Raw genomic sequence first — 144,179 nt, 5'->3', positions numbered from 1 at the left:
CTTTAAGAATGTTGAATATCGGCCCCCACTCTCTTCTGGCTTGTAGAGTTTCTGCCGAGAGATCTGCTGTTAGTCTGATGGGCTTCCCTTTGTGGGTAACCCGACCTTTCTCTCTGGCTGCCCTTAAGATTTTTTCCTTCATTTCAACTTTGGTGAATCTGGCAATTATGTGTCTTGGAGTTGCTCTTCTCGAGGAGTATCTTTGTGGTGTTCTCTGTATTTCCTGGATTTGAATGTTGGCCTGCCCTACTAGGTTGGGGAAGTTCTCCTGGATGATATCCTGCAGAGTGTTTTCCAACTTGGTTCCATTTTCCCCCTCACTTTCAGGCACCTCAATCAGACGTAGATTTGGTCTTTTTACATAATCCCATACTTCTTGCAGGCTTTGTTCATTTCTTTTTCTTCTTTTTTCTTTTGGTTTCTCTTCTTGCTTCATTTCATTCATTTGATCCTCAATCGCTGATATTCTTTCTTCCAGTTGATCGAGTCGGTTACTGAAGCTTGTGCATTTGTCACGTATTTCTCATGTCATGGTTTTTGTCTCTTTCATTTCGTTTATGACCTTCTCTGCAGTAATTACTCTAGCCATCAATTCTTCCACTTTTTTTTTCAAGATTTTTAGTTTCTTTGCACTGGTACGTAATTCCTCCTTTAGCTCTGAGACGTTTGATGGACTGAAGCCTTCTTCTCTCATCTCATCAAAATCATTCTCTGTCAAGCTTTGATCCATTCCTGGCGATGAGCTGCGCTCCTTTGCCGGGGGAGATGCGCTCTTATTTTTTGAATTTCCAGCTTTTCTGCCCTGCTTTTCCCCCATCTTTGTGGTTTTATCAGCCTCTGGTCTTTGATGATGATGGTGATGTACTGATGGGGTTTTAGTGTAGGTGTCCTTCCTGTTTGATAGTTTTCCTTCTAACAGTCAGGGCCCTCAGTTGTAGGTCTGTTGGAGATTGCTTGAGGTCCACTCCAGACCTTGTTTGCCTGGGTGTCAGCAGCAGAGGCTACAGAAGATAGAATATTGCTGAACAGCGAGTGTACCTGTCTGATTCTTGCTCTGGAGGCTTCCTCTCAGGGGTGTACTCCACCCTATGAGGTGTGGGGTGTCGGACTGCCCCTAGTAGGTGATGTCTCCCAGTTAGGCTACTCAGGGGTCAGGGACCCACTTGAGCAGGCAGTCTATCTGTTCTCAGATCTCAACCTCCGTGTTGGGAGATCCACTGTACTCTTCAAAGCTGTCAGACAGAGTCTTTTGCCTGCAGAGGTTTCTGCTGCTTTCGTTGTTGTTTACTGTGCCCTGTCCCAAGAGGTGGAGTCTACAGAGACAGGCAGGTTTCCTTGAGCTGCTGTGAGCTCCACCCAGTTCGAGCTTCCCAGTGGCTTTGTTTATCTACTTAAGCCTCGGCAATGGCGGGCGCCCCTCCCCCAGCCTCACTGCTGCCTTGCCGCGAGATCGCAGACTGCTGTGCTAGCAATGATGGAGGCTCCTTGGGCATGGGGCCCTCCCGGCCAGGTGTGGGATATAGTCTCCTGGTGTGCCTGTTTTTTTAAAGCGCAGTATTGGGGTGGGAGTTACCTGATTTTCCAGGTGTTGTGTGTCTCAGTTCCCCTGGCTAGGAAAAGGGATTCCCTTTCCCCTTGCGCTTCCCAAGTGAGGTGATGCCTCGCCCTGCTTCAGCTCTCACTGGTCGGGTTGCAGCAGCTGACCAGCACTGATTGTCCGGCACTCCCTAGTGAGATGACCCCAGTACCTCAGTTGAAAATGTAGAAATCACCGGTCTTCTGTGTCGCTCGCGCTGGGAGTTGGAGACTGGAGCTGTTCCTATTCAGCCATCTTGCTCTGCCCCTGTTGTATGTATTACTTACAGTGTGGATTGAAAAGTTCTGTCATTTAACATTCATTTTGGAAAATCTTAGAACTGGTGAAGGGTAATTTTTAAAATATTTATACTAGATTCAGAAGACCTAAGTTCGGGTCCCAGTTTTTCCACTTTCTAGACCTATAGCCATAGGAAAATTTCTTAAACTTTTTGACTCCCCATTTTCTTATCCTTAAAATGAGGACAATGAATTTTAAGTTCTCCAAGTCTTTTCCAGCTCTAATATTCTGGGAATCTACTGCAGTAAATTACCTGTCCACACTCAGTGTTATAAACATACTGTTTTGCAGCTAGACAAGATCAGTACCATGATACAAATGTCCATAATAATGACCTGAAGGCATTCTGAGATCTCAGATTGCCTCCTGGCTCATCCTAAATGTTCTAAGGTTAGTTTCCAATCTGTCCTAACCAATATATTGAAAACAAATTTTCAAAGCCCACGCATGAGTTGTAAGAAAGAAACAGGAGATACCTTTTTTTTCTCTTCGTTCCAGAACTATGCACTTGGTGATTATTGGCCCATGTTGGCCTTTTGAAGAACAAATCTCTACTCAGGCTTTGTTTACAACTACTTAGTAATTACTATGTTACCAATAGTATTTCTATAACTCTAATTATTCCATGAGTCTTGTAATTACTGCTTAAACCTAAAATTCGGGCTTTGTTTGCAACTACTTAGTAATTACTGTGTTAAAAATAGTATTTATATAACTCTAGTTATCCATAGGTCTTGTAATTACTGCTTACATCTAAAAACTATAACACTGGGAGATTTTCTTGTCATTTGAAATACTTACTGCACATCACATCAGAAATGCCATTGCTGGAGTCTACTGTGCCATTACCTCCAAAATGTTTGCTATTTGTTGTAGGTCCGGTGTAGACTACACAGAGGTTTGATAGGAAAAAATAATTATCTTTGTAAGTACAGAGAAAAGCATACCTCACATCCTTCAGAACCCACAACAAGCTTCCAAGTTTATACACACATACACTGACACACACAAACACACACACACAGACTTAGGGGTGGAAACTTTTTATTTTGCCATGCACAACTTTTTCAAAGCAACTACCTTTTGTAGCCATCATTTCATAAAATAAAATATATAGTAACAGCAAAATTTAGGAAACATATAATATCAGAATAAAAGGCAATCCTTTACATTTAATAAATATAAACAGTTCAGTATATTGGCTTTTTTTTTTTTTTTTAAGGAGTCTGTGCTCTATAACACTCCCTGGGTCTCCCACATAATGCAGGGATGTGTGAATCCTTTCATGATCATGATGTGTTGGTGACACTTGAATTTTCCACAAGTTGAGGGGGAAAAATCATCAAATTGACAGAAATTCAAAGTGGTCATCTAAGAACTTGGGACACCTGAGAAGAGAATGTCTATAGAAGAAAACAAATGCACCTTTCTGTCATTCTGTAGACTTATTCTTTAGAGCTATGATTTGGTTGACTGCAACAACGCCAACTCCATACATATAGCCTATGTGAACAGTGACTAGGTATCTTTGTTTGAGCTGCTATAACAAAATATCTGAGAAGAGGAAACTTACAAAAAATAGAAATTTGTTTCTCACAGTTCTGGATACTGGGAAGTCCAAGATCAAGGCACTGGCAGGATTGGGCCTGGTAAGAGCTGCTCTCTGCTTCCAAGATGGCACCTTGTTGCTGCATCCTCTGGAAGTGACAAATGTGTCCTCACTGGGGGTAAGGGACAAAGAGTGCAGCCTAATTTTTTTAAGTTCTTTTATAGGTACTTTAATCCCATCCTGGAGTGCTGCACACTACGACCTAATCACCTCCTAAACGTTTCATATCGTAATACAATCACATTTGCAATTAAGATTCATCACATGACTTCTGGAGGTCATTCTAACCACAGGACTATATTTTCTCTGTCTTCTTTTCTCCTTTCCTCCATGGACTCTTCATTGTCTCCCTTTTCTTCATCTTCCTCAGACAGGAATTATGAAAGATGAGAGACAGAGGAAAGGAAAGAGAATGGTGATATAAGAATGTATTCATCAATGCAATGTGAGGGGGACACAGGGCTGCTATGGACATTCTCAACCACTATTATCAAGCTATACTCTATATTTTGCTTCTTCATCAATTCCAAAGAGACTGAGGGAAAAGTAAAAATAAATAAGTAAATAAATAAATAAATAAATAAATAAATAGAGGGAGTGCCCAAGATGGCCAAATAGGAACAGCTCCAGCCTCCAGCTGTAAGAGCAACACAGAAGACGGGTGATTTCTGCATTTTCAACTGAGGTACCAGGTTCATCTCTCTGGGGTGTGTCAGACAGGGGTGCTGGTCAGTGGGTGCAGCCCAACCAGTGAGAGCTGAAGCAGGGCGAGATATCGTCTCCCCTGGGAAGTGCAAGGGGGAAGAGAATTCCTTTTCCTAGCCAAGGGAAACTGAGACATACAACACCTGGAAAATCGGTTAACTCTCACCCTAATACTCTGCTTTACCAAGGGTCTTAGCAAATGACACACCAGGACACTATATCCCACGCCTGGCCTGGAGGGTCCCATGCCCACAAAGCCTGCCTCATTGCTAGCACAGCAGTCAGATCTAGCTGCAAGGTGGCAGCAGGGTCGGGGAGGGGTGCCCACTATTACTGAGGTTAAGTAGGTAAACAAAGCCACCAGGAAGCTTGAACAGGGTGGAGCCCACTGCAGGTCAAGGGGGCCTGCCTGCCTCTGTAGACTCCACCTCTGGGGACAGGACATAGCTAAATAAAAAGCAGCGGAAACTTCTGCGTATGTAAATGTCCCTGTCTGACAGTTTTGAAGGGAGCAGTGGTTCTCTCAGCATGGAGGTTGAGATCTGAGAACGGACAGACTGCCTGCTCAAGTGGATCCCTGACCCCTGAGTAGCCTACAGGGAAACATCCCCCATTAGGTGCAGACTGACACCTCACACCTCACACGGCCGGGTACACCTCTGAGATGAAGCTTCCAGAGCAAGAATCAGGCAACAACACTTGCTGTTCAGCAATATTCTATCTTCTGCAGCCTCCGCTGCAGATACCCAGGCAAACAGGGTCTGGAAAGGACCTCAAGCAAACGCCAACAGACCTGCAGCTGAGGGTCCTGACTGTTGGAAGGAAAACTAACAAACAGAAAGGACACCCACACCAAAACCCCATCAGTACATCACCATCATCAAAGACCAAAAGCAGGTAAAACTACAAAAATGGGGAAAAAGCAGTGCAGAAAAGCTGTAAATTCAAAAAATCAAAGTGCATCACCCCTTCCAAAGGAATGCAGCTCATCACCAGCAACGGAACAAAGCTGGACAGAGAATGACTTTGATGATTTGAGAGAAGAAGGCTTCAATCAAACTTCTCAGAGCTAAAGGAGGAACTACATATCCAGCACAAAGAAACTAAAAACGTTGAAAAAAGAATGGAAGAATGGATAACTAGAATCACCAATGCAGAGAAGTCCACAAATGAACTGATAGAGATGAAAACCATGAAATGAGAAATACCTGACAAAGGCACAAGCTTCAGTAACTGACTCAATCAACTGGAAGAAAGAGTATCAGTGATTGAAGATCAAATGAATGAAATGAAGTGAGAAGAGAAGTTTAGAGAAAAAAGAGTAAAAAGAAATGAACAAGCCTCCAAGAAATATGGGATTATGTGAAAAGACCAAATCTATGTCTGATTGGTGTGCCGGAAAGTGACGGGGAGAATGGAACCAAGCTGGAAAACACTCTGCAGGATATCATCCAGGAAAACTTCCCCAACCTAGCAAGGCAGGTCAACATTCAAATTGAGGAAATACAAAGAATGCCACAAAGATACTCCTCGAGAAGAGCAATCCAAGACGCATAATTGTCAGATTCACCAAAGCTGAAACGAAGGAAACAATGTTAAGGGCAGCCAGAGAGAAAGGTCGGGTTACACACAAAGGGAAGCCCATTAGAATAACAGCAGATCTCTCGGAAGAAACTCTCCAAGCCAGAAGAGAGTGAGGGCCAATATTCAGCATTCTTAAAGAAAAGAATTTTCAACCCAGAATTTCATATTCAACCAAACTAAGTTTCATAAGTGAAGGAGAAATAAAATCCTTTACAGAGAAGTAAATGCTGAGAGATGTTTTCACCATCAGGCCTGCCCTACAAGAAATCCTGAAGGAAGCACCAAATATTGAAAGGAACAACCAGTACTAGGCATTGCAAAAACATGCCAAAATATAAAGACCATCGATGCTAGGAAGAAACTTCATGAACTAACGAGCAAAACAACAATCTAATATCATAATGACAGGATCAAGTTCACACATAACAGTATTAACCTTAAATGAAAATGGACTAAATGGTCCAATTAAAAGACACAGACTGGCAAATTGGATAAAGAGTAAAGACCCATCAGTTTGCTGTATTCAGGAGACCCATCTCATATGCAGAGACATACATAGGCTCAAAATATAAGGATGGAGGAAGATCTTCCAAGCACATAGAAAACAAAAAATGCAAGGGGTTTCTATCCTAGTCTCTGATAAAACAGATTTTAACCCAACAAAGATCAAAAGAGACAAAGAAGGCCATTACATAATGGTAAAGGGATCAATTCAACAAGAAGAGCTAACTATCCTAAATATATATGCATCCAATACAGGAGCACGCAGATTCATAAAACAAGTCCTTAGAGACTTACAAAGAGACTTAGACTCCCATACAATAATGGGAGATTTTAACAGTCCACTGTCAACATTAGACAGATCAACGAGACAGAACATTAACAAGGATACCCAGGAATTGAACTCAGCTCTGCACCAAGCAGACCTAATAAACATCAACAGAAATATTCACCAAAAGTCAACCGAATATACATTATTCTCAGCACAATATTGTACTTATTCCAAAATCGACCACATAGTTGGAAGTAAAGCACTCCTCAGCAAATGTAAAGGAACAGAAATTGTAACAAACTGTCTCTCAGACCACAGTGCAAACAAACTAGAACTCAGGGCTAAGAAAATCAAAACCGCTCAACTACATGGAAACTGAACAACCTGCTCCTGAATGATTGCTGGGTACATAACGAAATGAAGGCAGAAATAAAGATGTTCTTCGAAACCAATGAGAACAAAGATACAACATACCAAAGTCTCTGGGAAACATTTAAAGCAGTGTGTAGAGGGAAATTTATAGCACTAAATGCCCATGAGAGAAAGTAGGAAAGATCTAAAATTGACACTCTAACATCACAATTAAAAGAACTAGAGAAGCAAGAGCAAACACATTCGAAAGCTAGCAGAAGGCAAGAAATAACTAAGATCAGAGCAGAACTGAAGGAGATAGAGACACAAAAAACACTTCAAACAATCAATGAATCCAGGAACTGGTTTTTTGAATGGATCAACAAAATTGACAGACCACTAGCAAGACTAATAAAGAAGAAAAGAGAGAAGAATCAAATAGACGCAATTAAAAATGATAAAGGGAATATCACCACCGCCCCCACAGAAATAGAAACCACCATCAGAGAATACTATAAACACCTCTATGCAAATAAACTAGAAAACCTAGAAGAAATGGATAATTTCCTGGACACATGCACTATCCCAAGATTAAACCAGGAAGAAGTTGAATCCCTGAATAGACCGATAGCAGGCTCTGAAATGGAGCCAATAATTAATAGTCTACCAACCAAAAAAGTCCAGGACCAGATTGATTCACAGCCGAATTCCACCAGAGGTACAAGGAGGAGCTGGTACCATTCCTTCTGAAACTATTCCAATCAATAGAAAAAGAGGGAATCCTCCCTAACTCATTTTATGAGGCCAATATCATCCCGATACCAAAGCCTGGCAGAGACATAACAAAAAAAAAGAGAATTTTAGACCAATATCCCTGATGATCATGGATGCAAAAATCCTCAATAAAATACTGGCAAACCAAATCCAGCAGCACATCCAAAAGCTTATCCACCATGATCAAATGGGCTTCATCCCTGGGATGCAAGACTGGTTCAACATATGCAAATCAATCAACGTAAACCAGCATATAAACAGAACCAAAACAAAAAACACATCATTATCTCAATAGATGCAGAAAGGTCCTTTGACAAAATTCAACAGCCCTTCATGCTAAAAACTCAATAAATTCGGTATTGATGGAAAGTATCTCAAAATAATAAGAGCTATTTATGACAAACCCACAGCCAATATCATACTGAATGGGTAAAAACTGGAAGCATTCCCTTTGAAAACTGGCACAAGACAGGGATGTCCTCTCTCACCACTCCTATTCTACACAGTGCTGGAAGTTCTGGCTAGGGCAATCAGGCAAGAGAAAGAAATCAAGGGTATTCAATTAGGAAAAGAAGAAGTCAAATTGTCCCTGTTTGCAGATGACATGATTGTATATTTAGAAAACCCCATTGTCTCAGCCCAAAATCTCCTGAAGCTGATAAGCAACTTCGCCAAAATCTCAGGATACAAAATCAATTTTCAAAAATCACAGGCATTCTTATACACCAATAACAAACAGTGAGCCAAATCAGGAATGAACTTCCATTCACAATTGCTTCAAAGAGAATAAAATACCTAGGAATCCAACTTACAAGGGATGTAAAGGACCTCTTCAAGGAGAACTACAAACCACTGCTCAGTGAAATAAAAGAGGACACAAACAAATGGAAGAACATACCATGCTCATGGATAGGAAGAATCAATATCATGAAAATGGCCATACTGCCCAAGGTAATTTATAGATTCAATGCCATCCCCATCAAGCTACCAATGAGTTTCTTCACAGAATTGGAAAAAACTGCTTTAAAGTTCATATGGAACCAAAAAAGAGCCCACATCTCCAAGACAATCCTAAGTCAAAAGAACAAAGCTGGAGGCATCACGCTACCTGACTTCAAACTATACTACAAGGCTACAGTAACCAAAACAGCGTGGCACTGGTACCAAAACAGAGATATAGACCAATGGAACAGAACAGAGACCTCAGAAATAATACCACATTTCTACAGACATCTGATGTCTGACCAACCTGACAAAAGCAAGAAATGGGGAAAGGATTCCCTATTTAATAAATGATGTTGGGAAAATTGACTAGCCATAAATAGAAAGCTGAAACTGGATCCTTTTCTTACTCCTTATATGAAAATTAATTCAAGATGGATTAGAGACTTAAATGTTAGACCTAAAACCATAAAAACCGTAGAAGAAAACCTAGGTAACACCAGTCAGGACATAGGCATGTGCAAGAGCTTCATGTGTAAAACACCAAAAGCAATGGCAACAAAAGCCAACATTGAAAATTGGGATCTCATTAAACTAAAGAGCTTCTGCACAGCAAAAGAAACTACCATCAGAGTGAACAGGTAACCTACAGAATGGGAGAAAATTGTTGCAATCTACTCATCTGGCAAAGGGTTAATATCCAGAACCTACAAAGAACTCAAACAAATTTACAAGAAAAAAACAAACAACCCCATCAAAATGTGGGCAAAGGATATGAACAGACACTTCTCAAAAGAATATATTTATACAGCCAACAGACACATGAAAAAATGCTCATCATCACTGGCCATCAGAGAAATGCAAATCAAAACCACAATGAGATACCATCTCACATCAGTTAGGATGGTGATCATTCAAAAGTCAGGAAACAACAGGTGCTGGAGAGGATGTGGAGAAATAGGAACACTTTTACACTGTAGGACTGTAAATTAGTTCAACCATTGCAGAAGACAGTGTGGCAATTCCTCAAGGATCTAGAACTAGAAACACCATTTGACCCAGCCATCCCATTACTGGGTATATACCCAAAGGATTCTAAATCATGCTGCTATAAAGACACATGCACATGTATGTTTACTGTGGCACTCTTCACAATAGCAAAGACTTGGAAACAACCCAAATGTCCACCAGTGACAGACTGGATTAAGAAAATGTTGCACATATATGTCATGGAATACTATGCAGCCATAAAAAAGGATGAGTTCACGTCCTTTGAAGGGACATGGATGCAGCTGGAAACCATCATTCTCAGCAAACTATCTCAAGAACAGATAACCAAACACCGCATGTTCTCACTCATAGGTGGAAATTGAACAATGATATAACTTGGACATAGGAAGCGGAACGTCACACATCGGGGCTTATTGTGGGGTGTGGGGAGAGGGGAGGAATAGCATTAGGAGATATACCTAATGTTAATGACGAGTTAATGGGTGCAGCACACCAACATGGCACATGTATACATATGTAACAAACTTGCACGTTGTGTACATGTACCCTTGAACTTGAAATTTAATAAAAACAAACAAACAAACAAATAAATAAAACTTACCATTTGATATAACTGCAACATAGTATATAGGAATGAGTGATTGATCTGGAGGAAAGAGTGTGGCTTTTATTTTGGATTAAGTGGCAGAGCAAACTGCCACTTAATCCAAAATAAACAAACCAATGGATCAATGAAGAAATCAAAAGGAAACTTTTTTTAAAAAAGCTTGATGTAAACAAAAATGGAAATACAACATACCAAAACTTATGGGGTACTGCAAAAGTAGGTCTAATGAGGAAGTTTATATCAATAAATGTCTACATTAAGAAAAAAATCTCAAATAGATAACCTAAATTTACTCCTCAAGGAAATATACAAAAACACACTAAGACCAAAGTTCGTAGAAGAAATGAAATAATAAAGATCAAAGCAGAAACAAATGAAGTAGAGAAGAGAAAAATAATAGAAAAAAATCAATAAAACCAAGTATTTATTTTTAAGAGGCAAACAAAATTGATAAACCTTTAGCTGGACTAACTAAAGAGAAAAGACAGAACAGTAAAATAATTAAAATTATCAATGAAAGAAGAGACATTACGAATAATACTAAAGAAATAGAAAGGATCATAAAAGACTACCATGAACAATTATTTGCCAAAAGTTGGATAACCTATAAGAAGCAATAAACTCCTAGACACATACAACCTATTGAGAATGAATCATGAAGAAATAGAAAATCTGAACAGAACAATAACAATGGTTATGAAAACCCTAAGAACTCTGCCAAAAATCTGTTAGATAATCAGTGAAAAAAATTAAAAAGGAATAAATTCAACAATGGTGATGAAAGATTTATACACTGAAAATGATATTAAAATATAAATTTAAGAAATTGAAGGAGACCCAAATAAATCCCAAGATATCCTGTATTCATGGATTAGAGTAATTAATATTAAAATGTCTACACTACCCAACTGTCCTATAGATTCAGTATAGTCTCTATTAAAATTCCAGTGACATTTTTCACAGATAGAGAAAAAATAACCCTAAAATTCATATGAATCCACAAAGACCCTTAGTCAAATCAATCTTAAACAAGAAAAAGAAAGCTAGAGACATTGCATCACCTGATATCAAAATATACTGCAAACTTGCAGGAATCAAAACAGCATGGGACTGGATAAAATCAGACATACAGACCAATGGAAAAGAATAGAGAGCCCAGAAATAAATCCACTTATTTATTGTCAATTGATCTTCCACGAATCTGTCAAGAGCACACAATGGGGGAAAAACAGTCTCTTCAATAAATGGTGTTGGGAAAACTGGTATCTACAGGCAAAATAATAAAATTGGACCATTACCTCATACCATATAGAAAACTACCTCAAAATAAAAACTTAAATAACTGTAAAACTACCAGAGGAAAACATAAGGAAAAAGCTTTTTGACATTGGTTTGGGAAATTATTTTTAAAATGTAACCCCACAAGCACAGGCGATAAAAGCAAAAATAGACAAATGAAATTGCATCAATCTAAATAGTTTCTGCACAGTAAAGGAAATGATTGAGTGAAAAGAAAACCTACAAAACAGGAGAAAATATTTACAAATGATACATTTGATAAGGGGTTAATATTCAAAGTATATAATGAATTCAAACAACTCTACAGCAAGAATACAAATAACCCAATTTAAAAATGGATAAAGGATGTAAATAGACGTTCACTAAATAAGAAAAAAAAAATGACCAAGAGGTATATTAAAAAGTACTCAACATCACTAATAATCAAAGAAGTGTAAATTAAAATCACAATGAAATATCACTTCACACCTGTTGGAATGGCTATTATCAAAAAGATAAAAGAGAGCAGGTGCTGGGGAAGGTGTGGGAAAAAGGAAACCTTGTACACTGTTGGTGGGAATGTAAATTGCTACGGTAATTATGGAAAACTGTATGAAGGTTCCTCAAAGAATTAAAAATAGAACTACCATGTAATCCAGCAATCTAACTTCTGGGTATATATCCAAATGAAAGGAAATCAGTATGTTGAAGAGATATCTGCACTCCTGTCTTCATTGCAGCATTGTTCACAATAAACACACACATTTACGAATATTACTCAGCCTTATTAAAAGAGAAAGGAAATCCTGTCATCTGTCATTTGGGGTAACATAGATGAACCTGGATAATGTTATACTAAGTGAAATAAGTCAGACATGGAAAGAAAAATACTGATGATCTCACATATGTGGAATCTTAAAAAGTCAAACTCATAGAAAGAGAGAGTAGAATGGTAGTTTCCAGAGGCTGGGGGATGGCGATGGGGAAAGAGGAGATGGTGGGCACAGAGTACAGTTTCAGTTATGCAGGATAAACAAATTCTTGGGATCTAATATACAGCAGAAGGATTATAGTTCATACTACTGTATTATATACTTGAAATTTGCTAAGATAGTAGATGTTAAATCTTCTCACCAGAAAAAAAAGGTAGCCATAAGGTGATGGATATGTTATTTAGCTTAATTGTGGTAACCATTTCACAATGTATATTTATATCAAAATATCATGGCGTATGCCTTAAATATATACAATTTTTATTTGCCAATTGTAACTTTAATAAATAGGAAGAAATACAAATGCTAGAGGTAGTCCCGCTTCTCAAAATGGGAGACTTAATGCAGAAAGGTGGCTAATTCAGGAAGAAGGGGAAAGAGACCATTGTGGAAACAATCATATAGTAAAGGATAATTGGGATGATACTATCACACTTTGATGTAGGGATAATAAATAACAAACTTAGGCTCCAGCTTCATTCATCTGGGTGACTCATTAAGAAGCAAACTCTAAATTAGTAAGTCGAGCATAGGAACCAAAGTTCTGCATGTCTGTAATGCCTGTGCTCATCCACAATCCACAGTGTGCAGAACAAGGTCTCAGAAGACAATGGACACCGGGATCAATGGCCAGAGGACTTGTCTCATCTGACTGGGATAACAGATCTCAAATCTATAGGCTCCAGGAGCTTCTTTTCCTGACTGGTGAAAAGCTCAAAAACTGAAGACTTGGCATTGACACCCAACCGTTCTAGAGATTTTTGTCCCCTCTTTACTTTTATTATATGAAATATTTTTTTTATATCTCCCTAACTCCTGTAATGGCTCTTCTTATATACCTCCTGCCACCTGGGAATAGACATTAAACAAAGTTGTATTGTGGAATCCTGCAGAAACAGATCCAGTTTATGACTTCAGTTAAGCTTGCCACAGGTTTAACTTCAGGTTTCTACTTCCAGCTTGAATCTTTCTCTTAGTGTTTACATTAGGACTTGATATGGTTTGGCTGTGTCTCCACCCAAATCTCACCTTGACTGGGGCTTCCATAATTCCCACATGTTGTGGGAAGGACCTGGTGGGAGATAATTGAAGCATGGGAGCAGTTTCCCCCATACTATTCTTGTGGTAGTGAATAAGTCTTATGAGATCTGATGGTTTCATAAAGGGAAATCCTTTTGCTTGGTTTGTTCTCTCTTGTCTGCTGTCAGGTAAGATGTGCCTTTCACCTTCTGCCATGATTGTGAGGCCTCCCTAGCCATGTGGAACTGTGAGTCCATTAAACCTCTTTTTCTTTTTAAGTTACCCAGGCTCAGGTATGTTTTTATCAGCACCGTGAACACAGACTAGTACAGCAAATTGGTACCAGTAGAATGGGGTGCTGCTGTAAAGATACCTATTATACAGCAAATTATATATATAAGATTATACACAATATGTAATTCAAAGTGATTTAAACAAAAAGTGAGATCCATTGTTTTGTGTAAAAGGAACAAGGATATCTTCAGACAAGTCTTGATCTAGATAAAACTGTAATAAACAATAACAAGCTTCTTCCTTTCTCTTTCTCCTGCCTTTTGAGATCCTATCTTGATCCTCAGACTCTACCTAGTTGCCTCTGGAATGTCTGAGCTCTACCCTTATTATAGGAATGGGTATCCAAGTTGTAAACCTTACTTCCTGTAAAAGAAAGATATATTTTCAGGCTGGGCGCGGTGGCTCATGCCTGTAATCCCAGCACTTTGGGAGGCCGAGGCGGGCGGATCACAAGGTCAGGAGATCAAGACCACGGTGAAACCCCGTCTCTACTAAAAATACAAAAAATTAGCTGGGCACGGTGGCGGGCGCCTGTAGTGCCAGCTACTCAGGAGGCTGAGGCAGGAGAATGGCGTGAACCCGGGAGGTGGAGCTTGCAGTGAGCCCAGATCGCGCCACTGCACTCCAGCCTGGGCAACAGAGTGAGACTCCGTCTCAAAAAAAAAAAAAAAAAAAAAAAAAAAATATATATATATATATATACATACATATATATATATATATTTTTTTTTTCAATTCCCTATAATTCCTACAAATATATCTTAACATCTTACTGGCTCTTGGTTTATTTGCCCAACATTGCACAAATAATTGAGGACAGAAGATGGTATAAACTTATTAGCTCAATAAATCTGGGTAAAGTTAATCCCACTCAGATTTCATAGCTGAGAATCAGAAAGAGTACTTTGTGTAACAGAAAGAAAGAGTAAATATTAGGGAGTAAATGAATAAATGTCCTTTGCATTCAGTTCTAGCTCTCTAACAGACATTTACCTTGTTTCCTAACATTGCCGACAGCCCCAGGTAAGACATTTTTCAAAAACAACTCTCGTCTTCAGTACTTTGTTCTTGATTTGGCTGAAAAAATACATATATACTCTGTCTATCTTTGGGGTCTTAACTCACAGTTGACTTTTGATCTTTCTGAATCATATTTGTCTTCCCTCTCTCAATATTCCTTTAGTTCACCTTATTCCCTAATTATCTCATATATGTACATGAGAAGCTCAGGATACATCTTACATCTTTTATATCCTCCTTCAGTGCAAAGTATATTTTTAAGCACATCATATACACTCAATTAACGATTACAGAATAAAGCCTATTACAAGTCACTAGCAACAAACTGAGGCAAAAGAGCACTAGAAGAAGTGGAGACCTATACTTTAGCTCCAGCTCATCTCTTGCCAGTTGGCCAATTTTTCACAAATTATTTGGCTAGAAGCCTCATAATTTCGTCTATAAAATAAGTAAATGTCTATATGTTGTGCCTATCTCATATTCATTTTTGGAATCAAATTAAATAAAGTGTTTTTCAAAGTAAATAACAGAAATTCAGAGGAGAATCTGACAATAAATTCTGAAGTATTAGTAGTAAGATGTAGCTGGGCTTTTAAGTATGAATACCCCTAGAATAAGGAGCAGGAGAAAAGATAGTATTCCAACTAGGGGAAGGGTAGGAGGACCAGAGAAAAGTCAGGAATAAGCACAGCATTGGAGGAGAACAAGTCCCTGAATGATCTTGGCAAATCCAGCTCTTCCCCCTCTTGCTTGCAATTTTCAAACAGAATATACTAAGAATGTAATCTTCTCAGATAAATAGAAACTGTTCAGAACAGCTTAAGCTTTGTCCTTGTCCCTTTTAGAATAGCATATCTTGTGACACAGACCAGTTCTCCTGGAATACAAAACACATAGCAGAATGCTTTGAGGTTCTCATAGATGTTATGTGAAGTGGGGCATGTGCGGATGAGACTCCTTCAACCCTGGGCACCTTTCCTGAGCCTTAGGTGAACAGCTTGTCTATGGATCCAAGGCTTCTGTTAATTCTTGCTACTTACCTGTGAGTAATAAAATTGTTTTGCCAGACTTGTGCAAGTCTTTTGTCTCACATAACTCATGCTCTGGCAGCTGGCTTAGTACAAAACTTCCTGCCAGATCTAAGGACCCTGGCAAAAATTAATGAGGTATTTAGAGCCTTCCCTTGGAATTGGTAACTGGTGCATGGTATTTCCCTTCCAAGGATTGCTATTGATGCATATTATTCTAATTAATAAGCATTTTCCCTCAACCACAAATATAAAAAAACAGCCTAACCAACACATCCTTTTCAAATGAGATTGACAAAAAGAAGCCTTTTGCTTTATCCTTTTTAACAGTTGGAAATATAAAATTTACCATCTGTTTCCAGTCAATTATTGACTCTGTGTCTCTGAAATATCAGAAGGAATTAGGTTAGGCAAAGAGAAGTAGCTATTGCCAATAAAACCAATTGTAATCACAAAATCACAGAATCATAGAAGGGAAGGAAGAATAAGAATATAACCGGTTCTTACCACCTTTAATTAAGAGAATCCCTCAACTTTCCAAATAGACAAGAAACCAACTTTTTAATGGTGATAACAACATTTTACAATCTTTTTAAGATGTCAATTTTCATTGTGTTATTACATTCAGTATTCACATATAAATGCATTTTGTTGTCTCAAAACCACAACCATAATTTTGAAAGAGAATAATTGAAACTGAAACCTAAAACTTGAAATCTACCAGACAGAGATTCTCTGTGAAAATAACTGTACTCCTAACACCTAACTCTTTCCACTGCTTTACCTCTCATTGTTAGCCTGTGGTTAATGTAAACTTGATATTCCTGAGAGAAATCTAAAATACCCAACAGGATTATTATCTAACAATAGGGACAAACAGGAAAACACATGGAGTTCATTTAGGTAAGTTTGAAATCCCTGGCCATTTGATGCTCACAAACAAATATACGCAATTATAAAAATAAGACCAGCCTGGGCAACATAGGGATACCTCATCTCTACAAATAATAATAACAATATTAGCTGGGCTTAGTGGCACACATATGTGGTCCCAGCTACTAGGGAGGCTGAAGTGGGAGGGTTGCTTGAGCCCAAGTGGTCGAGGCTGCAATGAGTCATAATTAGGCTAATGTACTCCAGCCTGGGTGACAGAATGAGACCCCTGTCTCAAAATAAATACATAAATAAATCACAACATCTGCAGGACACCAATATACTTTCTCTCATACTTGAGCCATTTAATTTTAGAAAGGGAATTATAAGAGTTATTGTTGATGAGTTTAATAATCACATAACTGTCACTTTGCTCAATAATCAGCTGTAATATTTCCTTCCTTGATGTTGCTTACTGTATATAATAGTGAACTCAAAATTTTTATAAGTTTTGACTTTATAAGTATATAAAGAAGCATTATTTATGTGCTTATTTCTGAGGAGTGCAATACCAATGATAAAAGGAAGAGCAATTATATGGGAGGACTGTATTTTCTCTATATTTACCTTTAAATATGTGACATTTAAGAGATTTCCCTAATAAAATGACTTTTATTGTTTGTAGCAATGTGGAGAAAAAACACCCTACTCATTGTTGTGCACATAGTGCAACTTTTATAGAAAATGATTTAAATATATGTTTAAAATTTATCTATAAATCCCACTATCAGAATTTTACTTTACTGATAGACTTAATTGTATGAAAATATGAGCAGAAGGATTTCATTTCAGCATTTTTGTAGTTGCAAAAATAAACAAATAGCAACAACAAAACAGCAAATACAAAAGCAACTGTTCCATCTACAGGGGACTGGCTGAATAAGTTTGAGGATACTACCAAAAAAAAAATTTAGCCACCTTGGAAAATAAAAGTAAACATAGTATTTTAAAAGCTCTCCAGGGCGGAGCAAGATGGCCGAATAGGAACAGCTCCAGTCTCCAACTCCCAGCGCGAGCGACACAGAAGACCGGTGATTTCTGCATTTTCAACTGAGGTACTGGGGTCATCTCACTGGGGAGTGCCGGAGGTTCGGTGCTGGTCAGCTGCTGCAGCCCGACCAGCGAGAGCTGAAGCAGGGCGAGACATTGCCTCACCTGGGAAGCGCAAGGGGGAAGGGTATCCCTTTTCCTAGCCAGGGGAACTGAGACACACAACACCTGGAAAATTGGGTAACTCCCACCCCAATACTGCACTTTAAGCAAACAGGCACACCAGGACATCATATCCCACACCTGGCCGGGAGGGTCCCACACCCACGGAGCCTCCCTCATTGCTAGCACAGCAGTCTGTGATATACCGGCAAGGCAGCAGTGAGGCTGGGGGAGGGGCGCCCGCCATTGCTGAGGCTTAAATAGGTAAACAAAGCTGCTGGGAAGCTGGAACTGGGTGGAGTTCACAGCAGCTCAAGGAAACCTGCCTGTCTCTGTAGACTCCACCTCTGGGGACAGGGCACAGTAAACAACAACGAAAGCAGCAGAAACCTCTGCAGGCAAACGACTCTGTCTGACAGCTTTGAAGAGTACAGTGGATCTCCCAACACGGAGGTTGAGATCTGAGAAGGGACAGACTCCCTGCTCAAGTGGGTCCCTGACCCCGGAGTAGCCTAACTGGGAGACATCCCCCACTAGGGGCAGTCTGACACCCCACACCTCACAGGGAGGAGTACACCCCTGAGAGGAAGCTTCCAAAGCAAGAATCAGAAAGGTACACTCGCTGTTCAGAAATATTCTATCTTCTGCAGCCTCTGCTGCTGATACACAGGCAAACAAGGTCTGGAGTGGACCTCAAGCAATCTTCAACAGACCTACAGCTGAGGGTCCTGACTGTTAGAAGGAAAACTATCAAACAGGAAGGACACCTACACCAAAACCCCATCAGTACATCACCATCATCAAAGACCAGAGGCAGATACAACCACAAAGATGGGGAAAAAGCAGGGCAGAAAAGCTGGAAATTCAAAAAATAAGAGCGCATCTCCCCCGGCAAAGGAACGCAGCTCATCACGAGCAACGGATCACAGCTGGATGGAGAATGACTTCGACGAGATGAGAGAAGAAGGCTTCAGTCCATCAAATTTCTCAGAGCTAAAGGAGGAATTATGTACCAGCGCAAAGAAACTAAAAATCTTGAAAAAAAAGTGGAAGAATTGATGGCTAGAGTAATTACTGCAGAGAAGGTCATAAATGAAATGAAAGAGACGAAAACCATGACACGAGAAATACGTGACAAATGCACAAGCTTCAGTAACTGACTCGATCAACTGGAAGAAAGAATGTCTGCGATTGAGGATCAAATGAATGAAATGAAGCAAGAAGAGAAACCAAAAGAAAAAAGAAGAAAAAGAAATGAACAAAGCCTGCAAGAAGTATGGGATTATGTAAAAAGACCAAATCTACGTCTGATTGAGGTGCCTGAAAGTGAGGGGGAAAATGGAACCAAGTTGGAAAACACTCTTCAGGATATCATCCAGGAGAACTTCCCCAACCTAGTAGGGCAGGCCAACATTCAAATCCAGGAAATACAGAGAACACCACAAAGATACTCCTCGAGAAGAGCAACTCCAAGACACATAATTGCCAGATTCACCAAAGTTGAAATGAAGGAAAAAATGTTAAGGGCAGCCAGAGAGAAAGGTCGGGTTACCCACAAAGGGAAGCCCATCAGACTAACAGCAGATCTCTCGGCAGAAACTCTTCAAGCCAGAAGAGAGTGGGGGCCGATATTCAACATTCTTAAAGAAAAGAATTTTAAACCCAGAATTTTATATCCAGCCACACTAAGTTTCATAAGTGAAGGAGAAATAAAATCCTTTACAGATAAGCAAAGGCTTAGAGATTTTGTCACCACTAGGCCTGCCTTACAAGAGACCCTGAAGGAAGCACTAAACAGGGAAAAGAACAACCGGTACCAGCCATTGCAAAAACATGCCAAAATGTAAAGACTATCAAGGCTAGGAAGAAACTGCATCAACGAACGAGCAAAATAACCAGTTAATATCATAATGGCAGGATCAAGTTTACACATAAGAATCTTAACCTTAAATGTAAATGGACTAAATGCTCCAATTAAAAGACACAGACTGGCAAGCTGGATAAAGAGTCAAGACCCATCAGTCTGCTGTATTCAGGAGACCCATCTCACACTAAGAGACATACATAGGCTTAAAATAAAGGGATGGAGGAAGATTTACCAAGCAAATGGAGAACAAAAAAAAAGCGGGGGTTGCAATACTAGTCTCTGATAAAACAGACTTTAAACCATCAAAGATCAAAAGAGACAAAGAAGGCCATTACATAATGGTAAAGGGATCAATTCAACAGGAAGAGATAACTATCCTAAATATATATGCAACCAATACAGGAGCACCCACATTCATAAAGCAAGTCCTTAGAGACTTACAAAGAGACTTAGACTCCCATACAATAATAATGGGAGACTTCAACACTCCACTGTCAACATTAGACAGATCAACGAGACAGAAAGTTAACAAGGTTATCCAGGAATTGAACTCATCTCTTCAGCAAGCAGACCTAATAAACATCTATAGAACTCTCCACCCCAAATCAACAGAATATACATTCTTCTCAGCACCACATCGTACTTACTCCAAAATTGACCACATAATTGGAAGTAAAGCACTCCTCAGCAAATGTAAAAGAACAGAAATTATAACAAACTGTCTCTCAGACCACAGTGCAATCAAACTAGAACTCAGGACTAAGAAACTCAATCAAAACTGCTCAACTACATGGAAACTGAACAACCTGCTCCTGAATGACTACTGGGTACATAACGAAATGAAGGCAGAAATAAAGATGTTCTTTGAAACCAATGAGAACAAAGATACAACATATCAGAATCTCTGGGACACATTTAAAGCAGTGTATAGAGGGAAATTTATAGCACTAAATGCCCACAAGAGAAAGCAGGAAAGATCTAAAATTGACACTCTAACATCACAATTAAAAGAACTAGAGAAGCAAGAGCAAACACATTCGAAAGCTAGCAGAAGGCAAGAAATAACTAAGATCAGAGCAGAACTGAAGGAGATAGACACACAAAAAACCCTCCAACAAATCAATGAATCCAGGAGTTGGTTTTTTGAAAAGATCAACAAAATTGACAGACCACTAGCAAGACTAATAAAGAAGAAAAGAGAGAAGAATCAAATTGACGCAATTAAAAATGACAAAGGGGATATCACCACCGACCCCACAGAAATACAAACTACCATCAGAGAATACTATAAACACCTCTACGCAAATAAACTGGAAAATCTAGAAGAAATGGATAATTTCCTGGACACTTACACTCTTCCAAGACTCAACCAGGAAGAAGTTGAATCCCTGAATAGACCAATAGCAGGCTCTGAAATTGAGGCCATAATTAATAGCCTACCAACCAAAAAAAGTCCAGGACCAGATGGATTCACAGCTGAATTCTACCAGAGGTACAAGGAGTTGGTACCATTCCTTCTGAAACTATTCCAATCAATAGAAAAAGAGGGAATCCTCCCTAACTCATTTGATGAGGCCAACATCATCCTGATACCAAAGCCTGGCAGAGACACAACAAAAAAAGAGAATTTTAGACCAATATCCCTGATGAACATCGATGCAAAAATCCTCAATAAAATACTGGCAAACCAGATTCAGCAACACATCAAAAAGCTTATCCACCATGATCAAGTGGGCTTCATCCCTGGGATGCAAGGCTGGTTCAACATTCGCAAATCAATAAACATAATCCAGCATATAAACAGAACCAAACACAAGAACCACATCATTATCTCAATAGATGCAGAAAAGGCTTTTGACAAAATTCAACAGCCCTTCATGCTAAAAATGCTCAATAAATTCGGTAATGATGGAACGTACCTCAAAATAATAAGAGCTATTTATGACAAACCCACAGCCAATATCATACTGAATGGGCAAAAACTGGAAAAATTCCCTTTGAAAACTGGCACAAGACAGGGATGCCCTCTCTCACCACTCCTATTCAACATAGTGTGGAAGTTCTGGCTAGGGCAATCAGGCAAGAGAAAGAAATCAAGGGGATTCAGCTGGGAAAAGAAGAAGTCAAATTGTCCCTGTTTGCAGATGACATGATTGTTTATTTAGAAAACCCCATTGTCTCAGCCCAAAATCTCCTTAAGCTGATAAGCAACTTCAGCAAAGTCTCAGGATACAAAATTAATGTGCAAAAATCACAAGCATTCCTATACACCAGTAACAGACAAACAGAGAGCCAAATCATGAATGAACTTCCATTCACAATTGCTTCAAAGAGAATAAAATACCTAGGAATCCAACTTACAAGGGATGTAAAGGACCTCTTCAAGGAGAACTACAAACCACTGCTCAGTGAAATAAAAGAGGACACAAACAAATGGAAGAACATACCATGCTCATGGATAGGAAGAATCAATATCGTGAAAATGGCCATACTGCCAAGGTAATTTATAGATTCAATGCCATTCCCATCAAGCAACCAATGAGCTTCTTCACAGAATTGGAAAAAACTGCTTTAAAGTTCATATGGAACCAAAAAAGAGCCCGCATCTCCAAGACAATCCTAAGTCAAAAGAACAAAGCTGGAGGCATCACGCTACCTGACTTCAAACTATACTACAAGGCTACAGTAACAAAAACAGCACGGTACCGGTACCAAAACAGAGATATAGACCAATGGAACAGAACAGAGTCCTCAGAAATAATACCACACATCTACAGCCATCTGATCTTTGACAAACCTGAGAGAAACAAGAAATGGGGAAAGGATTCCCTATTTAATAAATGGTGCTGGGAAAATTGGCTAGCCATAAGTAGAAAGCTGAAACTGGATCCTTTCCTTACTCCTTATACGAAAATTAATTCAAGATGGATTAGAGACTTAAATGTTAGACCTAATACCATAAAAATCCTAGAGGAAAACCTAGGTAGTACCATTCAGGACATAGGCATGGGCAAAGACTTCATGTCTAAAATACCAAAAGGAACAGCAGCAAAAGCCAAAATTGACAAATGGGATCTCATTAAACTAAAGAGCTTCTGCACAGCAAAAGAAACTACCTTCAGAGTGAACAGGCTACCTACAGAATGGGAGAAAATTTTTGCAATCTACTCATCTGACAAAAGGCTAATATCCAGAACCTACAAAGAACTCAAACAAATTTACAAGAAAAAAACAAACAACCCCATCAAAAAGTGGGCAAAGGATATGAACAGACATTTCTCAAAAGAAGGCATTCATACAGCCAACAGACACATGAAAAAATGCTCATCATCACTGGCCATCAGAGAAATGCAAATCAAAACCACAATGAGATACCATCTCACACCAGTTAGAATGGCGATCATTAAAAAGTCAGGAAACAACAGGTGCTGGAGTTGATGTGGAAAAATAGGAACACTTTTACACTGTTGGTGAGATTGTAAACTAGTTCAACCATTATGGAAAACAGTATGGCAATTCCTCAAGGATCTAGAACTAGATGTACCATATGACCCAGCCATCCCATTACTGGGTATATACCCAAAGGATTATAAATTATGCTGCTATAATGACACATGCACACGTATGTTTATCGCAGCACTATTCACAATAGCAAAGACTTGGAATCAACCCAAATGTCCATCAGTGACAGATTGGATTAAGAAAATGTGGCACATATACACCATGGAATACTATGCAGCCATAAAAAAGGATGAGTTTGTGTCCTTTGTAGGGACATGGATGCAGCTGGAAACCATCATTCTTAGCAAACTATCACAAGAACAGAAAACCAAACACCGCATGTTCTCACTCATAGGTGGGAACTGAACAATGAGATCACTTGGACTTGGGAAGGGGAACATCACACACCGGGGCCTATCATGGGGAGGTGGGAGGGGGGAGGGATTGCATTGGGAGTTATACCTGATGTAAATGACAAGTTGATGGGTGCAGCACACCAACATGGCACAAGTATACATATGTAACAAACCTGCTCGTTATGCACATGCACCCTACAACTTAAAGTATAATAATAATAAATAAATTTTAAAAAATAAAAAATTTAAAAAATAAAAAAGCTCTCCAAAATACAGGCTCAAATGTAAAATTCAGAGTGCAAAATAATGTATATAACACGATTTATTTTCTGTAAAACAACTAAAATAATATGCAGGTAGATACACCTCTACTTTCTTTTTTCTCTTTTTTAGAAAACTGGAAGAATTCAGAAAAAAAAATTTAAGATTACCTTAAAGAAGCAGAACGAGAGAAAAATGTAGAAAGGTTTTTAATGTTTCTAACCCATAACTTTTCATGTGGCTTGGTTCCCTATCTGTGTATGTGTACAGTTTTATTATTGTTTTTATTGTTTTTAATTCTACTGATATTTTTTTGTACAGTGAGATTCAAGGTTGTAATTGCTTTTCATTTGTGCTATTATGTGATTTTTAAAAATGACGACATATAGATACATGTTTTCTTTTCACACACAAAGAAACTGGAAATTCTGACTGCTTTAGTAATTCCTTTATTAGAGCAACGGGTATGAGATTTTTAGGAGGGGAAGATGTTGTATGTCATGTTTCAAAATTATTTAACTACAGAATCTTTTTTTAAAAAACCATGGAGATCAATATTCCATGCAAGAAATGTTAGAAAATTCTGACTTCACTGATCAATAAAGTGTCAGTTGAATCAGTTCCTTGTGATGATGGTGGTGGTGGTTGTTAATTATAGAGAACATGATAAAATGTAGTTGATTTAAGTTCTATAAGTCCTTTCACCTTGATTCATATTTTATACCAACTAAATATATAATTTTCTAGTTTAGAGCAGAGTTCAGCTTTTCTCATAAAGGAACAGATAGTAAATATTTCCAATTTTGTGAGCCATATGATCTCTGTTGCAACTATTCAACACTGCCTATCTGGAGGGAAGGCAGCCATAAACAATATATAAACAATGGGGCATGCCTGTGTTCCAATAAATTTTACAGACAAAATCAGACAACAGTCTTGATTTGACCCAAGAATCATAGATTTAAAATTCCCGATTCAACATTACTTTTCATGTATATTGTTTAACCTAAGAATCAAATATTTCCCTAAAGCTGTGGTAGGCTGCATCATTTGATCATACACTCTTCAACAAACTAGGCAATTCTATTTAGACAAACATAATTCTCATGGATTGCTGACAGCTGAGAGCTCTCAGCAGTCATGAGAAAAATTCCTTCAGTACTAAAAGGGACTTGGGGACTTTAGACTGTATTTACTAGGACTCATCTCTTTAACATAGATATCTGACTCTGATCACTATCCCATTTACTTATTTGTTCAATGCTAGAACATACAAAAATAGTTTTAAAATTACTAACCCACCCCATTGGGAAGGTTGGAGAAGGAAAACTAGTAACTAGAGTTCAATATCGGTTTAGCTGTCTTTTAGTCTCAAGGTATATCATGAATATATTGTGTTCAAAGGTCACTTGTGTTATTTCTTTCTCCCCACTTCAGTGTGTTTATGGTACTCAATTGAAATACACTTCTTTTTTATATATATGCTTTAAGTTCTAGGGTACATGTGCACGACATGCAGGTTTGTTACATATGTATACATGTGCCATGTTGGTTTGCTGCACCCGTTAACTCATCATTTACATTAGCTATATCTCCTAATGCTATCCCTCCCTCGTCCCCCTACCCCATGACAGGCCCCAGTGTGTGATGTTCCCCACCTTGTGTCCATGTGATCTCATTGTTTAATTCCCACCTACAAGTGAGAACATGCGGTATTTGGTTTTCTGTCCTTGTGATAATTTGCTCAGAATGATGGTTTCCAGCTTCATCCGCATCCCCACAAAGGACATGAACTCATCCTTTTTTATGGCTGCACAGTATTCCATGGTGTGTATGTGCCACATTTTCTTAATCCAGTCTATCACTGATGTATATTTGGGTTGGTTGCAAATCTTTGCTATTGTGGATAGTGCCGCAATAAACATACGTGTGCATGTGTCTTTAAAGTAGCATGACTTATAATCCTTTGGGTATATACCCAGTACTGGGATGGCTGGGTCAAATGGTATTTCTAGTTCTAGATCCTTGAGGAATCACCACACTGTTTTCCACAATGGTTGAACTAGTTTACAGTCCCACCAACAGTGTAAAACTGTTCCTATTTCTCCACATCCTCTCCAGCACCTGTTGTTTCCTGACTTTTTAATGATCACCATTTTAACTGGTGTGAGATGGTATCTCATTGTGGTTTTGATTTGCATTTTCCTGATGGCTAGTAATGATGAGCATTTTTTCATGTGTCTGTTGGCTGCATAAATGTCTTCTTTTGAGAAGCGTTTGTTCATATTCTTTGCCCACTTTTTGATGGGGTTAGTTGATTTTTTTCTTGTAAATTTGTTTGAGTTCTTTGTACGTTCTGGATATTAACCCTTTGTCAGATGGGTGGATTGTAAAAGTTTTCTCCCATTCTGTGGTTTCCTGTTCACTCTGATGGTAGTTTCTTTTGCTGTGCAGAAGCCTTTAGTTTAATTAGATCCCATTTGTCCATTTTGGCTTTTGTTGCCATTGTTTTTGGTGTTTTAGTCATTAAGTTCTTGCCCATGCCTATGTCCTGAATGGTATTGCCTAGGTTTTCTTCTAGGGTTTTTATGGTTTTGCACCTAACATTTAAGTCTTTAATCCATCTTGAATTAATTTTTGTATAAGGCTTAAGGAAGGGATCCAGTTTCAGCTTTCTACATATGGCTGGCCAGTTTTCCCAGCACCATTTATTAAATAAGGAATCCTTTCCCCATTTCTTGTTTTTGTCAGGTTTGTCGAAGATCAGATGGTTGTAGATGTGTGGTGTTATTTCGGAGGCCTCTGTTCTGTTCCATTGGTCTATATCTCTGTTTTGGTACCAGTACCATGCTGTTTTGGTTCCTGTAGCCTTGTAGTATAGTTTGAAGTCATGTAGCGTGATGCATCCAGCTTTGTTCTTGTCTTGGCAATGAGGGCTCTTTTTTGGTTTCATATGAACTTTAAAGTAGTTTTTTCCAATTCTGTGAAGAAAGTCATTGGTAGCTTGATGGGGATGGCATTGAATCTATAAATTACCTTAGGCAGTATGGCCATTTTCATGGCCATTCCTATCCATAAGCGTGGAATGTTTTTCCATTTGTTTGTGACCTCTTTTATTGTGTTGAGCAGTGGTTTCTAGTTCTCCTTGAAGAGGTCCTTCACATCCCTTTAAGTTGGATTCCTAGGTATTTTAGTCTCTTTGAAGCAATTGTGAATGGGAGTTCACTCATGATTTGGCTCTCTGTCTGTTATTGGTGTATAGGAATGCTTGTGATTTTTGCACACTGATTTTGTATCCTGAGACTTTGCTGAAGTTTCTTATCAGTTTAAGAGATTTTGGGCTGAGACGATGGGGTTTTCTAAGTATACAATCATGTCATCTGCAGATAGGGACAAATACACTTCTTATGTTGACTAGTTTCTGTTTGTATCACATTTTAGTTTTTTACCTTCAATCCCTGTTGATTTTATTCATTCCCTCATTCATTCACTCAACTTGAAGTGAAATGTTAACACTTCCAAAAGTGAAACCTACCCAAAATATATACTCAGAGAACTATCACTCCTCTCCTTTATGCCTTTTACTCATGTGCATACTCTCTGTTCCTCCAATCTGATCCCACTAATTTTGTATAGGTAACCAAGCTCACTCTTTCTTGGAATTTCTCTCTGTGTTTCCTTTTTGAAATGTGAAACACATCCTTGCTTGCATTCTTATTTCTTCATTTTCTTACAGAAAAGTTAATTGTAATTAACGTTTTTTTATCTTTTTATAAGTTAAGAATACATTGTGGCAATCTCATCAGTTCATAGAAAGCTTGCTCATTTTTGTTATACAGTTGCACTCCCTTGGTGGACGTCTCATAGTTTACTCAGCTAATCACCTATGGTACAGTATTTTAAGCTATTCCTAATATTTTACAATTACAAATGATGTTGCATTTAATAAACTTAAGCATGTATGTTTTTGTGTTCTGAGAACTGTGTCTTCACAGTTAATTTCTAGAAGAGGATTGCTAGGTATTTTATATTACTAGATTATGAAAAATATTGAGTCCATTATGAACTCCTGAAATAAATCCTATTTGTGTATAGTGTATTATTTTGTTAATATGGTATTAGATTCTTTGTATTAATATTGTATATGTTATAATATCAATAATATTCACAAATGATATTGGTCTGTAATTTTTCTTTATTGTACTAACCTAATCAGATTTCAGTTTCATTGTTATACTTCCTTCTAAAAAATAATTAAGAAATATCCCTTTATTTTCTATGTGCTGAAACAATTCACGTAGCATTGGGACTATCTAGTTTTTGAAGGTTGGTGGAATTTTCCTGTGAAAATATCTGATAATAGTGTTTTTGTATGAAGTATTTCCGAAATAATTTTCTCTGTTTCTTCTACTGAAGTTTCTATGTCTTCTAAAAACAATATCCAACCATCTAGGTTTTTGGATTTTATTTGTAGGGAATGTCAACAAATTAGTTTAGTATGTGTTTAATTTAATCTCTTTCAGTGTTTATTTCACACCTTGTTATGTATTATGTGAGTATTAGGATTTTCTTTCATTTTCCTCTCAGTGATTTGTTTTGTTAATTTTTCTCAAAAAGCAAAACAGATTTTTGAATGCAAAAGATCCGCTGTTTTCAATCTATCTCATTTATTTTCTGTTTGGATACTTATTATTTCTGTGTGTGTGTATGTGTGTTGCTTTGTTTTGTGCTCTTTTACTAGCTTTTGGGGCTAGAAATTATATTAATATTCATTCTTTCATTTGCATTAATACAATAGAATGTTTTCTGAGATATGAGTCATTAGGGACCAGGCACTTTGGGAAGCTGAAGCCGGTGGATCACTAGAGGTCGGAAGTTCAACACCAGGCTGGGCAACACGGCAAAACCTCCTCTACTAAAGTATACAAAAATTAGCCGGGCATGGTGGTGCATGCCCATAGTCCCACCTACTCAGGAGGCTGAGGTATGAGAATCACTTGAACCTAGAGGCAAAATTTTCAGTGAGCTGAGATCGTGCCACTGCACTCCAGCCTGGGTGTCAGAGTGAGACTCTGAAAAAAAAAAAAAAAAAAGAAAGAGAGAGGAAGGAAGGAAGAAAGGAAGGAAGGAAGGGGAGAGAAAGAAACAAAAGAAGGAAGGAAGAAGGAAGGAAGGAAGGAAGGAAGGAAGGAAGGAAGGAAGAGAGAGAGAGAGAGAGAGAAAGAAAGAAAGAAAGAAAGAAAGAAAGAAAGAAAGAAAGAAAGAAAGAAAGAAAGAAAGAAAGAAAGAAAGAAAGAAAGAAAGAAAGAGAGACAAAGACAGACAGACAAAGAGGGAGGGAGAGAGGAAGGGAGGGAGTGAGGAAGGGAGGGAGTGAGGAAGGGAGAAAGAAAGAAAGAAAAGAAAGAAGAGGAGAAAGAAAGAAAGGAAGAGAGAAAGAAAGAAGAAGGAAGGAAGAGAGAGAAAGAAAGAAAAGAGAGAGAAAGAAAGAAGGAGAAAAAGAAAAAGAGAGAGGGAGTGAGGGAGGGAGGGAAGAAGGAATAAATGAAGGAAAGGAGAGAGAGAAAGAAGACAGAAAGAAAGAGAAAGAAGAAAGAAAAAGAAAGAAAGAAAAGAAAGAAAGAAGAAGGAAAGAAAAGAAAGAAAGAAGAAAGAAAGGAAAAAAAAAAGAAAGAAAGAAGAGAAAGAGGGAAGGAAGGAAGGAAGGGAGGAAGGGAGCGAGAGAGGGAGGGAGGGAAATGAGTTGCCAGGTGATTCTGTCATTGTGCAAACCATACAGAGTTTACTTACACAAACCTACATGGCATAGCCTACCACACACCTAGGCTATATAGTATAGCCTATTACTTCTAGGCTACAAACCTGAACAGCATGTTTCTGTACTGAATACTGTAGACAATTGTAACACAATGATAAGTATTTGTGTTTCTAGACATAGAAAAAGCACAGTAAAAAATACAGTATTATAATCGTATGGGACCACTGCTATATATGCTCTCTGAAGTTGACAAACATGTCATTATACAGAGCATGACTGTGTAAGCCTATAAAAGTTATACATTTTCCACTGGTTATTGCTTTAAATGCATTTCACAGATTTGAGATGTAATGTTTAAACTTCTGATTAGGAGATAATTGTAGATTCACATGCACTTGTAACAAATAATATGGAGATCCAGTGTATCCTTCATTTAGCTTCCCTCAATGCTAACAACTTACTTAACTGTATTATGATAGCACAACCAGGAAATTAACATTAACAGAATCTATTAACCATATTCAGATTTTACCAGTTTTGCATACATTTGTGTGTGTGTGTGTGTGTGTGTAAAATGGTTAATTTTGGCTGTATGAATGTCTTCTTTTGAGAAATGTCTGTTCATATCCTTTGCCCACTTTTTGATGGGGTTGTTTTTTTTTTTTTTTTACTTGTAAATTTGTTTGAGTTCTTTGTAGGTTCTGGATATTAGCCCTTTGTCAGATGAGTAGATTGCAAAAATTTTCTCCCATTCTGTAGGTTGCCTGCTCACTCTGATGGTAGTTTCTTTTGCTGTGCAGAAGCTCTTTAGTTTAATGAGATCCCATTTGTCAATTTTGGCTTTTGCTGCCGTTGCTTTTGGTGTTTTAGACATGAAGTCTTTGCCCATGCCTATGTCCTGAATGGTACTACCTAGGTTTTCCTCTAGGGTTTTTATGGTATTATGTCTAACATTTAAGTCTCAAATCCATCTTGAATTAATTTTCGTATAAGGAGTAAGGAAAGGATCCAGTTTCAGCTTTCTACTTATGGCTAGCCAATTTTCCCAGCACCATTTATTAAATAGGGAATCCTTTCCCCATTTCTTGTTTCTCTCAGGTTTGTCAAAGATCAGATGGCTGTAGATGTGTGGTATTATTTCTGAGGACTCTATTCTGTTCCATTGGTCTATATCTCTGTTTTGGTACCAGTACTATGCTGTTTTGGTTACTGTAGCTTTGTAGTATAGTTTGAAGTCAGGTAGCATGATGCCTCCAGCTTTGTTCTTTTGACTTAGGATTGTCTTGGAGATGCGGGCTCTTTTTTGGTTCCATATGAACTTTAAAGCAGTTTTTTCCAATTCTGTGAAGAAACTCATTGGTAGCTTGATGGGGATGGCATTGAATCTATAAATAATCTTGGGCAGTGTGGCCATTTTCACGATATTAATTCTTCCTATCCATGAGCATGGTATGTTCATTCATACAGCCAACATACATGAAAAAATGCTCATCATCACTGGCCATCAGAGAAATGCAAATCAAAACCACAATGAGATACCATCTCACACCAGTTAGAATGGCGATCATTCAAAAGTCAGGAAACAACAGGTGCTGGAGAGGATGTGGAGAAATAGGAACTCTTTTACACTGTTGGTGGGATTGTAAACTAGTTCAACCATTATGGAAAGCAGTATGGCGATTCCTCAAGCATCTAGAACTAGATGTACCATATGACCCAGCCATCCCATTACTGGGTATATACCCAAAGGATTCTAAATCATGCTGCTATAAAGACACATGCACACGTATGTTTATTGCGGCACTATTCACAATAGCAAAGACTTGGAATCAACCCAAATGTCCAACAGTGACAGATTGGATTAAGAAAATGTGGCACATATACACCATGGAATACTATGCAGCCATAAAAAAAGGATGAGTTCTTGTCCTTTGTAGAGACATGGGTGCAGCTGGAAACCATCATTCTTAGCAAACTATCACAAGAACAGAAAACCAAACACCGCATGTTCTCACTCATAGGTGGGAACTGAACAATGAGATCACTTGAACTCGGGAAGGGGAACATCACACACCGGGGCCTATCATGGGGAGGGGGGAGGGGGGAGGGATTTCACTGGGAGTTATACCTGATGTAAATGACGAATTGATGGGTGCTGATGAGTTGATGGGTGCAGCACACCAACATGGCACAAGTATACATATGTAACAAACCTGCACGCTATGCACATGTACCCTAGAACTTAAAGTATAATAATTTAAAAAAAAAAAATGGTTAATTTTATATATCCATTTGACTGGGCTGAGGGATGCCCAGATAACTGGTAAAACATTATTCCTGCGTATGTCTGAGAGGGTATTTCCTGGAGAGATTAGCATTTGAATCAGTAGATGAGTAAAGCGGATCCACCCTCACCAATGTGGGAGGTGTCATCTAAAAGTGTTAGGACCAGATAGAATGAAAAGGTGATGTGAGGGCAAATTCACTTTCTCCTCTTGAGCTGGTGCATCCATTTTCCCCTGCTCTCACACATTGGAACTCCTGGTTCACAAGCCTTCAGACTCCAGGATTCACACCTGCAGCTCCCTACCCTGACTCTCAGGCCCACAGCTTCGGACTGGAAGCTATATCATTGGGTCTTCTAGTTCTTAGCCCTTTTGGCTCAGACTGAATTACACCACCAGCTTTCCTGGTTCTCCAGCTTGCAGATGGTATTTAATGGAACTTCTCAGTTCTCACCATCATGTGAGCCAATTCTCATAGTAAATCCCCTTCTATAGGGGTGTGTGTGTGTATTTAATTCAATTGATTCTGTTTCTCTGATGAACCCTGAGTAATGCAGAGTGTGTGTGTATATTTCTATGAAATGTTATCACATATATTTGTATGATTGTCATTAAAGTCAAGCAACTGAAAAGAAACTGCATCCCTCGTGCTACTTTTTTACAATCACAATAAACTAGATTTCTCCCTGTCTCCTTACCCATGGCAACAAATGAATCTGTTTAATGAGTGATCCAGTTTCTTTGCATCGTTGTCAGCATTTGGTATTATAACTTTTTTTTTTTTTTAATTTCAACCTTTCTGATATGTGTGCAGGGCTAGCTCAGTATGGTTTTAATTTGCATTTACCTAATGGTGAATAATACTGAACATCTCATGTGCTTATCTGCCATCTGTATATCCTCTGCTGTGAAATGTATGTTCATGTCTCTTGTCAATTTTCTATTTGGGTTTCTTACTTTTATAGTTAGATTTGATAATTTTATTTTATATATTCTAAATACAAGTTATTTTTTAGATACATGGTTTGCAAATCTTTAGCTTGTCCATATCCATAGCTTGTCATTTTATCCATAGCTTGTCATTTTATCCTCTTCACAGGATAGAGCAATACATTTTGTACAGTAAAACTTTTTTGTTTAGCAAGGTTTACAACTTTGATGAGATCTATTTTTATCAATTTTTACTTTTATGAAATATGCTTTTGGTGTCAATTCAAATAACTTTCACTTAGCTCCACATCCCAAAGATTTTCTCTTATGCTTTTAGTAAAATTCTGTGGTGTTACTTTTTACATTTAAGTTCATAAACCACTTAAGTTAAATTTTGTAAAAGGAGTGGGATTTAGATTGAGATTTTGTTTTAGTTTTTTTTTTCTACAGTGTTCAATTGCCCCAGCACCATTTGTTAAAACATTTATTTTCCTCCATTGTTTTTATGTCTTTGTCACTAATTAGTTTTCAAAGTATGTATTTTCCTCTGCCAACTCCACCAATACCACACAATCTTGGTTACTGTAGCTATATAGAAAACCTTAGTATCAAACAGGATCAGTCCTTCCACTTTACTCTTTATTTTTCCAAAATTCTTTTGTCTATTTCAGCTCCAATGCCTTTCCATATGAATTTTAGAATATGTTTTTGTCAACAAAAAGTTTACCTGGGGTTTCTTATGGGAATCGCATTATACCTACAGATCAGTTTGAGGAGAATTAATTTTTTTTTTTTTTAAACTATGAGGAGGTTTCAAAACAATGAACACGGTATACCTCTTTACTTATTTAGGCCTTGTTTGATTGTTGTCTTCATTTATATGCTGCTTTTGAGAAGGTCAATAGTCTAATTTTCATGAAATGTATTTATTTGTTTGCTTGTTTATTTAAGCTGAGGCATGGAGGGGCTTGGTAATTTTTTTTATTTTTAAAGTTTAATCATTTTATAAAAATATGTCTATGATTTGATTTTTCTGAATTGATCTCGACTGGTAATTGGGAAGTCCTACTGACTAATGTCATTTTTATTTCTGGAAATTGTTCCTGTCTTATATATAAAAATACTAGTTTTGTTTCCATGTTTTATTTTTCTTCTTCAGTAAATTCAAATTATGCTTATGTGAATTTTCTTTGCTTGCATATTTCAACTACTGTTTCTCTGGCCCAATTTACTTCTTTCCCATCTAAATTTTTATTCTCTTTGATGTTTTCCTACTTTTGTTTCTCAGGCATCTTGTAATTTAGTCTTATTATTATACAATTTTCTCCTTTTCTTCTATATCTTTCCTAAAGTCAATCAAATACCATTTTATTTCTTGATGGTTTGGGTACCTTTCTGTCCTTTCTAAAATTACTAACCTAAGATTATTGGTTTTTTTAATATTAGCAAATGTTTGAGAATATTTAATTTATTTCACAATATTGGTTACATTTCTCTGTGTGTGTGGGAGGGAGAAGTTTTCATTAGCTAAAATAGTTTGATTCTTATTTTTAGTTTTCTCTGATGGTGTCTTTCTGGAAGTCAAAATTTATTTTGCAATGAATTTCATGTACAGTACTCTTGATTTAGGGTGATTTAAAACATTCTTAGTTAAAGAAGGCCTACTCCACTCTTGTCATGGTAGGAAAGTACAATTTCTTTAACTGACGGTACTTAGAGAACAGGTTTTATGTTTTGTGCTCTGTTATTTTATTTATTTACTTGAGACAGGGTCTTGCTCTATAGCACAGGCTAGAGGGCAGTGGTACAATTGTAGCTCACTATAGCCTTGAACTCCTGGGCTCAAGCAGTCCTACTAACTCAGTCTCCCAAGAAGCTGGGACTACAAGCACCAACACCTGGCTAACTTAAATTTTTTTTTTTTTGGTAGAGACAGAGTCTAGCTATGTTATCCAGGCAGGTTTTGCTCTGTGATTTTTGTCTTTTCTTTTGTCTTTCAGTATTTTAAGTCCCTACTTGCTCTGTTTGTCTCTTTACTGCACAATTTTCAAAGTCTGACTCTCTCTTCTTTCTTCCCTTATTCTTCCCAGAAGAAATAGATTTCCAAGACTGTATCCTTTTTAGGTCCCTTATCTGTAGCCAATGTACTGATATACAAGGTTATTTTTCAGTATTTTAACACTTAATATAGACTTTCTTTTTTCTAGTGATGATGTTAGTTCAGTCATAGGCCCTCCTTTTGCTTCTGCTATCTTCCACTTGGTTTTTCAAGATGCCTACGCCTTACTCTCTGCAAAGGTCAGTGGGAGCTCAGCAAACAACTCTATGAAAGTGATGTTTATAGTTCTATTTACAGGTAATTTGAAGCAGTGGTGTTCCCTGTTTTTTACTTGAGATTTGTGAGTTTCTCTGTTGTTGTTCATGTTTAGTTGTATTGTTTTGAAGAGTCTGTTGGGAGATTTTAATTGAGGTGGCCACCATTACTTTGGCTATTCCAAGTCCATCAATTTACTTGATAAGATTTGGCTGTGTTCCTATCCAAATATCATTTTGAATTGTAGTTCCCATAATTCCCAGGTGTCATGGGAGGGACCTGGTGGGAGGTGATTGAATCATAGGGGTGGTTACCCTCATGCTGTTTTCATGATAGTGGGTGAATTCGCACACGATATGATGGTTTTATAAGGGGTTTTTCTCCCTTTTGCTTGGCCCTTCTCCTTGTTGCTGCCCTGTGAAGAAGGATGTGTTTGCTTCCCCTTCCACCACGCGTGTAAGTTTCCTCAGGCCTCCCCAGTCATGCTGAACTGTGAGTCAACTAAACCTCTTGTCCTTATAAATTACCCAATCTCAGGTATGTCGTTATTAGCAGTGTGAGAATGGACTAATAAAGTACTTTTTAAAAAGTTGTGTTTCATCTATAGACTCTTAATTATTGCAGAGGAAAACATAAGCTTATCTAGATTTTATTCAAAATTCTTCACGATATGACTTAAATTTAATTTTACCCCTTCATCAACCAAATCTTACTCCTAGTCCGGCGCCCCTATCTTCTATTTTAATAACCTGTGCCACAGTGTTTTACATTCCTTAATTTTGCCATGTATTTCTCATCTCTGTACTTTTGCTGTGCTCTCTCCTCCCTTAAAAAATGCCCTCCATTAACTTATTCACTAGTTAAAAGTATTATTTGTTTACTGGGTTTCTGCCCTTTCCCCTTAGGTTTAATTAAATTTTCACTCCATGATTATATGAAGAGAAATCAAATCAGGAGTTATTTCTCACTCTTGAGACTGGTACCATGGGGTGGGATGACTAGATGTGACATTTAAGCGAGATAATCTTTTTCTCTCTTCCAAAACTAATTTCAAAGGAAGGAACGAATTCAACTAAATCAATCATTTATAATTCATTAAAACTGACTCCCACTTAGCATTTTGGTAACATATGCTAACCTTTTCCTTGGTAAACATTGTGATTATGAAGTTTCAATTCCTGTGATATTTCGTATTCTCCCAAAGAGACGTTTTTAAAGCATCAGATGTTTTAAATAATTAAAGGTGAATTTATACACAATTTTTGACTCAACATGATACTATCTAACATTATATAATTCAAAATTCTGAAAATATACTGATTTCACAATACTGGGATTGTTTGGATATATGTGTTATGGATGGGAGTAGAAGTTTCCCTCATGAATATTTCCACAGTCAATTATACTGGATAAATTGTCAATCCTGGGGAAGAAATTTCCTCAAGAGCCTCAAGAGGTGCACCACAGCTGAGAAGTGTGAACATCTTCCATTTTTTTCTAAATGTTTTGGACATTTGGTGTAGATTCAGTGAGACACGGGTAGTTCTCACATTGGTGGAGGCAACCTAGATGTAAACAGGAAGAAGTGGGGCTGATAAAAACTCTGCAGTATAGGGCTGCAACTGTGTAATAATTGTGAATTCTTTTCTATGCTCTATTTTCTTCTAGCGTGGTCAAGCCTTCAGTAAAATCTTGATAAATATTCTCTATGTCATGAAGAATTAAGGAAAAGGGACTTTTCTACATATTAGGATAAAGCAGTCAGAGAGAAAGTAGCGTCTCTTTCCAAAATTCAGAGAGGTGGTCTCTGGGTATGGATGTGCCCAAAATAGTGGCAATTAACCCAGGTGATATAGCTGAGACAGCAGTGCCATAGAATAATAACAAAATTGGAGGGGCAAATCAGAAGGACCTGACACAAGAGCCAGAACTCTGAAAAAAATTTAGAAATTGTTAAGCTTGAGAATTTGAGAAAGTGTTCATTTCTGCACTAAAGCGTGTGAGAGGTCATTCCATTTTAAAGAAGGCTACTTCGGTAAGATCTCCTTTATATGTTCTTTTCTATTTATATACCAGAGATCATTCATTTAAAATAAAAGCATTTTTCACATTATACTGAAAATTGTTGCTTATCTTTTTACCCAGGACTAGCCCATACATTCTGTAAAGACAGGAGCTGCCTCATTTATCCATGTATTCCCAGTAACTAGCACACTGCTAAGCAAAGTGAATCCTCCATAAATATTTGTGGAAGGCAGAAACAAATCTTTTAAATAGCATTTACAGTCATTCCCATGATTTGAATGAAATAACATATACAAAATATGTGTCTTAATAATGCTAATTGAATTTTGAGTTGTGCCAAGGGCCTTGTACAAACAAAAACTAAAACAAACAAAAAAAGAAATCAGCAAGGAATATTTTAGAATACCTTTATTGCAAAAACACTTGTGCATTGTTATAGAATAAGAGGTTAAATGACATGAAAATAATGCTCTACATCATTGAAATTCAATCATTTTCTTCTTCACATTTTTACAATTCTTACCCTGTCTTTCAAAATTACAAAACGAGAATTTTGAATAGAAAAAAGCCTAGGGAAGACACATGAGGATAAAAAGGTATTTTTCTCTCAATCCAACTGTGACCTAATTCTAAGAAAACATACTAGCTCTAAATTATGATCTCTCTAAATATTAACTTCCTTCCTCAAGTGTAAGTTCTTGGGTTTCTTTTGGTTTTTTGCTTGTTTGTTTGTTTTTCGAGATGGAGTCTCTCTTTGTCATCCAGGCTGGAGTGCTCACTGCAACCTCCGCCTCCAGGGCTCAAGCGATTCTCCTGGCTCAAGCTTCCCGAGTAGCTGGGATTACAGGCACATGCCTCTGTGCCCAGCTAATTTTTGTATTTTTAGTAGAGATGGGGTTTCACCATGTTGCCCAGGCTGGTCTTGAACTCCTGACCTCAGATGATCCACCCACCTTGGCCTCCCAAAGTGCTCGGATGACAGGTGTGAGCCACCGCACCAGGCCAGTTCTCGGTATTTCTAAGGCTAAAGCAAATGAACATGGTGGCTGATGCCCGATCCCTCACTAATACTGGTTAGCAACAGTTCTGGCAGATATAATGTACCAATTGCTACCACATTCTATTGTGTGTAGTGTAAAAGGAAAATTGGTTTAAAAAAAAAAAAAAAAAAAAAAATCTAAGTTCTTATTTATGATCTTAGCTGTTCAAAGGTTATGAAAGGAAAACATTTTGCCACGGTTCTCAGGAATTTGCAAAAATTCGATTGTGTTATAGTTCATTTGTTTGGCATCCTTCTTTCTTAAGTCAGCCAAATGCAAGGACATTCAGCTCCTGTCTTCTTTTAACAGCAATCATTTGGACTGAGAAGCTTCCAGCCTAAGCTCAATCTTATGGATACTGATAGCTTTTCTGAAACATATTATTACATTAATTGGAGGCCATTTATTCTGTATACACAGGGATACACAGATATAAACATTTAGTACTTTGGCAAATTGATATGATTAAAGCAGAAAAGTAAGAATGACAGATGAATTTCATGTTTTAGAGTCAGATTAATAGCCAAAAATGAAATAATGCCTGTTCCCATTATATAAGGGAACATCATTGTCTTTTATACAACTGATTTTAATGAACAAGTTTTGGGATCTGAGCTCGAACTGTACTTCACCGGGAATTATTAAGCTCAGAATAACAGAAAATAGTAAGGCACTACTTAATAAGTGTAAGAACAGAAATTGATGTTTCATTGCTGAGGATTAATTTTCTTAACTGTGGTTTCCTCTGTATAAATAGATTTATAGTTTCTGTCATCTCTGTGTACTTTCATAACATTAAAAAACAAACTTTGAAAGAGTGATGCCCACAAGATGGAAGAATAGGAAGTCCGAGAGTTTATTTCCCCCAGAGAAATAGCAAACAATAATATATGCACCAAAATACCATTATGAGAAGTCTAGAGTGTAGGTAAAGAGTTGCAGCACACCACATGAGCACAAAACCAAGAACAGACACACTGAAATGAATATGAGTAATTTCACTTTATCCACATCAGCCTTTCCCCCAAACTGGCATAGCTCAGCACAGAGAGAGATCGTCCGGACCCATGACTTCTACAAAGGGGGGGTGAGGGTGAACCATAAGCCTAGCTTCCCAGCTTTTCAATATGCTCCACAAGAGGCTAGTTTCAGTGTTACCTTCTATAAAGTGCTGAAGGAACCAGCATAGCTCAGATTACTGGAACAGCCTGGAACAAAGAAAAATGGGTGGGTATCCCCCTACAGCTAGCACAGATCTGCAAGATTGGAAACAGTACAGAATTGAGACTTCTCCCTCAGGAAAGAAGATGAGTGGAACATGACTCCAATGTCCCATGACTCCAATGTCCCTGGCCTTTCAGCACACTATTCAAGGAGTCAGTGCCTGTCTTGACTTACACTGAGCACTAAAGGAACTGACATAGTCTAACACCAGCAGGAGCAAGAAACTATGGGCTTTAAAAATAAAAAGACTGGATGCCTGGGCAGCTAGGAACATAGGCCTGGAATCCCTAGCCAGGCTGATCAGGAAATTTTTTCTATCAAAGCCAGTCTATGGAGAATTGCTAGAAGTGTTAGTTGTTTCTTCAAATATGTAGACATCAATACAAAGCTACAAAAAAAAAAAAAAAAAAAAAAAGGAAAATATCAGGAAATCATGCTATAATCAAATAAAGAAAACAAATCTCTAGTAATGGATCTTAAAGAAAAGGAGATATAAAAACTATCTGACAAAGAATTCAAGATAGTCATCTTCAAGAGGCTCAGGAGTTGCAAGAGAACACAGACAACTAAACAAATTATGAAAAATAATACATAAGCAAAATAAGAATATAAACAAAGAAATAGAAATATTTTTTTAAAAAGAATCAAAAACTCTGGAACTGAAGAATATAACTGAACTAAAATATTCAATGTAAGTGTTCAGGAGCATATTTAATCAAGCAGAAGAAAGAATTTGTGAACTCAAATATAAGAAAAGAACAGACTTGAACAATGCTACAGGCCAAATGAACCTAACAGATGTGTAATAAACATTCCACTCACTAGTGGCAGAATATACATTCTTCTCAAGTCAACAGGAAATATTCTACAGGATATGTCACACATTAGGTCACAAAACAAGTTTTAATAAACTTAAGAAGGTTGAAATTAAACCAAGTATCTTTTCTGAGCACCATGAAATCAAACTACAAAATATAAACGGCAATAAAATAAATGGGACACACGCAAAAAAATGAAGTTATCCAATACTCATGAGTTGGAAGAATTAATAGTGTTAACTTGTCCATACTACCCAAAGTGTTCAACAGATTCAATGCAATCCCCATCAAAATTCCAACTGAATTAATTATATTTCTTTACTGAAGTTAAAACAGAAATATAGATCAATGGAACAGAATAGAGAGCCCAGAAATAAAATCATGCATATACTACCAACTAGTCTTCAAAAAGGGTGCCAAGAATACACAATGGGGTAAAACAGTCTCTTCCACAAATAGTGTTAGGAAAACTAGATACTTACACGCAGAAGAATAAAAATGGACTCTCGTCTTACACCACATATAAAAATCACCTCAAAATAAAGACTTATATGTAAGACCCCAGACTGTAAAACTCTTAGTACACACAGGGGGAAAGCTTCTGGATGTTGGTCTTGACAATGATTTCCTATATATGACAAAAGCCCAGGAAATAACAAGAAAAATGAACAAGTGTAACTCCTTTAGACTAAATAGCTTCTGTATAGCAAAGGAACCAACCAACAGAGTGAAAAGACAGCCTATAGAATGGGTTAAAATATTTGCAAACCACATATCCAATAATGGGTTAATCTCCAAATGTATAAGGAACTTCTACAACTCATTATCAAAAAATAAATTTTAATGGGCAAAGGATTTGAATAGACATTTCTCCAAAGGTGACATACAAATGGCCAACAGATAAATAAAAAAGCATTCAAACTGGCTCAGTGGCTCACGCCTATAATCCAACAATTTGGAAAGCTGAAGTGAGAGGGTCACTTGAGCCCAGGAGTTCGATAGAATTGAAATGAGGAACTCAAAGGAATTTCTGCATTCTCATGTTCACTGCAGCATTATTAGCAACAGCCAAGATTTCAAAACAATCTAAATCTCCCTCAATAGATGAATGGATAAAGAAAATGTGATGTATACATACAATGAAATATTATTTAGCTCTTAAAAAACTTCTACCATATGTAAGAACATGGATAAACCTGAAGGATATTGTGCTAAGTGAGATAGCCAGAACAAATGCCGTATGATGCTACTTATCTGAGGTATCTAACGTAAGTCAATCTCATAGAAAGAAAATGGTGGTGGCTAGGAGCTGGGGGAAGGGGAAATGGGAGTTTGTTTACCAAAGGGTATAAAGTTTCAGTTATGTAAGACAAATAAAGTGAGACTCTGTCTCTACAAAATATTGTAAAAATTAACCAGATGTGGTGGCATGCAGCTGTGGTCCAAACTACTCAGGAGGCTGAAGTGGGAGGCTTGCTTGAGCCCAGGAGACTGAACCTACAGCAAAGTGTGTTCACTCCACTGTACTCCAGCCTGGACAACAGAGCAAGACCCTGTCTCAAAAAAAAAAAAAAAAAAAAAGAATAAATCCTAAAAATCTGGTGTACAACATTGTGCCTATACTTGACCTATACTTGAAAATACTATATTGTGCATTTTAAAATTTGTTAAGAAGGTAAATCTCAAGTTCAGCATTTCTGCCACAATAAAAAATAACTAAAAATTAAAAACAAACTTTGGTTTCTCTTTAGATAAACACACTTATGTTTATGTTTTAAATTACCATATTTTATATTTAGGCTAAAGGTTTTTGTTTGCCCCAATTCAGGAGACTTCAGAGCATAAAGCAGAATTAGAGTATCATTTGATAATTGTTTTCAGAATCTCAAAAGTTTTAGAAGCATAACATTTTTTCACTCCACAGAATTTTAATGCTTTCAGCACTACCTGCCTCACAGCACACAGGCTGGCTCATGGTACTATCAGACAGGTGTCCCTCTCACTCATAAACATGTGCTGCTGAATGCTATCTCCTGCCACAAACTGTCTCGTGCCACTGCAAATCATTGTGAACCTTGATTAAACATTATTATCTCATGCACCACTTTTTAGCTACTATAATGGCTCCAGAAATCCTATTCACAGAAAGAAATACATGAGTAAATGTAGTTATCATAGGGAGGTGACAGGAATATGAATATTTACTCTGGTGTTTTGTGTGTACAGATATATTTTAGTAAGGGTGAAAGGTTTTGATTCAAACTTGAAAATGTACTTATTTCCAAAATAAAATAACCTTTTTTTTTTTTTTTTTTCCCCCACTATAAAGCGGCTATTGTAGCTATGGCTAGATACAATGAGAGATTTAATACATACAATTTCTTTCTCTTCTGTAGCTACAGTATCACAAAACAAAGATTCTTCTCAAATGATCTTTATCAAGTTTATACATAAACGTTGTCAATCATTCAATGGTGAAAGAACATTTTAAAACCTGTATTGTATTTAAACAGAAATAAGAAATAGATGGGTTTTGTTGTTGTTGTTATTGTTTTTTGCAAGGACTATCTGGTAAGACATTATAATCTGAGCACATGGACTTGTAACTGATTCTGTACTTTGCTTTTATGCCAGTAGTTTCACCTGATAGTTTAGGTTGATTTTCTACCTAAACCAATAATAAAGAAGTAAAAAAAAAAATCCATCTTCTTTTCTAACACTAATCATTTAATGCTTAGACTAATGAATTGATTCAAACATTTTAAAATATTCTGGTTTGAAAAAAATGAGATTCATAGAAAGTTGCAAAGATATTACAGAGAGGTCTCATTTTCACCTAATTCAGTTTCTCCCCATGCTTATATCTTAATTATAGTACAATATCAAAAGAAGGAAATTGACATTGGTTATAATGTATATGTATTAGTTCTATGTCTTTTATCATATATGCAGATTCACACAACCACCAAGATACAAAACTAACCCATTCCCACAAAGATCTCCCTATTATTACCTCTTTATAGTCACATCTACTCCCACTTCCCTGCCCCCCAGCATTCCTAACCCATGGTAACCACTAATTTGTTTTACATCTCAGTAATTTTGTCCTTTCAAGGACATCATATCAATGGACTCAGATCTTTTGAAATGGGCTTTTTTTTTTCACTTAGCATAACATCCTTGAAATCCATAAAAATTGTTGCATGTATCAACAATTCATTCCTCTTTATTACGGAGCAGTATTCCATGATATGGATGTACCAGAGTTTGTTTAAATATCCTCCTACTTTAAGACATTTTGTTTACTTATAGCTTTAAGCTTTTATAACTAAAGCCGTTATGAACAATCATGTACAATTCTTTGTGTGGACGTAAGTTTTCATTCCTCTGAGATAAATTCCCAGGAATGAGATTCATTGGCCACATAAGTAAATGTTTATTTCTTTAAGAAACTGTTGAGGCCAGGCGCGGTGGCTCATGCCTGTAATCTCAGTACTTTGGGAGGCCGAGGCAGGTGGATCACCTGAGATCAGGAGTTCGAGACCAGCCTGGCCAACATGGTGAAATCCATCTCTACTAAAAATGCAAAAATTAGTCGGGCATGGTGGCAGGTGCCTGTAATCCCTGCTACTCGGGAGGCTGAAGTAGAAGAATCGCTTGAACCAGGGAGGCGGAGGTTGCGGTGAGCCGAGATCGTGCCCCTGTACTTCAGCCTGGGTGACAAGGCAAGACTCCGCCTCAAAAATAAATTAAGAAAAAAGAAGAAAAGAAAAAGAAACTGCTGCACTACTTTTCAGTGTGTCTGTACATTTTCACAAACAATGTATGAGAGAGAAAATTTCTGTGTATGCTTACCAACATTTGATATTGTCAGGATTTCTATGCTATTTTAAGCTATTGTCATATATATGTAGTGATATTCATTGTGGTCTTCATTTGCAGTTTTTAATTGCTAGTGATGAACATCTTTGCATGTGCTTATTTGCCATCTATATATCCTCTTTGGCCTGTTCATGTCTTTTGCTCATTTTCTAGCTAGAATTTTTGTTTTGTTGTTATTGTTGGGTTTTGAGAGTTCTTTAAATATTCTAAATGAATCATCTTTAAGATATAGGGTTCCCAAATATTTTCTCCCAGTGTGTAGATTGTCTTTTCATCCTCTTAACAAGGTCCTTTAGAGTAAAAGTTTTAAATTTTGATGAAGTGTAATTTATCAATTTTATTCTTATGGTTCTTTTGATGTCAAGTACTCTTTATCAAGCTCTAGATCTTAAAGATTTTCTTTTATTTTTCTTCTGAAAGATTTATAGGATTTTTTATCCTATCACTTTTTAAATTATAATTTTAAAAACCACAAAACTTGCCATGGTTAAGACGAACTATTTTTAAGTGTACTGTTTAGTAATGTTAAGTATATTTGCATTGTTGTGAAACAGATCTCCAGAACATTATCTTGCAGAACTTAAACTCTATACCCATTAACCAATTACTCTTCTTCTCTCCCCTGTCCCCTGGTAACCATTATTCTCCTTTATATTTCTATAAATTTGATGACTTTAGATACCTCATATAAGTGGAACCATACAGATTTTTTTTTGTGATTGGCTTATTTCACCAAGCATAGTGTCCTTCAGGTTCATCCATATTGTAGCATGTGACAGGATTCCCTCCACTTTAAAGACTGAATAATGTTCCATTGTATGAATATACCACATTTCGCTTATCCACTCATCTGTCAATGACATTTGGACATTTGCATTGCTTCCACTTCTTGGCTTTGTGAGAAGTGCTTCTATAAACATGGGTGGTACAGATTTGTAGTATGCTTTATAATTAAATCTAAAATCCAGTTTGAGATGATTTTTGGCTAATGTGTGAGATTTAAGGTGAGGTCATCTTTCTGGATATGCAATTTTTCCAGCAACATTTGTTGAAAAGACTCCTTGGCAATACTTGCGTGGAAGTATTTCTGGTTTGTTTTTCTATTACATTGTACTGTTTTTCTATCCTTCAGCTAGTACCACACAGTCTTGATTAAGGTACTTATATAATAACCTTAAAATAAGATGAAGTGGTTACTCCAACTTCATTTCTATTTTTCAAAAATTGTTTCAGCTCTTCTATTTCCTTTTCCTTTTCTAATAAACTTTAAAATAACTTTACTTTTTCTTTAAAAAATCTTGCTAAGATTTTTATAATTGTGCAAAATACGTGTATTACCTTGGAGACAAATGACATTTTTACTCTGTTGAGTGTTCCAATCCATGAACGCTGGATGTCTATTTCTTTAAACCTTCTTTCTTTCATCACTGTTTTGTAGTTTACATCATAGTAGTCCTGTACATATTCTGTTAGATTTCTAGGTAGTTCAGTTTTTTAAAAACATTATACATAGTATTGTATTCTTAATTTTAGTTTCCACAGAGCTATTGCTTTCATGTAGGAATACAATTAATTTTACATGTTTTACTTGGAATTTTTGGCATCGCTCAACTCATCAGTTCTAGGAGTATTTTAACAGATCCCTTATTTTTTATGTAGACCATTGTGTCATCTGCAAGTAGGAACAGCTTTATATTTTCCTTTCTAATTTATGTCTTTTATTTCCTTTTCTTACCTTCTTGAGCTTCCTAGAACTTCCTGTAAAATGTTGACTAGCAGTGGGACTGGGAGACACCATTGCATTGTTCTCATCTTAAGAGGAAAGCATTCTACTTTCACCACTAAGATGTTAGCTATAAGATTTTTGTAAATTTTCTTCATCAAGTTGAGGGTGTTTCTTTTCCTTATTTTCTGGGCTTTTATCATAAATGAGTGTCAAATTTTGTCAAATGCTTATTTTGCCTCAATTGATATGACAATGTGATTTATCCCCTTTACATTGGTAATATGGTGAATTACAATGATTGTTTTGAAATATTGGACCAATTTTACATCTCTAGGATGAACTCCAAATGGGCATTATGTATAACTCTGTTTATATATTGCTGAATGCTATTTTCTAATAATTCATAAAAGATTTTTGCTCTATATTCATGAGAGATATTGGTTTATAGTTTTCTTCATTTTGTACTATCTTTTATTTGGGTGTAAAAGTAATATTGGTTTCATAAAATGATTTGGAAAATGCTCCCCCTTTTCATTTTCCAAAAGATATTGTGCAGATCTTGTGTTATTTCATTTTTAAATGTTTAATGGTATTCTCCTGTGAACCGATCCGGACTTAGCTATTTCTTTTTCAGTAGTTTTTAAATGATGAATTTAATTTCCTTAATAGTTGTAGAGCTATGCAATTATCTTTTGCATACTGAATAATCCTTGGTAGTTTATGTGGTAGTTGTATAGTCCATTTCATCTAAATTGTCAAATTTATGTGTGTAGAGTTGTTCATACCATTTCTTTATTACCTTTTGATATCTATAGGGTCTATAATTATATTGCCTGTTTCATTTCTGGTATTGGTAATTTGTCTCTCTTTCTCTGTCTCTCTTTTTGCTTTGTCTCTCTTTTTGCTCTGTCAGTTTTGTTGGAGCTTTGTCAATTTTACCGTTTTTCCAAAGAACCATCTTTTTGTTTCATTGATTTTCCCTGTTGTTTATGTATTTAATTTCATTGACTTCTGCTCTTACATTCATAATTATCTTCCTTTAGCTTGCTTTGGATTTTTGTTCTTCACTTTCTAGTTTCTTGGTGTGGGAGCTTAGGTAGATTTGAGGCTCTTTCTCTTTTTTAACATAAGAATTTAACACTGTAGATGTCACCATTGCTTTAGCTGCATGCCCAAATTTTTGATGTGTTAAATTTTCATTTTCTTTCTGTCTCATTTACTTTTAAAAATTCCCCTAAGACTTCCTCCTTGACTCAAGAGTTATTTACAGGGGTGTCTTTTAACACCCAGGTGTGGATATATTTCTGTTATCTCTATTACTAATGTCTAGTTTGATTCCATTTTTGTCAGAAAACATACTCTATGATTTCAATTATTTTATATTTTTTGTATTAGTTTTAAAGTCCAGGATATAGTCTATCTTGGTAAATGTTCTATATGTATGTGTGTATTCTGCTGTTTTTAATATTCTAAACACATAAATTAGATGATGATCATTGATGGTGTTATTTTATATACTTGCTGTGTTCCTGTCTAGTCGTTCTAACAGTTGTTGGAAGAGGCTTGTTGATGTCTCCAAACATAATTGTAAACTTGTCTATTTATTATTTCAGTTCTATCAGTTTTTGCTGATGGTCTACCACATATTTTGCAACTCTATTGTTTAGTTTATATTTTCTTGGTGGGTTGATTCTTTTATTATTATGTAACGTCCCTTTTTGTTCCTGGTAATTTTCTTTGCTCTAACATCCATTTAATCAGGTATCAATATATCACTCTTGCTTGCTTTTGATTAATGTTTATATGGCAAATACATTTGCATCCTTTTACATTCAACCTACCTATATTGTTCTATTTGAATTGAGTTTCTTGTAGGCAGCATATAATGAGGTTCTTTTTCATCCATTCTACCAATCTCTGTCTTATTGGTATAAGAAGCCTATTTAGATTTATGATAATTATTAATTTATAGAACCTAAGTCCATCATTATTTTTATTTTCCATTTCTTCTGTTTTTCCTTACTGATTTTCCCTTCATTCCTGTGAGTTACTAGAACATTTTTAGAATTCCATTTTGATGTATCCCTAGTAATTTCATTATGTTTCTTTTATAGCTTTATTAGTGGTTGTTCTAGGTATTATACAACTGAATATGTAACTTTAAATATAAGTTGTCACAATTTATTGATATTGAAATTTTACCAATTTGAATGAAGTTTAAAAACCTTACCTACTTTTACATCCCTTTATCTTGCTCCTTTGTAAGCATCTTCAGTATATCCTTTACATTTACATTACATTGAGAACCAGATCAGTGTTGTAATTTTTGCTTTAATAGTTAAAAATTATAGAGAAAAATCAAGAAGGGAAGAATCAAGAAGGGAAGAATGTCTATTATATTTGATGTTTCTACTCCCTCAAAAAAGTGTTATTTTTCCCTTCCTGATGTTCCCAAAATCCTTCTTTTATGATTCCCTACCTCTTTGAAGAACCTTCTTTAACCATTCTTTTAAGATAGGTCTGCCAGTTTCTTAGTTGTTTTCATTAAGGATATCCTGACTTCTATTTCATTATTCAGAGATTCTTTCATCAGATATAGAACTTTGGACTGCCTACTCTACTTTTCTAGGAGCATTTGGAAAACGTGACACTTCGTTTGTCTTCCATAGTTTCTGATGTGAAATGCACTGTCATTCATTTGGTTTTCCCCAGTAGGTGAGGTGTTGTTTCTCTATCTCTGCTTTTACGGTTCTCTGTCTTTAGCTTTCGTAATTTTGATTATGATGTGTTTTGACCTGGATTTCATTCAGTTTATTCTGTTTGGGGTTTGCTCAGTTTCTTGAATGTGTAGGTTAATGGTATTTGTTAAAGTTGGGGAAATTTTCAATCGTTATTACTTTGAATATCTTTTCAGCCCAACATTTTATCCTCTCCTTCTGCAATACCAATAATACAAATATCATTTGTTACAAGTCTCACAGGGCCTAAGGCTCTAGGCATTTTGCATTTTTTTTCCAGCCTATATTACCTCTATTATTCAGAATGGATAATCTTTATTTTCTTCATCTCTTATATCATCTATTTATTTTCTGTTGCTTTCTATTTGCTGAGGTTATTTTTCATTTGTTCCTAGTTGCTCATGAAGCATTTTGATGATGGCTGCTTTAAATAATTGTTAGATAATTCTAACATTTGATTCATTTTGGTTTTGGCATCTATTGGTTTTTTTCTTAATCGAGTTGAGAATTGCATGACTCTTGGTATGTTTTTTATTGAAACCTAATATTTTAGATATTATGGGATTCAGATCTTATCTAAATCGGTTTAGTAGACCTCCTCTGACACCACATTACTGGGGAGATATTCATTTCACCTTATTACTGTCAGGTAGAGTTAGAAATCTAAGTTCCTTATTCTGCCTCCGTTAAAAATTCAGGGTAAGAGGGGTACCTGGTTCCTCCACATCTAGAGTGGGAGTTCAGGCTTCTTACTAGGAATGAAAGGGTTTCCTTATCACCAGTTCAGGTGACAGTCTTGGCTCCCAGCTCTCTAGTTGGGGAGCCTTTGCTGCTGGAGGTGGAGGTGGGGCCACAGTAGCTGTGTTGGCTAAAGTCAGAATCTTTTACTGTTTGTTTTATAAGACCTAATGTTGTTAGCTGTACTTACCAGGAGGAGTGGGGGAAAGCATACCTACTCAATCTTTCCAGAAGTTGATCTCCCAATAATTGTTTTCTAATGCAGTCACCAAAAAAATACAATTACTCATTTCCTTTAAACTAGCCTCACATGCTTTAGAACACAAACAATTATTTACCAGTCATTAATCATTTTAGCATATAATTATTTCAAATAAGAGTCAAATAAAATACATAGTGAAATATTGTATATTCCCCCTAATATTTTTTCATGTTTTTAATGTTAGAAAAATTAAAATGCCCTAATTGGAATGTTGATGTTCTTTTGTAATAGTCAACATTTTCATAGAATATAAATTGTGAAATATTTTGCAAGCATTTGTGCTGAATCAACCTAAACTAACATGGTAAAAAAAAAAAAAAAAAATTCCCAGAACCATGGGAGCCTGGCAATATGGTCAAATAGGAACAGCTTTGGTCTGCAGCTCCCAATGAGATCGATGCAGAAGGTGGGTGATTTCTGCATTTCCAACTGAGTTACACAGTTCACTTCACTGGGACTGGTTGGACTGTGGGTGTAGCCCAAGGAGGGCGAGGTGGAGCAGGGTGTGGCATGACCTCACCTGGGAAGTGCAAGGTGTTGAGGAACTCCCTGTTGGCCAAGGGAAGCCACTTGGGACTGTACCATGCACTCTGGCCCAGATACTGCACTATTCCCACAGTCTTTGCAACCTGCAGACCAGGAGATTCCCTCCAGTGCCTACACCACCAGGGCCCCTGGGTTTCCAGCACAAAACTGGGTGGCCATTTTGGCATACACTGAGCTAGTCGCAGGAACCTGGAAAGCCAGAGAGACAGAACCGTTCACTCCCCTGGAAAGAGGGCTGAAGCCAGGGAGCCAAGTGCTGTGGCTCGGTGAGTCCCACTCCCACGGAGCCCAGCAAGCTAAGATACACTGGCTTGAAGTCTCGTGGCCAGCACAACACAACAATCTGAGCTCAACCTGGGACACTCGAGCTTGGTGGGTGGAGGGGCATCTGCCATTGCTGAGGTTTGAATAGGCAGTTTTCCCCTCACCAGTGTAAACAAAGTCACCAGGATGTTCAAACTGGGTGAAGCCCACCACAGCTAAGCAAGGCCTCTGAGGTCAGACTGCCTCCTCTAGATTCCCTCTCTGAAAAAAAGGCAGCAGCCCCAGTCAGTGACTTATAGATAAAACCCCCATCTCCCTGGGTCAGAGCAACTCTGGGAAGGGGCGGTTGTAGGTGCAGCTTCAGCTAACTTAAACGTCCCTGCTTGGTAGCTCTGAAGAGAGCAGCAGATCTACCAACACAGTGTTCAACCTCTGATAAGGGACAGACTGCCTCCTCAAGTGGATCCCTGACCCCTGTGTATCCCGAATGAGAGAAACTTCCCAGTAGGGCCAACAGACACCTCATACAGGAGAGCTCTGGCTAGCATCTGGTGGGTGACCCTCTGGGAAAAAGCTTCCAGAGGAAGGAACAGTTAGCAATCTTTGCTGTTCTGCAGCCTCCACTGGTGATACCCAGGCAAACAGGGTCTGGACTGGACCTTGAGCAAATTCAGCAGACCTGCAAAAGAGAGGCCTGACTGTTAGAAGGAAAACTAACAAATAGAAAGGAATAGTATTAACATCAACAAAAAGGACGTCCACTCAGAAGACACCATCCGACTTCAAAGACTAAAGGTAGATAAATCCGGGAAGCAAAAAAAGGCTGAAAATTCCAAAAATCTTAATGCCTCTTCTCCTCCAAAGGATCACAACTCCTCACCAGCAAAGGAACAAAACTGGATGAAGAATGAGTTTGACAAATTAACAGAACTAGGTTTCAGAAGGTGAGTGATAACAAACTCCTCTAAACTAAAGGAGCATGTTCCAACCCAATGCAAGGAAGCTAAGAACCTTGAAAAAAGGTTAGATGAATTGTTAACTAAAATAAACAGTTTAGAGAAGAACATAAATGACGTGAAAGAGATGAGAAACACAGCATGAGAACTTCGTGGAGCATACACAAGTATCAATAGCTGAATCGATCAAGTGGAAGAAAGGATACCAGAGATTGAAGATCAATTAAATGAAATAAAGTGAGAAGACAAGATTAAACAAGGTGAAAAGAAACGAACGAAGCCTCCATGAAATATGGGACTATGTGAAAAGACCAAATCTACATTTGATTGTTGTACCTGAAAGTGATGGGGAGAATGGAACCAAGCTGGAAAACACTCTACAGGATATTATCCAGGAGAACTTCCCCAACTTAGCAAGACGGGTCAACATTAAAATTCAGGAAATATAGAAAACACCACAAAGATAATCCTCAAGAAGAGCAACCCCAAGACCCATAATCATCAGATTTACCAAGGTTGAAATGAAGGAAAAACTATTAGGGCCAGCAGAGAAAAAGGTTGGGTTACCCACAAAAGGAAGTCCATCACAGTAACAGCAGATCTCTCATCAGAAACCCCACAAGCCAGAAAAGAGTGGGGGCCAATATTCAATGTTATTAAAGAAAAGAATTTTCAAATCAGAATTTCATATCCAGCCAAACTAAGCTTCGTAAGTGAAGGAGAAATAAAATCCTTTACAGACAAGCAAATGCTGACAGATTTTGTCACCACCAGGCCTGCTTTACAAGAGCTCCTGAAGGAAGCACTAAACATGGAAAGGAACAACTGACACGAGCCACTGGAAAAATATACCAAATTGTAAAGACCACCGATGCTATGAAGAAACTGCATCAACTAACAGGCAAAATAACCAGCTAGCATCATAATGGCAGGATCAAATTCACACATAACAATATTAACCTTAAATGTAAATGGGCTAAATGCCCCAATTAAAAGACACAGACTGGCAAAGTGGATAAAGAGTCAAGACCCATTTAGTATGCTGTATTCAGGAGAATCATCTCACATGCAGAGATACACATAAGCTCAAAATAAAGGGATGGAGGAATCTTTACCAAGCAAATGGAAAAAAAAAAAAAAAAAAAAAAAAAAAAAGAAAAGCAGGGGTTGCAATCCTAGTCTCTGATAACACAGACTTTAAACCAACAAAGATCAAAAGAGACAAAGAAGGCCATTACATAATGGCAAAGGGTTCAATGCAACAAGAAAAGCTAACTATCCTAAATATATATGTACCCAATACAGGGGTACTCAGATTCATAAAGCAAGTTCTTAGAGACCTACAAAGAGACTTAGACTCCCAAACAATAATAGTAGGAGACTTTAACACCCCATGAGAACAAAGATACAACATACCAGAATCCCTGGGACACATTTAAAGCAGTGTGTAGAGAGAGGTTTATAGCACTAAATGCCCATAAGAGAAGGCAGGAAAGATCTAAAGTCAACACCCTAACACCACAATGAAAAGAACTAGAGAACCAAGAGCAAACAAAATCAAAAGCTAGCAGAAGACAGAGCAGAATTGAAGGAGATAGAGACACAAAAAACCCTTTAAAAAAAAAATCAATGAATCCAGCAGCTGTTTTTCTGAAAATATCAAATAGATGCAATAAAAATAATAAAGGGGATACCACCACCAATCCCAAAGAAATACAAGCTACCATCAGAGAATACTACACACACCTCTATGCAAATAAAGTAGAAAATCTAGAAGAAATTGATAAATTCCTGGACACATACGCCCTGCCAAGGCTAAACCAAGAAGAAGTTGAATCCCTGAATAGACCAATAACAAGTTCTGAAATTAAGGCATCAATTAATAGCCTACAAACCAAAAAAAAAGCCCAGGACCAGACAGATTGACAGCCAAATTCTACCAGAGGTACAAAGAGGAACTGGTACCATTCCTTCAGAAACTATTCCAAACAACAGAAGAAGAGGGAACCCTCCCTAACTCATTTTATGAGGCCAGCATAATCCTGATACCAAAATCTGGCAGAGACACAAGAAAAAAGAAAATTTCAGGCTAATATTGCCAATGAACATCTATGCAAAAATCCTTGATAAAATACTGACAAACCGAATCCAGCAGCACATCAAAAAGCTTATCCATCATGATCAAGTCGGCTTCATCCCTGAGATGCAAGGATAGTTCAACATCGCAAATCAATAAACATAGTCCATCACATAAACAGAATCAATGAAAACAACCACATGATTATCTCAACAGATGCAGAAAAGGTCTTCAACAAAATTCTACTATAAAGACACATGCACACGTATGTTTATTGTGCCACTGTTCAGAATAACAAAGATTTGGAACCAACCCAAATCCCCATATACAGACAAGATAAAGAAAATGTGGCACATATACACCATAGAATATTATGCAGCCACAAAAATGGATGAGTTTATATCCTTTGCAGGGACATGGATGACACTGGAAACCATTCTCAGCAAACTATCATAAGAACAGAAAACCAAACACCGCATGTTCTCACTCATAAGTGGGAATTGAACAATGAGAACGTATGGACTCAGGGAAGGGAACATCACACACTGGGTCCTGTTGCGGGGTGGAAGCTAGGGGATGGATAGCAGTAGGAGAAATACCTAATGTAGATGATGGGTTGATGGGTGCAGCAAACCACCAGGGCATGTGTATACTTATGTAACAAACCTGCAAGTTCTGCACATGTACCCCAGAACTTAAAATACAATGAAAAAATTTACCCAGAAAAACAAGAAAATTTGTTCTCTGCATCATTTTGACTTAAAATATCTATTTTGGGGGCACGCCCAAGATGGCCAAATAGGAACAGCTCCAGCCTCCAGCTCCCAGTGTGACTGACACAAGAGACGGATGATTTCTGCATTTTCAACTAGGTACTGGGTTCATCTCACTGGGGCGTGTCTTGTCGGACAGTTGGTGCTGGTCTGAGAGTGCAGCCCAATCAGCGAGAGCTGAAGCAGGGCGAGGCATCATCACACCTGGGAAGCACAAGGGGGAAGGGAATTCCTTTTCCTAGCCAAAGGAAAGTGAGACACAAACACCTGGAAAATTGGGTAACTCCCATCCTAATAGTACGCTTTACCAAGGGTCTTAGCAAACGGCACACCAGGAGATTATATCCCATACCTGCCCCACAGGGTCCCACACCCACTGAGCCTCCCTCATTGCTAGCACAGCAGTCTGAGATCTAACTGCAAGGCGGCAGTGAGGCAGGCGGGTGGGGGAGGGGTTGGTGCCTGCAATTGCTGAGGCTTAAGTAGGTAAACAAAGCCTCCGGGAAGCTCGAATTGGGTGGAGCCCACCACAGCTCAAGGAGGATGGCCTGCCTCTGTACACTTCTCCTCTGGGGACAGGGCATAGCTAAACAGAAAGCAGCAGAAACCTCAGTAGAGGTAAATGTCCCTGTCTGACAGCTTTGAAAAGAGCAATGGATCTCCCAGCACGAAGGTTGAGATCTGAGAACGGACAGACTGTCTGCTCAAGTGGGTCCCTGTCCCCTGAGTAGCCTAACTGGGAAACATGCCTGACTATGTGCAGACTGACACCTCACACATCACACGGTAGGGTACACCCCTGAGACGAAGCTTCCAGAGCAAGAATCAGAGAGCAATACTCGCTGTTCAGCAATATTCTATCTTCTGCAGTCTCCGCTGCTGATACCCAGGCAAACAGGGTCTGGAGTGGACCTCAATCAAACTCCAACAGACCTACAGCTGAGGGTCCTGAATGTTAGAAGGAAAACTAACAAACAGAAAGGACACCCACACCAAAACCCCATCAGTACATCACCATCATCAAAGACCAAAGGCAGATAAAACCACAAAGATGGGGGAAAAGCAGTGCAGAAAAGCTGGAAATTCAAAAAATCAGAGCGCATCTCCCGCTCCAAAGGAACGCGGCTCATTGACAGCAACGGGACAAAGCTGGATGGACAATGACTTCAACGAGTCAAGAGAAGAAGGCTTCAGTTGATCAAACTTCTCAGAGCTAAAGGAGGAACTGCAAAACCAGCGCAAAGAAACTAAAAACCTTGAAAAAAGATTTGATGAATGGCTAACTAGAATAACCAACGTAGAGAATTCCTCAAAAGAACTGATAGAGATAAAAACCATAACATGAGAACTACGTGACAAATGCACAAGCTTCAGTAACCGACTCAATCAACCGGAAGAAAGAGTATCAGCGATTGAAGATCAAATGAATGAAATGAAGCGAGAAAAGAAGTGTGGAGAAAAAAAGAGTAAAAAGAAATGAACAAAGCCTCCAAGAAGTATGGGATTATGTGAAAAGACAAAATCTATGTCTGATTGGAGTGCCTAAAAGTGACAGGGAAAATGGAACAAGTTGGAAAACACTCTGCAGGATATCATCCAGGAAAACTTCCCCAACCTAGCAAGGCAGGCCAACATTCAAATTCAGGAAATACAGAGAATGCCACAATGATACTCCTCGAGAAGAGCAACTCCAAGACACATAATTGTCAGATTCACCAAAGTTGAAATTAAGGAAACAATGTTAAGGGCAACCAGAGAGAAAGGTCGGGTTACACACAAAGGAAAGCCCATCAGACTAACAGCAGATCTCTTGGCAGAAACTCTCCAAGCAAGAAGAGAGTGGACACCAATATTCAACATTCTAAAAGAAAAGAATTTTCAACCCAGAATTTCATATCCAGCCAAACTAAATTTTGTAAGTGAAGGAGAAGTAAAATCCTTTACAGACAAGTAAATGCTGAGAGATTTTGTCACCACCAGGCCTGCCCTACAAGAGATGCTGAAGGAAGCACTAACCATGGAAAGGAACAACAGGTATCAGCCATTGTAAAAACATGTCAAAATGTAAAGTCCATCGATGCTAGGAAGAAACTGCATCAAGTGGCGAGCAAAATAACCAGCTAATATCATAATGACAGGATCAAGTTCACACATAACAATATTAACCTTAAATGTAAATGGACTAAATGGTCCAATTAAAAGACACAAACTGGCAAAGTGGATAAAGAGTCAAGACCTATCAGTTTGCTGGATTCAGGAGACTCATCTCACTTGCAGAGACACACATAGGCTCAAAATAAAGGGATGGAGGAAGATCTACCAAGCAAATGGAAAACAAAAAAAATTCAGGGGTTGCAATCCTAGTCTCTGATAAAACAGACTTTAAACCATAAAAGATCAAAAGACAAAGAAGGCCATTACATAATGGTAAAGGGATCAACTCATCAGAAGAGCTAACTATCCTAAATATATATGCACCCATACAGGTGTACCCAGATTCATAAAGCAAGTCCTTAGAGACTTACAAAGAGACTTAGACTCCCATACAATAATAATGGGAGACTTTAACACCCCACTGTCAACATTAGACAGATCAACGAGACAGAAAGTTAACAAAGATATCCAGGAATTGAACTCAACTCTGCACCAAGCAGACTTAATAGACATCTACGGAACTCTCCACCCCAAATCAACAGACTATACATTCTTCTCAGCACCACATCGCACTTATTCCATAATTGGAAGTAAAGGACTCCTCAGCAAATGTACAGGAACAGATATTATAACAAACTATCTCTCAGAACACAGCGCAATCAAACTAGAACTCAGGACTAAGACACTCAATCAAAACCGCTCAACTACATGGAAACTGAACAACCTGCTCCTGAATGACTACTGGGTACGTAATGAAATGAAGGCAGAAATAAAGATGTTCTTTGAAACCAATAAGAACAAAGACACACCACACCAGAATCTCTGGGACACATTTAAAGCAGTGTGTACAGGGAAATTTATAGCACTAAATGCCCACAAGAGAAAGCAGGATACCCTAACAGCACAATTAAAAGAACTAGAGAAGCAAGAGCAAACACATTCAAAAGCTAGCAGAAGGCAAGAAACAACTAAGATCAGAGCAGAACTGAAGGAGATAGAGACACAAAAAAACCTCCAAAAAATCAACGAATCCAGGAGCTGGTTTTTTGAAAAGATCAACAAAATTGATAGACTGCTAGCAAGACTAAAAAAGAAGAAAAGAGAGAAGAATCAAATAGACGCAATAAAAAATGAAAAAGGGATATCATAACCAACCCCACAGAAATACAAACTACCTGCCATCACAGAATACTATAAAAACCTCTACGCAAATAACCTAGAAAACCTAGAAGAAATGGATAATTTCCTGGACACTTATACTCTCCCAAGACTAAACCAGGAAGAAGTTGAATCCCTGAATAGACCAATAGCAGGCTCTGAAATTGAGCCAATAATTAATAGCTTACCAACCAAAAAAAGTCCAGGACCAGACATATTCACATTCGAATTCTACCAGAGGTACAAGGAGGAGTTGGTACCATTCCTTCTGAAACTATTCCAATTAACAGAAAAAGAGGGAATCCTCCCTAATGCATTTTACGAGGCCAACATCATCCTGATACCAAAGCCTGACAGAGAAACAACAAAGAAAGAAAATGTTAGACCAATATCTCTGATGAACATCAATGCAAAAATCCTCAATAAAATACTGGCAAACCGAATCCAGCAGTGCATCAAAAAGCTAATCCACCATGATCAAATGGGCTTCATCCCTGGGATGCAAGGCAGATCAACATATGCAAATCAATAAACGTAATCCAGCATATAAACAGAACCAAAGACAAAAACCACATGATTAACTCAATAGATGCAGAAAAGGCCTTTGAGAAAATTCAACAGCCCTTCATGCTAAAAACTCTCAATAAATTCAGTATTGATGGAACGTACCTCAAAATAATAAGAGCTATTTATGACAAACTCACAGTCAATATCATACTGAATGGGCAAAAACTGGAAGCATTCTCATTGAAAACTGGCACAAGACAGGGATGCCCTCTTTCACCATTCCTGTTCAACATAGTGTTGGAAGTTCTGGCTAGGGCAATCAGGCAAGAGAAAAAAATAAAGGGTATTCAGTTAGGAAAAGAAGAAGTCAAATTGTCCCTGTTTGCAGATGACATGATTGTATATTTAGAAAACCCCATCATCTCAGCCCAAAATCTCCTGAAGCTGATAAGCAACTTCAGCAAAGTCTCAGGATACAAAATCAATGTGCAAAAATCACAAGCATTCTTATACACCAATAACAAACAGTGAGCCCAATCATGAATGAACTTCCATTCACAATTGCTTCAAAGAGAATAAAATACCTAGAAATCCAACTTACAGGGGATGTGAAGGACCTCTTCAGGGAGAACTACAAACCACTGCTCAGTGAAATAAAAGAGGACGCAAACAAATGGAAGAACATACCATGCTCATGGATAGGAAGAATCAATATCGTGAAAATGGCCATACTGCCCAAGGTATTTATTATAGAGTCATTGCCATCCCCATTAGCTACCAATGAGTTTCTTCACAGAATCAGAAAAAAACTGCTTTAAAGTTCATATGGAACCAAAGAAGAGCCCACATTGCCAAGACAATCCTAAGCCAAAAGAACAAAGCTGGAGGCATCACGCTACCTGACTTCAAACTATACTACAAGGCTACAGTAACCAAAACAGCATGGTACTGGTACTAAAACAGAGATATAGACCAATGGAACAGAACAGAGCCCTCAGAAATAATACCACACATCTACAGCCATCTGATCTTTGACAAACCTGACAAAAACAAGAAATAGGGAAAGGATTTCCTATTTAATAAATGGTGCTGGGAAACTTGGCTAGCCATAAGTAGAACGCTGAAACTGGATCCTTTCCTTACTCCTTATATGAAAATTAATTCGAGATGGATTAGAGACTTAAATGTTAGACCTAAGACCATAAAAGCGCTAGAAGAAAACTTAGGCAATACCATTCAGGACATAGGCATGGGCAAGAACTTCATGTCTAAAACACCAAAAGCAATGGCAACAAAAGCCAACATTGACAAATGGGATCTAATTAAACTAAAGAGTTTCTGCACAGCAAAAGAAACTACCATCAGAGTGAACAGGCAACCTACAGAATGGGAGAAAATTTTTGCAATCTACTTACCTGACAAAGAGCTAATATCTAGAACCTATAAAAAACTCAAACAAATTTACAAGAAAAAAACAAACAACCCCATCAAAAATTGGGCAAAGGATATGAATAGACACTTCTCAAAAGAAGACATTCATACAGCCAACAGACACATGAAAAAATGCTCATCATCACTGACCATCAGAGAAATGCAAATCAAAACCACAATGAGATACCATCTCACACCAGTTAGAATGGCAATCATTAAAAAATCAGGAAACAACAGGTGCTGGAGAGGATGTGGAGAAATAGGAACACTTTTACACTGTTGGTGGGATTGTAAACTAGTTCAACCACTGTGGAAAAGAGTGTGGCAATTCCTCAAGGATCTAGAACTAGAAATACCATTTGACCCAGCCATCCCATTACTGGGGATATACCCAAAGGATTATAAGTCATGCTGCTATAAAGACACCTGCACACGTATGTTTATTGCGGCACTATTCACAATAGCAAAGACTTGGAATCAACCCAAATGTCCACCAGTGACAGACTGGATTAAGAAAATGTGGCACATACACACCATGGAATACTATGCAGCCATAAAAAAGGATGAGTTTGTGTCCTTTGTAGGGACATGGATACAGCTGGAAGCATCATTCTCAGCAAACTATTGCAAGAACAGAAAACCAAATACCGCATGTTCTCACCTATAGGTGAGAACTAAACAATGAGATCACTTGGACACAGGAAGGGGAACATCACACACTGGGTCCTATTGTGGGTAGGTGGAGGGAGGAAGGATAGCATTAGGTGATATACCTAATGTAAATGACGAGTTAATGGGTACAGCACACCAACATGGCACATGCATACATATGTAACAAAGCTGCACGTTGTGCACATGTAGCCTAGAACTTAAGTTATAATAATAAATAAATAAATAAATAAATAAATAAATTACAGTGAAACATTTAAAAAAGTTATTTTCTTTATAGTAATAAAAACTATTTCTTATATGCAAAATAAACCTATATCTATTTTTATGAAGTTCATTACGCCTTTAAACTGTTCAAATATATTTTGGGACACTTTGAAAATTCCTTTCTGAAAGACTTCTGGTTTGATGTGTTAAACTAGAATCCCAGCTCTAGGTGCACTTTTTCACTGCGCTTGAGAAGGACATATTGTTCAACATGTCTTAAATTACTTGTGAGTATACACAAAGAAAAAAAAAAAACTAATGTTTTCTGTTTAGTGCCTTTATATTGTCTTTTAAACCACTATTAAAAAATAAAAAGTATGACAATGTTTTCCAATACTTAAATTTTTAATTCACAAAGTACCATTTTATTCAATTTAATTGCATATTAGATGTATCTTATGAGTTACATGAAATAGAAAATGTTTTTTAAACATTCCTATATAGACATTTTGTGCTATTTACACAGTACAGAAAGCCCTCGATGAGAATTTAGGCACATACGCTTACAAAGGAAAACATTATAATTATTAGAAAGTATGACAAAATAAATCCATGATCCTTGATTTAAATAAAACTAAAGATTATGATCATATTTCTTTCTTTAAAGGTACAAAGACAGTTAATAAAATGCTATAGTTATAAACATTACATGCTATGATTTTGCAGCATTAAATAGCATTACAGTTACATATGTAATAAATCTAACATTGTGCTACATTATTTTCTAAAGTAAATTAAAAATTAAATAGTAAAATCAGTTTTTATAAACAAAGTTTTTAAATGTAATAAGCCAACACATAAAAATAATAAACATAGTGTTGCAGGTTAATCATGTGATTAAAAGTAATTTTGACAATGTTATTCATGAATTATTTTCACTGACTTCAAAAACAAATTTTATTGTAAAAGCACAATCACGCATTCATGATTCACTGAGAATCACACAGACATTATTATTATGATACATGAATCAGAAGATATGCAAGTCCAAAGAATTCTCCAGTGCTTTCCTTAGGCCAGCAAAAACAGGACTTTGACAGCTTCTCTTACAATTTGTGAATGATACTTTTGAATACCAATAAATCCCAACCTGTTAGATGCTTTTGGAGATTAATAGAACTTTAAGCTTACTACACTATTTCATTATAGGCAGTTTATATAGTGAGACTCACCTGACATTTACTTAAAATGGCTATTTTCCTATGTTTACTAAAAATGGCTATTTCTCTGAAAGTTGATTTTTGTTTCTCATTTACTTGTTGCAGATGCCACTGTTGTGTCTAGGGCAGACAATCCATAACATACTTAAATGCTCTCTGCAGGCTAAATGTGTGACCAGAGAGTATTTTCTGCCTGTTATCCTGGTGAAATTATAAATAGCACCTTCTTTCACTTTCAGTGGTTGGATGATAAATTTTAAGGCCACCCTCCCAATTTATATGTAAAATTACAAAAAAAAAGAAAAAAGAAAGAAAGAGTGCTAAGGCAAATAAATGTGTCCTGATTCCCCAGCACCACTATAGGGATGTAAGAGTGGCAAAGCATGGGTTCCATAAAAATTCCATGGAATTTATGATATAACTGACCAGTTGAAAGGAATAAAATTGATATTAAAAAATACAGATTACAGATAATAGCCTCGTTTTCTAAGAAGCATGTAATTTGCAGGGCAAAGCTGTTCAACATGGTGGTTAATCCTAGGTTCTTCAGGAGGCCTCCGTGAATGTGAATCTCAGCTCTAAACACTTACAGACAGAGTGACTTTAGGCAGCTTACCTAATCGCTCTAAGCTGGAGTTTCCTCATTTATAAAAAAGTAGATATTAACTGTTTTTACAGCATAGGACCATTGTGTGGATTAAATGAACAAAACACGTCAAAGCATTTTGTACAGTGCCCATCATATGCCATGTACTAAATGTCAGTTATTATTATCCTTAGTGAAGCAGAATTCAATTGGTAAACAGGGCATGTAACTGACCTTCTGGATACAGTGCAGATACATTCCTAAGTATCATATGAAAGAAGGATCCATAATTCCATTTCCTTTTTCTCAATACTAGAGTAGGATAAATTCATGGTTAATTAATAAAAATCAAAATAGACATTACATAAATCTGTATAACTTAAGATTCTAAAATAATTGAGTCATACTTCTATTTTTCATTCATTTAATAAGTATTTATTCAGAATGTAGTACAAATAGGTCACTTTGCCTTTAATTAATACTGCGACACATACTTGATTTCCACCTATAGATGAACAATGCTAATGAGGAATAGGTCCCCAATTCTTTGCATAAATTTGTTCAATTAGACAAAACAAAAGAAACACTTTCAGTGATCAAAACTAAACTATGAAACTGTGAAAATAATTATACCTTTTAAGATTAAATTTTGAATTGGATCTGAGATATTCTGAAGTATACTGGCAGGGGAAAGTGGAACGAGGTTAGGGAGTGAACACAAACATCAACTCTCTACAGTACGATGTAAAGGAATACAATTGCTAAATTTTGGAGGGAACAGATACAGGGTCTTCCTCTGTCTCCCGGGCTGAAGTGCAGTGGCAATCACAGCTCAGTGCAGCCTTAAACTCCTGGGTTCAAGTAATCCTCCCGCCTCAGCTTAGTTGGAACTACAGGCAAGTACCATGCCTGGTTAATTTCTATTTTTTGTAGAGACAGGGCCTTCTTATTCTGTTGCCCAGGCTAGTCTCAAGTTCCTATCCTCATGTGATCCATCCTCCTTGGCCTCCCAAAGTTCTGAGATTATAGGTGTGAGCCACCATACCTGGCCTAAAATTCTTTATATTTAAAATCAATGCATTATTAGAATAAAGGATAAAAATAAGGTTTGCATTTGTTCTGTCCATGAAACATGAAGAACAAGGGAAATTTAAGTAAGTTGAATGCAACATAATCTGTGTAATAGTTTAGGAATTAGACTCCTTTTGCTCACAAGACACTAATTCATTATTAAAGAAAATATGACTGGACCTTTATACTATTCTGTTTTTTTCAAAGTAAAAGAAGCAAATACTGAAGTTATAAAAGCTTGTTTTTCTTTATAATTTTTTTCAATCATGATTTGTCACAATTTAGATTGTTTTTCTAAGAACAAGTAGAAATTTACAAAATTTAATTTTTATTTATACATTCATCCATTCAATACACATTTCAAGACATCTCTATTGCACCCTTGCACTAGTAGTTACAGGACAAAGAAAGAAAATAATCCAAGAGAGAGAATAACAAATGTGTATTTATAACACGGAGTAATAAACACAAATAAATGTGGAGTTATTTAAGCATGTAAGATGGTAATTGCTCTAGTAGGTATGGGGGCTTCTCTAAGACACAAGATCAGATTAAAGTCTTGAAAGATAACCTGGGGTTAGTCAAGCAGGTGGAAGTGTGAAGAGCACTTTCTGAGCGGAATCTCCATGTGCCAAGTCTAGTTCAAGAGACTGGATAGAGATTAGCAATTTGGAGAATGCAATATTAAGAAATGGCAAAGGTGAGCCTACAGAGATTCCAAAGTTGCATAGTGAGGTTTGTGTTTGAGAAAGTGGACTCAGGCAGCCATGCAAAAGAGGGATTAATAGAAAAGGAGACTGAGGTAGGAAAATCAAGGCATTAGCTGTTGCAGCTGGTGAGGGCAGAGTTGGGGAGGCAATGGGGTGGATTCATGAACTATTAAAAAGGTCAAAGGAGCAGGGATTCATGACCCATAAGTGTTAATTAACACAGAAGAAGAAAATATCACAATGAGTTCTAGATCGGGGTCTGAGAAGCTAGATGTTGGGATAATAACAAAAAGACTGCAAAAGGAGATTTACACTTTGGCAAAAAAATGTGTATGAAAGTATCTGAGAATTTTATGCCATCATTAAATCTACTTATTATGTTGAAAATCCTTGTTAGCTGGAAAGACTAAGAGAATTACCAAAGGTGCCTAATATATAAACTTGGAGTAGTTTTCCTACTTCAGCTTTTATGTGGCTTATTATTTGCAGTTAATTTACAGTTGATCAGTATTAGTTAATCCATTTATCATCACTATAAGATTGGTTAATGGAAGCAGATTAAAATCCAACAGTGGTAATTTTCTAGAAGTCCTCTAGAAAGACTATAAAAAGCCAAACATCAACTTTAATTTTTGAGAACTTTTCCTATTTAAGGTTACTGAAATAAAGCATTTTTGCAAAACAAAACAAAACAAAACAAAACAAAAAACCACACAGTATTGCCAATTAAAAATTCAATTTACTACAGAAATATTTCTGATTATTTTACCTTCAGGAAGCAATGCTTCTTGCTTGAAAATTGTATCAGCCTTGATGGTTAGTGGTGGCAAAATGGAAGAATGCATACTGCAGATGGGCTACACATTTGTTGCGCTACACATTTGTTTCCTTGTGTTCTATATTCCCAGTCACAAATATACTGCTTTGAATTGTATTTAGTCAAACAGCAGATTTGACTAATATTTCCCCGAATTCAAATAGTTTAGATTAATTAAGCTGATTGGTTATCTACCATTATATAGATATCACCCAAATAATGTCAAAATAATAATTAATTAAATTAAAACAAACGCATGGACCTGAGACCAGAATAAAATGAAAACCAAGAATAAAATGAAGTTTGCCATTAGTGGGATGTATTCAAGTTCAGCAAACTTACATTTGTAGTTATGATGCTTTACAAAAAAATATTGCATTTTGTTATACCAACAAAGAACTTGACCAGCTTCCAAGTCACTACCTTATGTGTATTATTCATACTAGTAATAATGGTAAACATTAGTGATATAATTTTCACTACCAAAATTTTATTACATTTTTCTTAGCCAATACATGGAGTAAATTTTTATAAAGTATTTCTTTTCAAATCATTGAATTACTCCTCCCCAACCTTTAAATCCCCTAGTCGCCAAGAATCTTGGGTTCCACACCACCACTCTTCTGTTCTTAAAGTTGTTGCCCTGCGAGCAGTGCAACACTGCACCCACCAGTTCCAAGGACACATCATGGTCATTTACCTTATCTAGCATCCTGTGGCATGATTTTAGTATTTCATTCAAGCACTGACAACTTTTCATGTCGATTCAGATTTTATAAGATTTGATTACAGTGAGTTTATAAAATATTTCAGTTATATACGCAATAGAAACAATGCATCCTATTTTTGAAGATAAGTCTAAGGCATTCACGGCAATAAAAAAAGAAGTACTTTAGTACTTCTGGACTTCAGTCGAGGGAATTATTATTGTAAAGCACTAATAATACAAGTTTAGATATCTAACCAGCCATAGATACCAGGAAGCCAGGTGTTAAATCAAAGACACCAGGAAACCATGAGCCACAAAAGCATCAGTGTAGGAGTGTTTTAGGTATTACAACTATATGGACCTGTACTCTAAAACATAAACAATGGTGTACTTTATGAAGTTCGAAACCCTAATTAAAGACTAATAAGCACTTTAGCCTGGTGGGGAGAGTAGTGGTTATGAGTGGAATAAAGACTGGAAAATTTGCTTTTGTAGTGACAGAGCTTTAGAGTAAGCACAGTTTTATTTATTTGCCTTAAGCCAATATTTCTGGATAAAAGGTATGTTTTTCTTGTTGAGATTGTAGAATAACTATCATTAGCAAAGGCAGAAAGTATTCAACTTAGTAAAGACATATTTTTTCACTATCCCAGAAAGATGACCTTTATATAAAAACTGTTACATATACTTCTATAGATACTAATAAGAAGCATGATTTTGTAAAAAAATAACTTTCTAAGACAAATGGCAAAGGCTTTCTTTTTCATGAATTCTTTGGTTATAAACAGGTTTTGAGTGATTTTTATTCTATGAAGTATTAAGTGATTCTGCTGATATCTGTTCCATGTGTACTCTGAAGACCAGAATATAATTAATTTTATTCTGGTCTACCATATTTATTCTGATTTACATTGCTTTTATGTAACATAATTACAGAATGAAAATATACCTTTAGATCTGAGATAGCATGTATTATTGATGAAGCTCCTCTCCTGCTGAGCATGCTGCATAAGCTTTTCATCCTTTTAAAACTAAAAACTCAGAGGTTCTTAACAGGAAGGATAAAGAAAGCTGAAATACGAACTCTGTATATCTTCCAAAGATTCTCGACATGAGGTTTTGCATTCACTGGCCCAGAGATTCCTGAGTTAAATAAAGTATAATCAAATATAATTAGTATGTTCTGGTTACTTTATAGTAACTTACTATCACTTTAGCAAAGCAAAAAATACTGGGAAGTGAGGGATCCAACCTACTGCCAAAAAAAAGATCTCCTACTCTAATGTTGATGAACTAAAAATTTTGAATCTAATCAGCAAAGAAAGTTAGCATATTATATGCATAAGTTTACACCCCCAAATATATGGGAATAGATGAAACTAAAATAGCAGAAAATCCAGAAATTTTGAGAGGAAAACAAATACAGCTACATGAAAAACTGTAAAAGAAACTAGCCCATGGTGCTAAAATAAAATATGTAGCCAGTGCAAAAGATTTACTTCTAGATTGGTTGCTATGTGTCCTCTGGTGGAAAAGGAAAGTATTTATTTTTGTACAACTATACTGTATATTTTCCCCTATAATAGTGTAAACAAGCATATTTGAGCACATCATAAATGACCAGATCTTTTACGGAACTAAAAAAAAAGTAACTGACTAGTAGGTAGCCTATGTATATTGAATTTTACCTTTTATTTGGAATACCATTCAGAAGTAACTTACATTTTTTCTATGCCTGGGGACATTATTTTCTATACCATTGCTATCATCTGATTTCCTGTACAGAAAACAAAAAAGAAAATTACTAAATGTTTGTATTATATAAAATTAAGTAAGTACATCACTGATATGGCTATCAGGTTAAAATGTAAAATGTCAATACAGACAGAATTCTTTCTTCCTAAAAACATTTTACTTACAATGTTAAATTTATTTTTATGGCATTGCTTGAAGAGGAGCTGTACCCACAAATGATAGTGATAAAGGCTTGTTGATTTTATGCACAGGGAGAATTGCTTCTGCCCAAGCATGAGTGAGGACTTGGGCATAAAGACCATAACTTACGTGTGGTTTTGGAAACATGCAAGGTAATAGCCAATTAGGAGGTCAGTCAACATGTGTGATATTGGTGCTACACATTTGTGTGCTTATTACACTGAATTAGAGGTTAAAAATGGTTGTTTTTCCACCCAAAGTTTATCACAGCAGGATTACAAATGTGGGCCTCAGATTCTAAAGATTGACTAAAACTAAATAACCAGTAGGCATAATGAATACATTGCCCTTCAAGGTCTTGGGGGCAGGCTTCAATTATCAAATCATAATGCATATCATAAGACATTGTTACTTATAATTAACTGATAATATTTTCTAAAAAAAAGAAATCCCACCTGAGTGCTTCTTTTTCTTTTGTGTGTACTCTTCAGAAGCAGAATAATGGCCACTAAGAAAACACCTCAGCAACTATTGCAAGAAATGGTTTGAGGGGCACCAAAAATCTCATTGTTATGAATGAGTTCAAGTGCCCTTGATATTTGTATGCAATCTAAAGATAGTGAAATAACCTAAAGAAAAGAAAAACTAAACACCTTCAGTGATCCTTTTGGTGCTGTATAAGATGAGCAAAATGATGTATATTAACCCAATTTTCAGAAAAAAAAAATTCATCTTTTACACTATAGATTGAATCCATTTTACATTGTTCAGAAGTGATGGTCCATTCCACACTGTTCTGGCACCATCCTTTCAGAGTGTGTTTTAAATCAGAATGCAACCTCCAAATGTGAGCTCAGAGGAATGGTTAGAGACAGTGGAAGGCAGAGCTCAGAGAATAAAGGAACCCGAGCAAGGTTCTGTCTTCAAATATGTCAATGACTGTCATGTTTGTTATATGATGCTAAGAACAAGAAAAAGGCCAACACACGGAAATACGAAAGATTAAAAGTTCAAATCAACATAAATGTCGATGCTCTCCAGAAAGAGAAGGGATTCCTTTGGGAGAGATACAATTCCCTTCCAACTATTGGTGTCTATGATTCTAAGACAATGCTGCTTTTCTCTATCTGGTGTTATAGGATTTCTGATGTAGTTATTTTGTGCCCTTAACTTGGAAGCTCATATCATATTGGTTTATTTTACCAGCCTATGTGAACTGAGTGAACATGATTATTTGAATAATGTCTACAAACATCTAAATGACAACTGTCTGCTCCACTCCTGCTATTTGTGCCTGTAACACTCACTCCATAGAGCTCCTGTTGGCTGATAAACTCTAAGTGCCATTTTGTGTTGGTAATAGTTGCTCAGGCCTTCCACTTCTCAAGTTTCTTGCAGCAACTTTAATCTAGCCTCATTTTCCTGGCCCCCAGCCCTTGGCTCTATTGTTCAGGCATTAATCCCAGTGTTAGACACCTCTGTCACTGGCCTCTGTACTCAGTTCTCCGGCTTGGAGGAATTCGGAACTCCCATCTTTGCCAAACTAAATTACATCCCTGGTGATTTTATTTCCAGATCTCCTCATGCTTAACTCTAAACAAAGGCTATGTAAGAGAACCTGTGGCACAATTTGTGTTCTCTGAATAACTAATAGAATTCTAGGCCAGTGATTTTCAACAGACAGAGGATCAAAACCATTCGTAGATGTTTTCAAGAAATACAGATGCCATAGCCCCAACCCAAGAGATTTTGATCCAGGAGATTCAGCAAGGTCTGAGCAACTGTATCTTTAAAGAGACTCTTAAGAGATCAAAAATAGCCAGGCTTGAGAACCATTGCTTTAAAAAAATAATATTAAATACTTCCTGATGGTTACTGTACACCTTCTGTGCACCAAAACCTATGCTACGCATTTACACATATATAATATTCATTCCATCCAACAAGCTCATATGGTGAGTACTATTATTAAATCCATTTTGTAGAGAAGAAAGCTGAAGTACAGAGAAGTGCAGGTAGTAAGCGATGAAGAAGAATTCTCACGGAGGCAGGCAGACTTGGAATGCCACTTTTCACCACCACATGGACATATACAGAAAATACTCCTCTGCCTTTTTTCCCCCAACTGCAAATATTTCATTCAATTTTATATTTCCCTATATTTTACTCAAGTGAAAATTAATCTGTAAAAAATAATACTTACAGCTGTTCAGTCTGCTCAAATTCTTTCCCCTCATCTGTGTAACAAAAGAAGAATTTGACTATGAAGTTGGTTTGTCATTTTTATGGAACATATATGCTCAATTAAACCTCTTTCCTAAGTAAGAAAGTACTATGCTGTTTCTCCTGTTTGGAATGAAGGAGAGACATTCACCTACACCTCCTTCATCTGCACTACAGACCTTATCTGCATTTCTGATCAAACATAGTTTAGTGGCTTGGTATTTTCAAAAACATGACTGCTTAGTTTGTCATTACTTAAATCATTAAAATTTAGTACAAAATCAGGAAAGAAAACAGGATGTAAGGTCAATTTTCTCGAGGATTATTGCTTTATCAACCTGTAACCCATCAGGCACAGGCTACAAAAATAGGAAATGACAGGACAGTCTCTCTTCAATGAGAACTCTGGAATGGTTAATAAAATATTTTTTTAAATGATAATCTAAGTGAAAGAAAAACTGTTTCTTTGAGACTTTTTATATTAAGCTATCACAGATTTTTCTAATAATCCAGGGCCAGAATACATATCACCTAACTGGTACTTAGGTACCAGTAGCACCAAAAAAAAAGGCAGGGGGGTTAGGGGTGAGGTGGGGAAGAGAAAGAAAAAAGGCACTTTTATTTTCAGGAATTGAAACAGGAAGACCATTGATACATGTTTCTACCTCACTGTCACCATTGTTGTAAACCTAAATACTGCTCCAAATAAGAAAATGAAGATTTTCCCCAAAAATCCTAAAGTCATTGCAATGTATCAAATCATAATCCATATAAGTAAATGATACTTATAATTAACTGATAATACTTTCTAAAAAAAAAAAACAAAAAACAAAAAGTAATCCCACCTGAGTGCTTCTTTTTCTTTTGTGTGTACTTTTCACAAAGCAGAATGGCGGCCACTAAAAGAACCACCTCAGCTACTATTGCAAGAAATGGTTTGAGGGGCACCAAATAGCTCAGCACCACAAGCTCAATGTGTTCTTCACTCTCGCCTAATTGGAATAGTGCATGGCACCAGTAAGATCCCCCATCTTCCTCCAAAAGTTGTGTTATCTTCAGCTTTGTTTCATTAGCATATGTTCCATTGATCACATATTTATTCATTTGAACACCAACAGGAACCTAATATAAGGAGACATTAAAATCCATTCCTATCATAGTACATAAAAGATACATGATGTAGTTTCTGAGTGAAAGCTATAAGATAATGCCAACAATATTGCTTACTAGAGAAAAGCATATTAAAATGTACGAGAAGTTATCTATAACAGACTTAAGTCTTATCAGAGTTTGATCTCCCAGGGAACAAACAAAGAAAACATGTATACATTGCTATAAGGATTTAGCAGTGAATGTTTAAAACTACAAAGAAGCAAGTAGGTCATCATGGCTAAATATTATAGAAGAACTAAAAACAAAAAAATCCCAAACATCTGAGTCTCACATTCCTATGCTTGCCTAGTGCTTTAGTCAAAGTACTTTTTCCTTCACAAGCACAGGCACATATTTAAACAACTACCACCCTGAAAGCTACTATTTCTGATAATTCCTATAAAGGAAAATTGCTCACTCCGACAATGTGATTTCCCCAGGCTAGAAATGAAGATGAAACTTTCAGGCCTTTGGAAGTGATGTAGATAGAATGGAGGGGACCCCCTGTGAGCCTGGGATCCAAAGTGAACTGCACACCTTCTGCCTTTTCATATCCGAATTTCTTTCTCTCTCAGGTAAGCTGGCTTCTAGGAGTTGCTGGGTTTTCCATAGCCTCACAAGGTGACATACTAAGCTATTTCGGGCTGTTTTATTTAATCTATTTAAATTAAATTTTATTCCCAAGCCATTTGATGCTTTCCCTGCCCCATCACTCAACCGCACTGTTCAATAAATGGTAATCTGCATACAAATATTCTCAGAGCTTATCAAAGGAAGAACTATCTGTGAACATATTATTTGTGCAAAAAAAATTACAGCAACCTGGCACCATGTGCACAGCACTGCCTGGGATGTTTGGTACAGATTGGTCAGAGCTAATCAATCAAAATACCATATTTTTAATAAGTACCCAGCTGATTCTGATGCACATGGTTGGTCTACATTTTGAAAAGGCATTTGTGCTCAAGTTTTGACCTGCCCCCTGTTCCCCACACTTTACTCACACCCTAATATGACTCATGCTTAGAGTCAAATTAAGAGAATAATGACTAGTATAGCAATGGATGAAAGCACCAGTACGTCTAAAATGACATTTTCAACATCGGATATAATTAGATGAAGGCTAATGTTTTTCACGTATTGTCGTACCACGTACAGATCAATAAATAAAGCTGTGTATTTCAAATACCACAGTTGACATTTGTTTTTACAAAATTACACTTTTTAAAAAAAATTACATATACACAATGATTGCTTTTCCTCATCATCCATCAGAAGACAAGCAGGAGTAGGAATGGCTTTAGTCTGCATCTACGGGATTTTGTTGGAGCTATTTCATTGAAAAACTGAACCTGTTAGCACAGAATAAGTCATACTCCCTTCTGAGTCATTTATCTGTCATCCTTCAATAGTCTATAATAACACCAATTTTGTCTAAGAAAGAATTTAATATTTCATTGTAACATCTACACTGTCTCACATGTTCCTTCTACAGTTATAGCTTGCCTTTAACGGGACTTTAAATTGTAATGTTTATTAGTGCCAGGGCAAAGGAAGGGTGTCTCCTAAAGGACAATGTCCTAAATTTTCCTGCCATTAGAGGCTATTTGGGGAGAAGAAAGGAAACCAGAAATTATTTACAAAATATTCATGTTTTTCTTAATATCAGCTCTCTGAATAGTGATTTCTCTTAGTAAAAAAGGAATTAAAAGTATTTGGCTTCTCTCAGGTATCTTGAAAAGGCCAATGACAATTACTGATAGAACTCAAGATGTAATATTAAGTTACAAAGTTTTCATTATTTTCTCAAATAGTGCCATTATTTTCCATTCTATCACAGATGTTTCAGGAGACAGAATCCCAAAAAGGTGGCTAGCGTTTTTTCTAGTTACTTTCACGGAATGATTTTTAAAAAGAATCTTTTCTAATGGAGTTATTTCTAAACTAGGCAACTATACACAAAATGTAATTTCTTTTCAAAGAATGTAATTAAATTGTTAAACCTAAAAAACAAAGTACCAGCTAATGAAACGTTAAGAGTATCTTCATATGTATAATGTAAACATGCCAAAAACCATCAAATGAAAACTCCATTTGTCACTGCTCTTTCTTTATGAATATAAGCTAAAGAACAATATAACAAAAGTATAAATCATCTTAGGAATGTTGAGTCTGTTACAATCTTGTTATTTATTAAATAAATGCTTTTTGTTTTTGTTGTTTTCTTCAAATCAAGGAACTATCTTACCTTTATACTCCCATTAGTACTGTACCAGGTCCAATTTAAAGGAAAACAATTTTGACATTTACATGTCAAGACAGTAGAATCCCCTACGTAAGAGATCAATGGCTTGTTTTTCCCATGAAGTTCAGGGACTGAGAATAAAATAGAGAAATGTATGTTACTGAAAGAGTTTAGGTAAAGGAAATGCATTAAATGAGCAGATACTGTCACCTTTTATTTTTTCATTACATTATTTTACATACTTTCAGTTATATATAAATGAAACTAATTTATAATAGTTAGGGTGTAGTTAGCAGTAATAATAATAGTAGACAGATTCAATATAATTGTCTCCAACGTATAGAAATGGAAGGTCTTCTATTACTGAGCCTAACAACAAAAGTATTGTTCCTTTTTGGATAAGTTACATGTTTTGGATAAAAAAAGAGGCTTCACATTTTCAAATCCCTGTTCTTTCTTCCCACTTACTAAGCTACCTTAGAGTAATTATTTTCTTCAAAGTTTTAACCTCAGGTAGCCTTTGAGTGAGAAGATAAAATTTCCAGGATAGGAAATCTTTAGTTGATACTAATTTATTAAAAGTCAGCAAAGAGTTAGAGAAGGTGGGAACAAGGAACAAAGGAAAATTGACAAAAAGAGAACAGTGTAAAACAGAAAATAAGATTTAAAAATGATTTCATGTGATTTTGTAAAAAATATATATACACTAATATCCATTATGATAAATTTCCTAGTCAAGGAAGTTTGAAGTAGATTCCATTAGAAACAGAATACAAATGAGCACTGAATTTAGAAAACACGTAAGTTTTAAGGATGTAAATAACTTGGTAAAGAATAGTAAAACGTAAGAGCATAAACAGTACAATGAAAAGCCTACATGGTACAATCAGTTCCTTCTGATTGACCTAGAAGGATGCATTATAGAAGGTACACTTACATTGAAGATATAGACTCATCAACTAAGATTATTTTAATTTTTTTCTTTTACTTCTTCAAATTTTAGCAGGTTTTTGCTTTTTTTGGTTTTGTATGTCTGTGTGTGTGCCATATGCCTGTGTCTGTGTGTTTACTTTTTTCATTTATATGTTTAGTTTGCCAGTAGGGAAAGAATGGATGAAATCATGTCAACTAAAGACCTGCAGATAAGCAGAGATTGGAGCTTTGCTAAAATAGGGATTCTTTGCTGAAGTCACAAGGTTCCCTATAACCTGAAAGGAAGAGCAGCCACACTTCTTGACTTCCACGTGAAGAGGCACAAGATGCATTAGTGCATTACAAGGGCAACAACCTCTACGGCCCTGTTAGGCTCACCTTAAAACAAATGCTGCTTTGGAGTGCAGGCTTTGTATTAGCCACTAAAGGGTTAAGGACACAGTTTCCTCCTTCTCAGGTTGTTTATCTCTCAGATATCCTATTTCTCAATCTCCACGTTTCTTTCTGGCAATTGAGTCATGCTTTAGCAGGAAAATACGTGTTGAAATAGGTTCAAAACACCGAAATTTACCCACAGGCTAAAAATAAAATGTGGAAGAAAGGTAATTCTTGGGGAAAAAACTGGCAGAATATACACTGTTTTTCAGTATTCCTCGAAGAGCCACCTGCTTGGGAAGCATACAGGAATCTGCAAGGGGCTTTTCAAGAAAGTTGAGTATTCTATGAGATTTGATGAGGAACATATGATTATGTTATTAAACCATCCGAACTAAATATTAAGATCAAGCTGTAAATTGCAGGAAACTGACAATGACTGAGTGACAACATGGAAAAGCTGAAACCAAAATTCTGTTTTCTTGCCATCTCTTCAGTTTTCTTGATTAACCCCTAGACTACTGACTAAAATACCATAAACCATGCTTTTGTTCTGCTATATATGGCTAATAACAGCAGTGTGTATTTAAATTACAAAATGCACTATGTTCAGGGAATACGACATTTGTTTGGACTATTCTGGGATTTGGGGCCATAGCTTATGTTTGGAAATATTTATTAATATAAGGACAGTGAGACAGTATTCTAATGTGCCCTGTTGACCTTTTAAGAGTTTGCATAACCACCAACATGGCACAAGTATACATATGTAGCAAACCTGCACGTTGTGCACATGTACCCTACAACTTGAAGTTTAATAATAAAAAATAAATTTAAAAAAAAAAAAAGAGTTTGCATAAAGTAGGATGCATAAGAGTGCTGGGGTTGGAATAAACCAGGTTTGAAGGTGGTGAAATTGCTGATTCAGGCTAGTGTCTAGGAAGACGGGGTTTGGATATACCCAGTGAAAGTAACAGCTCTCTGGAGTTGTAAAATTGGAAACTATATTCGTATATTCATGAACTAGAACAAACTGGCCTAAATGTCATATTGGTTCAAAGACTTTTAGGTATCACCAAATTAGGAAAAAAGATTACTTCATGTAGTAAAAAAATGCTAACTATACTTCAACATTGGGATCCAGAGCTGAAGTTCCAGCTGATTCTACTATGCTATCTTTTCATACTTTGAATGTTTAGATACTTCCAGGGAAAGACATATAGTTGAGCTATGACAGGCTTCACTGCATTTGGTACTATCAAAATCTCATCATGACTTCCAAAAAGTTCTTGTTCTTTACCAATTATATTTCTGCATACTTTCTACTAAGAGACTATAACACTGATAAATATTATGGAAGCTTTCAGCAACCACTCAGAATATTTGACCCACTACTGAGAAACACTATAGACCATCACTCATCTTTCTCTTTCTTGGGTGGCAAGTAATCAGCAACATATTAGCAGTCACAAACTCCCAGTGTACACTTTTGCTGTCTCCTCTGTCCTGGTATCAACAGTGAAATACAAAGTCAGCAGGTTTTTGTGCACTGAGCTAATCATAATCTTGAGGGATATTTACAACCTTGTAGTAGTAAATCAACCAGCACCCATAAAGACAGCAGCGGGGGCTTTGCTGATGAATTGTTCTGAAGACTCAGGCTCATGCACTATAGGTGGCTCATGTAGTCAATGGCAGAAAAATTTATCTTTGGCTCAATTTAAAATAGAGAATAAAACAGGCTTTTCATCTACATGCAGTTGTAAGGCTTCTAAGAAAAGATAATTATTCTTCTTAGGAAAAAACATTAAGTAAACCATATAGAGAAATAATAGGACATTTATACAGATGTCTTTAAATACTACCCAAGTAAAATTATTTCTCTAAGCAATATTCAATTTAGATGAAGTATAGAGAATTTTTATTTTACCAAGGAAGATTTGAAAGGACCCAATTTATTAATTTTATAAATATCTTCAAGATATAATACATACTTAAAAGTTACATTAATGTTAAATGGGCATTAAAATAAATTAGCTAACCTAAACTGCTTCAAGACAACTAGAAAACGAAAAAAAGTAAATATTCAGTGATTCTTTGCTTTCCTTAAAGCCTTGATTTAAATCCTAGGCTTTGGGTCAACGCTGCTGACACCAGCCAAAATCAGCTTAGTTATGTCAAAACAGTTGGAGAAACAAGAGACCTTCCGTGTGAATACTTGCAATTCAACGTATTGGTATGCCGGAAAGTAAAATGCTTGTTAATCTTCACATTAGACACAAGAATGATCAATTCCACATAATTTAAGTAACCATCAAAACTAATGAGAAAAATGTGTTATCTTCAATAATGAAAGCAGGTATGACTAGTATATATTTCCAGAGCACAATGTCTTAGGAAAAAAAAAAAAGGAAAACAGTGTTTAAAGTTGAATATCTTGGGAGCACTTTAAGTCACAAGATTCTCTGAGCATTTCCTCAGAATTTGTAAGCCTTCTTTACATATTTATTAAAAACTCAATAAAACATGTTCACTGAAATTTTGTGTGTTCAACATTATTTTAGCTCATTGGGAAGAAAAAGAAAGAAAGCAAAAAGAAAGAGAAAGGGAGGAAAAAAGGAAGGAAGGAGGAAGGAAGGGAGGGAAGGAAATGAACTCAAAAGGTGGGAGGGAAGAAAGGACAGAAAAAGACATGGAAAGGAAAAGAGAGATAAGGAAAGAGGAGGGGAAGGGAAGATGGGGCAGAGAAGGGAAAAATGAAACACGGAAGAAAAAGGAAACTGAAAGGAAATGTATATGGTGTTATCTAGTCCTTCACTAAGTTAAAGGCAAATGGAGGGGAAAAAGTTAAGAAAGAATATACATGACTAAAATAATCAAAGAATGATACTAGTTTCTGCTTTTGGAGAGATCAAGATATATAAATACAATAATTTATTATATTCACCACATTGGAACAATTACAAAGCCATAAAATTAAAATGACTCTGTGAGTGGAGAAGGGACACAGTGAGGGACACAGGAATGAACCACTAGATCACGACAATGGTGAAGCATGCTATTCTGCTATTGATGGAGCCTTCAGAATAGCATCCACATTCTGTCACAGCAGTTAGTCGGGCTTTAGGAGTTTTAGGAAAAGTTACAACAATTTTCATGTTTCCTGGGAAATTAGTGCAAAGCAGAGTCCAAGGTAGTTAATATGGCAACAGATTGAATTTCCCAAATACCAGCACGATACTATGGTTCATTAATCACCACAAAATACTGGGTTTTTCATAATGATAATTATCTAACTCAAACAATCAGTCTTTATTATGAGATTGAGATCTTCCTGAGTTTTGGTTTAATAATGGTAACAGTAAAATATTTTAATTTGTTTGTTTCCAAGGAAGAGAAATGTGTATGATATTCTGGGGCTTGTATATATCTTTAAACATCCTTACTTGCTGAGATAAAAAGTAGGCAACCCTTTATGCATCTCCATATTATTTTTCAAGTTTTATGGATCCTAAAATCCCATGTCGAGGGCACCCAAGATGGCCAAATAGGAACAGCTCTAGCCTCCAGCTCCCATTGTGAGCAACACAGAAGATGGGTGATTTCTGCATTTTCAACTGAGGTACCGGGTTCATCTCACTGGGGCATGTCCAACAGTCGGTGCTGATTAGTGGATGCAGCCCAACCAGGGAGAGCTAAAGCAGGGCAAGGAATTGCCTCACCTGGGAAGTGCAAGGCGGAAGGGAATTCCTTTTCCTAGCCAAGGGAAACTGAGACACACAACACCTAGAAAATCGGGTAACTCCCACCCTACTACTGCGCTTTACCAGGGGTCTTAGCAAACGGCACACCAGGAGATTATAATCCACACCTGACCCAGAGGGTTCCCATGCCCACGGAGCCTCCCTCATTGCTAGCACAGCAGTCTGAGATCTAACTGCAAGGCGGCAGTAAGGCTGGGGGAAGGGCGCCCGCCATTGCTGAGGCTTAAGCAGGTAAACAAAGCCGCCTGGAAGCACGAACTGGGAGGAGCCCACCACAGCTCAAGGAGGCCTGCCTGCCTCTGTAGACTCCAACTCTGGGGAGAGGGCATAGATAAACAGAAAGCAGCAGAAAGCTCTGCAGATGTAATGTCCCTGTCTGACAACTTTGAAGAGAGCAGTGGTTCTCCCAGCACGGAGGTTGAGATCTGAGAACAGACAGACTGCCTGCTCAAGTGGGTCCCTGACCCCTGAGCAGCGTAACAGGGAGACATCCCTCGCTAGGTGAAGACCAACACCTCACACCTCACACAGCTGGGTACACCTCTGAGACGAAGTTTCCAGAGCAAGAATCAGATAGCAACACTTGCTGTTCAGCAATATTCTATCTTGTGCAGGCTCTGCTGCTGATACCCAGGCAAACAGGGTCTGGAGTGGACCTCAAGCAAACTCCAACAGACCTGCGGCTGAGGCTCCTAACTGTTAGAAGGAAAACTAACAAACAGAGAGGACACCCACACCGAAACCATCAGTACGTCACCATCATCAAAGACCAAAGGCAGATAAAACCACAAAGATAGGGAAAAAACAGTGCTGAAAAGCTGGAAATTAAAAAATTCAGAGTGCATCTCCCCCTCCAAAGGAATGCAGCTCATCCCCAGTGATGGAACAAAGCTGGATGGAGAATGACTTTGACGAGTTGAGAGAAGAAGGCTTCAATTGATCAAACTTCTCAGAGTTAAAGGAGGAACTATGTACCCAGTCCAAAGAAATTAAAAACCTTGAAAAACGAATTGAAGAATGGATAACAAGAATAACCAATGCAGAGAAATACATAAACGAACTGATAGAGATGAAAACCATGACATGAGAACTACGTGACAAATGCACAAGCTTCAGTAACCGACTCAATCAACTGGAAGAAACAGTATCAGCAATTGAAGATCAAATGAATGAAATGAAGCGAGAAGACAAGTTTGGAGAAAAAAAAGTAAAAAGAAATGAACAAAGCCTCCAAGAAGTATGGGATTATGTGAAAAGACCAAATTTACATCTGATTGGTGTGCCTGAAAGTGACAGAGAAAATGGAACCAAGTTGGAAAACACTCTGCAGGATATCATCCAGGAGAACTTCCCCGACCTAGCAAGGCAGGCCAACATTCAAACTCAGGAAATACAGAGAACACCACAAAGATACTCCTCGAGAAGAGCAACTCCAAGACACATAATTGTCAGATTCACCAAAGTTGAAATGATGGAAAAAAATGTTAAGGGCAGCCAGAGGGAAAGGTTGGGTTACACACAAAGGGAAGCCCATCAGACTAACAGCAGATCTGTCGGCAGAAATTCTCCAAGCCAGAAGAGAGCGGGGGCCAATATTCAACATTCTTAAAGAAAATAATTTTCAACTCAGAATTTCATATCCAGCCACACTAAGCTTCATAAGTCAAGGAGAAATAAAATCCTTTATAGACAAGCAAATGCTGAGAGATTCTGTCACCACCAGGCCTGCTCTAAAAGAGATGCTGAAGGAAGCACTGAACATGGAAAAGAACAACCAGTACTAGCCATTGCAAAACCATGCCAAAATGTAAAGACCACTGAGGCTAGGAAGAAACTTCATCAACTAACGAGCAAAATAACCAGCTAATAGCATAATGACAGGATCAAGTTCACACAAACCAGTATTAGCCTCAAATGTAAATGGACTAAATGGTCCAATTAAAAGACACAGACTGGCAAATTGGATAAAAAGTCAAGATCTATCAGTTTGCTATATTCAGGATACCCATCTCACATCCAGAGACATACATAGGCTCAAAATAAAGGGATGGAGGAAGATCTTCCGAGCACATGGAAAACAAAAAAAGTAGGGGTTGCAATCCTAGTCTCTGATAAAACAGGCTTTAAACCAACAAAGATCAAAAGAGACAAAGAAGACCATTACATAACGGTAAAGGGATCAATTCAACAAGAAGAGCTAACTATCCTAACTATATATGCACCCAATACAGGAGCACCCAGATTCATAAAGCAAGTTCTTAGAGACTTACAAAGAGACTTAGACTCCCATATAATAATAATGGGAGATTTCAACACCCCACTGTCAACATTAGACAGATCAACGAGACAGAAAGTTAACAAGGATATCCAGGAATTGAACTCAACCCTGCACCAAGCAGACCTAATAGACATCTACACACTCTCCACCAAAAATCAACAAAATATACATTCTTCTCAGCACCACATCGCACTTATTCCAAAATTGACCACACAGTTGGAAGTAAAGCACTCCTCAGCAAATGTGAAAGAACAGAAGTTACAACAAACTGTGTCTCAGACCACAGTGCAATCAAACTAGAACTCAGGACTAAGACACTCAATCAAAACTGCTCAACTACATGGAAACTGAACAACCTGCTCCTGAAGGACTACTGGGTACATAACGAAATGAAGGCAGAAATAAAGATGTTCTTTGAAATCAATGAGAAAAAAAGATACACCACACTAGAATCTCTGGGACACATTTAAAGCAGTGTGTACAGGGAAACTTATAGCACTAAATGCCCACAAGGGAAAGCAGGAAAGATCTAACATTGACACCCTAACTGCACAATTAAAAGAACTAGAGAAGCAAGAGCAAACACATTCAAAAGCAAGCAGAAGGCAAGAAATAACTAAGATCAGAGCAGAACTGAAGGAGATAGAGACACAAAAAATCAATGAATCTAGGAGCTCGTTTTTTGAAAAGATCAACAAAATTGATAGACTGCTAGCAAGATTAATAAAGAAGAAAAGAGAGAAGAATCAAATAGACGCAATACAAAATGATAAAGGGGATATCACCACTGACCCCACAGAAATACAAACTACCATCACAGAATACTATAAACGTCTCTAGGCAAATAAACTAGAAAACCTAGAAGAAATGGATAAATTCCTGGACACATACACTATCCCAAGACTAAACCAGGAAGAAGTTGAATCCGTGAATAGACCAATAGCAGGCTCTGAAATTGAGGCAATAATTAATAGCCTACCGACCAAAAAGAGTCCAGGACCAGATGGATTCATAGCCGAATTCTACCAAAGGTACAAGGAGGAGCTGGTACCATTCCTTCTGAAACTATTCCAATCAATAGAAAAAGAGGGAATCCTCCCTAACTCATTTTATGAGGCCAACATCATCCTGATACCAAAGCCTGGTAGAGACACAACAAAAAAAGAGAATTTTAGACCAATATCCCTGATGAACATCGATGTAAAAATCCTCAATAAAATACTGGCAAACAGAATCCAGCAGCACATGAAAAAGCTTATCCACCATGATCAGGTGGGCTTCATCTCTGGGATGCAAGGCAGATCAATATACGCAAATAAATAAATGTAATCCAGCATATAAACAGAACCAAAGACAAAAACCACATGATTATCTCAATAGATGCAGAAAGGGCCTTTGACAAAACTCAACAGCCCTTCATGCTAAAAACGCTCAATAAATTCGGTATTGATGGAACGTATCTCAAAATAGTAAGAGCTATTTATGACAAATCCACAGCCAATATCATATTGAATGGGCAAAAACTGGAAGCATTCCCTTTGAAAACTGGCACAAGACAGGGATGCCCTCTCTCACCACTCCTATTCAACACAGTGTTGGAAGTTCTGGCTAGGGCAACCAGGTAAGAGAAAGAAATAAAGGGTATTCAATTAAGAAAAGAATAAGTCAAATTGTACCTGTTTGCAGATGACATGATTGTATATTTAGAAAACCCCATCATCTCAGCCCAAAATCTCCTGAAGCTGATAAGCAACTTCGGCAAAGTCTCAGGACACAAAATCAATGTGCAAAAATCACAAGCATCTTAAACACCAATAAAAGTCAAACAGAGAGCCAAATCATGGATGAACTTCCATTCACAATTGCTTCAAAGAGAATAAAATACCTAGGAATCCAACTTACAAGGGATGTAAAGGACCTCTTCAAGGAGAACTACAAACCACTGCTCAGTGAAATAAAAGAGGATATGAACAAATGCAAGAACATACCATGATCATGGATAAGAAGAATCAATATTGTGAAAATGGCCTTACTGCCCAAGATAATTTATAGATTCAATGCCATCCCCATTAAGCTACCAATGACTTTCTTCACAGAATTGGAAACAAATGTTTTCAAGTTCATATGGGACCAAAAAAGAGCCCGCATTGCCAAGACAATCCTAAGCTAAAAGATCAAAGCTGGAGGCATCACGCTACCTAACTTCAAACTATACTACAAGGCTACAGTAACCAAAACAGTCTGGTACTGGTACCAAAACAGAGATATAGACCAATGGAATAGAACAGAGCCCTCAGAAATAATACCACACATCTACAGCCATCTGATCTTTGACAAACCTGACAAAAACAAGATATGGGGAAATGATTCCCCATTTAATAAATGGTGCTGGGAAAATTGGCTAGCCATAAGTAGAAAGCTGAAACTGGATCCTTTCCTTACTCCTTATACAAAAATTAATTCAAGATGGATTAGAGACTTAAATGTTAGACCTAAGACCATAAAAACCCTAGAAGAAAACCTAGGTAATACCATTCAGGACATAGGCACGGGCAAGGACTTCATGTCTAAAACACCAAAAGCAATGGCAACAAAAGCCAAAATTGACAAATGGGATCTAATTAAAGTAAAGAGCTTCTGCACAGCAAAAGAAACTACCATCAGAGTGAACAGGCAACCTACCGAATGGGAGAAAATTTTTGCAATCTGCTCATCTGACTAAGGGCTAATAACCAGAACCTACAAAGAACTCAATCAAATTTACAAGAAAAAAACAACCCCATCAAAAAGTGAGCAAAGTATTTGAACAGACACTTCTCAAAAGAAGATATTTATATAGCCAACAGACACATGAAAAAATGCTCATCATCACTCACCATCAGAGAAATGCAAATCAAAACCACAATTTCAAATCAAAACCATCATTCTTAGCAAACTATCGCAAGAACAGAAAATCAAACACCGCATGTTCTCACTCATAGGTGGGAACTGAACAATGACAACACTTTGCCACAGGAAGGGGAGCATCACACACCGGGGCCTATTCTGGGGTAGGTGGAGGGGAGAGGGATAGCATTAGGAGATATACCTAATGTAAATGATGAGTTAATGGGTGCAGCACACCAAGACGGCACATGTATACATATGTAACAAACCTGCACGTTGTGCACATGTACCCTAGAACTTAAAGTATAATAATAATAAAAAAAAAATCCCATGTCATGGAGCTATGGATATAGAACATCCACCCACGCTCTCAGAGGCTGAGACCACAATAACTTAGAAATGTGGAGGACTATTATAAAAACTATGAATTTAGAGGTGTAAATAAAGAAATTCAGGCGACTCATATAATTCACTCATAATGTGGTAGGCTATCCTTTTGAATTAAAACCTGTGCTTTAAACTGAGGAATAGAAGCAGAAAGGAAATTGACTTGGGGATACAAGACCATTTTCAAGGTTGCCTCTTGTGACTCTGGAAAGCATATGACTTTCTTTCAGCTATATTATGTTTATTATTGTAAAAATAATTTTAAAATTACAGGATTGAGAAATCTATGAACATAGTGCTGAAGTTATTAACTATTCCTCAAGCTATTAATACTGACCTTTGAAATTAAACGTTCCCCTTTGTTCCTTTTCCTCTCGAAAGAAACAAGAATAACTTCCCATTTGTTTGCTATTAATGATGGTGAACCTAAAGATAATTGAAGTTATTAATATAGGCTTAGTTCTCAAAACCTTCTTAATGAAAATGAAAAGACTTAGCCATTAATCAAAATTTTAAAATAGAAATAATTCTGTAAATATGCAAATTAGAATATTAGCATAACATTTAAGTGGCTGCAGAGGGAAGAATGCTCAGTCAGCAAAAATATTTAGAATTAAGCTACTTTTGGCAAGCAAGTTAGGTTAAAATTTGTATACTCACCTGTATTGGGTATACAAGGTGCTTCCTGTTGCACTGACAAGATAATTATTCTCAAGTTGTTCACTGTCTTTTTTCCAAGTCACATTTACTGCATTCAAATCCCCAGATGTCGTGAACTGGCATGTGAGATTTACATTAGAAGGCCTTTCTAAAGTGATATTTTTTTCTACTGGCATACTAGAATGTTCTATTAGCACAAAAGAGAACAAAATGTGAAAGTTATATTCAGAGGAATCTAATATATAAAACCTTTTAAATTATTAACTGAAGTGTTTTATTGACAATTTCATTCATTTGAATAATTATTCCTCTATCAACATAGTTGGTTCCCTTTCTTATTCCCTTTTATATGCACACCTAAAGAAATGTTTTGATCCAACATTAACACAATTAAACAAAACCTAAAGCTGTGATAGTTATCTCCTTAAGCTCTGTAATAAGCAGAATATAGGGTAGAGAGTACCCAATAACATGTGCCGTATGCTCTGACAGTGTAAAAACAGCACAACTGTAAATACAACACACTCATGGGTGAGAATGGAATGCCTGTTTCAATAATTTTGAGTAATCATGTTGTTGGTAGTTATTATGAGAATGTTTTTTGTATAACATGGATTTGAGTGATATATTATATTCTAACCATTCCTAGTCTTCTTAAGAACCCGTAGGGACTGGATATAGACATAGGTACAGGACAGAGAATTTAAATAAGCATCCTGTAGTTCTGAATTTGAACTGAATTTCAGTATCAGTATGAATTCATGAGGTGTTTATCTTTTTTTTGACTTTCAAAATAGATATCTTATTTATTTTGGATTGATCGATTGATTATCATAAGAACACTTAACATTAGACCTTCCCTCTTAGCAAATTTTTAAAACTTGTACCTAAAAAGTGGTCTGAAAGGTTCTCAATTTCTCTCCCCATCTATAGGTAGGAAGAGAAGGAGCTAACCCTTAGAGAAGCTTTAGGGAAGTTGAAGTGTTTATCTTAAAAGGAAAACAATACACACACACACCACACACACACACCACACACACAGACACACACACACACTGAAGGGGTCCAGAATATGCCAGGATAGCATACAAATTATTTTGAGCAGAAGGCATTTGAGTTCCTAAAATAGCTACTCTGACTAAAAGCAAAGCCTTTCAAAGCAACTCCAAAAAACCTCTATTGTCATAAATCCCCTCCCTAGGAGCAACAGGGACAATGGACTCTTATCACTGAAGATGAGAAGTCTTCACACCACACCTAAACAGACACTGTCACAAAACTATCATATCTTCCACCTGTTATCTAAAGGGCTCATTTATCTTTCCTAAAACTCATTCGTTTTTCCATAAGCAGCCTTTCTCCTCCTCTTCTTACCCTACTAAGATGGTATATAAGCCCCTACTTTTAACTGCCCCTTTGAGTTACATGTTTTTCTAACTTTTGTCCACATGTGATTAAGTATGTTTTTTGTTCTGCTAATCTATCTTTTGTCAGTTTAATTCACTGAGCCTGAAATTATATAGAAAAAGTTTCTCCTTGACAGTTTGGCAAGGAATATGGAATGGTTAGGACTCCTCACCCTTCCACTCCAACCCCATTTCCAAAGCCTGAGATTTCAGGACCTCTGACCCAGCAGGTAAGTACGACCTCTTTTTTTTTTTTCACCAGTATCCAATCTGGGATACTGGTGAAAATAAAATAAAATAAAATAAAATAAGGGGTGCACTAGAACAAGAGTAGTAAGAGCCTCTACTTGTCTTTTCTTTCTTCAGTTTAACCCTCAGGTTCCCAACCACTAACTCTCCGATAATACACACACACACACACACACACACACACACACACACACACTCTTATGGAAAACATAAAAAAGCTTACTTTAATTTTGAACAGTGGCAAATAAAGAAAAAATGTTCAGGCCGGGCACGGTGGCTCAAGCCTGTAAGCCCAGCACTTTGGGAGGCCGAGATGGGCGGATCACGTGGTCAGGAGATCGAGACCATCCTGGCTAACACGGTGAAATCCCGTCTCTACTAAAAAATACAAAAAACTAGCCGGGCGATGTGGCGGGCGCCTGTAGTCTCAGCTACTCGGGAGGCTGGGCAGGAGAATGGCGTAAATCCGGGAGGCGGAGCTTGCAGTGAGCTGAGATCCGGCCACTGCACTCCAGCCTGGGCAACAGAGCGAGACTCCGTCTCAAAAAAAAAAAAAAGAAAAGAAAAGAAAAAACATTCAGCATGTACCTCGTTTGTCCTACACTAACTGTATCACTGGCTAACCAAACAGTAGAGAAAGTCAATGTTCTCTTTATAGAAAAATTCCAGCAAATGAATAAAAAAGAAATCATACAAGTATACCATAATGATGATGCAATCCCTAGTAAATCATGGATCTAGGCATTTTGCATCAACTGGGGCAATAATTTCAAAAATAGAATTATGTCTCTCTTGAGGAAGAATACCCCACTACCTAGGATATAGTCTTGTCAGAAAAGGTGCTGAGGAGGTTCTTCAAACTGGTTAAGTCTCTGGATTCAATTCCCAGTTTACAGGAAATATGGATTATAGAAGAACACATTAACCTACATTTCATGAAAGTAATCAACAAAATCCAGATTCTGCGAAAATTCTACAAAATACATGATCTGTTTTTTTTTCTTTTTCTGTCTTTTTTGTTTGTTTGCTTGAGATGGAGTTTCGTTCTTGTTGCCCAGGCTGGAGTGCAATGGTGCTGTCTCGGCTCACTGCAAGCTCCACCTCCCGGATTCAAGAGATTCTCCTGCCTCAGCCTCCCAAGTAGCTGGGATTACAGCCACCCGCCACCAAGCCTGGCTAATTTTTTTTGTATTTTTAATAGAGATGGGGTTTCACCATGTTGGTCATGCTAGTCTTGAACTCCTGACCTCACGTGATCTGCCTGCCTCAGCTTCCCAAAGTGCTAAGATTACAGGCATGAGCCACCGCACCCAGCCTGGTTTTTTCAACACATAAATTTTAAAAGGGAGAGAGATGTCTTTGTATTGGACGTCAGGTGCTATGTTTCGGGCACCTGAAGATTATAAGATACTCAAAAAATTCCATTAAAAGAAAAGCAAAACTGAACTGTAATATTTAGGGATGCATACCTGGGTAATAAAAAAATATAGAAAAACAAGAAAGTAACTGCATAAAAATCAGAATAGTGGTAATTACTCTTAAGGGGAAGAGAAGGAGTTGTGTTTGGAAGACAGTAGTGCATCATACAAACAAATTTCTCAAGCTCTTCTCATTCTCAACAATGGTATAGTATGATTAAATGGACTATGCAGAGCCAAATGTAGAAAGAAAAATAATACAACTCAAATAAAATGGTCAGGTGCAGTGGTTCACGCCTGTAATCCCAGTAATTTGGGAGGCTGAGGTGTGTAGGATTGCTTGAGCACAGGCGTTCTAGACCAGCCTGGGCAACATGGTGAGACCTCATCCCTGAAAAAAAAAAAAAAAAAAAATTAAAAAATTAGCCAGGCTTCATAGTGCATGTCTTTGGTCCCATCTAGTCGTAGGCAGAGGTGGGAGGATATTTTGAGCCCGAGAGTTGAGGCTGCAGTGAGCTAAGGTGGCACCACTGCACTCCAGGCAGGATGATAAAGCAGGGCCCTGTCTCACAAAAAAAAAAAAAAAAATTCTATCACTTTTAATTACATTTGAAACTTTACGAAATGCTTCCATAAGCAAAGACCAGGTACAAGGTTTGCAGATAGTGAAGTACAGCCCGTGCGAAGCACTTTGTGAGCACATGCTTGAAATAACTGCTTGTGTGACTGCAAACTGCTGAATTGAATTTAATGCTCAAAAAGAAAAATAACATTTGATGTCCCTAGAATACATATATTGCCAGAGATTACCTTATTCCTTGCAGTTCCCTTTACTGTGCTCTATTTCACTATCCTAGTATATTTTAAACATTTTGCTAGCCACACCAAATTATTCCAACTACCTTTCAAATGTTGGTGCCCATCAGGATTTTGCTCTCTGGTCTCTTTACTTCTCAGTTTGGCACTCCTTTGTTGGATTCAACTATTAACCGTAATGCTCTTTACTTGCAAAATTAGAACCTCCACTGAAGTCTTTTTTTTTTATTTTATAGCTCCAGCTGTCTACGGAGCATCTAAATCTGGATATCCCATGGGAAGTTCAAACTCCAAATATCCAAGAGAGATCCATTAATATTCCCTTGTGCTGACCTATAACACTGAATCACATGCAGTAGTATTTAGGTGATTCTACCGCTAAAATGTCAAACAAATTTGTCCAGTTTTATCCAACCCTCCTATTATTGGCCTTCATTATCTTTCACCAAGACAAGGCAAATTACCTAATTTCTCTTGGCCAGCTTCTCTTGCTCCAGCCAAAATTGTCCTTTGGTTGGAGCAATTTGAGCAAAACTCAAATTGTTTAACTGCCTTGATTCTATACCTCACATTTGCAAATCAAAGTATTTTTGTATTGGACATCCATTTCCTTATTTGTAAGGCACGATAATACATATTTCATGAGATTGTAGAAAGTTCTATCATAAGAAATGCAACAGTAATATAATATAGCAATTAATAAATGCCCATTTACTTCTTCTCACCATTATCTCACTGGGGAATATTATAAAAACTATCATATATGGTGCTAAGGGTTATATGTTGATTAAATCATTTAATCTTCACAACAGCTTTATGAGGTAAGTATCACTGTTACCATTCCAACTTTAGAAATGAGGCAAACAGAGGCTGCCTGTCTTGTCTAAGATCACACATCAAGACAAAGGCAACACTGAATCTTAGATTTAGGTATGCCTGAGTCCAGATTGTGATAACCAACAGACTATACCAACTCTGAAACATATTAAATTCTCACTACAATGGAATTAACTTCATTACCTTCAAACTGTTGAACCAAGATTTTAAATAAAAGAAAATATTAATAGAAGATTAAAGAAATGTACAGTGTAGCTATATATCAATGTGAATGTGATGATAAATGAACAGTGCAATCAAAATATTTTTAAAATACACATTTTCAACTAAACACAGTTTTATATAACTTAAAATGCAATGCAACTTTTCTTATTGGTAGGCCATCCTCCAAGCCCTAATCGTTGTCTCACTGTTCCCTATAATACTTTGCAGGTGCTTCTGCAGTTTGCTGTGCTTCTGCAGTTTGTTTTCCTTCCTGTCAAGAAATCACAGCATCAAAAATATGCAAAAAGCTCTACCTTTTTACATATTTTGTGGTTAGCCAACAAACTAATATGAGCTCAGTCGACAATGTTTCAACTTCCTTAATACTGCACAACTGCAATGCATTTTTGCCGCTGTAGAGTGCTGCAAAAACATCTATGACATCTGCATTTCTAAAACGATAGCAATTTGTTTCTGAAACATATTTTTAAGACTGTTCTTAAAACCATATGGTAATTTACACCTGTCTAAAAAATTTCTTATTTTCATAGATAACATTTGCAGTCTTCAGAGAAATGACATTTAGATTTTCTTGGGTCTATTCAGGACCCAATCTTTTAAACCATTTCACTATAAATAAAAGTCTGCTTTGTTATTTATTAAGAAAAAGAAAATATGGAAGAAGCCAATTAAAATTTATTGCATAGGATAGTGTTTCCAAACATGCTTTAAAGACAGAAACTCTTACTAAAAACAGTTAAGTGAACTGTGATATATACAACAGATTAGATGGGACAACTCTGATAGAAGCCAAGATAGAAAACACAGAGCCCCATCAGCCTGACTTTTCATTATTCATAATGAGGTAGGAGGTGGAATGTGACTCTGGACCAGACTGAAGACTGACAGAAACAAGGAAGAGACATCGAAAGCTCCTCTCCACAAGACACACCCACCAGCACCATGACAGTTTACCATTGCCATGGCTACACCCAGAAGTTACCATCCCTTTCATGGCAATGACCCAGAAGTTACCTCCTGTTTTCTAGAAATTTCTGAATAGCCTGCCCCTGAATTTGCACATAATTAAAAGTGGTATAATCATGGCTGCAGAACTGCCCCTGAGCTGCTATTCACGACACACTGCCCAGGGTGTACGCCTGCTCTGAAGGAGAAGTCACAGAGCTGTAACACCCCTGCCTCAATAAAGCCGCTTTTTTCTACCATCAGCTCACTCTTTAATTCTTTCCTGAGCCAATCTTCTCCGGCTAAACCCCAATGTTGGGATTTACCTGCCCTGTAACAATTTCACCATAAAGTCAATAAGGCTTCATGATGTAACCCAAAATGTCTATTAAACATCCAGAATCCTTACAGAAACAGAAGGCCACACTAACATGAGGCCAACACCCCTATATAAAAATGATACAATGGGGCCGGGCGCGGTGGCTCAAGCCTGTAATCCCAGCACTCTGGGAGGCCGAGGCGGGTGGATCACGAGGTCAGGAGATCGAGACCATCCTGGCTAACCCGCTGAAACCCCGTCTCTACTAAAAAATACAAAAAACTAGCCGGGCGAGGTGGCGGGCGCCTGTAGTCCCAGCTACTCGGGAGGCTGAGGCAGGAGAATGGCGTAAACCCGGGAGGCGGAGCTTGCAGTGAGCTGAGATCCAGCCACTGCACTCCAGCCTGGGCCACAGAGCAAGACTCGTCCCAAAAAAAAAAAAAAAGATACAATGGATCTTATTTTTATCATTAATGTTGTGCGTCTTAAACATATGGAGTTAACTTATAATTCCTCTGAATAAGAATAAAATTATCAAAGTTTATATCCAAAATTTATAAAACATAATACCATTCCCTTGATTCTTATAATTTCACCACTCTCCCAAATTAAGTCTCATATTGATTGAAGAATCATGACAGTTTATTAAGTGATCCTATCAACAAGTTATTTACATGCCATCTGATTAGTGCCATACCAATGTGATACAACCTAAAACACATGTGCTTCCTGAATCCCATAAACTTAAAATGTGAAATCACCAATGTGCACAGAGAAGCCTGAAATTACATAAACCCAACTTGAGTAAAATGTAGTACATATACACTTTGATACACTTTTTTATATCTATATAAAATCTCCAAGTACTCCCTGGAGACTCCCTCAAGACCTGTGAACTACGTGGCTGGCATTTATGAGCTGAGCCTATTTTCAAACTTTTAGATTTTTCTTTTTACACAGACATCCTCAAAAGAAAGAGAAATACCAGAAAATGTGAATGGCTTCTACACAAATGAAGCCAGGTTTTCCAAAATAATTCATCAAAGATTTAAAATTATCTAAGAGGAGATGCTAGTTGAATTTTACTAAACAAAGCTTCTATTAGTCACTGTTTTCCTCCACTTCAATTAGTAACAGAAATTAAGGCATGTAATGGTTATTTCTCTACTTTCTAAATCGATTTAATGTCATTTCAAAGAAAAGCAAAAACAATTCTACTGGAATTCCGGAATTGCATGTCTCTTGTTTCAACAATGTAGTACTTAATTTGAGACAATAACAATGGGTAATAATCCAATAATTAAATATATTTTTCTACAACATAGAGAACAACACTGCAACTATTGTTTACATCAGTTACAGGAAAACTATAGTAAATGGTTACATTGTTCTAGTAACCAAATACATTTGTTGCCACTGTTTCCAAATAATTAACAGGAAGTTCATCCAACACTATAGTGGGGGCTATTGATCATATTTTTGGACAACCAGAATCCGAACACCCTTCCCATCAGTGTAAAGTTCGGTGACAGGCAAAGTACTCACTCACTGTGGAAACCTAAGAACAGGTATTTCTTCTCTCTGCCCAGCTGAGCACTAGGGTTTGGCCACTTTAATTATAACCTCCTACTCAGGGTTTTAAAGTTAGAGGGAGGGAGTTAAGGACCTAGGCAGAACTGAGAAATTAATCACAATAGCAATGGCAAGTGTCTAGCAGTGATTGTGTCTCATTATTTCTTCAATCATTCATTTAACACTTATTTACTGAACACCTACCATGTGCTTTTCATGTATCCACTCGTTCAACAATTTTACTAAAAATATACTACGTGCCTTTATTCTAGGCCCTAGTATCAAGAGTCCAGTACCAGCAGAAATATCTCAAGCAGACTCTTCCAGTAATCCTTACTGTCTGTCATCCTGAGGTCCCTGGCATTGCCAGAACTTGATTTCCAGTTTTCTCATCAATTCTGCTAGCCAAAATCCTTTATTCAACAAATTATTTCCTGCTTAACTGGCTATAGACTGTTTCTGGGCTTGAGATCATTAACCTAATTCATATATACCTATCAAGATTTACACTAGATACTTCATTTATGCACTCCTTCCATTTGATTAAAATTTCATAGCACTGATGTCACTTGATAGCTCACAAATATCTAGAACATATGATAATATTTGGTCCCCAGAATAAATTCTACAAAGTGGTAATCATAGTACCAGTTCACTACATCTGAAAGGCAATACCTGAGGTTACATAGGGGACAAGATCCAGGCTGAGGTAGCAGTCCAGGACTCAGAACAGTCAGTCCTTGGCCCTGTATGCTCCCCTCCATGTCCAGTCCTGCCCTTTTGTTCTTGGAGCTATAAATCACACTTTAGTATTTTTTCCATCTCTTCTACATTTACAAATCAAAATCATCTCAAGCCATAACAACTTGCCTCTGATCTTTACTTCTAATTTCTGCCTTCTCTAACCTGATAAAAAGCTTTCATTTATTTTGAAACATTTTTCACATATCCACTTCAATATAATGGAAGAAAGGAACAGCAGATGACAATGTCATATCATTTGATTCCCTGGTACAAGAACCATTTAAATTTTGAAATGGATTATTCTAATGGATTTCAAAATTATTTTAGTAGTAGAATTATTTCAGAAATAAATCAGAGGAAAACTTAAGCAGAACCCCCCCCCCCACACACACACACACACACAGATAACTGTATAAAACTGACAAAAAAATGTTGCTACAATTAGTGAAGACTGGAGAAGGTATGGAAAGCATTCAAGATTGGCTTCTTCATCGCTTCATCTTCTTTACCCATCATGGTTACATCTCAAGGAACAAAGGATTTAAAAGTGACACATGCACACATATGTTCATTGCAGCACTATTCACAATAGCAAAGAAGTAGAATTAACCCAAATGCCCATCAACGACAGACTGGGTAAAGAAAATGTGGATTTAAAAGTGACACATGCACACATATGTTCATTGCAGCACTATTCACAATAGCAAAGACGTAGAATTAACCCAAATGCCCATCAATGATTGACTGGATGAAGAAAATGTGGTGCATATACCCCATGGAATACTATGCAGCCATAAAAAAGGAACAAAATCATGTCCTTTGCAGGGCATGGATGAAGCTGGAAGCCATTATCCTCAGCAAACTAACACAGGAACAGAAAACCAACCACCACATGTTCTCACTTATAAGTGGGAGCTGAACCATAAGAACACATGGACACAGGGAGGGGAACAACACACACTAGGGCCTGTTGAGGGAGGGCAGGGGGTGCAGAGCATTAGGGAGAAGAGCTAATGCATGCTGGGCTTACTGCCTAAGTGATGGATTGATAGGTGCAGCAAACTACCATGGCACACATTTACCTACGTAACAAAACCTGCACATCCTCCACATGTACCCCAGAATCTAAAAAATATAATACAATAAAAGTAACTGGATTTCAGCAAAGGAGAGGTAAACACAAGCCTCAGTACACACCAGATCAAGATAAGGGGTCATAAATACCTAATGTAAACTGAAAGCATGGCCCGCTACCTTGGTAATGAATTTCTCTAAACTGCAAGTGTTTACACCCTGACGCCAGTCCTTGAGATTAAGTCTTATAACAATGGTTTATGTTTCATGGTATCAACTTCTACGGTGCTAACCATGCAGACACTCAGAGAGTCAGTACATACATTTTGTACACACCCCAAGTGACTGTCTCAGGTCACATGCCTCCTTTGCAGAAAGGGCTCCTCTAGCCTTACAACACTGCTAACAACAGACTCTCTCTATCACACTTCCTTTATATACTTCCTAGCATTTGGCACCATCTGGTTTCACCTTTCATATTAATTTGTTTACTTACTTATTCATTGCCTCTCCCACTGAAACATATACTGTATGACATGGGGGGAGGAGGGCAGAAAGGGAAGTCTGTCATGTTCACCACTGTAAACCAGGCTTTCAATAAATTTTTGTTGAAGTGGTTGTAGCTCCTGGAATATCGTATTTAAAAAACGAATCACTTCTTTAGACAGATAATGCACCTTGTCTTAGACTGAAGGTTCAAGCATATTAAAATTCTGCCCCATGATTTATATGAGGAATTCTAGGCAGAAAGTACTTTAGAGGATATGCAAGAAATGCATAAGAAGTTCTTGTCTCACACAGTTGACTCATCCATTGGCCAAAACAAATTTGTTTAGTACTTTTATATGCTATATGTGATACAGAGGTGATTTAAAAATTATTAATCTAGCAGGGGACATATAAGTCAAGCATAAATAACTACAATTAAGTTTAACTGCAACAGATACTCTAAATCAAATGAGATCTAAATCACAGATGGCAATACAACAGTATAAAACATTAATTTTCCCCAAAATAAATCTACAGAGTCAGTGGAGAATCAGCCAAATTCCAAAAGTACTTTTTACAGAACCCAATTTTAAGAAGTGCATGTGAAAGAATGAAAATCCAAGAAAGAAAATCTGGTTTTTTAAAAGAACAGACATAAAAAGATATAATGTTTTAAAAAAATAATACTAACATGTTAATGATGTGATAAAATACCAATAAATCAATGAAATAAAATAGGCAAAACTTTTCAAACTGCAAGTCAAAATCCATTAGTGGATCAGGAAATCAATTTCATAGTTATCACCAGATTTGTTTTTTAATGGATTGGAGTAAAAGAGAAATTATCAGAGCATAACAAACCTATTAGGTGTAAGTGTTATTTGATGAATATTTTGTTTCATATGTGTGTGAAAATGCAGTTGGTGCATTAGGTTACAAAGTAAAATGTACTTCTTACTTTGGGAAGCACTTTAATCACTTTGTAAAAAGAACAGAGTTTGGGAACTGAAATATGATTAGAGTGCTATTTCAAAGCTATCAGGAAAAAGAGAACTATTCAGTTAAAAGCATTGAGACGCTGGCTAACAGTACAAAATAATAACCACAAAATTAGTTCCTTCTGACATACAAAACATAAAACTGTATTACAAATGGATTAAAAAGTGAAAAGTGGAAAAGTATGCAAATAATAGCAGGAAACACATAATAAAACTTCTTCACAATTAAAAAAACACCACATAAAACTTTAAAGACAAGTGGGAAAAAGTATTTGCAACTTCTATAAAAAGTAAAAATTCAGTAACCAAAATTTATGCCTACCTCATTGTTTTGAATCATTTAAATTAATTCAAAACATAAAATATAAGCCTACTATGTGGGTTAGGGGAAGGGGCCAACTGTCAAGATGTTTTGAAGGGCAATCTGGAAGTATATGATAAAATAAAGATATACATAATTTCTCACTGAGCAATTCTACTTTGTGATAGTTATCATAGAGAAAACATTCACAATTATGCCCAGAGAGATATATGTAGGGTGTCCCTTAATACATAGTTTATAGCAAAAATATATTAGCCAACTAGGGTCCATTAGGAAAAAAAACTTCTAAGTAAGCTGGTGTATTTATACTGTGCATACAAGTTAAAAAAAAAAAAAAGCTAGATTCATATGCAATATGACTAGACCTCTAAAAACTAATGTTGAATGACAAAAATCAATTTTCAGAACAATATATATGGACTAATACCACTAAAACTAAAGAATACAAACAATACTACATAGTTTTTATAGATGCACACATACACACACACCCACACTCAGCATGGGAAAGAAACACATTGAACAGAGTTTACCATTGGAAAAGAGGAGAGAGAACAGAGATAGAAATGGCGGTAATTCAATGAGACTTGAACCTCATCAGTCAAGTTTTTTATTTCACCTCCTGAAGTTCTATTTGGACATTTTTCAAACCTGCTTTATCTTTTTAAAAAACAGTATAATATTCATTCTCATGTTTTTAATATTTCTTTTATTTCTCTACCTAGTATTTCTATCATCTGAAGCTCTAGAATGTCTAATCCTACCTCTCCTTAGCTCTGTTAGGGACTGTGTGTTTGTTTTTTATATTTTTGTTTTGTAATATGTTGAGACATGTAACAGCAGGGATTATGTCACCAGGATGGACAACACATTCCTCCACAGAGGGTTTTTAATTGCTTCCCTGTGGAAGTACTACCTGGCAGGTCATTTTTGTGTTATTTCTCAGCTCGGAGGCTCCTGTACAGTATAATGCAAGTAATGTAAATTTGCAATTTAAACTGTGATGAGGACACACCCAGGCCTTTAAATAATAAGGGAAATCTTTGGGGGTTTGGAGGTTTCTTGTTTTAAAATTATTTTTATCCATATTATTTTTAGTTAGCAGATAACACTGGAAATCTTTTGGTTTAAATGCCTAACAAAACTTTAAAAGAAAGAAGTCAACTTGTCATCTTGTGCTGTTTGCTGATTTTCTTCCCTAAATCAAACCTTTCCCTACATTTACAGCCTAGGAATGATAGCTTTCTGCAGGTTTTCAGGTCCAACTTTCCTCCTTGCATGAACTCAAGGCCTTGTTTTTTATATTTTTGTAGCTCTTAAAACTCAAGTATCTTGGCAACAAACACAGGAAACCTAACACAATATTCAGTTAACGGGCTTCATGCCCTGATCACCAATTTGGATCAGTAGAAACTTCTTTACTTCTGTGTAGATAGCCATATATTTAAAAGAATGTTTAGGTGTGGCAGGAGGGTTTTCAGATTCTCTAATTTACTCTAATGCTGAAAATAATGTTTTAATATTTTCAAAACGGAACTCATTTTTACTTACACAATTAAAAATTAACAAAAATACAGTAAATACATATCAGAGAAGCAGGAACATATGTGCTTCTCTGCTATGTGCTTTATTGAAGATGGGCTCTTGGCTCCATTCTTAAAGAGAGGAAGGATTTGAACACCAGTAGGAGGGAAGGAAGAGACAGGTCCCACTTAAAGAGTGTGAGGTCCTGTGCCTGTGATTCAGCACCATCATCTAACTTTATGGTGAGATTCTTTACTAAATGTTAATCACAATATTATTAAATCATGTGTATTCCCACAATAAAGGGATGGGAAACATGTGCAGGGCTCTCATTTTTAACGTGTAGAACAGTGGGGGTAATTTTCAAATGGGGAAAATTTTGTCCCCCAGGGAATGTTTGGCAGTATCTGGAGACATATCCAGCTGTCATAACTTAGCAGGTGCCACTCACATCTAGTGGGCAATGGCTAGGTTAAACAGCCTACAATTCTGCAAACAACCTCCAACAACCAAGAATCATCCAGCCCCAAACATCAATACCTCTGTTAATAAAAACAAAAACAAAAACAAACAAGCACCTGATATAGAACAAAAGTTGATCACAGCCACTGCCACTTGTGTTGCTATGGGTAGATCCCTCTTCCATCTTTGCTTTCTCTGACTCTCTACGAATGTTAGGTCTCAATTTTTTTCTCTGTACATCAACAGTGTACATATCAGGTTTGATGAGTGCCTTTGAAAAATATTATAACATTTGCAGCACTGGAGTCATGCTAGGATCCTTTCTGCAATGAAGTATTTTCACTTATTTTTTTCTTCTCAATCTTATCAATCACCTGCCCCTAGAATCAGGGTGGTCCTAACCTAGACCTCTTGCTGGCCTAGATTTAGACTATGTGGTGGTCTTTCCTTATCTTGACTAATCTTCCCGAATCTTACATTGTGCCTTAATTTGCACATCTGCACCTCTAATGTCTGCTTATATTACCTCCTTGGCTCACAAGGACTTTGTGAGACAGCTGCTCACATCTCAACATGTAAATAAAATGTGCCACCGGGTCATCACAGGCGAGCTGATTCCAACGTTAACAAGTTGGTCAAGGTAACTGTCAGCTGTTTATTTTTATTTCAATGTCTTCCGTTAAATTATAACACATGGATTGAGAAACTAAACACTAACATGCAGAGAGGAAAAAAGCAAAAATAAAAATATATGGTGGTAATACAAACAATATAATGAATTTCAAATACTATGGACATTCAAAAATTAAGTACAGTGATATAAAAATAGTCCATTATGAAAAGCTCTGTTTTAAAACCCCTGAGAGCAGAAAAAAATACTTTTAGTTTCAGTCAATTACTTTCACAAATTTAAGATTAAGCAAGTGCAATTTCTTTTTTTCTGAGGGGCAGGGGAGATGGACTCTTGTTCTGTCACCCAGGCTGGAGTGCAGTGGCGCAATCTCAGCTCACTGTAACCTCAGCCTCCCAGGTTCAAGTGATTCTCCTGCCTCAGCCTCCTAGGTAGAAGGGAATACAGGTGCCTGCCACCACACTTGGCTAATTTTTGTATTTTTGGTAGAGACAGGGTTTCGCTATGTTGGCCAGGCTGATCTCAAACTCCTGACCTCTGGTGATCGCCTGCCTGGGCCTCCCAAAGTGCTGGGATTGCAGGCAGCAAATGCAACTTATAAAGCAATAGCTTTATTACTAAATAAACCTAGAAATAGCAATAAATCTAGAAAACATCTTTATTTTCGTAGTTTACTACATCATTTCAAAACTAATGTCATTCTTCTTAAAATAAATATAATTGATTTAATAATGCTGTTAAAAGAAACAAGTAACTGGGCATTAAGAAAGGCTGCAAAGCATAATGGTTAACAGCACAGACTGGGCACCAAGCTGCCTGCATTTAAAACTGTAAGCTCCAGCTCAGGAACTGTGATCCTGGTCAGTTCACTTCATCTCTTTGTGCCTCTCTTTCCTCACCTGCAAATTACAAATAACAGTACCCAACTCATTGAGCTGTTATAAGAATTAAGTCATTTAGAAATACAAACATGGTACATAGTCAACATCATGAGTTTGTTAAGTAAATAATTAGCAATATTTTAAAAATATTAAAATAAGTAAACAACTAAGCTTTTATGAATCAAAGGCCATGTTTTCATTCTCCCAGACACAAGAATCCATATGTTTTCCGGTCTCAAGAATCTTTGGATAAGTATGTATGTAAAGAGCCAGACCAAAATCTTTCTGGTCCAAAATTTACAATTAACATATTGTATTTGAATTTCTCTACAAGAAACATTTTATCCTAACAGAGAGGTTAACTTCAACAATGGCCAGAGGGAAAGAGAAAATAATAAGTAACAACATAGAAATGTCGTAACTATTGTTTACAGACAAACACGAATAATAAAATCAATATTGATACACATCAAACAACATTATGAAAATATGAAAACACTCCATTTACAAATAGTAAGTTAAAAATCTTAACAACAGTATGAAGAAAGTCTATGGTTGATAAGGTGAAATTTGATAATCAGGAATTGGAGTTACCTTGTCATATTCAACTAAATTAGACCAGAGATCCGGTAATAAAGAAAAAAAAAAAAAAATTGGGACACAAAGCACCGGCCTGGGACTAATACTGCAAGCCAGCTGCTGAAATGACCTGGTATAAGTTTAAAACCAGTTTTACCTAGCAGCTTCTGAAACAAACCACCATGACTCTAAGACTAATTTACCGACCTCCATCACTCACCAGTCAGAGCTTGTAAGCTCCCAAAAACTTTGTTACTGCTAATAATGAGTTTTCTTCCAAAACAATATATAACATTTCTCTCTAATAAAACCTCTAAGCTTCTCTGTTTTTCAGTCATACTGAAGACCATTCTACTCTCTGTGTATGCCCTGAACTCCAATTCTGTTCTAGCAAACAGAACATTTTGTTTAGAGATTCATCTCGATATTTTTATTTTACATTGACACTAAAAATTATAAATGTATCTTCAAATTTAAATTCCATAGTTCAGTAAAGGTAGCTTCTAAAACCAAACTTTTTGATGGCAAGGCAACTAGAGCAACAACCTACATGGAAATGTAACCGTTCAGTACCCGACTCAGAGATCCAATGTTTCTAAATTAACGTCACATCTTTTCTTTTGTCAAAAACAAATCCAAACTTAAATGAAGACATTATTTTTATGATTATTATTATTTGACAGAGTCTCACTCTGTTCCCCAGGCTGGAGTGCAGTGGCTCAACTTCAGCTCACTGAAAACTCCAACTCCTGGGTTCAAGCGATTCTCCTGCCTCAGCCACCCAGGTAGCTGGGACTACAGGCATCCGCTACCCTGCCCAGCTAATTTTTGTATTTTTAGTAGAGACAAGGTTTTGCCATGTTGGCCAGGCTAGTCTTGAACTCCTGACATCAAGTGAACCACCCGCCCTGGCCTCTCAAAGTGCTGGGATTACAGATGTGAGCCACCATCCCCAGACTGAAGACATTATTTTATAAAAGACTATTGCAATAGAGAAAAAGCTCCAAACTTAAGATCTGCAAGCCTCCCAAAAGTAAACAGAAAAAGGTTATTTTTTAATATGGGATAAGTAATGAAGCAAGAACTTTTTAGGGAAATTGGGCAAATGAAAGAGTGTACACAGACAGTATGACCGGACTGCAGTCAGCCAATTCTCAAGATGTTCTTTATTTTAATGCTTGCTCGGACTTAGGGCAAGCCACATTTCACGGGTCTGTAAGGAAGAAAAAGGACAGACTAAAGTTTAATCAAGCCAAGACAGAGGTAAGTAATGGATAATGGCAAACAATTAGTCTCTTTATAACAGTGGGAATACGGCTTTAAATAGCACTATTTAGAATAAAAGAATAGGAGTTAAACCCTCCAAACAGGTTAAGTAAGTAAATAACCAGCCTGGTAACAATTAAAAAGTCCATTTTTTTGTTCCTGCCCTGAGCATTGACCGTTTTGTTTCCAGGCCACAGCTGTACTGGTTGAGTAAGGGGTGCCCTGCTGCCGACATTGCCAGGCTGGTTAAAGAATATGCAAACTGCTTTCTCACATGAGTCTCTTAAAGGAACATTTCATCATAACAGAGGCAACCAACAACTAGAACGTGAAAAAAGTAAAAGAACGTAGGAAAATTATAATAATTATTTTTTACAATAATGAACTCCATACATTGGGAACAAACAAAACTCCATACATTTGGGAACAAACAAAAGCTGTACAAAGTTACAAAAATGCTCCCCCAAAAAGCTCAATGCAAACATTCCATTCTTATCAGATTTGGAAACAGACAGGTACGCACACATACACTTTCTATTCATATTAAACAGAAATTGAAAAATAGTTCATAAGACTAGAGGATAGTTAAAAACTAGATGTGTATTTGGAAAAACCTAACTATTGATTTAATAGCTAGGTTTGTGATGTTTTAAATTCTAATTATACAATTTTAATATTGTTCCTAAACCAGATTAATCACTCTTAGGAATTTAAAAGACTGAGATTACTTTGGAAACATGGAATCCAAAACTGTGAAAGAAAAAGCAGAGAAAGCAGGGCTGGGTTTAATTTTGGAGCTCCTTTCTTGCTTCTCCTAGCACAGTGACTCATTTGATATCATCTTTACTTTCTCTGGCTAAAGGTCTTCCAACAGATACACAAATTCTCTTCTTGACCTAGAGTGATGTAATGGATGTACCAGCAGGAATTAATGAAAACATAAGAGTATCCGCAAATCAAAATTGATTCTCCCTTTTCTCAGGTATCCATTTTCTGGGGAGCCATTCTTAGCCCTAGCATGTCTGGAATATTTTCCTCCTTTGTGCGCCCCCAGTAAAACATCCTCACCACATGAGATTCCCAGCACACTACTGGTATGTTTTTCCCACCAGGCCAGGAACAGGGATTACCACTTCACAAAACAAAAAGAAGCAGCTTTGTTTAAGAAAAATTGCTTAAACCCTTATTTTGGAATTGCCTTATTTGAAACATGATACATTTACCAGTCAGTGATATGTTATGACTCTCCCAGGAAAAGTTATATGCCATCATTTCTTCTCTGAGAGGTAGACTTGTAAAAGGCAAATCTATAAGAGAAAGAACACGTGATTACACACTCTTACCAAAAGTAAATGACTATCTAAAAACTACTTTGCAACAGCTAAAATACTGTTGAGAACTATTAATGAAAAACCGTGTTTTCAGAAAGCTCAAAGTCTTATATACTTCAAAGACATTTAGAGATATATTAGACTATTAAATGTGAAAAAAATTTCTGATTTTTTTTTCTTTTTTAACCTACAAATCCCTACTGACTTACATCAGATGGCTTTTTTTTTAAATAACGCCTTCCATTTTTATTACACTATTATAGTTTCTTTACAAAACATAAATAAACTGAAGATAACAAAGAATTATATGAGAGAGCCAGAAAATGGAAAGACATGAAGAGGCAGAGAGAGAAGATGAAAGAAGAGTGACAGGCAGACCTTAATAGAGGGAATTAAAAAAAAAATGGGCATCAAGGAACAGAGAAGATAAAATGGCTGACAGGCCACTTTGGGTTGCTATTTGTTTTCCAGCTACGGTTACCAAGAGGCATGCCCTCTATCACCTGACTTTCAGTTTCCTCTGCCTCTGTCACTTCTCTCTCCTTTTGAACTTTCATTAAAGAAACAAGGTTTCTATTTCCACCTCTCTCACTCTCCTCGAAGCTACTTTATTTATTTTATTTTATTTTTATTTTTTATTTATTTTTGAGACACAGTCTCACTCTGTTGCCCAGGCTGGAGTGCAGTGGCGTGGTCTCAGATCTCTGCAACCTCTGCCTCCACAGTTCAAGCGATTCTCCTACCTCAGCCTCCTGAGTAGCTGGGACTATAGGCGCCCGCCACCACGCCCAACTAATTTTTGTATTTTTAGTAGAGACAGGGTTTCACCATGTTGGCCAGGATGGTCTCAATCTCTTAACCTCATGATCTGCCTGCCTCGGCTTCCCAAAGCGCTGGGATTACAGACGTAAGCCACCGCTCCCAGCTGACAACATGGCCTACTGTTCCTTTTATTTTATAGTACCAGACCTTACCTTCCAGGAAACCACTCAAATATATCAAACAAGTCAGAGAAGGTGGAAAAAAGGCTTATTATTGTAAATTTGGCAGCATTATATAAATTAAATCCCATTCCATTTAAATGAAACCTGAGCCATTTTTATTGCACTTTTTAAAAATAATCTGTTCAGAAAGTTATTTCTAGTACAATATTAGATTTCCAGTTCTTTCATTTTCTTATATGTATGAAAAATGTAATCAAAGTTGGTGATCCCTTTCGTTACGTTAGCTTTAGAACACGGCTTTTACAATATTGCCTAATAAAATAATGTACCTGGCAGAACCTAACTCTCCAACAGGCTGTGTTCCTAAGGTTTAATCACCTCTAAAACAGCTTCGGAAGTTTAATGCACTTCCTAAACCACCATAGCACATGTATACCTATGTAACAAACCTGCACATTCTGCACATGTATCTCGGAACTTATAATACTTTCAAAAAAGAAGAAAAAAAGTCCTTAAATAACGTATTAAATCAGACTACAATGATTACATAGGAAAATATGTACGGAGTTTCTCACTGGGCTATCAAGTATACAAGACCTTTCTTCCAGTCACATCTAGTATTCATTCATTCATTCATTCATTCACTCATTTATTCATTCATATTCATACCCATATTCTCCCATTCTCCCTCTCCCCCCATTACCCTCCCTCTGTCTTTTCGCCCTTCTCTCTCTTTCTCTTCCCTCCCACCCTCCCCAACTCTCTCTCTCTCAGACACACACACACACACACACAAACACACACACACACACTGCTTAAAAGAAAGGCTCCCATAAATGTTATTTTCCTAATGAAAATTCCTTGTTTCCATTCTTGGGGCTAGCATACTTAGAAGTTATATTAAAGACAAAATATTTCAGGAAGATCAAGGCAGATGATATTCACTTACGGACAGGAAGCCAGGTGGGGGTGGATGAGAAGGAAACAGCTATTCTACTATATCATCTGTTCTGTGAAGCCTGCAAAACATAAGCTTTGGTATCTTTGCTTTCCTCCCCAGGGGTACCCCAACTACAGAGCAGAATACAATCTTAAGGGTTCTTACTATACTCGTTATCCCTGTAACAAGCCCATAACCTTTTTGAGATTTCCAGCATCATTTATTATTATTGTTCACAGTATCAGTAACAATAAGAGTGACATACACTAAAGAAAAAATGTGTTCTGTCATTCTTATTCCTATTCCACTTAAGTAAGTGAAGATACACAATATCTGATGCACACTTGGTACTGATGGGGAAAATGAAGCTGGGCAAACTTGGTCCCTAAAGGGCTATGTGGATCATAATAGCAGGGGTTTAGGCCCACAATTTGAGATTGAGAGTCATTAAAATTTCACAGCAGCACCCATTAATGCATAGTATAGACTATAATTAGTCAGTATATTTTATACAAATTGGCACATGGGCTAGAGTGTGAAGCCTGAGTCTGGTGGTGGAAGGTGGGTGAAGATAATTTCAGGGAGATGAGCTCCAATGCTGGGGCTATTCTCCCTTACTGATCACTAGGACTTGTCATGGATGGGCTCAACAGGGACCTGTGTTAGAACAAGGAGAGAAAATGACTCTAAGTTTGGCTTTGGCAGAATCTAAGCTGATGACAGTTGAAGGAATCGGAAAGGAAGGAAACACCAAGTTTCCAGAGGTAGGGAAGTCTGGGTATTTCCAGAATATACAAGCTGTTGAGGCCATTTCCAATTGCAGGCTCACATATTAAAAATGCAATCAGACATCCATAAACCAAACAACACCAGCACCTTAACTTCATATTCCCTTTAAAGCATTAATCTTGATCAAGCTTCAGGTTCCACTGAAAACGCCCCAAGTGCAAAAGAACATGTATTACTGCTGTGTGGTTTTTGCCTTGGGAAAAGTCCCTTAAAGAGGCAATATACAGAAATGCTTTAAGTGGAAAAGCAGGGAAGCCTACAGAAGGTATTAGGATAGTAAAAGAAGTTCTTTGTTTAGGCAAGATATTTTTTAACCAAGAAAGTGAGAATGTAAACCTTATTGCTTTTAGTTGGAGGACAGCTGGCAGGAGGCTGATTCAGCGAACACTGGGGTTTAAAGGAAATTGGCAGGAGACTCAAGCAGATGTGGTTTGAATACTTCCCTAAAAGGATTAGGCTGAGTCACAAAAAGAAGTATAAAATGGAGAGGAAGGAATTTGGGGTCTTAATTCAAATTCTGTCACTGACTTGTTACTTAGGGTTTCCAAACGCAGTATGCCCAGCTCAGTGCTTTGAAAATATGTCTCCACTGTAAACCTCACCTGATAGGGAAAAAAAATGAGGATCAGAAAAGTTGTATAAATATGAGTGATGATGCCAAGATCATAACATGTATTTCTCAGTTATCAAACTCACCCTTTCTTAATCATTGCTAGAAAACTTCCATATAGCATTCTTTTATAGGTAGAGACAAAAATATCAACATGAAAGAGTAACATCAAATAGCTGCTCAAGAAGTCAAAAGACTTTTTTCTCCCTTTGCAGGGCAGATGAGGCATGAGACTACTGCATCAAAGAATTGAGTAACATCTTAATTTTCACCTGTTATAATTTTCTGTGAAATAGCAAAATGGTCTCTACTTAGTTTTTCACATATTATATTTTAAAATATGTGTTGCTATAAGGGCTTATAATTTATTCTATTAAGACTTTCAAGTGAAATAAACATGCTATAATTCTACTTAAAGATATTAAGGTAACATTTTCACATATTTCATTTTGAGGGCTTCATTTAATTGAAGTTGGGAAGAAAAATAATTAACACTAGAAAACTGCATTGGGTCTTAAGACTTGCTTTTTTAAATCAGTAAATAAATGCAACTACATCTCTGATTAAGAATAAACATTCTCTCTAAAGCCTCCCAAATCCCTTTATTATATGTTAAAATCTTGGAAGGGTCCGAACTGAATTAAGAAAAAAGTGTAACAAGCAGCTACTATTAAAATAAGTATTATTCTTTCTCTTTACTTTTCTCACCTCTATACTGATTGCTATCAACATGCAGTACTTAATGAAGCTTAATTTTAACATTCTGATATACAGCATTATAAACGTGCAACCCAATTACAGAAACACTGATAGGAATGAATATTATATATTATTCATACAATGAAGATTTGGAAATAAGAATATATTTCTTCATGGAAACAATATTATATATAACCATGTGATCCCATGCCAAATTGTAAATGCCACTTAAGCCATGATATGGTTAAACCTTAGCTTTAAAATACCTCATTACTAGGTAAAATACTGATTATACATAACACATGGAGAATTATGGGTTTTAGGAACACAGTAGCCCTATCCCCCGTCCATAAATGCAGCAGAAGGAGAAGAAAGGAAATAAGGCATATCTGAGTCCTGGAAGTTATACTCCAGAGAGATTCATCCAAAAAGGAAGAAAAACAAGGGGGAAAAAAAAAAAAAAAAAAAAAAAAAAAAAAAAGCTTGTCAAAAAATTCTACTTATCGGGGCTGGGCGCGGTGGCTCATGCTTGTAATCTCAGCACTTTGGAGGCTGAGGCGGGCAGAGAACGAGGTCAGGAGTTTGAGACCAGCCTGGCCAGCAAGGTGAAACCCCGTCTCTACTAAAAATATAAAAAATTAGACAGGCATGGTGGTGTGTGCCTGTGGTCCCAGCTACTCGGGAGGCTGAGGTAGGAGAATTGCTTGAACCCAGCAGTCGGAGGTTGCAGTGAGCTGAGATCGCACCACTGTACTCCAGCCTGGATGACAGAGTGAGACTCCATCTCCAAAATATATATATACACACACATATATATACAGACACACACACACATATATATATACACACACACACATATACACACACACACTAATCCTGATGGGGACATTTATTAGTCAGACTTTCTAAGTCAGGGACAGACAATACTCCACATAAAGAACTCTTGATATTTTCTGCATAGTATGGAAACTATTGGACAAGAAGCCTTTACAGACAAGTTTTTTTTTAAGGCCTACTGACAAGTACAATGTACACTTTTACCAGTCTTGTAAAACTATTTTAAAAACTAGATGGTATAGGAATGGAAATAAACTGATCTTTTTAAAAAATATATAATTTTGGCAATAATATACATTTCAAAGGGCAATGTAAAAATTCTCATGTTTCAAACCACCTCTACATGGGTCACTAAGATACTTTAACAGTCAAACTTATGCCAAATAAAAACTTATTAAAAAACAAACCCCAAAAGTTAACTACTAAGATTTCTGTTCTTTCTAAAGACTGTAGATTTGTTAAATGTTTCAATTGTTAGTCTATTCGGTAAGAGTTGGGATTTTGTTCAGTGGCTTTCAACTGAGGATAGTTTTGCCCCACAGGAGACATTTGGCAATGTCTGAAAGCATTGTGCTTGTCACAATTGGGGGAAGATTACTACATTTATTTAGTAAGTTACATTAGTTTCCACATCAAGTTACCATAAATTAGGTGTCATAACAAATGACTACAAATTTGGTGGCAAAAACAACAGAAGTATATTCTTTCACAGTTCTGGAGGCCAGGAGTCTGAAATCAAGGTGTTGGCAGGGCCTTCCTTCACTGAACTCTCTAGTGAAGAATCCTTCTTTGCCTCTGCCTAGCATCTGGGAGTTGCTGGCAACCTTGGCATTCCTTGGCTGGTGGTAGCTGCATTAGTCTAACATCTGCCTCTGTCTTCACATGATCATCTTCCCTCTGTGTATGTCTCCATCCAAATCTCCCTTTCCTTTCTTTTATAAAGACCACAGTCATTAGGTTTAGGGCTTACTCTAATTCAGTATGACCTTATTTTCGTTCATTACATCTGCAAAGACTCTACTCCCAAATAAGGTCACTTTCACAGGTACCAAAGATCAGGGATTAAACATATCTTTTTGGGGTGTACAATTCAGCCACCACATATGTAGAGGCCAGGGATGCTGCTAAACATTTTAGGATAACAGCTTGCCAGGACAAAGAATTACCCAACGGAAAATGCCAATAGTACCAAAGTTGAAAAACCTTGATTTTGAACAGGTACATCGGCAACCCTGATTCTTCAATGTGATGATTCTTAATAATCTTCCAATGGCCCTGTGGCCCTAAATTCCTGTGCTGCATAGTTTAGGTGCAGACATTTTAAAGTGTGAACATTTTTTGCCACCTTTCCCTCCCAAGAACACCCTCCTGCCAGGGGTCTATTTTGAGGACTTTTTATGAAGGAAAACCACATGCTGGATGGACGCTGAAATGCAAACCAGGAAAACAGTTATAGTTATTAGCTATCTCACTGCTATTGGCTAAGTTAGAAAAGCACTTTGGGCTTCAAGATCAATCAAACGAGGTATCTAAATTCCCTTTCAGTTTCTCAGAAGTATATTATTGTAAGGCTATTAAAAGCTTCTGGCTTGGGATTAGAGACACATTAGTACAATAACCTCAATAACTTCAAAAATGCCAGGAAAATGCTATTTTCAAAAAAAAGAATAACAACTCTTTAAAGGCAACATTCATTATTTCTATTCTAACATTATTTGAGATATTCTATGTTTAAATAGCGGCAATTTTTATCAGGAGTAGAGTTTATTTTTAGCAAAGTGTTGTGAGGTTTGTTCTCCTACATCAGCATATATATCATAAGTTGTTAATTTCTAACATTCACCTTATATTGTACAATACGTGAGACCAGCTGTACAAAGTTAATGTCAAAAGATTACACTCTAGGACAAATAGCCTCAACACATGTGATTTGTTTCTGTTGGAGGGCATATACACCTTTGGAAAATGATACCTAACAACATTAACAGATTTCTCAACTATTGTTTTAGTTTAATGCCTATGTAAACTGAATCTTTCTCACGTAAACTAATTCTTTTTGTTTCTTTTCAAACAATCTCAAAGTAGCAGAAACATTTCAAGAACAGAACATTTTCTCCTCTGAACCATGTGAGAGTAAGTTTCTGACCTGATGTTTCATGCCTCACCAAAACATTACCATCTATTTCCTACAAAGGACATTCCCCATACCATCCCAATACAGCCATTAAAATCAAGAAATGAATATATATGAAGCACCATCTCGTCCCTATACTCCATCTAAATTTCAAAAAAAAGTCCCTATAATGCTCTTGGTAGCAAAAGGTTCCAGCTCAGAATCAAACATTGCCATTGGCTGTCACTTCTCTCTAATGTGGCTTCACTCTGGAACTGTGAGAGTCTCTTCTGACTTTCATAACCTTGACACTTATTAAAATTCCAAGACAGTTCTGCTGATATATGATTATATTTGAGGCAGGCACATTTGGCAGGAACATCATAGAAGTGATGCTGTGCTCTTCTTACCAGATCATCTCAGATGGCACACCATTTTTTGGTCTTTGATCGTTTGATTAAAGTGCTGTCTGCCAAGGTTCCGTATCTTTTTCCCTTGATATTAATAAGCATATTCTGAAGAGTTACTTTGAATCTTTAGTACTTTGTACCCCATCAAATTTTTCATTGATTCATTTTTTAATTTGCAGTAGTTGGTACTCATGAATCCTCATATTATTAGATGGGTTATAATCCACTAATATTATTATTTATTTTGATGCTCAATTTTGTCCCAGATTTGTCCAGTAGGAACCCCTTCATGTCGGCTCCTGTATCTTGACATGACTCATTATCCTTTGAGCACTCCATTGCTTTCTGGCACAAGATGTTCTAGGCTTATCTGCTACTTTCCCACTCAAGGCCTGAAATCAGCCATTTCTCCAAAAAGCCTTGGTTACTATTAGTAAAGAATGGTATTTAGAATCCAAGATCTGAGGGCTAAGTATACTCATCACTACTGGAAATCACTGCTAAGAATACATGTGCACACACTCGTATACACACACACACAACTTATAATGTATATCATACACATATATGTATATGACATGCATATGTATTCATCATACATATATTTACACATATACTTGTTTAAATCTATATACCTATATAGACATAGGTAAAGAGACAGGGATTTAACGTCATGGGTTCCAGGGATACTGCCAACTGCAATCCAACACCACAGGGTTCATTCTACTTTTTCCTTATCTTTATTTCATTCTTCTCTAGTGAAAAACCTAGATCCTATTATCGTTCCTAGATTTAATTATTTGATCAATCACCCTGTATATTGCTAAACTCTCATTGCCACTGCCACACCTGTCCCCACAGAGATGTCTTCCTTACCCACTCAGGCTCCAACCTCCATCGCTGGTCTGACCCTCCTACATGCTTTCCTCCACATCTTGTTTGGGACCAAATATCACCCATCTACTGTTCCTGCACAAAAGCCTTGTTAAATCAACTCTGGGACCCTGTGTCAAGCTGCCTGCTGCAGAAGCACCCATTCACCATGCTCAGGCCCTAACACCCCACACCAGGCTGCCCTCCTGCCTGGATGCCATCCTTACCAGGGTCAGCCTCAGATATCCCGATCTGGGCCCCTTGGGCTCCATCCACTTAGTAAGGATGTCTCCTTGCTCTTCCCCACCAAATAACTATAGGATCTATCGAGGGAAAGATGAGACGGAAGAGGGAAGAGAATGAGGGTGACAGAAGATGAGGAAGAGTCAGTTGCCCTAATTCTTAACAAATGTTTTAAACATATAACTTTTTTGTGATGATAAACTTAGGGTAAAAATGTTCATGCATCAGAAACAACACTATTAAAGGTAGGCTTAGGCTGGGCACAGTAGCTCTCGCCTATAATCCCAACACTTTGGGAGGCCGAGGCAAGAAGATTGCTTGAGCTTAGGAGTTCAAGGCCAGCCTACGCAACACAGTGAAATCCATCTCTACAAAAAATACAACAATTAGCCTGGTGTGGTGGCATATGCCTGTAGTCCCAGCCATGTGGGAGGCTGAAGTGGGAGGATCCTTTGAGCCCAGAAGTCAAGGCTGTAGTGAGCCATGAGTGTGCCTTGGTACTCCAGCCTGAGTGACAGAATGAGACCCTGTCTCAAAAATTAAATGAATGAATAAATAAATAAATAAAGGTAGGCTTATGGCTAATCTGTTCCCTTTAAACAGATTTTGGTCTTTGATCATTTGATCCAAGTGCTGTCTGCCAAGCTTCTCCACCATAAAGTTACTCTTTTTCCCTTGGTATTAATAAGCACATTCTGATGAGTTACTTTGAATCTTCAATACTTTGTACCCCATCAAACTTTTCATTGACTCATTTTTTAATCTACATCAGTTGGTACTCATAAATTCCCATATTATTAAATGAGTTGCAGTTCACTAATATTATCATTTATTTGATGCTCAATTTGTCCCAGATTTGTCCAGTGGGAACCCCTTTAAATGTTCTTAAAGGTAGAAACTGCTAGCATGTTCTACTGAGATATGGACTAACAATGTCAGACATATGTGGGTGCTTGAATAATATTTGCTTCAAAAATATTTATTACTAGAAAGCTGCTGTATTTGGGGTGAGGGGTTAGTAGGGAAGGGGGTTCATAAAGGGAATGCAAAAGCCATGTCCTCTGGAAGTTAAAAGGATCATTTAAAATGATTCTACTGCAAACGTTTTTCAAAAGATAAACATGACCCATTTCTCCAATTTGTGCCATGTAATAGTAATAATAATGATATTTAAATACTCCCACTGATGTATCCTTTACAAAGATATATTACACGTCTTATTTAATCAAAAAACCTTAAAAGAGTCCCTGTACCTAATTTTCTTCTAGGACTCAAACTGTGTCAGCATGTCATTCAGTGCAAGTCAGACATTTAGATGCATAGGCTATACTGTCAGTAGCTCTGAAATTTCATAGACATTTCCAATTAGCTCAGAGAGACAATTGGATATTGTGCTTAAGCACTGTGTTTAAGAAAACGGGCACTAGATGGACCAATGCCAAATTTCCTGCTCTACTGCTTAACTAAGTATGCGAATTTGGGCAATTACTTAACCTAAGCCCCAGTTTCTTCATCTTGAGCCCAGAAAGTCAAGGCTGCAGTGAGCTGTGAATGTGCCTCTGCCCTCCAGCCTGAGCGACAGAGTTAGAATTCCCCAGGAGTGCGGAGGTTCTCAGAACTGTGATACTCTCAGATGAATTTTGAAAGGTGAAACAGGGATAGAAGAACTGGGGATAACTAGAAGGGAGAAAAACGTCCTGGACAATTCTTTTTTTTTTTTTTTTTCCCAGCTGGAACTAAAAAAATGCTAACTCATAGGGCTATATATATATAACTATTCTTATTATTAAAATTTGACTCAAAGTCTTAGGTTAACAGAAAACCTATGTCCAAGTATGTAGGTCTATACATCTAGGTAAAAAATATCCAGTAAACCTCACAATATCCTTTGGCAAAGAGAAAACTAAATTTCACAGAGATCAATACAGAATCTAGAAAACAAGCTGAGAGTGCCTGACAATTTTTAATTCTGGCTTAAATTCAATGCTAACATCATAACTTTTATCTTGTACATTACTCCACAATTTTAGCTTAAGTGGAGCTAAAAGGACAGAATTTACACCATATACATAGAGGGACATCCTCTCCCACCATTAATCTTATTGATTTACACCTTCATTTATTCCACTTTCATTTGTTTCCTTTTTTCTCTCTCTCTCTTTAGAGATATTCTCTGCATATCAACTTAAACCTGATGCCTATGGAATAAGTATTTACCTAACAGTGCACTCTCTAGACCATATCATTTTAAAGCTGTGGTTTTTAACCAGCTTAAAATCACATTTAAAGCTACACAGGGAGCTGATAAAAATTCTTAATGCCCACACTGAATACCAAGCCAAATGAACCAGAGTTTCGTAGGGAAAGATCCAGGCATCAGAATTTTTCAAGCTCTCTGGTGTTTCTGACATACAGTCAAACTTCTACAATGAATCCAGAATGCACTGGTTCTCAGAACTGCAATACTCTGAGGCGAACCAGGGATAGAAGAATTGGAGATACCCAGAAAGGGGAAAAATGTCCCGGACAATTCTGTTTCTTTTACTTTCTTTCTTTTTTTTTTTTTTTTTTAAGACAGTGTTGCGCTGTCACCCAGGTTGGAGCTTAGTGGCACCATCACCATGATAGCTCACTGCAGCCTCAAACTTTGGGCTGAAGCAATCTTTCTGCCCTGGCGTCCCAAGTACCTGGGACTACAAGTGTACATCACCACAACCGCACTTTAAAAAGTTTTTTTTTAATAAAGAAAGGACCTTGCTATGTTGCCCAGGGTGGTCTTGAACTCCTGGATTCCAGCCATCCTCCCACCTCAGCACCCAAAAGTGCTGGAATTACAGGCCTGGACAATAAGTGGTATGATGGAAAAGAGATGTGGCACAAGGAAATTTAGAACTGGAGCAACCCAAGATGTTCTGTCCAAGTTGTTAACAACGAGACCTTTTAAAAGGCATTTATAAAAATTAATAGTCTTACCTTTTGATTATCCTTCTTTCTCTACAGTGTATTACAAAAATTCCACATATTACAAGCCCACGAAAATAAATTCCCATGAGAGTTCGAAAACTTTTTGCAGAATAATGTCCCAATTTTAGTTACTGGTGGCCAATATTTACCTTGAGAGTAGCTTGAGAGGTGGTGGTGTTTTATTACCCTTACTGGCTGCTAACATTTGTGACACAGAAACCTGCAATAGGTTGGATGGAATCCTTTCAACATGAAAAGTAATTATAAACAGGTGAAGGTAAAACGGCAACTTTCGTGTTGGCTTTGGTAATGTTTTGCACGTAATCCCTCTGTCAAAGTGTCTTAAACAATAAAACAGCAAGCAATAATCACACACACACGCACACACACATTTTGTTTTCAAAGATCACGGTGTAAAATGAAGATACACACACGTTATCCTGTAAGTTGTGGATCTTTGGTTGGCTGGTTGGTTATGAAGTTTTTTCCCCTCTCAGCTCTAAAAAAAAACATCCTCGGCAAGGTGAGGTGACTCACGCCTGTAATCCCAGCACTCTGGGAGGCCGAAGCGGGCAGATCACCTGAGGGTGTGAGTTTGAGACCAGACTGACCAATGTGGAGAAATCCCGTCTCTACTAAAAATATAAAATTAGTCTGGCGTGGTGGTGCATGCCTGTCATCGCAGCTACTCTGGAGGCTGAGAGAGGAGAATCGCTTGAACCCGGGAGGCGGAGGTTGCGGTGAGCCGAGATCACGCCACTGCACTCCAGCCTGGGCAACAAGAGCAAAACTGTCTCCAAAAAAAAAAAAAATTCCTCAAAGCCAACCCACCTGCCAAGAGGAGGGAAGGAGGTAAGGGGGAGCCTTACTCTGGAATCAAGAAAAGGGAGTAGGCCATGGGAAAATGTGGCTTTCAAAATTCATTCCAAATTTGCACAAGCCAAGTCGCTAGCTGGTCCCTGCATCCACCTACACACCCCACTGACCTCTTCCTAGGAAAAACCAGACTCTCCCCTGTTACCTACGCCCCCGAATTGTGGGGCGCTGTTTGTTCAAGACTCGCCCCAAAGGCGCAGGAGCGCGAGCCGCCCCAGTTCCAGGGTTCAGCTTAGGTGACACAAACGTAGCCAATGGGAGGCCGCCGCCGACAATCGCCACCCACCCTTACCAGCATCCCGGCGCCTCTCCCCGCCACCCTTGCCCGGCGCGCCGGCGATGCCCTCTGCCCGCGGGGACCCAAGCCTCGCGCGCCCCTTCCTGCGCGCCCTCCGCCCTCCCTACCCTGGCCCCTGTAGCCATCACACCTGGGGCACTGCCGTCCGCCGAGCTTGGGTGCGCGGTGGCGAGAAGGCACTGGAGGAGGAGGAGCAATCGGGGCGTAGGCGCCCTGGCCGCCAGCAGGCCGGGGAGGGCGCGCATGGCGCCGGAGCGTCCGCCTCGGTCCTCGTGGAGACTGCTCTCGCAGCTCGCTGCCGCGGGTGTCCGGAGTCCCTGCGCACATTCGCCGGTGGCCCGGCGCCCGCAGTCAGTGCCGCCGGCAGGACGCTGAAGAAAAGGCGGAATGGGAGGTGCCCGGCCGCCTTGCCCTACTCCCCCGAGACGCTCTCACCGCGCCCGGCCTTCCACCAATTATGCAGCCCTCAGCCGGCTGCTGGCGTTCCCGGATGTGCGGTGCTACTTCCCGGCGGCAGCCTCTCTGGCCTCCGCCCTCTCGGCTCTAGCAGGTCCAGGTCGGGAGAGAGCGTGGGCAGGTTGTGTCTAGCCCATCTGCTGGGGAGAGGTTGAAACTCTCCCTGCAGGCTGGCCTTTGCACTTCACCTGAGACAGGTTTCACTAATTTGCTTTGATGGGACAGATGAGAGTATAGAAGACTTTTCTCCTCCCCGACCCCGGACATTTTTGGACTTTCTTATGAGGGAGGCTTGTTTTTGCGCAGGTGTAAAGGTTCTATCCAGCTGCCAGACAACTTGTACTAATCTTTCTTTGCTTTGCCTACCAATCACACACACCCTCTCTTCTAGCCTCTGAAGGCTTCACTGGTTTTCTCTGGATGAAGGTTTCAGAGTCCCAAGGCCCCATACCGTGTCTGATTTTACTTTATTTTTGTTTGTTAAGCCTAACAGCTTCTGAGGAGCCACCTAGAGCTCAAGAAGCAAAAGCTACTGAGAGTAGATACTATGTAAACTGCACAAGACGTTGGCCTTTGTTAAATGTGAACACTGTTTAAGATAATGCTATCTCTTACCCACAAGGCTGTAGTTTGAAATTTTCAGTGCTCTGAACCAAATTAAATAAAACAACTAATTAGTGCTTTATCCAGGAGGGAAGGAGAAATCTATGTTATAACATTGAAACACATTGATTTGATTTCTCTCTGGGATGTTATAACACATTAAAAGATATTTTATAGATTTTTCACGAGCTTTGTTTCCTCCCCCTGTATTTTTTGAAGTTCGGCTTTCACATTCGTAAATTCAAAGTATATCAGCGTAAAAAAAAAAAAAAAAGGATTGGAAATAATGTAAGAGACGAATTTTGAAAATAGAACTATTTAACAAAACCTATGCTTACTCCAGGCAGGAATGGTTAATTTTTAATTGGTACGTATTACTAAAACATGTCCGTTTCTGGTTTAGTATTATATGCGCAAAACTTTGGAAACAATGTAGATTCTTCAAATTGGCAGTGAGAGAATATGAATAATACAATTCATTCAACAATATTATCTACCAGGTGCCAGTCATTGTGTTCAAAAGAGGCTGGATAGGAACACATGCACAAATGCATGCATGCACACATGTACACACACACACACAAATTAGACAACTGTTTATTTGTGAATGACAAATCTCAGAAAAGCCTCTTCTCAGAAAGTTATGGTCACAATGATTAAAATCTTTTGAATGAAATTTTAAAAGATATCTTCAAGGACTAAATCTTATTACACTGTTGACCCTCTCAGGGCATTGACAGGACTTGCTAAACCCAAATTGCCTAATCAATGGCAACTACATCACACCTCTTTCTTTCTACCCTGCATCTGGTCTCAGGACTAACTGAACACATTTCCCTATGATTAGGTAGAGTGTCAACAGTAAGCACTTCTCACCTCAAACTAAACTCTGACTGACTTTTCCCAGTTAGTCTCTTAAAATGCTTAGACACAAATTCACCCTTCTTCTAATGAGATGAACTTATTTAAAGAAACATTTTTTCAGTCGAATCAGCGTATTTACGACCAGAAAAACTTACTTGCCCAGGTTGATGCTGATCCCCACTGTTGCTTTTGCTGTTAGAACAAAAAAGTTGAGAAAGAAATATAATTCTCATTTTGCTAAGCATTTCAAAAGTCTTTTCATCATTGTTCCTGTTCTATATTTAGATATTTGATATTTCCAGCTTTATCCGCACTCCACTTTTTCAAATGCTCCATATCCTTTAAAACCAGCTTATCAACTACCTTCCTTATATAACTTTTTCTGACCTTTCTGGTCCAAATTGACCTTTCCCTCCTTGGTGAAATAAATATTGCAACAAGCACTTTGACACTCCCATCATCATAAAGTGTATAAAAGGGGAATAAGGGTCCTTTGTTTTCTCCCCTTGAGTTAGGTGAGCTCTGTGACTCCCCTAACCTACTGAATATTGCTGAAGAGATATTGTGTGGGCTGGCCGGGTGTGGTGGCTCAGGCCTGTAATTCCAGCACTTTGGGAGGCTGATGCAGGTGGATCACAAGGTCAGGAGCTCAAGACCAGCCTGGCCAATATGGTGAAACCCTGTCTCTACTAAAAATGCAAAATAAAATTAGCTGGGCATGGTGGCGCATGCCTGTAATCCCAGCTACTTGGGAAACTAAGGCAGAAGAATTGATTGAATCCAGGAGGCAGACCTTGCAGTGAGCCAAGATCACACCACTGCACTCCAGCCAGGGCAACAGAGCAAGACTCTGTCTCAAAAAAAAAAAGAGAGAGAGAGAGAGAGAGCGATTGTGTGGGCTTTCTGTTCCAGACCACAAGAGCTTCCACTTCCTTTCTTTTAGAGACCTTGCTCACAGAAGACAGTTCCCTGGTAAAAAGTACTACTGTATTACCCTTAGACTGCCACACTGTGAGAAACCCAAATGCCATGGAGGAACCCGTAAAAATAAAGTCAGGTCAAGTAAAAAAGGAGTATGAAGATTTATTATACATACAAAAGAATAGTTCACAAACCGGAAGACTTCAAATCAAAAGTAGTAAGAAACTTGACATGAGAGTCACAGTGCAGCTTATAAAGCATCAGTGAGGAAGTGCATTGACCTCTATTGTGACTGGCTATTAAAAACTTACATTCCTTTTTGGGCAAGTAGAGCTGTATAAGCTTATTTGTCTCTAACAGTTTGGTTCAATTTCATCATACTAACAAGAAAGGAAAGCTTAACTTTTGTTAATGTTTAGAAATTGCATTTCAGGGAAATCAGGATAGCTTAAATTTTGGTTACGTGGCTATGAGTGGTTGACCTAGGGATATAACGTGTCCTCCATTTTGATTCTATTTTAACAAATCCCCCATACAGGACCTTAAATCATTGTTGAGTGTTTACTTTGCTGTGCAGAAGATTTTTAGCCTGATTCAATCCCATTTGTCTATTCTTTCTTGGTTGCCTGTGCTTTAGAGGTCTTACACAAAATATTGTTTCTCAGACTAATGTCCTGGAACACTTTCCTGAAGTTTTCATCTAATCGTTTCGTAGTCATATTTGCAGGCCTTAGATTCAAACCTTTAATCCATTTTAATTGTATTTTTGTGTATGGTGAGATATAGGGGTCTAGTTTCATCCTTCTACTTGTAATTACCCAGTTTTCCCAGCACCATTTATTAAATAGACTCTCATTTTCACATTGTATGCTCTCGGTGCTGTTGCTGAAGATGAATTGGTTGTCAACGCATTGATTTATATCTGGGTTCTCTATTCTGTTTCATTGGTCTATGTGTCTGTTTTCTTGCCAGTTCTATGCTAATTTGATTACTATAGCTTTTTTTTTTTAATCTTTAACTTTTGTTGTAAGTTCCAGGGTACATGTGCAGAATATGCAGATTTCTTAAGTAGGTAAATGTGTGCCATGGTGGTTTGCTTCACAGATCGTCCCATCACCTAGGTATTAAGCCCAGCATGCATTAGCTATTCTTCCTGATGCTCTCCCTCCTGCAACACCCCACCCCAACAGGCCCATCATGTGTCCACGTGGTCTCATCATTCAGCTCATTCAGGTGAGAGTATGTGGTGTTTGGTTTTCTGTCCCTGCGTTGGTTTGCTGAGGATAACAGCTTCCAGCTCCATCTATGTCTCTACAAAGGATATGATCTCATTCCTTTTTATGGTTCAATAGTATTCCATGGTGTATATGTACAACATTTTCTTTATTCAGTCTACCACTGATGGGCATTTGGATAGATTCCATGTCTTTATTATTGTGAATAGTTGGTTACTATATCTTTTTTTATTATTATTATACTTTAAGTTCTAGGGTACATGTGCACAACGTGAAGGTTTGTTACATATGTATACTTATGCCATGTTGGTGTGCTGCACCCATTAACTCATCATTTACATTAGGTATTTCTCCTAATGCCATCCCTCCCCTATCCCCCAACCCTATGACAGGCCCTGGTATGTGATGTTCCCCACCCTGTGTCCAAGTTATCTCATTGTTCAGTTCCCACCTATGAGTGAGAACATGCGGTGTTTGGTGTTCTAATCTTGTGATAGTTTGCTGAGAACGATGGTTTCCAGCTTCATCCATGTCCCGACAAAGGACATGAACTCATCTTTTTTTATGGCCACGTAGTATTCCATGGTGTATATATATTCCACATTTTCTTAATCCAGTCTATCATTGATGGACACTTGGGTTGGTTCCAAGTCTTTGCTATTGTGGATAGTGCCGCAATAAACATACATGCGCAAGTGTCTTTATAGTCGCATGATTTATAATCCTTTGGGTATATACCCAGTAATGGGATTGCTGGGTCAAACGGCATTTCTGGTTTTAGGTCCTTAAGGAATCATCACACTGTCTTCCACAATGGTTGAACTAGTTTACACTCCCACCAACAGTGTAAAAGCATTCCTATTTCTCCACATCCTCTCCAGCACCTGTTGTTTCCTGATTTTTTAATGATTACCATTTTAACTGGTGTGAGATAGTATCTCATTGTGGTTTTGATTTGCATTTCTCTATGACCAGTGATGATGAGCATTTTTTCATGTGTCTGTTGGCTGTATGCATGTCTTGTTTTGAAAAGTGTCTGTTCATATCCTTTGCCCACTTTTTGATTGGCTTGTTTGATTTTTTTCTTGTAAATTTGTTTAATTTCTCTGTAGATTCTGGATATTAACCCTTTCCCAGATGGGTAGATTGCAAAAATTTTCTCCCATTCTCTAGATTGCCTGTTCACTCTGATGGTAGTTTCTTTTGCTGTGCAGAAGCTCTTTAGTTTAATGAGATCCCATTTGTCTATTTTGGCTTTTGTTGCTGTTGCTTTTGGTGTTTTAGTCATGAAGTCCTTGCCCCTGCTTATGTCCTGAATGGTATTGCCTAGGTTTTCTTCTAGGGTTTTTATGGTTTTACATATAACACTTAAGTCTGTAATCCATCTTGAATTAATTTTCGTATAAGGTGTAAGGAAGGGATCCAGTTTCAGTTTTCTACATATAGCTAGCCAGTTTTCCCAGCATCATTTATTAAATAGGGAATCCTTTCCCTATTTCTTGTTTTTGTCAGGTTTGTCAAAGATCAGATGGTTGTAGATGTGTGGTGTTATTTCTGAGGCGTCTGTTTTGTTCCATTGGTCTATATCTCTGTTTTGGTACTAGTACCATGCTGTTTTGGTTACTGTAGCCTTGTAGTATAGTTTGAAGTCAGGTAGCATGATGCCTCCAACTTTGTTCTTTTTGCTTAGGATTGTCTTGGCTATAAGGGCTCTTTTTTGGTTCCATATGAACTTTAAAGTAGATTTTTCCAATTCTGTGAAGAAACTCATTGGTAGCTTGATGGGGATGGCATTGAATCTATAAATTACCTTGGGCAATATGGCCATTTTCATGATATTGATTCTTCCTATCCATGAGCGTGGAATGTTCTTCCATCTGTTTGTGTCCTCTTTTATTTCACTGAGCAGTGGTTTGTAGTTCTCCCTGAAGAGGTCCTTTACATCCCTTGTATGTTAGATTCCTAGGTATTTTATTCTCTTTGAAGCAATTGTAAATGGAATTTCATTCATGATTTGGCTCTCTGTTTGTCTGTTACTGGTGTATAAGAATGCTTGTGACTTTTGCACATTAATTTTGTATTCTGAGACTTTGCTGAAGTTGCTTATTAGCTTAAGGAGATTTTGGGCTAAGATGATGAAGTTTTCTAAATATACAATCATGTCATCTGCAAACAGGGAAAATTTGACTTCTTCTTTTCCTAATTGAATACCCTTTATTTCTTTCTCTTGCCTGATTGCCCTAGCAAGAACTTCCAACACTGTGTTGAAGAGGAGTGGTGAGAGAGGGCATCCCTGTCTTGTGCCAGTTTTCAAAGGGAATTTTTCCAGTTTTTGCCCATTCAGTATGATATTGTCTGTGGATTTGTCATAAATAGCTCTTATTATTTTGAGATACGTTCCATCAATACCTAATTTAAGAGTTTTTAGCATGAAGGGCTGTTGAATTTTCTCAAAGGCCTTTTCTGGATCTGTTGAGATAATCATGTGGTTTTTGTCTTTGGTTCTGTTTATATGCTGGATTACATTTATTGATTTGCGTATATTGAACCAGCCTTACATCCCAGGGATGAAGCCCACTTGATCATGGTGGATAAGCTTTTTGATGTGCTACTGGATTCGGTTTGCCAGTATTTTATTGAGGATTTTTGCATCAATGTTCATCAGGGATATTGGTCTAAAATTCCCTTTTTCTGTTGTGTCTCTGCCAGGCTTTGGTATCAGGATGATGTTGGCCTCATAAAATGAGTTAGGGAGGATTCTCTCTTTTTCTATTGATTGGAATAGTTTCAGAAGGAATGGTACCAGCTCCTCCTTGTACCTTTGGTAGAATTCGGCTGTGAATCCATCTGGTCCTGGACTCTTTTTGGTCGGTAGGCTATTAATTATTGCCTCAATTTCAGTGCCTGCTATTGGTCTATTCGGGGCTTCAACTTCTTCCTGGTTTAATCTTGGGAGAGTGTAAGTGTCCAGGAAATTATTCATTCCTTCTAGATTTTCTAGTTTACTTGCATAGAGGTGTTTATAGTATTCTCTGATGGTTTTTGTATTTCTGTGGGGTCGGTGGTGATATCCCCTTTATCATTTTTTATTGCATCTATTTGATTCTTCTCTGTTTTCTTCTTTTTTAGTCCTGCTAGCAGTCTATCAATTTTGTTGATCTTTTCAAAAAACCAACTCCTGGATTCATTGATTTTTTGGAGGGTTTTTTGTGTCTCTATCTCCTTCAGTTCTGCTCTGATCTTAGTTCTTTCTTTCCTTCTGCTAGCTTTTGAATGTGTTTGCTCTTGCTTTTCTAGTTTTTTTAATTGTGATGTTAGAGTGTCAATTTTAGATCTTTCCAGCTTTCTCTCATGGGCATTTAGTGCTATAAATTTCCCTCTACACACTGCTTTAAATGTGTCCCAGAGATTCTGGTATGTTGTATCTTTGTTCTCATTGGTTTCAAAAAGCATCTTTATTTCTGCCTTTATTTCATTATGTACCCAGTAGTCATTCAGGAGCAGGTTGTTCAGTTTCCATGTAGTTGAGCACTTTTGATTGAGTGTCTTAGTCTTGAGTTCTAGTTTGATTGTGCTGTGGTCTGAGAGACAGTTAGTTATAATATCTGTTCTTGTCCATTTGCTGAAGAGTCCTTTACTTCCAATTATGTGGTCAATTTTGGAATAAGTGCAATGTGGTGCTGAGAAGAATGTATATTCTATTGATTTGGGGTGGAGGGTTCTGTAGATGTCTATTAGGTCCGCTTGGTGCAGAGTTGAGTTCCATTCCTGGATATCCTTGTTAACTTTCTGTCTCATTGATATGTCTAATGTTAACAGTGGGGTGTTGAAATCTCCCATTATTATTGTATGGGAGTCTAAATCTCTTTGTAAGTCTCTAAGGACTTGCTTTATGAATCTGGGTGCTCCTGTATTGGGTGCGTATATATTTAGGGTAGTTAGCTCTTCCTGTTGAATTGATCCCTTTACCATTATGTAATGGCCTTCTTTGTCTCTTTTGATCTATGATGGTTTAAAGCCTGTTTTATCAGAGACTAGGATTGCAATCCCTGCTTTTCTTTTGCTCTCCATTTGCTTGGTAGATCTTCCTCCATCCCTTTATTTTGAGCCTATATGTGTCTCTGCATGTGAGATGGGTCTCCTGAATACAGCAAACTGATGAGTCTTGACTTTTTATCCAATTTGCCAGTCTGTGTCTTTTAATTGGAGCATTTAGTCCATTTACGTTTACCTTTAAGGTTATTATTGTTATGTGTTTTGGTTTGCACTAGGATGCAAAAGAAAAATCCCTGCACTTTCTGTCTGTCTTTGTGGCAGCCCAGATTGAATTGGGGAATACATCTATAGCCTAGAAATGTAGGCTATATTAATGATAATGTAATTTTTGCAATGTAATGTTTGAAAAATATTAATGTAGTTTTTGTTTTTACAGTAACAAATTTGGCAGTTACTGACAAAAACAAGCAATGGGCTCTACATTCTGTTCCATTTTTCTAGATATTAGACCTTTGTCAGATGCATAATTTACAAAAATTTTCTCCCATTCTGTAGGTTTTCTGTTTATTCGGTTGATAGTTTATTTTGCAATGCAGGAGATATTTACTTTAATTAGGTCTCATTTGTCAGTTTTTGTTTTTGTTGCAATTGCTTTTGGTGCCTTCTTCATGAAATCTTTGCCAGTGCGTATGTCCTGAAGGTTATTGCCCAGGTTATTTTCCAAGGTTTTTATAGATTTGGTTTTTATAGATTTGGTTTTTACATTTAAGTGTTTTCTCCATCTTGAGTTAATTTTTCTATACAGTATAAAGAAGGGGTCCAGTTTTAATTTTCTGCATGTGGCTAACCAGCTCTTGAACAGGGAATCCTTTCCACATTGCTTGTTTTCATCAGGTTTGTCAAAGATCAGATAGTTGTAGGTGTGCAGTTTTATTTCTGAGTTCACTGTTCTGTTCCACTAGTCCATTTGCCTGTTCTTATACCAGTGTCATGCTATTTTGGTTACTGTATCCCTGTAATATAAAGTCAGGTAGGGTGATGGCTCCTGCTTTGTTTTTGCTTTTTTTGTTTGTTTGTTTGTTTTGCTATTTTTGCTTAGAATTGCCTTAGATATTCAGGCTCTTGTTTGGTTCCATATGAATTTTAAAATTGTTTTCTCTAATTCTGTGAAGGATGTTGATGGTAGTTTAAGGGGAATAAATTCTTTATGATGTTGATTCTTCCTATCTATGAACATGGAATGTTTTTCCATTTGTTCATGTCATCTCAGATTTATTTGAGCAGTGGTTTGTGATTCTCCTTGTAGAAATCTTTCACCTGCCTTATTAGCTGTATTCCTTGGTACTTTATTCTTTTTGTGGCAATTGTGAGTGGAATATCATTCATGATTTGACTCTTGCCTTCACTGTTTTTGGTGTTTAGGAATGCTAGTGATTTTTCCACATTGATTTTGGATCTTGTGACTTTGCTGAAGTTGTTTATCAGCTTAAGAAGCTTTTGGGCTGAGATAATGGAGTTTAATGGAGTTTTCTAGATATAGGATCATGTCATCCACAATGAGAAATAGTTTGACTTCCTCTCTTCCTATTTAAATATACTTTATTTCTTTCTCTTGCCTAATTGCCCTGGCCAGAAATTCCAATGCTATGTTGAATAGGAGTGATGACAGAGGGCATCCTTGTTTTATGCCAGTTTTCAAGGGAAATGCATACAGCTTTTGCCAATTCAGTATGATGCTGGCTGTAGATTTGTCATAGATGGCTCTCATTATTTTGAGGTATGTTCCTTCAATACCTAGTTTATTGGGGGGTTTTTTACGTGAAGGAATGTTGAGTTTTATCAAAAATCTTTTCTGCATCTATTGCGATAATCATGTGGTTGTTTGTCTTTAGTTCTGTTTATGTGATTAATCACACTTATTGATTTGCATATGTTGAACCAACCTAGAATCCCAGGGCCTACTTGACTGTGGTGGATAAGCTTTTTGATGTGCTGCTGGATTTGATTTTCAAGTATTTTGTTGAGGATTTTTGCATCAATGTATATCAAGAATATTGGCCTGAAGTTTTCTTTTTTGTTGTATCTCTGCCAGATTTTGATATCAGGATGATGCTGGCCTCATAGAATGAATTAAGGAGGAGTCCCTGTATTTCAATTTTTTGGAATAGTTTCAGGAGGTCCATTGCTTGTTTTTGTCAGTTTTGTCGAAGATCAGATGGTCATAGGTGTGCTGCCTTTTTTCTGGGCTCTACATTGTGTTCCGATTTTCTATGTGACTGTTTTTATACCAGTACCATGCTGAAGGAGTTTTCTGGCTGAAACTATGGGGTTTTCTAGATTTACAATCATGTCATCTACAAAGAGATATATTTAGAGTTTCTCACTTTCCATTTGGATGCCCTTTATTTCTTTCTCTTGCCAGACTGATCTGGCCAGAACTTTCAATGATATGTTGAATAGGAGTGGTAAGAGAGAGCATTCTTGTCTTGTGCCAATATTCAAAAGGAATGCTTCCAATTTGACCATTCAGTATGATGTTGGTTGTGGATTTGTCATAGATGGCTCTTACTATTTTGAAGTACGTTCCTTCCATACTTAGATTGAGTTTTTAACATGAAGGGGTGTTGAATTTTATTAAAAGCTTCTTTTGCCTCTATTGAGATGAGCATGTGGCTTTTGTCTTTAGTTTTGTTTATGTGGTTAATCACATTTATTGATTTGCATATGTTGAACTAATCTTGCATCCCAGGGATGAAGTCTATTTGAGCATGATGAAATAGCTTTTCGTGTGCTGCTGGATTTGGTTTGCAAGTGCTTTGGTTTTTTGAGGACTTTTACATAGATACTCATCAAGGATATTATTGGCCTGAAGTTTTCTTTTTTTGTTGTGTCTTTGCCTGGTTTGGGTGTCAGGATGATGCTTCATAGGATGAGTTGGGAGGAGTCCTTCTTCCTTAATTTTTGAAATAGTTTCAGTAGGAATGGTACCAGTTCTTTTCACATCCGGTAGAATTCAGCCATGAATTCATCTGGTGCTGGGATTTTTTGGTTGGTAGGCTATTTATTACTGATCCAATTTTGTTCCTTGTTATTGGTCTGTTCGGGAATACTGTCTATTCCTGGTCCTGTCTTAGGAAGATGCATGTGTCCAGGAATTTATTCTTTTCTAGGTTTTCTAGTTTGTGTACGTAGTGGTGTTTTTAGTAGTTTCTGATATCTATTTTTCTTTCTGTGAAGTCAGTGGCAACATCCTCATCATCATTTCTTTCTTTTTTTTTTTTAATCAAACAGAGAATTTCAGTTTAATGTGTTATAATTTATTTTTATTTTTGAACAAAGTGGGCATTTTTAATGGTAACAAATGAACCACTACTGTGAAGAAAAATAAAACTAGAAAATTTAACAGTTGTGTTATGCCGGTCAGTCAAATTTTGGGTGCCTATGCACAAACCATTCTTCACAGCACTGCACTACCTATCATGGCAGCAATTATGCAAGGCTCAAAAGGGACTCACATCAAATTATCATCGCAGTGTTAGTGGAGCTCACTTTTGGCATATATTAAACTTATTTCATTACACCACAGTAATATTTGAAAGAAGCACAGTCACCTTATTTTCTAATCATTGTTTTCTTCATAAGCACAAAGCTAAAGCCCATAGTAGGTGGTGAAAGCTGAGAACATCTTCTAAACATTGATTCAAAATGACAGGATATAGTCTTTTCCTTGATGACATTTCTGTATTTTTTTTCTTTTTTTTTTTTATTATTATACTTTAAGTTCTAGGGTACATGTGCATAACGTGCAGGTTTGTTACATATGTATACTTGTGCCATGTTGGCGTGCTGCACCCATCAACTCGTCAGCACCCATCAACTCATCATTTACATCAGGTATAACTCCAAATGCAATCCCTCCCCCCACCCCCCTCCCCATGATAGGCCCTGGTGTGTGATGTTCCCCTTCCCGAGTCCAAGTGATCTCATTGTTCAGTTTCCACCTATGAGTGAGAACATGCGGTGTTGGTTTTCTGTTCTTGCGATAGTTTACTGAGAATGATGGTTTCCAGCTGCACCCATGTCCCTACAAAGGACATGAACTCATCCTTTTTTATGGCTGCATAGTATTCCATGGTGTATATGTGCCACATTTTCTTAATCCAATCTGTCACTGATGGACATTTGGGTTGATTCCAAGTCTTTGCTATTGTGAATAGTGCCGCAATAAACATACGTGTGAATGTGTCTTTAGAGCAGCATGGTTTATAATCCTTTGAGTATATACCCAGTAATGGGATGGATGAGTCATATGGTACTTCTAGTTCTAGATCCTTCAGGAATCGCCATACTGTTTTCCATAATGGTTGAACTAGTTTACAATCCCACCAACAGTGTAAAAGTGTTCCTATTTCTCCACATCCTCTCCAGCACCTGTTGTTTCCTGACTTTTGAATGACCGCCATTCTAACTGGTGTGAGATGGTATCTCATTGTGGTTTTCATTTGCATTTCTCTGATGGCCAGTGATGATGAGCATTTTTTCGTGTGTCTATTGGCTGTATGAATGTCTTCTTTTGAGACCTGTCTGTTCATATACTTTGCCCACTTTTTGATGGGGTTGTTTGTTTTTTTCTTGTAAATTTGTTTGAGTTCTTTGTAGGTTCTGGATATTAGTCCTTTGTCAGATGAGTAGATTGCAAAAATTTTCTCCCATTCGGTAGGTTGCCTGTTCACTCTGGTGCTAGTTTCTTTTGTTGTGCAGAAGCTCTTTAGTTTAATTAGATCCCATTTGTCAATGTTGGCTTTTGTTGCTATTGCTTTTGGTGTTTTTGACATGAAGTCCTTGCCCATGCCTATGTCCTGAATAGTATTACCTAGGTTTTCTTCTAGGGTTTTTATGGTCTTAGGTCTAACATTTAAGTCTCTAATCCATCTCGAATTAATTTTCATATAAGGAGTAAGGAAAGGATCCAGTTTCAGCTTTCTACTTATGGCTAGCCAATTTTCCCAACACCATTTATTTAATAGGGAATCCTTTCCCCATTTCTTGTTTCTCTCAGGTTTGTCAAAGATCAGATGGCTGTAGATGTGTGGTATTATTTCTGAGGACTCTGTTCTGCTCCATTGGTCTATATCTCTGTTTTGGTACCAGTACCATGCTGTTTTGGTTACTGTAGCCTTGTAGTATAGTTTGAAGTCAGGTAGCGTGATGCCTCCAGCGTTGTTCTTTTGACTTAGGATTGTCTTGGAGATGTGGGCTCTTTTTTGGTTCCATATGAACTTTAAAGCAGTTTTTTCCAATTCTGTGAAGAAACTCATTGGTAGCTTGATGGGGATGGCATTGAATCTATAAATTACCTTGGGCAGTAAGGCCATTTTCATGATATTGATTCTTCCTATCCATGAGCATGGTATGTTCTTCCATTTGTTTGTGTCCTCTTTTATTTCACTGAGCAGTGGTTTGTAGTTCTCCTTGAAGAGGTCCTTTACATCCCTTGTAAGTTGGATTCCTAGGTATTTTATTCACTTTGAAGCAATTATGAATGGAAGTTCACTCATGATTTGGCTCTCTGTTTCTCTGTTACTGGTGTATAAGAATGCTTGTGATTTTTGCACATTAATTTTGTATCCTGAGACTTTGCTGTAGTTTCTTATCAGCTTAAGGAGATTTTGGTCTGAGATGATGGGGATTTCTAAATATACAATCATGTCATCTGCAAACAGGGACAATTTGACTTCTTCTTTTCCTAACTGAATCCCCTTGATTTCTTTCTCTTGCCTGATTGCCCTAGCCAGAACTTCCAACACTATGTTGAATTGGAGTGTGAGAAAGGGCATCCCTGTCTTGTGCCGGTTTTCAAAGGGAATGCTTCCAGTTTTTGCCCATTCAGTATGATATTGGCTGTGGGTTTGTCATAAATAGCTCTTATTATTTTAAGATACGTTCCATCAATGCCGAGTTTATTGAGAGTTTTTAGCATGAAGGGCTGTTGAATTTTGTCAAAGACCATTTCTGCATCTATGGAGATAATCATGTAGTTTTTGTCTTTGGTTCTGTTTATATTCTGGATTACATTTATTAATTTGTATATGTTGAACCAACCTTGCATCCCAGGGATGAAGCCCACTTGATCATGGTGGATAAGCTTTTTGATGTGCTGCTGGATCTGGTTTGCCAGTATTTTATTGAGGATTTTTGCATCGATGTTCATCAGGGATATTGGTCTAAAATTCTCTTTTTTTGTTGTGTCTCTGCTAAGCTTTGGTATCGGGATGATGTTGGCCTCATAAAATGAGTCAAGGAGGATTCCCTCTTTTTCTACTGATTGGAATAGTTCAGAAGGAATGGTACCAGCTCCTCCTTGTACCTCTGGTAGAATTCGACTGCGAATCCATCTGGTCCTGGACTCTTTTTGGTTGGTAGGCTATTAATTATTGCCTCAATTTCAGAGCCTGCTATTGGTCTATTCAGGAATTCCACTTCTTCCTGGTTTAGTCTTGGGAGAGTGTAAGCGTCCAGGAAATTTTCCATTTCTTCTAGATTTTCTAGTTTATTTGCGTAGAGGTGTTTATAGTATTCTCTGATGGTTTTTTTTATTTCTGTGGGGTTGGTGGTGATATCCCCTTTATCATTTTTTATTGCATCTATTTGATTCTTCTCTCTTTTCTTCTTTATTAATCTTGCTAGTGGTCTATCAATTTTTTTGATCTTTTCAAAAAACCAATTCCTGGATTCATTGATTTTTTGGAGAGTTTTTTCTGTCTCTATCTCCTTCAGTTCTGCTCTGATCTTAATTCTTTCTTGCCTTCTGCTAGCTTTTGAATGTGTTTTCTCTTGCTTCTCTAGTTCTCCTTTAATTGTGATGTTAGAGTGTCAATTTTAGATCTTTCCAGCTTTTTCTTGTGGGCATTTAGTGCTATAAATTTCCCTCTACACACTGCTTTAAATGTGCCCCAGAGATTCCGGTGTGTTATATCTTTGTTCTCATTGGTTTCAAAGAATATCTTTATTTCTGCCTTCATTTTGTTATGTAACCAGTAGTCATTCAGGAACAGGTTATTCAGTTTCCAGATATTTGAGCGGTTTTGATTGAGTTTCTTAGTCCTGAGTTCTAGTTTGATTGCACTGTGGTCTGAGAGACAGTTTGTTATAATTTCTGTTCTTGTACATTTGCTGAGGAGTGCTTTACTTCCAATTATGTGGTCTATTTTGGAATAAGTGTGATGTGGTGCTGAGTAGAATGTATATTCTGTTGATTTGGGGTGGAGAGTTCTGTAGATATCTATTAGGTCTGCTTGCTGCAGAGATGAGTTCAATTCCTGGATATCCTTGTTAACTTTCTGTCTCATTGATCTGTCTAATGTTGACAGTGGGGTGTTGAAGTCTCCCATTATTATTGTATGGGAGTCTAAGTCTCTTTGTAAGTCTCTAAGGACTTGCTTTATGAATCTGGGTGCTCCTGTATTGGGTGCATATATATTTAGGGTAGTTAGCTCTTCCCGTTGAATTGATCCCTTTACCATTATGTAATGGCCTTCTTTGTCTCTTTTGACTTTTGATGGTTTAAAGCCTGTTTTATCAGAGACTAGTATTGCAACCGCTGCTTTTTTTTGTTCTCCATTTGCTTGGTAGATCTTCCTCCATCCCTTTCTTTTGAGTCTATGTATGTCTCTGCATGTGAGATGGATCTCCTGAATACAGCAAACTGATGGGTCTTGACTCTTTATCCAGTTTGCTAGTCTTTGTCTTTTAATTGGAGCATTTAGTCCATTTACGTTTAAGATTAATATTGTTATGTGTGAACTTGATCCTGCCATTATGATATTAACTGGTTAGTTTGCTCATTAGTTGATGCAGTTACTTCCTAGCCTCGATGGTCTTTACATTTTGGCATGTTTTTGCAATGGCTGGTACCAGTTGTTCCTTTCCATGTTTAGTGCTTCCTTCAGGATCTCTTGTAAGGCAGGCCCAGTGGTGACAAAATCTCTAAGCATTTGCTTATCTGTAAAGGATTTTATTTCTCCTTCACTTATGAAACTTAGTTTGGCTGGATATAAAATTCTAGGTTGAAAATTCTTTTCTTTAAGAATGTTGAATATTGACCCCCACTCTCTGCTGGCTTGTAGAGTTTCTGCCGAGAGATCTGCTATTAGTCTGATGGGCTTCCCTTTGTGGGTAACCCGACCTTTCTCTCTGGCTGCCCTTATGATTTTTTCCTTCATTTCAACTTTGGTGAATCTGGCATTTATATGTCTTGGAATTGCTCTTCTGAAGGAGTATCTTTGTGGTGTTCTCTGTATTTCCTGAAGTTGAATGTTGGCCTGCCCTACTAGGTTGGGGAAATTCTCCTGGATGATATCCTGCAGAGTGTTTTCCAACTTGGTTCCATTTTCCCCCTCACTGTCAGGCACCCCAATCAGACGTAGATTTGGTCTTTTTACATAATCCCATACTTCTTGCAGGCTTTGTTCATTTCTTTTTCTTCTTTTTTCTTTAGGTTTCTCTTCTTGCTTCATTTCATTCATTTGATCCTCAATCACTGATACCCTTTGTTTCAGTTGATCGAGTCGGTTACTGAAGCTTGTGCATTTGTCACGTATTTCTCGTGTCATGGTTTTCATCTCTGTCAATTCGTTTATGGCCTTCTCTGCATTAAATATTCTAGTTATCAATTCTCCCACTCTTTTTTCAAGATTTTTAGTTGTTTTGCACTGGGTACATAATTCCTCCTTTAGCTCTGAGAAGTTTGATGGACTGGAGCCTTCTTCTCTCATTTCGTCAAAGTCATTCTCCATCCAGCTTTGATCCGTTGCTGGCGATGAGCTGCATTCCTTTGCAGGGGGCGACAAGCTTTTATTTTTTGAATTTCCATCTTTTCTGCCCTGCTTTTTCCCCATCTTTGTGGTTTTATCTGCCTCTGGTCTTTGATGATGGTGACATACTGATGGGGTTTTGGTGTGGGTGTCCTTCCTGTTTGTTAGTTTTCCTTCTAACAGTCAGGACCCTCAGCTGTAGGTCTGTTGGAGATTGCTTGAGGTCCACTCCAGACCCTGTTTGCCTGGGTATGAGCAGCAGAGCCTGCACAAGATAGAATATTGCTGAACAGCAAGTGTACCTGTCTGATTCTTGCTTTGGGACCCTCCCGGCCAGGTGTGGGATATAATCTCCTGGTGTGCCCGTTTGCTAAGATTCTTGGTAGAGCACAGTATTGGGGTGGGAGTTACCCGATTTTCCAGGTGTTGTGTGTCTCAGTTCCCCTGGCTAGGAAAAGGGATTCCCTTCCCCCTTGCACTTCCCAGGTGAGGCATGCCTCGCCCTGCTTCAGCTCTGGCTGGTTGGGCTGCAGGAGCTGACCAGCACGGACTGTCCTGCACTCCCTAGTGAGATGAACCCAGTACCTCAGTTGAAAATGCAGAAATCACCGGTCTTCTGTGTTGCTCGCGCTGGGAGTTGGAGACTGGAGCTGTTCCTATTCGGCCATCCCCATCGTCATTTCTAATTGTATTTATTTGGATCTTCTGTCTTTCCTTCTTTATCAATCTAGCTAGTAGCCATTCCATTTTATAACTTTTTCAAAAAACCAACTCCAGCATTCATTGATTTCTTGAATGTTTTTTCATATCTATTTCCTTCAGTTCAGCTCCGATTTTGGTTATTTCTTGTTTTCTGCTGGATTTGTGGTTGATTTGTTTTTGCTTCTTTAGTTCTTTCAGTTGTGATGTTAGATTATTAATTTAAGGTTTTTCTGCCTTTTTGATGTGAACACTTAGTGCTACGAAATTCCATTTTAACACTGCCTTAGCTGAGTCCCAGAGATACTGGTATGTTGAATCTTTGTTCTCATTTGTTTTGAAGAACTTCTTGATTTCTGCTTTAATTTAATTATTTACCCAAAAGTGATTCAGGATCATGTTGTTTAATTTCCATGTAATTCCATGGTTTTGAGCAATTTGCTTAGTCTTAACTTCTATCTTTATTGCACTGTCCATCTGAAAGTGTGTTTGGGATGGTTTTGGTTTTGCAGGGGATTGTTTTATGTCCAATTATGTGGTCAGTTTTAGAGTATGATCCATTTGGTGATGAAAAGAATGTATATTCTATTCTTTGGGGTAGAAAGTTCTGTAGAGGTCTATCAGGTGCATTTTATCCAATGTTGAGTTCAGGTCCTGAATATCTTTGTTAATTTTCTTCCTCAATGATCTATCTAATACCCTCAGTGGAGTTGAGAAGTCTCCCACTATTATTATTGGGAATCTACACCTCTTTGTAGGTCTCTAAGAACTTGCCTTATGAATCTAGTTGCTCCTGTGTTGGGTGCATATATATTTAGGGTATTTAGGTCTTCTCGTTAAATTGAATTATTTACTATTATGTAATGCACTTCTTTGTCTTTTTTTTTTTTTTTTTTTTTTGAGCTATTTACATTTTTAATGTAATTTTAAAATCCTGGATCCCAAAAAGTCTTGGCTTGAAATTGCTTTTCTTTATAACAAACAATTTTATTTCCCACCTTAAATTCTATATTTTCTTCATCTAAATTGATACCACAATCCATTCCAGTTTTGACAATTGAAATGTCATTTTTTTTAGTGTTTCAGTGAGGTTAATGATCCCCTCCAGATTACATGTCCATTACAGATTAATTTAATTTTTTTTTTTCTAACTGTCCCTTTTGGACTCTACAGCAATCCACAGGAACTTTTTTCTTCCCTTCTGTTATAAAGAAGGTAGCTAATATAGACCCTTCACCTACTGGGTGCTCTTCCACAGCACAGAGTAATCTGCTGCTCACTTCCTCTTGCAGATCTCCAACAAGACGGTAAATTATTTTGTGAAGTTTAATTTTTACTCCTTTTTTGCTGTTGGATAGCATTGCCTGTATTCACATTAAAGTCATATATAACACCATCAAATCTTTCAGCAAGGTTGACATCATTTGCCCTTATATCACCCACTCCAAAATGTACTAATTCTAGTTCACACTCGTGTGATGCATCATAGGTATCTATAATGTTCAAAATAGCCTCAGCAGATCATCAACATCACTTTTAATAATCATAGGAAGTACATTTGAATGTCTTTCCATTTTCTCTTTTGGCTTTAAGGATGTTTGTTCTTTTCTTTCTAAATACTTTAGAAATGATCTTTCCTTCCACTGCACATTGCCATACTTCTCACGGGCTTTTTGATGTGCTTCTTGGTGTTCCTTTGACTTTTCTTCTATTATTTTCAGATCCTCTTGACTTTTCTCCTGTTCTTGTTCATACTTCTGCCAGTCAAGGAGGATTCAGATTCTACTTCAAGAATTTCTTCTTCAGCAGAAGGAAGGTCTCTCCAGCCTATAATTCCCACTGCCATGCTGAGATATGGCTCATTGATTGTTTTTCCATTTTAATCAAACATTAAGTGTACTTTTGTTCAACTTTTCCCAGCAACCAGAACAGAGTCTTCTCTTAAAGTTCCTCTTTGAATTATAGCTGTAGTAAAAGAACCTCTTCCTTTGTGACTCTATTACTGTTCCTTCCACTGGACCAGTGAGTTCTGCTTTCAATTCTAACATTTCCGCAGTTGTTCTTCTCCCACAGTCATCAGATTATCACCTGTAAGTGCAGAGACAGGCAGTGTTTGAACATAACCTCCATAATCTTCACACAGCACATCATAAGCCAGCTGCTCTTTTTTCACTTTCTTGGGGTCAGCCTCAGGTTTGTCACATTTATTTATGGCAAGGACAATAGGAACTTGAGCATCTTTGGCATGCTGAATAGATTCTATACCCCATTATCTTCAGCAACAACCAATATGACAATGTAAGTGACATGAGCCCCTCTGCTCTCATTGCTGAGAAAGTAGCAAGTCCTGGAGTATCAAGAAAAGTTATCTTTTCCCCAGAAGGCGGAGACACAAGAAAGGCACCAATGTGCTGAGTGGTACCTCCAGCTTCCATTGCTGCCATTTCAATTTTTCCTTTTTTTTTTTTCTTTTCTTTCTTTCTTTCTTTTTTTTTTTTTTTTTGAGACGGAGTCTTGCTCTGTCGCCCAGGTGGGAGTGCAGTGGCTGGATCTCAGCTCACTGCAAGCTCCACCTCCCAGGTTTACGCCATTCTCCTGCCTCAGCCTCCCAAGTAGGTGGGACTACAGAAGCCTGCCACCACGTCCAGCTAGTTTTTTGTATTTTTTTAGTAGAGACAGGATTTCACCGTGTTAGCCAGGATGGTCTCAATCTCCTGACCTCATGATCCGCCCATCTCGGCCTCCCAAAGTGCTGGGATTACAGGCTTGAGCCACTGCGCCCGGCCATGCTTGTGATTATTGTACATTGATTTTTTATCTTGAGACTTTGCTGAAGTTGCTTATCAGCTTAAGGAGATTTGGGGCTGAGACGATGGGGTTTTCTAAATATACAATCATGTCATCTGCAAACAGGTACAATTTGTCTTCCTCTTTTCCTAATTGAATATACTTTATTTGTTTCTCTTGCCTGATTGCCCTGGCCAGAACTTCCAACGCTATGTTGAATAGGAGTGGTGAGAGAGGGCATCCTTGTCTTGTGCCAGTTTTCAAAAGGAATGCTTCCAGTTATTGCCCATTCTGTATGATACTGGCTGTGGGTCGTCATAAATAGTTCTTTTTATTTTGAGAGATACCTTCCATCAATATGTAGTTTATTGAGAGTTTTTAGTATGAAGGGCTGTTGAATTTTATTGAAGGCCTTTTCTCCATCTACTGAGATAATCATGTGGTTTTTGTCTTTGGTTCTATTTATGTGATGGATTACACTTATTGATTTGTGTATATTGAACCAGCCTTGTATCCCAGGGATGAAGTCAGCTTGATCTTGGTGGATAAGCTTTTTGATATGCTGCTGGATTTGGTTTGCCAGTATTTTACTGAGGATTTTTGCATCGATGTTCATCAGGGATATTGGTCTAAAATTCTTTTGTTGTTGTTGTTGTGTCTCTGTCAGACTTTGGTATCAGGATGATGCTGGCCTCATAAAATGAGTTAGGGAGGATTCTCTCTTTTTCTATTGATTGGAATAGTTTCAGAAGGAATGGTACCAGCTCCTCCTTGTACCTTTGGTAGAATTCGGCTGTGAATCCATCTGGTCCTGGACTCTTTTTGGTTGGTAGGCTATTAATTATTGCCTCAATTTCAGAGCCTGTTATTGGTCTATGCAGAGGTTCAAATTCTCCCTGGTTTAATCTTGGGAGGCTGTATGTGTCCAGGAATTTATCCATTTCTTCTACATTCTCTAGTTTATTTACATAGAGTTTTGTATAGTATTCTCTGATGGTAGTTTGTATTTCTGTGGAATCGGTAGTGATATCCCCCTTATCATATTTTATTGCATCTATTTGATTCTTCTCTCTTTTCTTCTTTATTAGTCTTGCTAGCAGTCTAGCAATTTTGTTGATCTTTTCAAAAACCAGCTCCTGGATTCATTGATTTTTTGAAGCTTACATATAGCTATTTTATTAGAATAAGTTACTGGTTCCTTGTTTTGTTCATTTGAGGAGAACATGGTTTCCTGTTTGCTATTGTTTCTTGTGGATGTATGTCTGTGTCTTTGCATTGAAGTATTGGTTATGCATTCCAAACTTCCTTGTCTGGCTTGTTTAGGTTTTACTGGATGTATTTGCTTAGAGGTTCTTTATTGTCAAGTCATTGCTTCCTTTTCAGTTCTAGACAGCACCTTAATCTCAGGTTCACCTCAGCTCTAATAAACAATCCGAGTTCTGCCCTTTGCTCATGGGAGAGGTCCAAAAGGGGATGTACCAGCAATGTAGGAACGCTAGTTAGGGGATCATGCCCAGGGAGCACGTGGGACAAACTTCCTACAGTGTTGTGCTGCTGAATAGCCACTCTGATTTGGCATCTCCTTTGGCCCTGAGTCACACAGCAGAGTTTCCAGGGCTGGGGATGGTAGACATTACTAAGTTCCTTTTGAAATGTCTGCCCACCAATGCTTCACCAGGGTTTGAATCATTTTATCAACTCCATGGTAAGTAAAAGAATGAAAAGCTCAGAAGAATGGCAACTTTAGGGATTCAGGAAGTACTAAATAGCTATCTGGGTGCCCCAGAACCCCTCAAGGATTTCACATTCTGTATTAATCCAATCTTGTTTTTGTTTATTTTTTTTCCATTTCTAAGGCATATTTTTACCATTCTTTTAAGTTCTGAATTTTTTTTTATGTCTTTTGGATGAATTTCACTCAAGGTGCATAGTTTATTAGTTGAGACAGTTTTGAAGTTTTTTTGTTTTTTGTTTGTTTGTTTTTTTGGTGGCAGCTTTAGCATGAAAATCAGCCATGTAATTTCCCTGATATTCAGGGTCTCTTTTATAAGTGGAAGTTTTAATTTTTATGATAGCTACTTATGAAGGCAGCAATAACACAGAGATTAACAACCTGAGACCCATTTTTATAGGCATATCATTTGACGTTAAGGATCCCCTCTGTTTCTACAACATACTAAAATCACCGACTACTGAAAAAGTATACCTGGCATCAGTCTAGATATTTTCAGTCTTATCTTTTGCTGTTTTACAATCTCAAGTGAGGGCAAATAATTCTGCAGATTAGGCTGAATTAAATTGGGGAGATCTCCTTTTTATCATAGTTCATGTTGGATTGTAACAGCATGACCAGCTTAGTATTTTCCTTCAAAATTTTTGGCATAGGAAACATCAGCATAGAGCACCAGCTCTGTATTGGTGAATAGAATTTCTTGTAAATCCAATCTCGGAGTCAAATTTTGGGAAATCAGTTTAACACAATTATAAGTCTCTCTTTTGTTGGGTAAAGGTAAGATGGTAGCAGAGTTTAAAGAAAGAATTGCAGCAAAGAATATGCAGATTTGAAGGTGATAGGAGCAGAATCACATAAAATGTTATCCTGCTGGCTGAGAAATGCTGGGTACATTCAGGATTTAGCAAGCTTTCTACAGCATGTGAAAGGTGTAGGCATAAGTTATTGCCTTGAACAAGTTCTGAGAAAGATTGTATAATTTGGCACCTGCAACTACTGCCTTTAAACAATTTGGATGTGCTATAACCACCAGACATAACTGTACACTATACTAGTCTATGGTCCTATTTTGTCCTACAAGTTTTTGAGTGAGGACCTCTAGAGTCTGATTGTTTCATTCATGAATAAACAATGTGAATGGTTTATAAAAATTGGAGAGTCATAACACAGGAGGATTTTGCAAAACCTGTTTTAGTTCAGTAAGGGCCTCCTATTATTTTGCTTTCCACAGAAAAGCATCCTGATTGCTATTTTTAGTTAGTTCATAGAGTGGAGAGGCCAATGTTGTGACCCGGTCTATCGTGAAAGTCTGAGGAATCCTCTGAGTTGCCTTTTACTCACAGGTCTAGAATAATTTTGAAGAGTATTTATTTTTTTCTGGAGACAGAAAGATTACTTTTGCAGAGAAGTTGTGACCTAGATAATGTGCCACTTCTTGTGAGAATTGAAGCTTATCTCAAGAGGTCTTATGGCCCTTATAAGCTGGTTGTTATAATACATATATTTGGTCAATTTGTACATTCTCTTTAGATGAAGAACAAAGAAGCAAATCACCTACATATTGAATCAAGGTAAAATGTCTGGGAAACTGCAGTGTTCAAATCTTGATATAAAATTTGTGAGAAATATGAAGGAGCATTGATTAATCCTTAAGGTGTTGCTGTCAAAGTACATTGTTGATTTTTCCAAGTGAAAATATACAAATACTAACACTCTTTTTGTCTACAGGAATGCTAAAATATATATACAAAGTATAACTTTACTACTGTGAACCACTCAGTTTCAGTTCATTCCTTTGACAGCAAAGCGTTTGAATTTGTTATCACTGGGAATTTATTTATTTTTTTTTTTTAGACAGAGTCTCACTCTGTCGCCCTGGCTGGAGTGCAGTGGCACCATCTCAGATCACTGCAACCTCCGCCTCCCAGGTTCACTCCATTCTCCTGCCTCAGCCTCCGGAGCAGCTGGGACTGTAGACGCTCGCCACCATGCCCGACTAATTATGTTTTTGTATTTTTAGTAGAGACGTGGTTTCGCCATTAGCCAGGATGGTTTCTATCTCCTGACCTCGTGATCCACCCATCTCAGCCTCCCAAAGTGCTGGGATTACAGGCGTGAGACACAGCGCCTGCCTGGGAATCTTGATATATAATTTTATATATAGCTCTAAGGCCCTGTACAAATCTCCATCCCTCTCCAGGGATTTCTTGACAGGTAAGATAAGGTCACAAGGACTAGTACACAAAATAATTACTCCTTGATTTATTAGGTCCTCTACTCTTAGAGTGAGTCCTTGTGTTGCTTCAGGTTTCAGAGGGTATTGGGGTAACTTACAAAGCAGTTTAGGCTGAGCACAGTGGCTCATGCCTGTAATCCCAGCACTTTGGGAGGCCGAGGTGGGAAGATCACCTGAGGTCAAGAGTTTGAGACCAGCCTGGCCAACATGGTGAAACCCCATCTCTGCTAAAAGTACAAAAATTTGCCTGGCATGGTAGTGCACAACTGTATTTCCAGCTACCCAGGAGGCTGAGGCAGGAAAATCACGAACTCGGGAGGCAGAGGTTGCAGTGAGTCGAGATCACACCACTGCACTCAAGCCTGGGTGACCGAGTGAGACTTCTTCTCATAAAAGAAAAAAAGAAAAAGAAAAGAAAGCAATTTAAAAAGGGTCAATCACAATTTTAGTGGATTTGATGTGTTTGATCTTTCCGACATCTGTAGAGAAGAAGCCCATAGAGTATCAGGAATTTCAGAAAGATGTATATCTATACATTTATGGAACTTAATAGTTTCCTTAGGATAGTCAATTTGGGCCACAATGTTTTATTGTCTGATAAATCTTAGATACATCATTTCTTAGATAAATCATTTAGATAAATCAGATTATCTAAGATGATAAATTTAGATAAATCAGATTTATCTAAGATGATTATCTTAGATAAATCAGATTATCTAAGATGATCATCTTAGATAAATCAGATTATCTAAGATGATCATCTTAGATAAATCATTTCTCTGGAGGATAATTTTATTGAGCCTCCAATTAGGAAAACAGATCTTTATCTAGGAGATTCAGAGGAGCAGTATCACATACAAGGAAGGCATGATTCTTAGAAAAAGGGTCAAGGGTGACAGTTGAAAATTCTGTTAAAGGAACCCTTTGAACTTGATTTGAAACTCCTGCCATTGAGATAACTTTTATTACCCTCAGAAAGTTCTTGATATATCATGGTGGACTCTAAAGTAGAAAGAGTCGTTCTGGTGTCACAGTACAAGTTTCTTCATTTAAGTTTGGTTTCTCCTCATTGATTTAAAGGAATTATTGGAAGTAGCTTACTGGGCAATTCCTTGGAACCCTTTAAACATTAAGAGTTGTTAAAGGATGTGGGGGTTGTTCCAATTTCCCCTTATTTAGCAATGGGCAGTCTTTTTGCCAATGCCCCTTCTGCTTCCAGTAACCATAAGCATCTTTATCAATGGAGGCAAAATTGGGAATAAGATTTTTTAGAGACAGGCCAAATTCCCTGCAACTGTTGTAATTGTAGCATCATTAGTTTGTTTACCTGATGGCTTCTTTTTCTTGTCTAATATCCCTTCAACATGCTCTGCTAGATATTGCAGTTCTGTGAGAGTTACCTCTCATTTTAGTTTAGGAACAAAATGGGCTGGTATAGCCACTTTATCATCCTGGCCTTTAAAGCCAGTATTATGTGAAAACTGTCTACACATGGGCATGATAGTCTGCAGCAGGTTCATTTTTTTATAAGGTTAAATTATGGTCCAGCCTATTCTCATTGGAAGTGCTTCAGGAATAGAATCTAACAGTTGTTGGCCCATTTTTGTGTCCATCTGCATTTCCTATTTAAAAGCATGCTTAGCAGGATCCTCAGTACCTCCAGATGGATTATCCCAATGGGGTTTTTCTAGACATTTTCAGTTATCTCTTGTGCATACTATCACATGGACAAATTGGTACAAATTAAAACCATGAATTATAGACCCCTTAAAAATTTTTAAATTCTTCTATAAATTTGGTTGTATGTTTTTAGTATCACAAAATCTTTTATGATGGCTCAGAGTTCTGTGTAAGACCAAGGTTTAAATTCAGCTGTAACAGGTACTCCTGGCTCATTTGAGTGTCTAATTTTTTAAAGGAAGCTGGTATGAAGAGGTTTAGGTGGAAAAGTCAAGACATTAAAGGGGTTAGTAGGTTCAGAAAAATCAGTTACTGGAGGATAAAATGAAGCAGAGGGATTCACAGAAGCGTCTATAGAGTCAGGCTGAGTTTTAACTTTTAGATTATTATTTGCACACTGATAGAGATTATTTTGGAGAGGTTATTGTGAGTCATTCTGTCTTTTAAAAGCCTCTGCATACCAGTCCAAGACTGTATTCAGTTGTCTTTGAGAGGTTCTGGGTCATTTCTTTTCAAGAGTGCTTTCAGAATGAACTATTTTGTGTAAGTTGAAGGTTGCCCAAAGCGGCCACTGCAGCCTCACATTGTCCTTTATAAAGTTCACCTTTTCACACACAAAAACACACAAGATCCTGATCCATAGCTGCTAAAAATATAGGAAGCAGGGGGTTCAGACAGATGTAGGGAAGGGATGATCGACCAGGTGGAATGTATCTTTGCCTTGGATTTCCTAAAATGAATGTATCTATAGGGAACCTTGTACTTGTACTGCTGTCCAGAAACCCAGTGGAATGGCAGGTGCGTCTCCTGTTACAGACACAGGGAATAATGGGTTTTCTCCTCTTGCAGATGGAAGGATGACTTATCAAGAAGCTTTCATACAGCACAGGTGTGCACAACAAAGTTGAAGAGCTTGAAATGCAGAGAGTACATCTTGGATCTGAGAGAACCTTTGAGCTCCATGTTTAGCAAGAAAGCAGTGAGTGCCATGTGCTCTGTGGTACTGGCATCAGGTTACTCTCCTGTCTTGGAGCTTATCAACTATCTACTTTACATCTCATATTTGATACCGAAAACTGCTAAAAATAAAATCAGATCAAGTAAAACAGGAATATGGGAGTTTGTTGTGCCTACGGCATCGGGTTACTCACCTGCCTTCGAGCTTATCAAGGATCTACTTTACATCTCATATTTGACACCAGAAACTGTTAAAAACAAAATCAGATCAAGTAAAACAGGAATATAGGAGTTTATTGTGCCTACCAAAGAACATTTCAAAAACCAGGAGATTTCAAACTGAACAGGTTAAGAAGCTCATCTCACAAGTGTTAAACAGCACAGCTTATAAAGCATCAGTGACAAAGTACATTGAACTCTATTGTAATTGGCTACTACAAATTTGTATCCCTTTTAGGGCACATAGAGCTATAGAAGCTTATTTTTCTGTAGCTGATTGACTCAACTTTATCATACTGACGTGGAAGAAAGGCTTATGGTTTGTTTATGGTTAGAGCTTGCATTTCAGAGAGATCAACATAGCTTACATTTTGTTATGGCTATGGTTGGTTGTTCTGAGAGTATATCCAAACTGTGGCCTCCCTTTTGAATTCTTTTAACATCCCTTAACAATGAGATGCCATGCAGGGAGAGAAAGAGAGAGGCCAAGGAGCAGTGAGGTGCCAGATTTGTGAGGGACCTTTCTTGGAGCTTTCAGGCAGGGAAAGACTCCAGCTGAGTACCACACAGTGATCCAGTTGATGCCACTTGGAGCAGAAAAACAGCCCAGCTAAGCTCTACCCAAACTTCTGGCCCACATAACTGTGAGGTATAATAAAATAGCTGTTGTTGTAAGCCACTAAGTTTTGGGGTGACATATGTTACCACAATAAATAATCCAAACATTCTCCTCTAAACTTAGATTGTCGATAGGATTAATGTGACAAGTAATAACTTATAGCCTTGTGACTTGACGTCTACTGTTGGCTTAAATTTCAATTTAAATATTTTATTGTTATTCAATTTGTCATGTGAGTGTATCTTCTGTCCCAGTGAGATTACAATTCCTTTTTAGTACCTACATATAGTCTTATATATAATAATTTTGGTGAACTCTGCTTTTATTCTTTAGAAAATTAACATAGGTAAAATTGACTTTTTAACTAAAATTTGTGTTGTGTTTGTATAATGCTACAAACATCTTTATTTGTTGTTCCTTTTAGTATATGTGCCATCATTGAATAAAAGTGAGTGACAAGGTGCTGGGAAAATGTGGAAATGAGAGTGGGAATGTGGATGTAGGTTATCTCTTATTAAAAAATAATATTTGATTAAAAATCACTAGAGAAAAACATAGGTTAGCCACTGAGTGGTATATAAAGTAATAAAATAAAGGTGAGAATTTACAAATGATCCATTAGTAGAAAACAAACAATCAAACAAAAAACCAAAAATGCAAACACAAGTCCTGGGATAGTGTAGTTAAAGTCTGTGATGACCCCCAAGATTACTGACCCTGGCACCATAGCTTATATAATTCATTCCCCTTGAGCATGGACAGGCCTGTGAATATATTGGGGTAGTCACCCCTTGATTAGGTTATATTTGATGAGACTTCATTTTAACCAACTGGATGGAGAAATTCCTAGTGAGAGAGATGCCCTCATGCTTGTCTGGAAGAAGTAAATAGCCACATTGTGAAATGCCTATGAAAAGGGATAATCTTCAAAAGCTGAGCACCTCAGTTCTACAACCCCAAGGAACTGAATTCTGCCAACAACTAATGAACTTAGAAGAGGCCCCCAAGGTCTCAGATGAGGTCACAGCCTGAGCTAACACCTTGATTGCAGTCTGTTGAGACTCAAGCATAACACCCAGTAACTGTGCCTGAACTCTTTACTCATAAAATCTGTCAGATCATAAATTTCTGTTGTCTTAAGCCACTAAGTTAGTGATAATTTGTTACACAGCAATAGAAAACTGACAGAGTGTGATTCTACTTATACTGTAAAAAAAATATGGTTCTATACTCGAACAAGGTCAAGAATGAGTGTGGAAGGAAAAGAAGAAACCAGGTTCCTTGATGACATCATTGAACTGAGCCGCCATCC

At 37.5% G+C, this 144,179-nt stretch overlaps 1 protein-coding gene, 1 non-coding gene and 1 pseudogene across 4 annotated transcripts; 1 reads left to right on the top strand and 2 right to left on the bottom strand.

The window, feature by feature from the left end:
• Positions 1–62,633: 62,633 nt before the first annotated feature.
• Positions 62,634–115,544, bottom strand: EMB (embigin). Of its 3 annotated transcripts, none has more exons than XM_007971991.3 (9): positions 115,181–115,544; positions 102,347–102,430; positions 84,367–84,553; positions 84,044–84,132; positions 73,087–73,214; positions 70,532–70,808; positions 69,667–69,700; positions 67,251–67,305; positions 64,685–66,671 (listed from the first exon to the last, which is right to left on the bottom strand). In XM_007971991.3, the coding sequence occupies exons 1-9, from the start codon at positions 115,293–115,295 to the stop codon at positions 66,654–66,656; spliced, it is 987 nt and encodes a 328-aa protein (XP_007970182.1). In that variant the 5' UTR covers positions 115,296–115,544; the 3' UTR covers positions 64,685–66,653. The 3 variants fall into 3 exon arrangements, with proteins under 3 accessions (XP_007970185.1, XP_007970182.1, XP_007970189.1); XM_007971998.3 differs by lacking the exon at positions 115,181–115,544 and adding an exon at positions 114,026–114,092; XM_007971994.3 differs by lacking the exon at positions 102,347–102,430 and having other exon boundaries at positions 62,634–66,671; positions 115,181–115,529.
• A 7,800-nt stretch (positions 115,545–123,344) lies between these two features.
• On the top strand, positions 123,345–123,472 carry LOC119622491 (small nucleolar RNA SNORA31). The gene has a single exon (XR_005239103.1). It is a non-coding gene; the product is annotated as a small nucleolar RNA SNORA31 (small nucleolar RNA).
• Positions 123,473–133,519: 10,047 nt separating this feature from the next.
• LOC103221184 (translation initiation factor IF-2, mitochondrial pseudogene) lies at positions 133,520–135,778 on the bottom strand (annotated as a pseudogene).
• Between the last annotated feature and the right edge of the window lie 8,401 nt (positions 135,779–144,179).

Source organism: Chlorocebus sabaeus, chromosome 4, assembly GCF_047675955.1.
Source record: "Chlorocebus sabaeus isolate Y175 chromosome 4, mChlSab1.0.hap1, whole genome shotgun sequence".
In the NCBI taxonomy this organism is placed as follows: domain Eukaryota; kingdom Metazoa; phylum Chordata; class Mammalia; order Primates; family Cercopithecidae; genus Chlorocebus; species Chlorocebus sabaeus.
This window is presented reverse-complemented; position numbering and strand designations above follow the sequence as displayed.

Bases quoted from the DNA above. Each gene is read 5' to 3' on its own strand.
- EMB (XM_007971991.3), bottom strand. From the start codon at position 115,295: ATGCGCGCCCTCCCCGGCCTGCTGGCGGCCAGGGCGCCTACGCCCCGA. The intron at 84,133-84,366 runs GTGAGTATACAA...AATTATCTTTAG, and splicing joins ACCTTGTATACCCAATACAG to GTTCACCATCATTAATAGCA. The intron at 70,809-73,086 runs GTAAGATAGTTC...TCCTTATATTAG, and splicing joins GTACTAATGGGAGTATAAAG to GTTCCTGTTGGTGTTCAAAT.